Source organism: Penicillium expansum (genome assembly GCF_000769745.1).
Source record: "Penicillium expansum strain MD-8 chromosome Unknown contig102, whole genome shotgun sequence".
Classification (NCBI taxonomy): domain Eukaryota; kingdom Fungi; phylum Ascomycota; class Eurotiomycetes; order Eurotiales; family Aspergillaceae; genus Penicillium; species Penicillium expansum.
In genome coordinates this window covers 1-134,167 of record NW_015971234.1, presented here as the reverse complement: position 1 = coordinate 134,167, position 134,167 = coordinate 1, and the positions used below count along the sequence as shown (strand labels likewise).

Here is a 134,167-nt window from a genome sequence, read left to right as displayed (position 1 = left end):
TAAACAGCCATCACAATGCGACAACTTGAAAGAGAAAATTGCGATTGCACCTAGGCTTGATCACCCTTTGTTCTTGTTTCATTCATTTGTCTTGTATGTCGTAGCTCATGAAGCTGGTCCCGTACCTGTACTTGAGCAGGATGTCTGACGAGACCGAAGAAGACCTGTGGATAAATATTGCTTTCAATGCTTATGTACATGGACAACGTAAAGGATACTTCTAGGCTGGCCTGTTCTAGCACAGCCCGCTGAGCTAGGAGCAGGCCGAGGATTTGGTAGAGCTAGGAAGAGAGGGGCTGCAACGCTAATTGCACTTTTATCAATCCGTTTCTCATCCTCGTCATCATCGGGTCCCGAGCCCGATTAGGTCGAATAATAGAGGTGCGACTTCAATGACCACCCATGGAATACCTGAAGGAGACTGATATCAGCAAATGTTGTGTCAAAATCCAGGGGTTTCACATACCCGCATATACAACTAGTTTTGTCACTACCTCCACGTCATACCGCACGCGGGGCTTCTTGATCTGGGAGAACACCTCTTTTTCCTCCCGCTCGCCAGCCTCGAAATCTAGCGAAGGGAAAGGTGTTGTCGGTATGTCAAAATTCACATCCACTGCGGATGAACCAGGGCTGCCTCTGCCCATCATGCCTTCATAATCGTCTAGCGATGCCGTCTTTCTGGACCGCACGGGCGTTCCATTAGGCTTGAGTTGATCCTCTGCGACTGGAGAAGGACGGTTGCTCCCAGATTGACTCTCGCGACGGCGCTTTTCCCGGTACGCCAGGGTCTCATACGCATCAGCTTCGGACTGAGGGCCAATCGAGATGGCTCGGCGGCGAGGATGGCGCATTGTGGTAATGATGTCTGGGATGTCAGAAAAGTTTGGAAGAACGTCGTGATCCTTTAGGTTATAGGGAATGGTGGTGTATTCACTAAGAACAGGTCAGCGTATCGTCCACAGGCAGGAAGCACATTCAGGCTCACGATGCGGTGGTGAAGAAACGTCGAGGGAGCAAAAGACCAAGCTTCTCCAGAGTCCGGAAGATAGGTGGCAGAATGCGCAGCAAAGCAGGCTTTGTTACAGTTCTCCAAGCAAACACGCACAAAACGCCCACGACCAGACGAACGACAGTCTTAATCCAGCCCACGGTCTCGAGGTCGTAGGGAATTGATCCAGAAGGATAACCGATCCAGATATCGGCGAAGTGCCATGAAGACACATCCACGCCTAGCATAACTCCTGCGAATGCAACACTATCATCGAAGCATGGGCAATCATCCGCCGGCTCCGGATGAACACGGACGAGGAATATGATAACAAGTCCCAGCAGGGAAATTTCCATCAGCGAAGCGGATAAAATGAATTCCTCAAAGGCAGGTCCATAATGAAATTGTACGAGGCCGATGGCCGCACCCATAGCACACCCAACAGTACAGTCCAGCATCCCATGCATTCCGCAATACAGTCGACCCAATACAATGGACACGACGTAGATATAGGTGATAGCTTGGAGTAAGAGGGTGACCTGCGCGCTAAGAGTGGAGTCGGGTGAACCAAGCAGGGCCAAAGCATAGACCGCAACCGAGACAGCGTTGGTGGAGTGTGTCGAAGGGAAGCCATATTCTAGTGCTGCAGAACCGGACATGGTAATCCGCTGGAGTGGGGGAGACAGAGGGCGAGGAAGACATAGTAGGTCCTTGAGGAAGCCGCTCCAAAAGACGCCCGACGCTAAGATGTGTACCAATCTATGGACAATCCTTGTCAGCCACATACCTCCACCTGCAATTTCAATTTCAATTCCAAAAAGAAAACGTACCCACGGCCCATACTGGGGGAACCACACCAGAAGAGGAAGGGCAAGAAGACCATGAAGAAGGTATGAGTGCCGAGGTTGGCTGTGAACGCGAAATACGAGTCAAGGGTTGGCGTGCGCACTTTCTCTTGCACCCAAGCCAAGTATGGCGTCTCATATCGGATCAATGGGATGAGCTTTTGTCGCGGCCAGTACCGCCAGAGGGGCAATCGATTCGAATCTATGTCGCAAACGCGCGACGGTTAGCGGACATCCCGATAAGCCACGAGCGTGGAAAAAAAGAAGCCAGTCGCATACAGTGATTCAGGCTCTTCAGTCCAGCATCGGGCTGGTCCTTTTTGTTGCCCATGATGCAGTGTTATCGGTCTAGACAGTGTCGCAATCGGATGGATTCCATAGATGGACAGGCCGCTGCCTGCCGGTCCGTTTGAGGGGTTTAGGGATGTAGGGGTTCAGACCATAAAGAGCGAATTGAAGTTAGATTGAGGCAAATGATATAATGGAGAAACTCGAGGTTGAATGGGAATATCCTCTAAAGTTGACGGGAAGATCATCCGCGGCTCAAACCCCTAATGGCCCCGGAGCTGCCATGTGTGTGCTTAGTCACTTTGCATTGGGGCCATCCATGGATCTATGGATGCCCACGGGCAGGTGTACATCGTGGGTACTTGATTTTACTAAGATAAAATCTCTCGTTTATATAAATCTATATTCAAGTACGGATTAAAATATGTTGGATCTATAATTTTATTTACAACGTATGTACGGAGTATCGTCAACCAGATAATATAGTCCTCAAGGTCGCTAAATACATGTGAAATCAATGTTGATCCACTATCTCTAATAGATTTTCATTGACTACTTTAATGTCTTTAAGTAGCTTTGAACTCTTCAGCTCATTTTTCCGGGTGATACTATATGTACTATGCGGCCCTTACCTAGCTTCGGTTGAGACGATCCTGTCTCATTCTAAGATTGATATAAGATTGCAATTGATATCTCCTAGGAGATCAAAAGGGCAAGAAAACTACAATTTTATAAAAAAAAATATTAAAAAAGGAAGGATTATTGTCAACTCGTATCTAAGGCTATTCAACACGGGATGTCGGTCTTCTCCGTTGAATAAAGTCGAAAGATGACCTGCAGAGTTAGCGTGGTCAAAGCCCATTTGATTTTATATTTTATATTATCTTGGCTACTCGATTTTCAATTAGATACTTGGATTTAAAATCCTTCTTTAGATGTAAGCCTTATACAAGATACACAGATAGGTTATATGATAGCTTATATTAGAAAAGAAAGACAGTGAAGCCTCATATCTAAGGAAAGATCTACAAATCACCTGACATCATCGGGTAAACTGCATACAACAAAAGCTGCGCCATAGTGAGCTGAACGGTGGAGAACAAGAATATATTAGTGGAGTCAAAAGCAAAACAGGATCGAGATAAAACCAGTCAATGTCAGGATACAGGATATCGAGGCCTTTAATCGTGGGAAGCGGAGCCCTGGCGTCATAGAGGCACGGCCGTTGCTATGGTAGCCCCGGTGTAAACACGGGTTTCACAGGTCTCACGGGTCTCGCCAGACCCTCTTGCTCTATCGATCCTCTAGATCTTTTTTAGATCTATCTTCTCCTCTGTTTCTTCACTCTTACCTCTCATTCCATATCAACAATCTCATCCTATCAGCAGACTGATAATCCCCATTTTCCCCTGTATCACATTACAAACGAGGGACATTCCAACCCCCTACCCCTACTCACCATGAGTGCTACGTACGAAGATCAATACCATGCAGCATCGCGCCGCCGCTCTCTCGCCACCCCTCCTCCATCTTTGACACCGCGTCACAGTCGTGCGCGCAGCGACAGCATCCGAGTCAGCCACGGCACAGCCAGCACCAATACCAGTGTCTCCAGTGGACGGATGTCCGAGGCAACAAATATTACTCAGCCGCCCTCATTCTCAAAAAAGTTTGTAGTGGTGGGCGATGGTGGATGTGGCAAGACTTGTCTGTTGATCAGTTATTCTCAAGGTTACTTCCCAGAGGTACGTTCAACCTGCGAGGAAAGATATGATCCCGGGTGCTGATTCTCATCTAGAAATATGTCCCCACGGTGTTTGAGAATTATATCACCCAAACGACGCATCGGGCTTCTGGTAAGACCGTTGAATTAGCCCTCTGGGATACTGCTGGACAGGAGGAATATGACCGTTTGCGTCCACTGTCCTATCCCGAGACTGATCTTCTGTTTGTCTGCTTTGCTATCGATTGCCCCGCATCATTGGAGAATGTTGTTGACAAGGTGAGTCCTAAATTTGGAATATCTTTGCTTTTGCTGGATTTGTCTAACATCTCTCCTTTTTTTTAGTGGTATCCCGAGGTTCTACACTTCTGTCCCACCACACCCATTATTCTCGTTGGCTTGAAGTCCGACCTGCGCAATAAGCGAACCTGCATTGAACTCCTCAAAACACAAGGCCTGACACCCATCACACCAGAGCAAGGCGAAAATGTCGCCCAACGGATGGGAGCAACATATGCCGAATGCAGTAGTAAGGAGATGCGCGGTGTGGATGAAGTCTTCGCCAAGGCCGTTGACTCGGCCATCTCAATCGAAGAACAAGGCTGGACAGCTCAGCAACCGGCTGGTCGTAACAGCCGCAACAATCGCGCCAGCGCTATCCCTTCAGGGGGTGGAGGCCCCCGCCCCGGCAAGAAGATTAAGAAGCGCACTTGCAAGATTCTGTAGATTGATTCTACTCGATCTATATCTTCTTCCATTCTCGACACCCTTTGCTTCCTTTCTCTCCTGGCCGGACCACAAGCCTGGTTGCTTCGTCGGCTTGCTTGCCCGCTCGCCTATGTATGTGACATGTCGCCGCAAGCTGGACAAAGCTAGACATGACTTTCTAAATCCTTCTCTGTTGTATGGATACGCTGTGCGGCCCTTACAATGATCTCGATTCTTTTTTATTTTTGCTGGAGGCTGTTTCTTTTATTCCACGTTTTTTCCCCCTTGTGTTCTTTTTGGCCCTTTTCACGACCCTTGTTCCCCTTGTTCCATTTGATGTCTCTCACGAATCGGGTCTCTGCCGTTTTCCATTGGCATGCATGGGATTGGTGTTCTCGATTATGTTATCTGATATGTTCTGTTGGCGAAAGCGATGTCCTATGTGTTACTGAATACATTTGACCTTTTGTGTTTATCAATGTCTTCCCCGTAGGATTCGTATATCTTTATTTCCAGGTAAATGTAACCCGAATTTTGAATGGTATCTAAGAAAAGAGAGAAGAAAAAAAGTAAAACAGCCCGACGCCGAGACCCATCATGCAGACCAAAATGTAAACCATCACTGCATGACTGTCGAGTCACCCTCGTCGTTTTCACGCTTTACTCCCGACTTACTCGCATCACTCTCTCCACTAACCTTCCGCTTCCCATTGCCATTACCAGCCTCCTCGCCTTGTTCTTCAGGTCGGCCCATGAAGTTCTCAAACTGGGACCAGAGCGCTTCCACTGATCCAAATTCATTCCCAACCTAATAATACCATTAGCAGCTGCGCTTTCCCTGTCCGGGTGCTGAAGCTTACCGCAATCACGCTCTCCAAATTCCGATTCAAACGGTTCATGTTTTGAAGTACTTGCTCCATTCCCTGCTCGAATAAATTAACATCGGTTGTTGTGGCTGATAAGAACTCCCGATGGGGGAGTTCGTGGACATGGTACATACCACTGCGATCTCCCGGACGAGTTCCTCGCGCTGCTGCTCAAAGACTGTTGGGGAGGCGGTACGACCGCCAGAGCCTGGTGTTTGCTGCAGCCAGGCCATCTTTTTTTGACTTCTGGTATTCTGGTAGGGCTAGATGAGGTGACAAGTGTGGAATGACACGACTTGGCACGTTCGGGCACACGCTCAACGACGCGACGGTCTGGGTTTCGGGGAGCGTCGCGGAAGCTTGTTGCTTGGCGTTGAATCTTGGACTAAACACGGGCTTTTGCAGGGAAATCTCCAATCACAGTCACAGCTACAGGGTTGCTGCAGTTGTGATTTGGATAATTTGAGGTGATGGGGGAGGTTGATGTGGGGCAGATTTGATAAGAGATCGATCAGCTTTGAAAAGCTTCAATTTAACAACTTCTCCTCTTACATGCAATTACTTTTGAGAATTGTTTAGGAATTATTACATATTCTACTTTCTGTTTTATCAATGTATGGAAATAGCAGTCTATTTCTTCTACTGACACTGGCAAAAATATTCCCGGTCTCGTCCCTGAATCCTACGTGGTTTGAACTGAACCCCGAGTCCGTAATTTTTTCCCTGAACATATCCTGGTGTCCTGACACCTAAAGAGGTGGAAATTATTCTTAGTTTGACTCTCAAAGGTAAAGTTTCTATCAAAGAAGGAAGCCTTAAGGCTGGCTTTCGAACAAGATATGAGATTCATCCAGCATGCCTTGATTCTCGATTACTGGGTTTGCGACCCGGATATAGCCATTTATCTAACCTCAATTCCTCTTTTAGATTTGAAAGCTGCTTAGGAAGAAACAGGAATCCTCTCAAGAGGGTGCCCATCTCTATGGTGCCTAGTATCGCTGGGCGACACAGAGCGAGAATTCACATTGATATGTCCTTGTAATGCAGAAGAAGACTTCGGAGCTAAAGGAAGCCCCATGCACACACGGAGTAGTTATATCCGAGTTTGCGCCTTATGCGTACAACATAAACCGCACAGAGGCCGGTGTACATCGCACTGCCACCACTTAGTGTCAGTATATGTGAGCATAAGACTAGTATGGAGTACCTAAGCGATATATATGGTCGAGGCTAGTCCTAACATGCCTGTGCTTTCGCAAGTTGCATGCCTTCTCAGGCTTAGCGTCGTGGAGTTGGAAAGGGGTGAGATCGAGGTATCCACCAGTGTATAGAGGCGCAGGCCGATTGTGGAGACTCGGATACGGGGTGTTCCGTCAGATTGTCAGATTATAAATCCCCAAAATTGAAATTTGAGAAGAAAGGCATATGGGAATTCCATCACATTCGTACTGTGAGAGTTGTTTCGGATGTAGGGGAAAGTTGAGCCGAGTGTACGGTAAACGAGCACTTCGGAGACAAAGAAACGACAAGTCCAGCCGGGAATGTTGTACGAACTCTATCATACTTGTCAGATTTCTTGAGCTTATATCCAAAAATATAATAGGCTTCAACGTTTAGAATTGGCTCCGGAAATCCCCTGAACCTTGGAGATATATAACTGTTCAGTCGTGTGCAAGCCCAGCTCAATTCGATCGTTGGTTGATTTTTTGATCTAGACAACACGCTCAAAGACACAATGGTTGAAGTCAAGTATATGGGAGAGTATGACTACATACCTTCAATACCAGTTGCAGTGACATTCATTGTCTTATTCGGAATCTTAACCCTCCTGCATTGTTGGCAAATGTTCCGTGGTCGGACTTGGTTCTTCACTGCTTTTATATTCGGAGGAATATGTGAGTATCAGCTCAGTGTACCCACTTGCTGTCGAGCCTCTCTTCGGGCTATTTTCCGGGTCTTTTTAACACAAGTTTTCTTTAGTTGAGATTATTGGATATATAGGCGTAAGCCAATCTCGATGCTCGATCAAGTCAGATAGGGAATATGCTCACAGCTTTAGCGTGTCGTTTCTTCCAACGAATACCCGAATTACACAACTCCTCCTCTTGCTATTCAAGCCATATTTGTCCTCGTCGCGCCGTCGCTGCTCGCTGCAAGTATTTATATGGAACTTGGCCGCATCATGATTATCACTGGTGGAGAACACTTGTCACCGATCCGACGCTCGTGGTTGACGAAGATCTTTGTGGTTGGGGATGTGGTATCATTCTTAGTTCAGGCAGGAGGTAAGATACCTTACACATATAGAGTCCCTCAATGAGTCCACAATATCTTGCATCTTCCGATTGACTAACGCTATATTGCATCAATGCAGGAGCCGGAATGCTCGTCAAAGCCAGTACAGCAGCAAAGGGCGGAAATGTGATCAAAGTCGGCTTGATCATTCAAATTATCTTTTTCGGAATCTTCATAATCACGAGCATCATTTTCCACGTCAAGCTTGAGAAAAACGGGTCAAGGGTGCTACAACAGCAGGTAGTCCCCTGGAAGAAACACCAGACCGTGTTATACATCGGTAGTCTGTTAATTTTCGTCCGGTCCATCTTCCGATACATCGAGTACAACCAGGGAAGCAGCGGGGCATTGCTCCAGCATGAATTCTGGAGTTACGTTTTCGATGCCGCTCTTATGCTGCTGGTAATGGCTGCGTTTAACGTGGTGCATCCGGCCGAGATTAGCAGGTTGATGGAAGAGAGGAAAGGTGGACATGGGATGGAGCTGATTGGATGATTGAGAAGACTGGATTTAGTATGCCGGGAAATCTCCGGGCATATTCAACCAGACTGACTCAACATGTATCAAATTAATATACATTATAATAATTATAGATTAAGCCAGAGTCCATACAAATTAAATGGACGAGCTCTCAGTCTCGAAATTTGTCCGACATTCTATGTCGCTTTGCTACAGTTCTCTTTTCATTTTGAGATTATTTAAATTTCAATCTGCATCCGCAGGTCTCTCGTATAGCTCTATATGCGCACTATTTAGTCTAGGCTTGAAGGTCCGAATAGTCCGGCGCAGGGACAGAGTCCGATACAGCGCCGAGTCGCGAGTCGTATGCCCTGACACTGAGAGCTGCTGTGCTAGGCAATAGAAAAAGTGAAAGAACTATCCTAGCTTGACTGACATATGTTCCTGACTCTCTGAAACATTTCCAACAAAGCCCTTTTTATTGGATCAGTCTGAGAGGGACTGGATTTGTAGCATGAATGATCCACTCCGAGGGTTCAGAGTCCACTGGTACCTATTATGTACATGCTACAAGCCTGATAGGTAGTGAGTATCTTCATTCCAGGGCCAAAGCTAAGACCCCGCCGGATTTAATATTTGCCAGGTACAAAGTTCAAGAACAAACAACGGGGTCAAATAGAATTTCGGTTACTGTCGCTTCATGGACGAGATTCGGACTAAATGTATGGTTCAATTTAGGGCTACAACGGGTATCAAAGGTACTATGGCTACAAGCGGCAGGGACAAGCAGTAGAGAAGCAATAAGAAGTTATATTGACAAGAATCGAATAATAGATAGACGCAGGTCTCAGACCGTTCGCGTTCTTCATTTCCTGAAGAATTTGGTTTCTATACATGTGCCAAAGGACAAATCTAGAACCAAATATAGATCTAAATCCAAATACCCACCTAGACAAGGTACACACTCATCAAATCATCAAAGCGGGGTCAAAATCCTGCCCTTGTCAACCGGGCCAGTGCTAGAGCAGACTAAAAAGCAGTCCGGGGCTAAACACTCGATAACACCCGAATAGCAACCAGGCTAGTATCGTAGCTCACATAACTTTGTATCATTTCAATTCGTAATCTCGTTTGCAATCCACAGTTCTCAGTCCATGTCACCGTGCCCCGGGCACGAAACACAGACCCAAAATTGCTAGTCAAGTCGTAAATGTAGCCATAAAAAATCATTTGCATTTGCATTTGCATTTTCGTTTTTTCATTTCGTTTTCACATCGCAAGAAATGTGTTCGGCATTGTCCACAAAACTCCGAACAGGTGCCTGAGACATATAGTAGAGTGGAGTATAGGAAAACCGAGGCACGTCACTGTAGAGTGGGGGTGTAGTATGTTAGGAGTTCCGGCGGGGTTGCGCGAGAATATTACTCAGACGTTTCCAGCGCGGCGTCGGGGATGTTGAGTTCCTACGAGCCAAGGATTTGTCTGGTTTTGTAGAGGACTGTGTGGAGGAACGGGCCCGGTTGTTGATGGTTGCTTCGTGGTCGGCAAGGACATCCTCAAGACGGACGTCGGAGTCGGACATGCGTAGGGATGAGTCCTTGGGATCGAGCATCTCGATGAACTTGGAGGGTGTGTCACGCATTGTGTAAGCGAACGTTCGTGTGGTTTGTAGTTTGTGGTTTAGTAGGAAATGGAGAGTATATTTTGAATTGCAAAGTAGAAGGAAATTGTATAGTTTTGTGTAGGTTCCAGCGCGAGATGAGACAAAGAGTGTTCCAGGTTTGAGCTGACTGCAGACTTGTGGAGATTTAAGTGTTTCAAGTTTTGGAGAGAATAGAGAATGGGGAATCGGAGAATAGAAAAATAAAGAAGAATGAAGGAGATGGGAGGTTTTATAAAAAAAACAAAAGGATGGAAATGGCTTCCGACAACAAAAAAGGAAATGTGAATGTCTGCAGTACCGAAGATCAGTGGAGTAGGCAAGTTAGTGATTCGCTGGTCCAACTATAAGATTTGTCTGTAGACTATGATCAGCGTTGTGTTTGGCTCCTTTTCAGATTTTATTTCTATATTTTATATATTTCTATACTACTTATACAAGAAGTACACGTTCGAGTCAATGTGTACTATCCAAGTAGGCAACCTTTTTCCCTCAAGGCATCTCGAAACCCCACAAGTTGAGTGCATACTCTGTACTCCGTACATCAATGCACAAGCCCGTTTTGGCAATTAGTTTTTAGCTGCGGGGGCAATGATCGGCAATTACTTTGGTGGCGTCCGAGTGACCATCATTATGAAGGACCGTGATGGTTCGTTTAGATGTATGGAGAAAGCACCTGACACGAATGGGTCCAAGTCGAATTTGGTCTATGATCTAGGAAGATCATATGCTCCTTGGTTTTTTTCTCTTCTGTAGACAAGGCCCCCCATAGACTCTGAAACTGACTACAATAACCCTGCAGTGCGCTATTCGTCTTAGCTTACTATTGTGGATGCCATCCTTCGAGCGCCATGACGTTGATAGCATGAAAATCTCTATCATAGGTGTGGGTGGTCAGGGACTGCAGAGGGGGTAAACAAGTCGACGGGTCCATGGATGATCGGCTCTTGGTATGTACATTGGTCGATACATATGGTACATTGTGCGCCATGTGGTACGTCGTCTTCTATAAAAAGAACCGCCACAGCAATTAGCCACCTCAACCCGCCACACATCCGAGTCTCTTTCAACAAATGTCATATAACATGGAAAATGTGTGATCATAAACCGCGTCAAGAGGAACAGGGGTGTTAGTATACGTAAGTGGATTCGCCCCATTCGAGATTCAGGGCTGCGCCGCCCGAGCTGATGTCAACCGGACCATCGTGCGGACTGTGCGATACAGTTATCTCCAGGAATGGGAAGCCCGTCGGGGCCGTCGGGGGTGGAGACTATACTCCGGCCCCGAAATACGAATCATAACAGCACTTGGGAGCTACTACAACATATTTTCTGTTGAGAAACTGATTGCCCTGGGTCATAGTGTCTTGTCACTGCTTCAGTGCACCGGAGTACACGTACATTCAAAATATGTCGATCCCTATTGAATTTCGGCTGTGGTCCCCTTTTTCTCACCGATGCCCTCCGACTGAACAAAGGGGGGGAGTAACCGGCCGGAGACGTTCTCGTGCTCGTCACTGCGGCGCACCTGAGTCATAATACAATGCACCATCGCACTCGACACTTGATGGCGCAGCAGACTCGAGCGCAGCCCTGATTAACCAAGAAAGAACCCAACTACGTATGCCTCTCAGAGTCGTGCAGAAAGTAATTGATTCGATTTTGGTTAGAGGCCATGCACAAACCCCTCTTTGAAAAGCCATAAACAAACAAACGCCTCGTGATAAATTGAAATTGTGCGTAATACACACCTGAGTGCCAACAAGCCTGGTACACTCGATCCTCCGTGTCTATCTGTGCAGATGCTAGCTCGTCAGAGGTCGTGTCTCCGGGTGCCTGGCGGGCGCAGCAGGCATCTGAGGGTACGTACCCCAAACCAAGCAACTCATCCATTCAATGGAACAAGAATCCCACTGTGCTAGGTACGCTGCTCCAAAACCACAGCATCGAAGCACACACTTCCAGACACATAAAAACAGCCGTCATCTCCCATCACTCCCCCTCATGTACCGCACTGCATCGCATCTCCATTCCGGGGTATGCGACATATTATTTAAATTCCATGTCCGTCATCTCAATAGCATCGGCAGAGCCCATGTAGAGGATGTTATTGCATCTATGCAGGGGAAATAAAGAGGGTTAGCCAAACTAGAATCACAAGTATCCAGCTTGGCGTCGAGCCAGCTGAAGCGCGCATCACATACCTGATCAGAACAAGACCCAATGCACCAGTGGGCTTTCCGTCGATAAACTCTTGCGTGTCGCGCAGCAGGACGTTCATGTATGAATCGATGCTCTCGAGAGTACCCTTGTATTCGGTCTGGCCCCACTTCAGACGGATGAGGACTTCGGTGCCCACGCTGTAGAGATATATAGGTTAGCAAGCTATGTCAACAGCAACGGCGCATGTGTGTGAATGTCTCGAGAGATAGATATGCTGCTTGGGCTTGCTTAATGGGGTCCGGGGTGGGTTGGGGGCGGGTCGCATACCGAGCCTGGAGAAAGGGACGGGGGTTAAGTGGTTGGAACTGTAAAAGTGCGAGTTAGCAATTGGTCTTCTGGAGAGCCCATACAGGTCCAGGTGCTAATGAGTGGGATCTCAAGCTTGATAGCGGGCAGAGCTTGAGGGGAAAGACATACACTCATTGTGGCTCGAGTATGGGTTTTTGGTTCGTTGAGGTGGAGGAGGATTTGAGGATATGATGACAGTAGAATCTTGAGCAAAGTCTTTCACTCTGCTGGTTGATCGTGTTGGTCGTGTTTAGCTAAGTTGACATCGGAGACGGCGAGATCGCGAAAATGTGAGGTGAATAAGGCGGTGGTAGATGGCCAATCAGCGCCCGTATTTCTTTACCGCCCTCAAGTTCCTGTATAGTGGGCAAAGTGGTTGGATTGAGATGAGAGTTTTTGCTGTAGGTAAATGCCCTACGTTAACTCATTACAGCGAAGACAAAGGAGATTTTCTTTTTATCGCTCATTTTCTCATCATTGATATATCCCCGTTTTCAGCATGCTCCGTGCCCCCATTCCCATCACAGCTTCCAAGGTTAAGCTCATCAACAGACACCAGTAATAATACAATGGAAAATATAATCAGAGTTCATCAGAGCTTCATAGATTCAGACGTCTGAAAATCATCATCGTCAAGTAGATCTTCGCTTAACGGCCAACAGTCCAGGTGATTTCCTTGATACTGACCTCCTCACCCTTCTTCTCATCGTAGTCATACCACTCACCCTCTGAAAGGTCAATTCCAGAGAAGGTGGTGGTGGACTCAATAGCCTTGGCTTCCCATTCACCCTGGATTATCTTCGTCAGCACATAAAATTACCAGAAGTTGGGATTTACTCACATCAGGCTTGAACTCGATGAACTCAAGGCCACGGCAGTCCATTTCGATGATCTTCTGGGAGTTCTGCTTTTCCTGGGCCTCATAGGCCTTAGGTCCGCTAGTGATGGAGGCAGTGTGGGTTTTCTATGCGGTTATTAGCCGTGTAATCATGCAAAGGTCGCAGAGGCCCAAATGATTGATGCCAACAAAGCGGAGTGCAACCGAAATGGAAACAACTCGCAAATTCAATCTGTCAGATTGGGGGGGAAAGCTAGCTTACCGTGCATAGTCGACACTTCCACACGAAATTAGCCTCGCCTCGGCTACCGGGGATTTCGTGCACCTCCTATACATCAATCCAGTCAATAAACCACTCAATCATAATGTAACGGAGAGCAGTATGTAAGTATTCCACGTACAAAACGGTTGAAGCTGACCCAGTTGGGGTGCGTCTCGTGGCAGGAGGTGCATTGCACTCGGAAAGTGTAGAAGTAGGGATTTTCCTCAGTGTCTGTGGGTAGGAGGGCAGTAACGCTATATCATTATATCAGCTGGTTGACTCTTTGATAATGGTGGCCGAAAGGATCTGCCCGCGCGGCGTTCCTGGAATTGGAGTGCAGTGCGGGGAGATCCAAGCACCTGCAAAGGCTCAATAATCAGACAGCCAAGGTAGGACCACTTACCCCTCCAGCTGAGCTTCGACCGAAAGAGTGAGCATTTTTTTCGCTTTTGAAGTCAAGTGAGTGACCTTGATCTTAAGTTGTGATGGCTGAAGTCAAGATCCTTTCTGCAGGTGATGCGGGGTGGAGATGGGAAAATACTTCAACGTAGATCGAGGCTTGGCATGTGACCACTCTATAAACATTGAGCTTATCAAGACTCTGAAATACAAAAGATAGAAGTGTAAAGAGGAGTGTTGGTATTTGAATCAGAAATTTTATTCATATATAAATTGAAAATAAACGCCGGTCATGCTCAAGCTATCGCTCGCAACGAACGAATAAAACAAGCTATATACATCTCAAAGGTAAAATACAGACTCATAAACACGTCAACATTCTCACAGGCGGCTCTGTTGAGACTCCTGGCCCAGCGGCTTCGTCGAGAACGCGTTGAAGAACTCGTTGAGAGCGTCAACAGTGCCACTTCCCTCAACCAGCTGCACAGTGCAAGCAACGTGGCTGTCGGGGCGGGTGACTACAACACCACCCTTCTCGGCATCGAAGCCCAGCTTCTCGTGGGCCGCAAATTGAGCCTGGGGAACACGCACATCGGGGATATCATCGGCATAGAGGTGGTGGTGGTAGTCGCGCAGGACTTGGGGGATGGAGTCCACATCAATGGTGTTCTTGGAGCCTGCGTAGATTACAGACAGGGTGAAGAGCTTAGAGTGAGGGTTGTGGCGCTCGAAAAACGACACATCGGTAATGTCAGACCGGCGGTACACAGAAAGGAAGGAGCGCTCCTTCTCTAGGTTGGCAGCAAGGTCGGCAATGGCCTTCTTGGTCTTGGACTGGTTGCCAGCGAAGATAAAGATGCGGAATGCACCGTTAGCGGGCACTTCCTGCTCAAGCTCGACAAAGTTGGAATCTGCAAGACGGGTGACGGTGGTCGGGGTGAAAGCGCGACCCGCAGTCAGATGAACGCCGGGAATCTTAAACAGAGCGGACTTGGCAGGGTGGCTTGCGTCCCAGGTGAAGATGTTGGGCTGATAGGCCACTCCGTATCCACTGGTGAACTCGCAAGATGACTTAAAGGTTTTGACGAATTCGTCCTCCTCCCCACCAGCACCCACAGTAGTGTGGCTGGCAGAACCAACCTCACCAGCAGAAGGACGGCGCTTGGAGAATAGGGCTGCGTACTTGGAATCGAAGTTCAGCAAAGTCTCAGCGATATCCTTGCGCTCGCTCTCGTAGGTGCTAAGAATAGAACGGTTGGCAAAGCCACTCTCCACAGCGTGGATCTTCCAGGCCATGTTGAGTGCGTCATGGAAAGCAGTGTTCATTCCCTGGCCAGCCTTGGGCTTTAGAGGCGTTAGCGATATTTTCAGAACAACAAAAACTTCAAAGGGTAATACTGACGCTGTGAGTGTGGCAAGCATCACCACCCATGAAGACTCGCTCGTCAAGGGTGTACTTTTCAGCGATACCCTGTCCAATGGGGTAGACAGAGTACCACTCAACTCGGTCCCACTCGATCCAGTATGGCTTCAGAATGTTCTTCGCGGTCTGCTGGACCTCTTCGGCAGTCGCGGTCTTTCGAGGGTTCCAATCGGCGTCGGTGGAGGAGGCGATCTGGACGTAGAGGCGGACCATGTTGTCCTCGCGGGGAATGACCATGATTGAGCCAGCGTCGGAGTGGATGGTGCATTTTGTCTATATATTAATGCATTAGAGAAATGCGTGAGATTGGGTATTTTCGGGTATGCTTACCTCGATATCGGGGAAGTTGGTGCGTACGACACCGTCCATAACGCCCCAAACATAGGCAATAGGATCCTTATGGTGGATCTTGATGTCAAGCCGATCACGGACGAAGCTGCGGGCACCCTCGCCACTGAACAAGTACCTGGCGCGCACATTCTCGATGACATTGGTATCCAGGCACTTCAGGTTGACCTCAACAGGGTAATCAGCGTCCACACCGTCGTTCTTGAAGCCAACGATGGTCCATGGCCGCTCGACGGTTGTGCCGGCCTTCTTGATTTCATCCAAGAAGACACGCTCGATCTTGCCCTGGTGGACTAGGGTGGTGAAAGGGTAGCGGGTATCAATAAAACGAGGACAACTAGGCCAGCTGCCAGTACGGCCGATGCCAGAACCATCACTCTTGGGATCCCAGAAGGCAACGTCGTACACCTTGGCAGGCTCATAAGCCATGATAGAGCGCTTCAAGCCAAGGTTGCGCAGGATCTCGGTAGATCGCGGCTGAATACCGTCGGCGCGACCAGTTGCGGTCGGCACTGGGCGGTTGTCGATGTGCTTGACCTTGTAACCCCATCGTGACATACACAGGGATAAGAGCAGACCGACGGGGCCAGCGCCCACAATGACAATGTCATAATTCTCTTGTTGGACCATGTTGGCGGCCAAAAGCGAACACAGGGATCAAAGTGGGGGGTAGTTATGAATTGTAGGCGGATGGAGATATGATCAGCGTGAATAAATGTACGTATGAGTTGAAAGAAAAGCAGAATAAATTAGAGTGTCACCCTGCACGATGAGCGGAAGAAAATGAATGAGGGCCATGGCTGTCTCTATATACTGTCGGGTAACTGGGGTAATCGGACGGATTGGGTGTTCAACTGAAGCAACGGAGAACATCCACGGCATTCAGAGTCGGCGGAATCGTGGGGAGCAGCGGTGCGAGGGTTGGAGCGGCCAATCAGGTTCACCAGAAACTGAGTTATGGACGATTTGTAATCGAAGAAGCAAGCGCCCTGTGGGGGCACTGGCTTTACACAATTAAATGTTCATAAGACTACCGTCGTTGATCCCGAGCTAGTAGCCGCATAGCTCGAGTGTGACTGGATTGCTCCTCTTTCCCTCTGCTCCACCCGGAAACGATCTCGGTAAGCGGACGGATAGTCACGTGACTTCGCCTCGGCACCCCTGCCCGGGATCTATCTCTGGAAAGTACATGTTGTTACTATGTATAACATAGAGCTTGCTATGTACCTCCAACATCCACACTCCGTACTTCATCATTAGGGGGGAATTGCCCAATCCATCTAGACATAGACATAGAAATGGCTAGTGGACTACCATCTCCAATCTTATTGGCTACATGCCTTTTTTCCCCTTCCGTTCTGCCGAGAATATTGACCTCCTGCCGCCTTATCCACCCGACTAGGTCTTGTACCGTCATGGTAGTTTAACCTGGTACTTACACCGCAGATAACCCGAAATTCCGTGCCATTCTCTAGATGAAATACCCACGAAGTCTGCGACCTATTGCCTATTCTATTTTTGTTTCCTCGGTCCGATCCATGGCAAATGAATCGGTTCCATCTCTCTTTTGGATTAAAAAAACATTTGGAAACATTGCTACATTTTCATTACAATAGCACTCAGATTGTTTAACTCCAGTTCTACGGTCATGTAGCCACAGTGGCTTCAATAGAGCATTCAATCGTCTATTTGCGGCGTAGCATAAAAATGTTGACACCTGAGGCAGCGATGACGAAAGAGGTTTGGTCGGGTACAAGTTGTACCGCTCCGAACTATAGGAATCACATGCTTAAAATGGAGACAGCATATCAGGACCAAACACGGAATAAATGGCATTGGAAAATTAAAGGCATACTAGTATTTGTGTGGTGGGTGCCAGTAAATGTGCTGTCATAGCACGTCGTCTTTTTAGAGTTGACTCATACAACTAGGAACATATGATAGATGGGCGTTTGATTGGTAGGTCTATCAACAACCTCCCTGATAAGGAATATTGAATTATATTTTTCTGCGTTTGTCCGTTCATTGTTTGTTCCTATATATTTTCTTTGTTCCAATATTATTGTTTGTATTCTCTTTGTTTCCACCTTGCTTGTTCCGATTGTTTTGAGACATTGCCAGCCACATTATTGGACTAATCCTATTGTTGCAGACCATGTGGTCCCAATATACTCTTTTTAGTCTCAACAATGGCCTCGACTTTTCTACTATGCTTGATTCGGTAGTCATGAATAACAATTCAATGGCTATTGTAAAGACGCACATTGTATCCCTCAATTCAGACGACAGCGATGCATAACTATCCCCTTCTTCCAATCCTTTTTCTTCTTTCTTCCCATACTTCTTGAAATTCTTTACGCTTCTCTTTCTCATACTTCAACATTTATTTTCCTGTACTTGCAATTTGCCTTTGAACCGTATCTTGAATTGAAACTGTAAACGCAACAATGTCTCCATATCCCCAAGTCAGTCCCTGGGCAATTCTCAGCACCATTGACCGGGATGACGAGTCGGGGATCCTCTATGAAGATGAACGCCAGCAATGGCTTCGACAGCATCCACATGCTGTTCCTCGTACTGCAAAGAGGAGTGGCAACAAAAGTCAACGTGCCTTCGCAGACAGAGGCTCCAGCATGGCTGAAGGCCTTCGTGGTATTGCGGAACGCGGTGCAGCCCGTCGGAAGGGAATTGCTGTGAACAAGAATGATGTGTAAGAACCATCCTTACCCAAATTTGCTGAACATGAAATCTAATATGATGAACAGATTTACCAAACCATTGCCACCCATTCCTCAACAGGAGAGTCCTCAGCCGGCCACCACAGTTGCTCAGGATGGTGTTTTGCAAGGTTCTGGTCGCGAGATCAACAAGATGAGCATTTATTACGTACTTGACAGATCCAACATGGAAGGCCACCACGACAAAAGCCCATTTCCTCAACCTGAAAATTCTCAGCCTTCTACCGAAGTTGGCCAGAAGGCAGTTGTTGATGGCCCTGTGCACTCGAGTGAAAAGATGAAACCGAATATGCTTCTCAGGGAATGCAAGCTGCAAGGATACGATGATGAGACTCCTTCCATTCAACCCAGAGCATTTGAGCCGGCCATGCCATCCTTTTCGCATCACTACTACAATGCGCAAGCCTCCTACACCAATGACTCCTCTGGTTCCCATCGCTTGGATCATGCTGCTCCTGCGTTTGAGGCCCCCTATGCTCAAGTCAATCCCAGTTTTCATCGCAACGGCCACGGTCCAACTTCTTGGTACGAAGCTGCACCCATTGGCCACGAATATTCTCCGGATATTCAGGCTGCAGTAGCTCCCAACGCTACCCCAGACCCCGAAATCAAGCAAGAATATCAATTCACCGAAGTGGGGGTAAACATTGATGAAATGCTTGCCTTGATGAACCAGGAAAAGGAAAACGAGCACCTTGCGAATGAGAATCACAACCCAGCAAGTTCATATTCTGCTTACCATTTCGTTCCCCCAAATCCGGCATCTGTGGATATCTACCATGCGGACCAGCGCTCTGGTCCTGGTACCCAGGCCCCTGATTCCCTCATTATTAATGCTGAAAGTTCTTTACTTGTGGGCTCTAGAACCATTCGTCAAGTTACACCTGCAACGCCTGTGTGGTCCCCAACTCCTGTTCCACTTTCTGCTTACCGTTTCACTCCCGACCAACGCTCTGCTCCTGATGCTGAGAGTTCGTTATTTGTGAGCCCTGGCCCCATTCACGAAGATACAGCATCTCCTATCTCATCCCCTTATCCTAACGGATATTGCTATTGGTCTTCAGACGAATCTGAACCTGAAACTACTCCACCACCTGAGCCCCGATTTGAACGGGGACGGTCTGGTTCTGATGTACCTATGCAAGAATCACCTGTGTTGCCTTCGTCTCCTCCTCAGGTCATTTCTCTCCAAAGAGTTTTCACCTGGCGTTCGGACAACCCCAACGGGATGGACACTGACTTTGTTGTACCCCTTGAACATATGTTTGCTCGGGACTACACTACCCCTGATTCGCCTCTACTGGATTCACCTCTATCTCCTGCTCCAGCTCCTCCTTCTCCTGAGCGTCGCCCTGCTCCTCGTGAGTTCTCCTATGCTGATGCGCCTCGAGTTGGAATTTATCCATCTTATATCCCCCACGATCCCCGGCTTACGCAAATTACTTTCCGCCCTGATTACGTTTCATCTCCTACTAGCTACTCAAGCCCGTTGAGAGAGGAGAGAGCCAACATGGAAAATGTCGAGCAGGCTCTTGTTCCACAAAAATTGAACGTGACTAAGAACAAAACCGCCTTCACCATGGATGTCCCCATCCACGACGTTTCCCAGCATCAGACAGCCATTCACGTGTCCGAGTCTTCCAATGGTGGACATAGCCGCGCAGCTTCCTTCGTCGGCAATGAGCCCAACGTCAACAACAACACTCCCATCAACGCAACGCCGAGTCGTATCAGCAAAAGTCCTGATGTCTGCAGCTCTGAGGGCTCCGAGGACTCTCGTGGAATCAAGCGCAAGCGATTTACCAAGAACCTCTTTGGTAAGAAAGGATACCTTGAAGACAATGAAGAGCCACGCGACAAGAGATTCCGCTTCCTGAAGGAAGCCATCGAAAAGGGACATTCAACCATTGGCAGTATCAAGGGAATAGTAAGTGCTTCTTGACTTAGCTTTTGAGAAATTTTACAGTGACTAACAATTATTTTGGCAGTTTTGGGATGAGAATCGAGCTTTGATCGGCTCATCCAAGCCCAGCATCGTCACTGAGAACACTGCCCCTATTACTCTGAACACCGATGTGCAGTCAATTCTGTACGCCGAGATTGAGAACATGATTACCCACGCGGCCAACGAATTCCTGATGAAGGAGTATTACGAAGGCCACCTCAGCACTAGTTCTCTCCACAAGGTGAAAAGAAGATGGGAGAAGAAGCACATGCCTGGTGTCCCTCAATTCCGTTTCGACCAGAAAACCCAGTATCGGATTATCAGTTCAAACCGCAATCATGTCAGATTCGGCAAAACCAGCAATGGCCTTGGCCCACACACCATTCTGAGCAACTGGAAGAAGATCTACAAGAACATGAACATCCGCACCTTTGTGACCCCCGACTCGGTTATCAAGAAGCACATCCACGATATCCTGGATCTCTTGGAGCTTTTGAATGCCGATGAATGCCACATTGAGCTGATTATGGCCCTCAATGCGCACGTTCGTGGAGAGTTGAAGAAGCATGAAGTGATGCAGCACTACCGAGACACTCAGAACTCTGGAAACTCTCGCTCTTAATTTCTACTTTGCTCATTTGAAGCTGACCTGTGTTTGATTCTTCTTTTTAACAATTCCTGTTTCACTTTCGTTTTCGCTTTTTGCCATTCTGTCTCGGCTGTTCTGTTCTAGGACATCGCCGTTATTAGTTTCGCATCTTGCCAGTTTCGTTTTCTGCTATTTTCGTTTTCTGCTATTTTCGTTTTCTGCTATTTTTCGTTTTCGTTTTCGCTTTTGCTATTCTGTTTCTCTCTTTTTATGCGCGCTTTACTAGTGATGAGTGGATTAACTAGTTTAGTCTGGCGTAATCCAAAAACAACCCATCCCAAATGAATCCTTTACATTCCTTAGTAGATCAACTGAAAGTAAGCATCAATTTACATTTCTATGTACTTCTCTACGCAAAATTGCATGAGTCATGTAATGTCATCTTGCGGTAATTTATCAACCTCATGTGTAAATAGAACATGCATATTCAACACAGCTTATCATATATGCAAGATCTAGTAGTGGAGAGGGTCAGGAGTATTAATGTTGGGTCCTATTATTACCGTAGGTTACAAAGGTCCAAAGAGAATTCAAACATCCTTACTTTTGTAAGAGAGAAAACTGTCCTTCCCGAAAGAGAACCATACTATAACCTGACCAGTCCTGGGCTAGTGTTGAGTCAATTTGAAACCAAAACCACAATATCCTTTATTTTATATCGTGTTATGTACATACCCAGGGATACACTATGTTACTCTACACACTATATTTCCTCTGCCGGTTAAGTCTGGACTTTTTTTAGCTACCGCCGCTTTTTATGGTTGCGCTCACTGATTGCGTACTCGGATTGATCAGGCATCCACGATCTATAGCCTCAGTCCATATGTAGATATCCAAAACAAACAGACAGCTAGCGGGTAACACGGCCTCCAAATAGAACTGATTCCTTGAAGATTGTTATACGGTTCTATAGATGGCTAGGTGATGGTAACGTGCCGAATCAATCGCATCAGACCACTCTTTGAAGCTGCCACACAATAAGATAAAGGGGGCTATGTTTATTTCTATGTCTAGAAACCTGTAACACACTATGTTATAGACTCTGAAATTGGTTAGGTACAAGTGTATGTAGATGGCAACCTTGGAAGGTAATCGAGCACGTAGTCACATTTACATAAGCAGGCGTCCACTTGTGGACGCCACCCGTGGACCCGTATTAAGGTTGGTGGGACGGAGATGGGCCCGGAGCCGTACCGTACTTCGTACTGGGCATTAAGGAATTTGAAAACATTGTTATTTCTGGAATGGCAGTGCAGTATGCATATTGCCTGTGCGTTGCCCACAAGAGAATTCAAACCCAATAATAATGCACATCTCGATCATGTTCCCACCCTCCTAATCTCCACTTCAAATGACCAATCGTGTATATTGTAGTGGTTAGCTCGCTCTGTTCCGTTTTGAATTTACTGCTAGCTGCTAGACTGTTTACTAGTTCCATGTATTATCATTACACAAATTACGGGGTCCTAGTTGAATTAAAAATGATTTCCACTCAAGCATTTGGTACCTGAATCCCTTTTTTCTGCCTATCTCTCAATTCCGTACATTCACGCGCATGAAGTTTCCCAGACTGTCTTTGCTTTGGGTGTGTTTTATTTTCTAGAAAAGGAATCTCTGATCGGACTCGCATGTGAAAGATGGCTAGCAGCCAGATAAATCTTAGTGATTCCAAGGCAACGACAGCTACACAAAATCCAGAATTCCAAGGATGGTACCCAGTCGGGAATGGAAAAGGTTCGCTAACCTCCTGCTAGTTTGGACGACCGTATTAACTTCAAGTTCAAGCATCGCCAATTAATTGCTCGCCCAGTCAAACATTTTCCATCTCTGGCACATTTGCCGACTGTTTGCCTGCATCTTCCACTGCTCTTGCTACAGCCTGTGAAAGCAATGTTCTCCAATACGACAATGGTGGAGATAATACATGGTATGTGCCTTAGATCGTTTTGTCAAACAATTTCTAACCTCAAACTAGCATCTCTACTGCCTCTTGTATCACTATGACTATTGCCGAGACATCACCACTTGGAACACCTATAGCCTCAAGATACATGTGCGGCGAATACTGGTTCTATGACACCATATATCGAGTACTTCCTACATCAACCACTGGTGAGTCCTGAATAGCTCATTGGTATATCGAATACATTCTAATATTTTCAGCTACTGTCACTTCATCGGGTAGGTTTCTCACAATGATTGTCTAAACCAAGACGATTCGTCTTAAGATTTGTCTAACCTCCATATAGAGGCTACTACTACTTCTATCAGCAAGAGTACACCATCAATTGACCCACCAGCGAGAGCACCAAGCACTGCCTCTGGCAGTTCTTCGCTTTCTGGTGGTGCGATCGCGGGTATTGTGATCGGAGGCATTGCAGCGGTCGCTCTGCTCGCAGCTTTCTTCCTGCGCAAGAAAATCGCAGCGTACTTCGGGGACAGAAAGGAGGAAATTTATGAAGCCCCATACGCTCCAGCACCGACGAAGCCCGGTGGGCTGTATGAAATTGGATCATCGGGCAGACAAACTGTACCCCCAAATAACGAGGTGTATGAGATTGGATCTTCTGGTCCCAAAGAGCACGACGGCTTGAATGAGGCGGACTCGGCTAAATGAAGTCTCATCAACCTCGGGGTATATGTGGAATACGTACATCTGATCAATATTAAATATATGTTCGCGGGGGAGACATCTGCAAGGCTATACCTGATGAATACCCTGTCAATCGACATGGATCTGGTACCTGGCGACAGCAAATCTCTTTGAATTCACAGATGGGGCTCGATAGGAAGCATACTTGACTTAGTGCATTTAGTAACATGAACCCCGATCACCAAAATGCACATAATTCGCATTCTCGCTCTCTTTTACAAAACCATTTTAATTAATCTCAGAGTAAAGGGCTTTCAATGCATTTGTAGCCTTAAAAATAACCAAAGGAGAAGAAATAATCACTAGCCATTGTGCTCTGGTCAAAGACTATGGGATGGTAAGATACCACGTGAGAATCTGCCGTATAGTGGCAGGTTGAATTGCCTCCTCCAATGAACACCAAATTTTCTTTTAGCTAACATCATAAAAACTCAATAAATCGACGTGGCAACTTTTGAGATGGCTCCACATAGCGCCGGCTGAATCAAAGCAATACCAGATATGTCCATGACTATCTGAACATCCTACGCGTCCAGGTCGCTTGATAAATGTAACATGACGACTACGTATGTGCTCAATCGCACCTTCCATACTCCCAAAGTCTTCATCGTGGACACTGCACGTATATGTAGACATTCTGAAAGGGCTTCAAGATTTAATGATCCCCCCCCAAAGGCGTTAGCTGTATCCCTCAAGACATGGGTATGACTGACAATTTCCTCCGTTGGCAAAGTAGAGCAGTTTGACTAAATCGGCAACTTGGTGATATTTGAAGGAAAAGGAGCTTTTCGATGGGAATCTACGGAGTACATGATCTCCACTTATGTAGTTCTTTGTTCCCCTTCCCTCAAGGCAAAAGTCATGATCATAAGTCGATCACTTTTCATCATCATAATGATCAATGGACATGGTAAATTTGAGACTTACCTAGGTATTTTAAGAGTCATCTAACACGAGTCAATACATCCATGGATGTATTAGACTGAATGCAACCATCAAATTACCAAGTAGTATTCCGATATTCCAGGCCACATAACTTGGCGTTTATCAATCATCGGTGATTGAACTAATTGACGATCTTAATTTAACATGCATGGACATGTTACGTATGGAGTACTGAGTACTGAGTACAAGATAAGTATGTCAAAAGGGAAAAAGCCGAAAAGTGAAGTTGTACACGAAACACGTGGGGCGACGTCATCGGCTTTTAGGATCACGGGTGCCAGGCAGTCACCGCTCTGCCTTTCACGAAGTTCTTGAACCACCTCTTGTAAATTATCATAACCTGTGTGCGGGTGTTTCCGACAGAAATTGCTGTGGACTGTAACAGTTCGGCCCCCAATGACCGTCGATACATCCCGCTTTTAGCCTCCATATTAGGGAGTGGAGATCAATACCAGCTCAAACACAGGGGGCCGACTCCGTACTCCGTACAAATATCCGAATGGCGGGCCCGATCCACACCTACGGTCCGAGTTGCCTTCTTGTGGATGAAGAGCAGGACCTCACTAGATTTCAATTGCTTCCATCACCACCAGAGATCCGGTCACAGTTCTTCTATATCTCATCATTGCCGATCGATGATCCACTGGCTCCTCTGCCTCCACCTGCAAGCCAGGGTACCGGCAATGAGAGACTTCCTCCCACGCCATTCTCGGCCAGGGATAACATCGCCTTAGAGGAAGCTTGGCATGATCTACGGGAAGCGAGAAAGGCCAAATTCGCTGGGAACCACAAATCCAGGCCAAATACATCGACAGGGCCCCCTGGGATAGCTGTGCCTGGTCATGAATCGGTTTCAAATGTCGAAAGCCCCAAGGCAGCCAACCAAGAGGATCCCTCATTAGTTGGCAGTAGAGGAAGCACTCTGAGCAACCCTCCATTGTTCCCGGATGACCTACCCTCTCGCAGTCACAAGAGTCACCTCACTTTTGCTACCGGCAGTGTTGGAATACGAACCCGAGAACTCGGGAAGGAAAATCGCTTGGACTCTCCAGTGGGTGATAGGTTCAAAAACGACACTCCGAGAGAAATTGCCATCGATCGGAAAAGAGCGCGCTCGTCTTCGATCAATGAGTCCAGTGCAACTAAAAGGAGAAGCAATTCTCCGCTGGAGGCCGGGAATGTGGAAGAAGGCGACGAAGATAGTGGAAGTTTACGAGCCGATCGTTCTCACGATGCAAGCATGAGTGGCTCTCCTTTTATACGGGCGCCGATATCTCAGCCCCAAACGCCACTTGGTCGCTCACTTGAGTCGTCTTCGTCGAGAGAAGGAGGCGAATGGCAGGCGGAACTCCGAACCAGTACTACTTCTCGAAGTGCCCCGAAACCTTCGGGCCTCAGAACGACTGTGAGCCTAGATCAATTGACCCAGGACTCTCAGAGGGAGAGGACAGAGGAGCCAAACACACAGTCAAAGATTCCAGTCGGTGTCTCACGACTTCATCTGGTCGAGTTACCAAATCTCAAGGTGAGTACACTTTCTATGCTCGGCTCTGAATTGTAATAACACCTTTTTATAGATGAAACCTATCTACTGGAGCCCCCTCCAGGACATATCAAGTGTGGTCCGGGCTACTTGGTTCTACAAGAATACCATGTTGCCTGTTGAGACTGAACTTGCGAACAAATTGGAGGAAGGCTACGTTTACTTGAAGCCATGGAGTGACACTTGGCAAGATGAACTGAATAGTTGCGTGGAAAACGGGGCCGATGCCGAGTTGAAAGTTGTTCATCCTCTGTGGACCAAACAATACAGTCGGCCTACAACTGCACAAGCGCCACATGGTAGTGATTTGCCTGTGGATGAGGCAGAGGATCCCTTAACATTTGACGAAAATCGAGCTGCAGGCGGCACCTCTGTTCAATCTGAGAGTATCAAGGCGTACCTCACATCTAGTGCCATCTATGTCGATGCAACAAATGCCCAAGTCCTTCGCCCCAGCTTACTTCCCTCGGTGTCGAGAGGACGACGTCCCCTTGGTGCAATAAGGAAAGGCCGTCAGATAGGCATACCAGTGATTCGCGGCTTTAGTCGAAAATTATGGGAACAACTGCACCCATCAAAGCCCAATCCCATCGATGTGCGCCATTATATCCGCAAGACTCAGTTGAAAAGTCCTTCTGCGCGGGGTGAACAAATCTGCTATGCATGCAAGATGGAAGAGTCGCGACCACCTCCAACCGACTTGGTTCTTGTTATCCACGGCATCGGGCAAAAGTTATCGGAGAGGATGGAAAGCTTCCACTTCACTCATGCCATCAATGCGTTTCGGCGAGAGGTGAACATGGAGCTCAATAACGAACCTGTCTGGCCGCATGTGCGCCAGGATCATGGGGGAATCATGGTTCTTCCTGTGAATTGGCGCACTAACTTGTCATTGGATGACCCCGATGTTGAGTCTGGCATCGAAGACCCAGCTAGCAACAACTTTTCTCTTGCAGATATCACGCCCCAGACTCTTCCCGCTATCCGATCCCTGATTAGTGATGTGATGCTTGACATCCCTTACTATCTGTCCCACCACAAACCGAAGATGGTCAAGGCGGTCATTAGAGAAGCGAACCGTGTATATCGCCTCTGGTGCAAAAACAACCCAGGGTTCCAAGACCACGGCCGTGTACATCTCATCGCTCATTCACTCGGAAGCGTGATGGCTGTGGATATTCTCAGCAATCAACCAACACATGTTCCTCGGTTTGACTTTTCCAATACGGCTTTACACAGCGACATTTTCGAGTTTGATACTAGACATCTCTTCCTCTGCGGAAGTCCAGTTGGCTTCTTCCTACTTCTCAACAAGGGTATGTTTGACTGTTACATTATTCTATCTTGTATCTAACATCCTCCCAGCTAGTCTTCTTCCTCGAAAAGGCAGAGAAAAGCCAGGCAGCGAAGGCGACGATTTACTTCGTGGCGTTGCCGGTGAAGCGGGTCAATATGGCTGCCTCGCCGTAGACAATCTCTACAATATCATGCACACAACTGACCGTAAGTGAATTGCCTAAGCTTCCCAACCGATCTTCCGCATCCTCTTTGTCTTTTATATTAACAACCGATTCCAGCGATTGCGTACCGAGTAAATGCAACAGTAGACTCAGACCTCTCTAATTCTCTCAAAATGGGCTCTATCCCCAGCTCCACCTCCACTTTCTGGCAATCCTTCGGAAGCGTCTTCCGCTGGAGCTCAACCCCGTCAACATTATTGTCCTCCACAGCCCCTACCCGCCCCGCAGCAGTCTCCAAGCTCCCATCCAATGTCGAGCTCGAGACTCACGACTTCACCCGCGAAGAGATCGCTGAAAAGCGCATGCTTCTACTCAATGACAACGGTCAAATTGATTATTATCTTTCTGGTGGTGGCGGCCCGTTGAATATCCAGTACCTCAACATGCTGAGCGCGCATAGCAGTTACTGGACACTGGGTGATTTTGTGCGGTTCTTGGTTGTGGAGATTGCGAGAAAGCAGGGGAGAGAAGGAACGCTGCTTGCTTTCCGGTCTGAGAAGAAGAAGGGATGGAAGTATTCGAAAGGGTGATTCTATTGTCGGGCTATCTATTACTTCACCATAGCTTTGATGTTGATTTTGTGCTCTAGAGATAGAATAGGTACCTTGCGTAGTTGTAATATTTGCATACAAACATACAACTTGGCTCGTTACATATAAAACTACAATGTGTTTTTATTCTCTTCGAAGAGAGAAACTTACAGCTGTTGGCCGTATATCGTCTGTTCAAAAAGGGGATTGAGAAAATGTGAAGACAAGACAAGAAGGGCAGGAAATGCACAAATCTCAGAGACAGACAGATAAGGTACCAAATTACAGGCAGTTTGCAGGGGACTCAGTCTCCGTCTGGGCATAAATCATATATCGTGTCACGTCTCTAGCAAATGACCCGGGTGTCCGAGCCATGAACATCCCCCATCAACAAAGCCTCCACAATCTCACCCTTGATACCAACGCCCCGTCCTACCCGTAGAACGACCAAGGCATTTGCTTTAGCCAAACTGCCAACCTTCGAAGACCGCTGTCCGGCACCTTCCACCCCGGTGCTCGTCGCATACAGTCGACCATCTGAGCGCGATGCTGTAACCACAGCACGGTGGTACTCCGTGCGCTTGGGATCAAGCGGGAAGTGATGTGTCAGGACGACGGCAACGCGCGGGAGACCAAGCTGTGGCGCGAGCCAAGGCTTAGAGCTAAGTGCCTGGGAGCTGTGACCAAGGCCAGTGAGCTTATGCAGCGAGGGGAGAACAAACAGGTTGAGAGTGACGAGGGCGGAGGCCGGGTTTCCGGGGAGCGAGAATATGAGTTTTGATTGACGCTCCTGCTGAGAGGATGTGGCGTCGCCGGTTGGTTTGAAAGGGACGGTTGCGAAGGTGGTTGGTTTGCCGGGTTTCATGGCAACGCGGCCGAAGTGGATGGTGCCGCCGAGGGAGCGCTCAATTGTCGGCTTGAGGAGGTCGAGCTCGCCCATTGAAACGCCGCCGGTTGTGATTATCACGTCGACGCTGGCAGAAGCTCGACCTACACCGCGGAGAGAGTCGCGGAGGGCATGCTCAAGCTCGCTGGCAGGTGTGTCGCGAGCGATGCCGAGGTCGACGGTTTCAAACCCCCATGAGTTCAAGCATGAGAGAAGAGATGGGCGGTTGGAGTCGCGGATTTGGCCGCCTGTGAGAGCTCGCGGGTCATTATGTTCCACGAGCTCGTCGCCGGTGCTCAAAACGCCCACGCGTGGTTTCCGGAAGACTTTGACAGTCTTGGTGCCCGTTGATGCCAGTAAGCCAATCTCTCCGCCGACGGGAGATATGAGGTCCCCGCGGGCGACGATTTTGGAGCCTAATGCAACATCGCTGCCAGGCTCGCGCACATTCTCGCCGGGCTCAATATCATCGGTGAGGATTTCGACTGTCGCTTCTTCCTTGCCGTCAGGTGTGCACGAGTCTAAGATCGTATCCTCGACCATGACTACGGCATTCGCGTTTGGGGGGAGAGGAGCGCCAGTGGTAATTCTAGCGATAGTCCCCGGTTGCAATGGCTCTAGATTCCCGCCGACATTGGCATGGGTAATTGATGCTACGGGGAATATCCCCTTCGTGGACTGGCCAGTGGCGCTAGAATCTGGTGCAATGACAGCATAGCCATCGACGACACTAGCTCGATATGCTGGCACGGCCTCTCCGGCGTAGACGTCTTCGGCTATCACCGAGCCAATCAAGGATGTGGTAACTGGGACCTCGACGACTTCTGGCTCGGGAGTTTGCTCATTGATTCGCTGAAGAGCTTCATCTACAGACAGCATCGGGTAGGGCGAGGAGCGATAGCGCCGGTTAGGGCCTGCGCTAGGGTCGTTGGACTGTGGTCTCTCTGACGGCGACGTATGCGCTTTTGGGGCCTTATGCCCATGTCCATGGTTGTGACAATGATGGTGGTGATTATGGTGGTGGTGTTGTTGATCAGCAACACCAGCCTCTGACTCCAGCTTCTTCACGCCGCCAGCATGGAGGTCGCGCGAATTGGCCCCAGCAGACTGTAGACAGGCATGTGGAAGAAGCTTAACAACAGCATCGAGGTTCTCCATTGCTCCTTTGGGTGAACCGGGTAATGTAATAATCAAAGTCTTATTACGAACACCAGCAACTGGTCTGGCCATCATAGCAACTGTGCGGGGGGTTAGCTGAAGTAAATATAGTCAAAGAGAGGCGCCATGGCAGCGCCCCTGATGTCATGCTCACAGGGGGTTACTTTCAAAGAGGCAGCAATCATGCCGTGTCTTGAAGTCTTGGTTAGTTTACTAGCGTCAATGTGGCAGCCAGGGTATCCAACTCACACTAGTCCCGGCGCATGGCGTTGGATTAGGGGAGACACGGCCTAGTGATGTCATGAGCATAAGGCAACGGTCAAGCATATCAGAATCACAAACTTCGGGGGTGTTGTCCTTGATGGCAAATCCAGTTCCCCCACTAAGTAGGATGAGATTGTACCAATTAGGGCCGTCGGCCCAGTCGTATATCGACTGCTGGATCTCCGTCACACTGTCCGGGACGATCCTGAATGCGGGGGTTTCCCATTTCCCCTCTGCGGCCAAGATAGGCGTAAGTACATCGACAACCTTGTCAGAAGCGGGGTCTTTCGAGGCAGTGTCTGAGACAATCAGGATTGCGGCTTTAAGTTTGGTCTCCATGATGTGCGTTGTGCATAGAAGTCTGGGGAAGTGGATGTTCGGTGGGGGAAGTTCTGTTTAAGGGAAAAACATCGGACTATCGCCAAACCCCGACTTAAATTAGTGGAATTACAATGGAATTACAGTGGGAATTAGTGCAATTAGTGAAACCAGTGCCAATGCTGCTTTTCTTATGCGCCGATCGTAGTCATTTTCGAAAGGCTAGTCTTTTGCCCAGATGTTCATATTCATTTGATACGAATTATCCCGAGGTCCTTGTACGCCCAGCCTTGAAAACCAGGCTTGAGTGCAACCTCAATCAATTTAACCCAATTACATTGGGGAACTAAAGAGTATATCTAATTACATGTAGATTGGCTTTTAATCGAGTTTAAATAACAAGTTGCCATGTAAACTCCAGTAAGGTTGTCAAAAGCTAGGCTTAGTTAATATACACTACTACATGTAGTAGATAGTGAAAGTGATTTCATCTGATAGCGATTTCTACAAATATTTGTTCATATCCCTAGTGTAACAAGCTATAACTAGCTCACGCGGCCTCAAATCTGATACATATGATCTCCGGATCATTGATGCAATTCAGCAAAACCAAAATGGCTCTACGTGGTCGACCCCAGACGCCCCAATGCGGTGTATATCGAAACATGAACATGAACTATGAAATCGAGAATAAATAGACGAATCGGATCGCCTGGGGCATATGTTTCCAGTTGCCGATATCTGTTTGCCGCCCAAAGTTGAAGCTCTTCTCTCTAAAAGGCTCAATTTCAGGCCGCCTCCAACACCGACGCCTTTTGGGCCACAAGAAGGCCGACAATCAAACCGAAAAGACCCAGGACTGAGCTGAAAATCTCGACGACAAGAATCTTGACGAATCTGAAAATGAAAATAATGTCAGTGACAGCCCTAAATATCATATCAACAATACTGCGAGGATCACCTACAGGCTGGGGTCGGCTGCATCGGCTAGGGCAGCACCACTTCCATTGATACCAACGGAGATACCGCAAATAAGATTGCAGATACCGACTGTGATTCCTCCCCAGAAGACCGCATATCCAGTGTAGTAGTTGCTAGAGGTGTGAATTCCGCCTTCCGGTACCTGGCTGAGCTTTGAGGAGAAGACAATGGCCATGATAACACCATAGATAGCGACAACTTCACAGAAAATGATAGAGATCAAGTTCTTGGTGCGAATACGGGGTGCTCGGACACCGCCGCCAACAATCGATGAGCCGGTAAGGAAGATACCCCTAAGTAACCATGCTGTCAATATCGCGGTGTCGGGTTAAGTTAACAGGAGTTTTCTTACCATCCTGCGCCAACAACTGAGAAGCCGATACACGAAGCGATTCCGAAATTTGCCCAAGCATAAGGAGAAACTTCCTCAAGGAAACGGCCGACCTAATACGTGTCAGGTTAGTAAACGTCTGGGCAAATCGTTTTATTTAGCGTGAGCTCCATACATTGAACGCTTCTCCCTCTCCGTGGAAAAGCAGATCTAGAATCCAGACACTCTCATTAGCTGACAGATCGCACCTCGGATTCATTGAAACGTACACAATCCCACCACGATGAGAGCGATGGTGGAGACACCGGCCGGGTAGAGGTAAGCCATGGCGACCTCTATAAGCCTGATGACGAATGAATTAAAAGGTCAAGATGATCGCAGACGTAAAACGCAGCCGATAAGGTAGCTGAAGCTCTGGGATGGAAGCGGGTGATGGGGGACTCGGTGGTCGGAGCGGATTAACTGCTCCGTTTGGGCGGTGACCTTGCGCTGTGCTTCCCCGGACGTGTTGGACCACCTGTTTCCAACTGCCTTTACTGTGCTTTCAAGGGGAGACACTTGTTTTAACCTTCTATATTCTCATCTGCCTTATTCTTGTGTCTTTTCCACAGTCGCAAATTCTTGACCTCATTCCGCGCCGCTTTACTACCCCTGAATTTCAACCGCATCAACATCTCCGTGACAATGGCGTCTACCTCCGGGGTTGGGTCGTATTCGAACCCCTTGAAGAAGTTCAAGTAAGAATTGGGACGGCGCAGTGTGGAATTAGGCATGAATGCGGTTGCTAATGGTGATATGTAGGCTGGTCTTCCTAGGCGAACAGAGTGGTATGTGTCTCATCACTCCATACCTCTTACCACATGCGCTCTAGTCAACGAGAGTCTAGCATAACATTTCTAACATCACTACAGTCGGCAAGACATCATTGATCACTCGGTTCATGTATGACTCGTTCGACAACACATACCAAGCAACTATTGGCATCGACTTTTTGTCCAAGGTACGCCACATTATACCCCGCACAAGGGTTCCAATTCATTGGGCATTGCCCCGAGAAGCTATCTATTCGCAAACATCAGGGCTTACCATCGTATCTAGACTATGTACCTTGAGGATCGGACTGTCCGTCTTCAGCTTTGGGATACCGCCGGCCAGGAGCGATTCCGTTCCCTGATTCCTTCCTACATCCGAGACTCGAGCGTTGCCGTGGTGGTCTATGATATTTCGAATGCTAAATCTTTCCAAAACACGCGAAAATGGATTGATGATGTGCGCGGAGAGCGTGGGAATGATGTGATTATTGTGCTCGTGGGCAACAAGACCGATTTGAACGATAAGCGGGAAGTCACCACTGCACAGGGCGAGGAAGAGGCAAAGAAAAACGGATTGATGTTCATCGAGACCAGTGCGAAGGTCGGGCATAATGTAAAGCAGCTTTTCCGGAGAATCGCTCAGGCTCTTCCTGGAATGGAAGGCGAAGCCAAACAAGGCGAGAGCACAAGTATGTTAATTCTCGTGTTTTATCCACCGACTCCTCATACTGACGATAAACTCTCTCTTAGTGATTGATGTCAACATTAATCCCAAGGAGACCACCAGCAACGACGGCTGTGCCTGTTAAGATTCGTTCCCCTGCATACATTACCCCGTCCCTAAGTGCCCTGCCTCGATGAAGTCGAGGCTGTCCATGATATCCTACAATTTTCGAAGATGTACATGTTTCTTCTTTCCTTTGCTCGCTCCTTGAGTCGATAGCGCGTGTCTAGATCTTTCAGTGCCGAATGCGGTTGTATCCAGTTTATTTTCCGAGCTCGTGGGAGGAGACAAGGTGTTTTGATTTCCGTTTAACCAGCATCATACGTTTTTTTTGTGGCAGTTGAAGTTGCTTCGCTTGACTTCCTTGGGGTCTTCTGATTACCGCTCTGGCAGCATTGGCTAACGTGTCTGATATGCCTGATATACTCTAATTCATGAAACTGTATAATATGGCATTTCCCTTCTAGGTAACGCACCGCATAGCCGGCGCCAATGAAACATGAACTCGACACTATCATATCCATTAGCTTAACTATTTAAAACACAGACAAACTGGTATTCTTACCAAAAGTAGGCATACTTCGCTTCGTCCGTCACAAGTATACTACATCTTGATGGAATTCCAATGTGTCCATGGCACTTTTTATATCTATCCGATGACTTTAAAGGCAAGTTTTAGAAGACAAACCCCTTGACATCCGTCTCGCGCTCCAGATTCCACGCTCTCTTGATTAAGGAGTCGACCTTGCTCGTGTCGGTGATTCCACCATATTTGGCAAGCGCGTGAGTTTTTGCCTCAATTTCAGACCTAGGGGTTTCATTTCAGCACTTAATTGTATCGTCTATTTGGAATATGAAAAGCGTACCTTGTCAAGGGAAGCTCCGGGTCTCCCTTTGCAAATGTGACTGATTCCGTGAAAGTTTTCCCGGACTTGCATGTAACAATGACAGTTCCTTGCCACCTCTCTGGGAACTGAGAATCAATTTCCGCATTGTATTCCATCTTTACTCGATTCTGGAATCCACGCAGAGAGGCATCTGTCAGATCAGCTTCAGTAAAGTCGGTTATCATAGCTTGGCCTTTCTTCGCCGCAATGGCGAGTACAAAGCCCATTGAGAACTTGCTCTGGTGAACTGTGTCGCCATTCCCACTTAGGCCAAGTACATTAATAGCAGCTTGGTATGTGGGAACAAGGACAGAGTCGATATCGTCAAAAGAAACCTTCTTCTTGGCCATCAGGTTCAGCAGTGCGTCAACGCTAGGATGTGTGTGTCGACAAGATGCGTGCCATTTGAAGCTCGAACGAACAACGGCAAAATCCTTACCCAGATTCTCGTCAATTGCTTCTGGGTTTGTTTTGCCGGGAACTAAAGCAGCTCCCATTGCACGCGGTCCTTCCAAGATATCCCCTGGGCCTAGAAGTCTATCACGAGCAGAATAGGCAGCGAATATACCGTCGAAGCAGGCCTTTGCTGTGTGCACTTGTTTTGAGTGCGTTGCATCCATCAAGAATTGCCATAATCCTGCGGCTTGAGTTCCAGCTGTACCGACAGCTGATAATGTCTCGTTTGCATCAAGCTTTAGAAGGTGGGCTACAGCTGCTGCAACTCCAATGACTCCCCCTGTCGCGGTGGTATGAAATTTCTATAATACAAGTTAATAGTTGAACACTAGCCGGCTATACCTATGGTTGCTGGTATGAAGATACTCAAATAGACCTAATGAAGCTTACCTCGTAATGGCTCTTCCCCAGATACTCTCCAACGCGACAACCGACCTCGTAGCCAACCACGCAAGCAGTGATGAAATCTTCTCCACTTGCCCCAATATCTTGGGATACTGCAAGCGCAGCTGGGAAAATCACAGTTGCCTATAGTCAAATAAGCATTGTGTCGGTCAACATATGCTGCATGCGTTGATAGCGGGCCTTGAGGCGCAACGAGCACAATAAGAACAGAGGCAAGACTCACTGGATGCATGATACTTCGATTGTGCAGATCATCCTGCTCGACCACATGGGATGCAGCAGCATTGATCAGACTAGCAAATGCTGGACTAGTAGTGAGAGTTTGGGAGCCATCAATTAGTTCGCTCTTCCCACTAGGGGGACCCATTTGAGCTGCAAAGCGCACCATTGCAGAAACAGCGGGGTGGCTACGACCGGCTATGGCACAGCCCAGTGTATCTAGGAAGAAATCCTTGGTGCGTTGGACCACATCGTCAGGAATGTCGTTGTACTTGAGGTCGGCAGCCCATTTGACCAGTCGATGAGTTCTTGTTTCTTGGCTCGATGAGGTAGTCATTGCGCAGATTCTCTAGAGAGGTTATATGACAGAATAATTGAAATGACTTAATACTAACTCCACGTTCTACCTCCAAATATATGCGGGGCAAATACGGGTAAGGCACATTGGTCATTTATATACTTCCCCTCTTCCAAGATTGAGCTAGATATTTCCCGAGGTATACAAATGGCCCATGAAGCCGATTTGAGAGTATAGAACAAAAGGGTTTTAGTATATTGCGTAAAATATCAATCAGACTATAGCCTTTCAATCAAAAAGTATTTATTCTATATTTCTATAAACAGACTAGATCACAGGGCTGACAGAGTAGACGGCATATAGCCGACTTATACCTGATTAGGAATATTGATACCTAGGGGCTCAGGCAGCAATATGTGCATAAATAACTATGCATAAAGTACACAAAATGATTAGTCAAGTAAGGGGGCAAGCCACCTGGATTTCTGTTATGCATTACCTTCAAGGCCACATGGAGATTTTTTTTGACTAGACCAGATACAATCTATACATATATTCAAAAAGAATGAATTATTAGACTGTGATCTAAGATGAACTCATTAAATAAGTGAATAACCTATGTTAAATGGAAATGATGCATCCTATCCGAAACGGAATTGGGAAATTGATCTACGGGCGGATCGCCCGGGAAATGGCGCCCCTGGGCCATCTGCGGTGCCATACACCCAGCCTTTTTCCTCTTCCCTTGCTTTGCCCGTATATATAGCCAACCACATCTCCATCGCTATTTTCATCTCGATAACGCACATTCTTGGCCAGAGGCTCTAACACACACTCATGGGGTTCGCTTCCCGATTTCTCCGCATTCCGCGGCCAGAGGTGAGTCGAGATCGAATCTTATCCATTGCCCCCGGAGCTAACTCATTTTGTCAAAGTCCTTTCTCTATGTGATGAGCTTAGAGACTGGTGCTTCATTAATCACACTGTCACTGCTTTTGAATAAAATCAGTGGCCTTTATGGCCTGCTAGCCCTTTTGACCGGCTACCATCTGTCCCCTGTACAACTCTCAATGTACATTTGGTCCCTCGTCGCTCTCGGACTCGCCGCACTCCTGTTCCCACACATTCGCAAACAGTCGCCTTTACAATGTCTCGCCCTGACCTACCTCTATGTATTCGACAGTCTTATTAACGCCGCATACACCGCCGCTTTCGGTGTGACTTGGTTCTTGGTGGTATCGCAACATTACGACAGTGGCAAAGCCGCGGGGCCAGGGGGCGACACGATCGCCCAGACTGCTGGCTTCACCAGCCCCAAGTACGATGCGGCCTACGTGGAAATTCAGAACACAAAAGACGGAAATAACTTTGTCGCTCATCCCCCGCGTGCCACCGAAGATCTCAGCAATGTCGTCCTTCAGCCCGAGAGTCTCCCGAGCATCATCTTCATCTGCCTTCTGTGGGTGATCCGCATCTACTTTGTTCTAGTAATGCTCGCTTTCGCACGCCAGGCTCTCCGTCTCTGGGTTGCGATTCCCCGGCACACCCAACTTCCGACCCACAGCCGCAACGTTTCAGTCGCCAGCGTTGCCGATATTGATCGGGAGCCTTTCTCGCCATATAGCCCCGAGGGCCAGGGATGGCAAGGCAAGTTGGGTCGCGTGATGATCAGCATCGGCCACAGCTATTGGTTGGGTGAAGAGGAGGACGGTAACTGGCTCAGCGGCATCAACCACAAGTTCCGCAACCGTTCGAACAATACCGAGCTGCCCGGTGCGCTGGAAAGAGAGAGGAGACGACGTTCTGGAACGGGTCCCCCAGCACCGTCGCCATCTATCGTGCGATCTAATGTCCTTCAGCAGCCAATTCCTGAGCATGCACCTGGTGGCATGAATGTGAAGATGCAAGATTGGAACGCACCTCGATAATCATTACACTTGTCTTAGCGGCTATTGAACAATATTAGTCGCACTAATGTACAGCCCTCGCTTGAACTCGGCTCAATCTCTTCAACCCTCTTATCTTCCTCCTAGCTGTGTGCATCAAATGCACCGGATTCGACTGCGCTCAGCCAGGGGACACAATCCATCCTGGCTCTTGTGTCTGTTCTATCGTTCTATGAGGTCATTGAATCGGAACACCGATCCTTTTGACTTCACTCGATACTCCACCTTCACGAAGCCCGAGCCCCTTTTGCTCGATACTTACGATAAACTGCATATATGAATTTGGAACGGTTCTCGGTATATTGGCGATGATCAAATCTCTGTGTGCCATTGATCGATATCTGGGTCCTTCCCGTCTGGGTCTGGAAGGCGTTTTAAATCCCTTTGTGGGAATTGGGGCGCTTTAACTCAAAATGAGTCTTGGTACATGGTCACGCTCATGGTCATCCATTTGACATCCACGATTTTGGCGTCGGGGCATGGATATGTATATTGCTTATCTGAAATGGGGGTTCTGCATATTTCCCCGCGAGGGTTTCATGTCTTGTTTTGTACACAATTGCTTTTGGACACACCTCACATATAATATCAGTATAATTTCTTCTTGGTGATGATTGAACAGAGCGTGGTCAGTAATACTGAGATATTGGAGTCTATTAATCCTTCTAGTACTCCGTATGTTGTACTGCTGTACTCCGGTACAGGATTTGTAGATTAAGTTTTTCTTTACCTTATCTTTTTTTTCTTCCTTTTTTTTTTTGATAAGACTAAAGATGCACTCGGCCGAATTATTAGAATAACGCTAATTGGCTGGAGTCATGATATACTCGAGCGAGATCGGTGAAGACCTTTAACCTTCGGCATTTGACCGGTAATCTTGTTCTAGCAGGGATTTCCTTAATGGCAGAATAGGTTGGAAGATCCCGAATAAAAATGCATTTATTGGGCATGGGTAATTGCCGTGGCGCTATTGGTACGCTAAAAGCATGAAGAAAAATACCTAATCGATGCTCTGTGGGCTGATCACAGGATAAATCGGGATTATTGGACTTCACATAATCCCGTGGATCAAGCAGATCCCTTGAAAATCCCGAGATTTAACTGCATTTCATAGATTATTGATGTAGTTCTCTTAAATGCCAGGTACCTCATGAGCATCTGCGGGCAAACCCCGACGCTGACGTGCTCGACGGCATCACGGGATCCCCCGCACTGGGCCAAAAACGGAAAGTTTGCATTTCCGCCGCTGGGTGTTTGCACTGATGTCGTGATCGAAGACCAATCAGCAGGTTGCTGATCTAACCCCCCCGACGACGGAGAATTGAGCGAGCGAGGGAAAGAAAAACCACTGGCTCTTTTTTTTTCTTGTTTAGAAAGAGAATTCTAAGAGAGCTGAGAGACATCATATTTAATTGTCTCCTCTCAGTTGTTACTATTTCTCTTCGGATCTGTGCTGCGAGTGGGAGATCGCTGCATACATACTGATAAGATATATCGCGATTTTATCATCCCACTTGTGCTGTGATTTTAACAGCCAATAATCACAAAAAATATGGCATCTATTTCAAGCGCTGCTGAAGCAGGTAAGTTGTTCGTTTTATTGTTGTTTCTCATCCTTGGAAAGGGAGGGCAATGGCTGATCACCATGCGATTGTATAGTGGCGAGAATCGCATACCTCACCAGTGATACCGTTCTATCCGTGCAGCCCGCGCTGCAGAATGACTCATTGTTCTCCGAGTCACTCAAGGCCCTGAAGGCTAACAAGACGAGCAACCTCTCATCAAAAGTCACGGAGGTGAGTCGGAATCGTTGGGATTGCGAGACCGGAGCAAAACTAATACTATGTCTAGGTCCAAGCTGTGCGCTATAATGAAGATCCCCTCCTATCCACCTTCACTCCCCTTCAGAACGGCGAGAATACCTCCGTCGTCACCAGCTCCTCCGTCCTGATTACCGCCGTCCCTCACCTTTACCGTCTCGCCAACAGCCCTGTGGTCATCCACGTTGCTCTGGAGCCCTCTCCGTTCCCCGATTATTCTGTGATCAGCTCCATTCGCCAGTCCGGTTTCACATTCCTCCACTCAGAGACCGTGCAAGAGGCCCAGGACATTGCTATCACAGCTCACGCGCTTGCTCGCAAGTCTGGAAAGGGTGTCATCCACTTCTTCGACCCCTCCAACTCGGCCAAGGACCCCTCTATTCGTGAGGAGGACGTCGAGGTCGTGAAGAAGGTTCTCAGCGCTGGTGGAAATACCGCCACCTCTGCTGGAACCCAGACTCTTTACGCTGACTCCGGTCGTGTGGCCACTGTTACTGAAGAGACCGTGGGTACTTCACCCACGGGCCAACCCGAGGCAACAAACTTGACTGTGCCCTCTCAACCTCAAACTCCTTTCAACGCTAGCGTTGACAACTCTTCAGTTGGCTCCTCGCGTAGAGACAGCAGTGCTGGTAGTGAAGCCGCGAGCTCGACCGCGACGACTGTGGACAGCGCCACCGCCCGGCCTGTTAACGCGGGCGACATCTTCGAATGGACAGCTCAGATTTGGAACACTCTGTTCGAAGAAGTGGGCCGCAGATACAATGCCATTGAGTACACTGGTGTTTCTGATGCTAAGTCTGCTATCTTCGTCTTTGGCTCTACCGGAGTCTTCGTGGATGCTCTCGCCAACGCCGGTGCTAACCCGGAGTTGGAGAACATTGGCCTGATCACTGCTCGCCTCTACCGCCCCTGGGTTGGTGGTCAAATTTCCAACTCTATCCCTAGTTCTGTTGAGAAGATCGCTGTTCTCGAGCAGGTTCGCAAGACTACCCGATGGGGTCCTTCGTTCATGGACTTGCTGTCCAGCCTCACGCCCTCTGGCACTCGCGCTCAGGCTCCTCAAATTGTCGGGTACCGTCTCGGATATATTGAGCCCTCTACCGCTGTCCAGGCCCTTCGCGGTGTCTTGCAGAACCTAAACTCCGCTTCTCCCATCCAGAACCTTGACATCGGAAGCTCTCAGGTTCCTACTGTTCAACACGCTCTTGAGCAGCCTCACATTGAGAACGCTTACTTGAAGATCTTGAATCAGCTCTTTGGTGAGCGCCTTCACATTGCCAATCAGCTTGGATCCAATAACGCTGGTGTCTCAAGCACCATTGCTGCAAGCCCCGAGTTTGGATTTGGTTCGCTGCTAGCTCGCCAGGAGCACCGCCAGCGCTTCATCCGGGAGGTTGAGGAAGCCACCAAGTCCAACGCCTTTGCTACTGACGCTCCCAAGACTTGGTTGTCTCGCTGGGCTCTGAATGTGAAGGAAGCCGCCAAGGCTAACAAACTGGCTCCTGATGTGATTAGTCGTCTCTCCAACGATGGCTCGGCGCTTTCCCGCGAACTCCTCCAGTCCAAGAATTTCTTCTACGAGGAGTCTGACTGGCTGATCGGCTCTGACGCCTGGGCTTACGATTTCGGCAACTCTGGTGTTCACCACGTTCTCGCTTCTGGTGCGAACGTGAACATGCTCATCATCGACTCCCAACCCTTCTCTGAGCGCGCTGCATCTGACGCCACCCGCCGTAAGAAGGATATTGGTCTCTATGCCATGAACAGAGGTAACGCATATGTTGCCTCGGTCGCTGTTTACAGCTCGTACACTCAGGTTCTTCAGGCCATGTCTGAGGCCCAGCAGTTCAAGGGTCCCTCGGTTGTTGTCGCCTACCTGCCATACAACAAGGAGAATGACTCGGCACTCACAGTGCTGCAGGAGACCAAGAAAGCCATCGATCTCGGCTACTGGCCCCTATACCGCTGGAACCCCGACAACGAAGAGAAGGGCGAGCCAAAGTTCTCTCTTGACTCCGAGCGCATCAAGCGTGATCTTGAAGAGTTCCTCCGCCGGGACAACCAGCTTACCCAGCTCATGAACCGCAGCCCCAAGTACGCTCCTGTCCTCTCTGAGTCCTACGGCACTGAGGTTCGTGCTTTGCAGAAGAGAAACGCCAAGGACTCCTACGAGAAGCTCTTGGATGGTCTGTTCGGAGCTCCTCTCACCATTCTCTTTGCTTCCGACGGTGGTAATGCCCAGAACATTGCTAAGCGTCTTGGCAACCGTGGTCGCGCCAGAGGCCTGAAGACCATGGTCATTGCTATGGATGAATTCCCTCTCGAGGACTTGCCCACTGAGGAGAATGTGGTGTTCATCACTAGTACTGCAGGCCAGGGTGAATTCCCTGTGAACGGTCGTGCTCTCTGGGAGCATGTCAAGAACACCGGTGATCTCGACCTGTCCACCATCAACTATTCCGTGTTTGGTCTTGGTGACAGCCACTACTGGCCCCGCAAGGAGGACAAGATCTACTACAACAAGCCTGGCAAGGAGCTTGATGATCGTGTCGCCTTCCTGGGTGGTCGCAAGCTGACTGACATTGGCCTCGGTGATGACCAGGACCCGGATGCCTACCAGACCGGGTACTCCGAATGGGAGCCTCGTCTGTGGAAGTCTCTGGGTGTCGATAAGGTGGAGGGTCTTCCCGAGGAGCCTGCCCCGATCACCAACGAGGATATCAAGGTCGGCTCTAACTTCCTTCGCGGCACCATCGCGGAAGCTCTTCTTGATGAGAGCACTGGCTCCATCCCAGCTAGTGACCAGCAGCTGACCAAGTTCCACGGTACATACATGCAAGATGACCGTGATCTCCGTGATGAGCGCAAGGCCCAAGGTCTTGAGCCTGCCTACAGCTTCATGATTCGCTGCCGTCTTGCTGGTGGTGTTGCCACCCCCAAGCAGTGGCTGCAGATGGATGCCATCAGTAGCTCACACGGTAACGAGACCATGAAGCTCACTACCAGACAGACCTTCCAGTTCCACGGTGTGATCAAGCGCAACCTTCGTGGTGCCATGCGTGCCATCAACAACTCCATGATGGACACACTCGCTGCTTGCGGTGATGTGAACCGTAACGTTATGTGCAGTTCTCTCCCCGAGCTGTCCTCCTTCCACCGTGAGACCTGGGCCATCTCTGCCAAGATCAGTCAACACCTGCTGCCCTCAACCTCTGCCTACCACGAGATTTGGCTGAAGGATGACAACGACAAGAAGGTCCAGGTTGCTGGAGATGCTATCGTTGACCATGAACCCCTCTACGGTCCCACCTACCTCCCCCGCAAGTTCAAGATCACCATTGCCATTCCTCCTCACAACGACACTGATGTCTATGCTCACGACATTGGTTTGATTGCCATCAAGGGCGCCGATGGCCACCTCGAAGGCTTCAACGTTCTGGCTGGTGGTGGTATGGGTACTACTCACAACAACACCAAGACCTACCCCCAGACTGGTCGTATGTTCGGATACATCCCTGCCGACAAGGTCCACCTCGCATGTGAGAAGATCATGCTCGTGCAGCGCGACAATGGTGACCGCAAGAACCGCAAGCACGCCCGTATGAAGTACACCATCGACGACATGGGTGTTGAGACTTTCCGAGGCGAGGTCGAGAAGCTTCTTCCCGACGGCCTCAAGTTTGGCGAACCCCGTCCCTTCGAGTTCAAGTCCAACGTCGACACCTTCGGCTGGATTAAGGATGATACTGGTCTCAACCACTTCACCTTCTTCATTGAGAACGGTCGTATTGAGGATTCTGCTGATTTCAAGATGCGCACTGGTCTTCGCGAGCTTGCTGAGATGGGCAAGGGCGAGTTCCGTCTCACCGGTAACCAACACCTCATGATCTCTCGCATCGCCGACGAAGACCTCCCTGCTATTAAGGAGCACATGGCCAAGTACAAGCTTGACAACACTGCTTTCTCTGGCTTGCGTCTGTCTTCCTCTGCCTGTGTTGCCTTCCCTACCTGCGGTCTGGCTATGGCAGAGTCTGAGCGTTACCTCCCCGTTCTGATCTCTAAGCTCGAGTCCACCCTTGAGGAGTGCGGTCTTGCTCGTGACAGCATTGTCATGCGCATGACTGGTTGCCCCAACGGTTGTGCTCGTCCCTGGCTCGCCGAGGTTGCCTTTGTCGGAAAGGCCTTCGGCGCATACAACATGTACCTGGGCGGTGGCTACCACGGCCAGCGCCTCAACAAGCGCTACCGCTCCTCCATCAAGGAGGATGAGATCCTTGACATTATGAAGGGCCTGCTCAAGCGCTACTCTCTCGAGCGTGATACCGACGGCGAGACCCCCGAGCGTTTCGGTGATTGGTGTATCCGCGCTGGTGTCATCAAGGCCACCACTGATGGACAGAACTTCCACGATGGCGTAAGTGATTCCTTCTATGATATCCATACTATTGATTCTAATAAATTTCTACAGGTTGCCGAAGACGAGGAAGAAGAAGAGTAAATGCTGAACACAGCAGTTACACATATTTCGGATTTTTTATGACTCTCATGGGATCTAAAATTTGCTTTCTCACCCTTCTAATTGTTGGATATTCTCACGTCTGTATCTCACGTCGCAATGCATTGATGCCTTGGCGATTGTATGATTCCATGCAAAAATGTTAGATCTCGTTTTGTTTTTCTCGTTTATTCCCTTTCTTCATGTGAATTTCAATGACAGCTGAAGTCTGCTCGTACATATATACTCGAATGATATCATTTTCCAATCTCTTGAAGATCACCGTAAATTTACCTAAACATTCCTCTTAACCCTCTGGACATCAAAAAGGTGGCATAACCCCAACCGTGGAATTAAGTCAGGGGGGGCGTTGGTGACCTTGGGCAGCCTCCAGGGCTGATGCAGGGTTGACATCACCGGTGCCTCTTTGGTCTCAACCTTCAAAGCTTCAATGTTGACTTGACTTTGTCACTTCTTCCAACACTTTCGTTAACGTCTATTTCAACTTAAATCGTTGTCAATGATGAATGTGAATTCGATTCTATCAGCGCCTTTTGCGCCACTGCTCTATCTACGCCCTCGGTTTCGTCAAGACCAGGACTGGTCATATCGACAAGCACTGGCAAACACTTTCATGAAAGTTTTTCTACGCATTTTCGTGGCATTTCGGACAAAACCACCACTTTCTCTCAAGCCAGGTCTAGATGGAGACCGCTTCGTTGTAATCGAGCCTGGAGCACCAGAGTTCTACACCAGCATCACAGTAGACGACGAGATCCAGCCAGTCGCTGTAGGAGGCACCTGGTTCCCATCACTCTACCAATACAACACAACAACCACCCAAGACAAGCACGTCGTGCTCCACTTCCACGGCGGCTCTTACATCCTTGGCGACGGCCGCACATCGTCTTGCAAGTTCCTAGCCAACAGTCTGCTACAGCACACACCAATAAGCCATGTCTTCAGCCTACAGTACCGTCTAGCCTGCAACCCCAACGGTCGTTTCCCCGCCCAACTCCAAGACGCCATCTCCGCCTACTCATATCTACTCCACACGCTACACATCCCGGCATCTCGCATCGTTTTCAGTGGAGACAGCGCAGGTGGCCACCTCTCCCTCGCACTCCTGCGTTACATCACCGACTATGATGACGAGACCCTCCTCCCCCCGCCCACATGCTCGTGGCTTTTCTCGCCCTGGTGCGATATCCCCGGTTCTCGCAACAAGCATCTCTGGGATAATATTCCCAATGTACGGACAGACTATATCCCACCCTCATTCCCCGCGTGGGGCGCGAAGCATTTGATCGGTAAACTACAGATCACTAGCGAGTTCGAGCCGTATCTTGCGCCGATTTGGCATCCCTTTGTTCTGCCTTCGCCTGTTTTGATTGTTTCCGGGGGCAGAGAGGTTATGTGTCAGGAACATGATCGGTTGTCGAGGCACTTAAGTAAAATGCAGCAGAATGAAGGCCGAGTGGAGTATTTTGTGCAGGATCACTTGCCGCATGATATACTCATGGTTGCTTGGATTCTGAACTTTCGAAAAGAGGCTGATCAGTGCGCTGTTAAAGCTGGGGTGTTCTTGACGAGGATGCAGGCTCAGTCGGAGGAGGATGGTACTGATGTCCCTTCTGTGGCATTTGAGTCACGATGATGTTTCCATGTATGCCCTTTGGGTGTACCATATTGCTACTTATGTATTGCTATTTGAGCTGAACTTTTGAAATCTCTTGACTCTCCTGACTGAACGACTGCTGTTTAGAATCTCTATGGATTCTCCTGGGTTTATTAGAAATGCCCCTTAGTAGACATTTCCATCATCTTATCTCTACTTTTTTTTTCATCTCGACATTTGTTTGGTCAAAATAACCAGAAAATACCGCCTTCCCTAAAGCCCTTTTCAAATGGCAGTGGTTTGTTTGTCAGTGACCAGGCAGTCTCCAACTTCTTCAGACATGAACCCCCCTCAATTTTCCTTTTCTCTTTCAATCTCTTCTCTCTCCTCAAAGCAAAATCCTGTACCCATCGCAACCTACGACCTCCACCGAGGCTCCTATTCTCGATACTATGATATTTAACTCAACGTGATCTCCTATAAAATCGTTGACACTATCGACTATTGACCTTCATCGCCTCCGAACCTCAGTACTTCAGAGCGCTGACAGTACTAGTAAAGACCCAGAGAGTCCGAAGATACTCACAGCTATATCACCACCAGGCAGTCGTCTACACACCGTCGAGGTCGAAAATGGCACCCATACCAGTAATGATTCGCGAAGCAGCTTGCTTTGAGCACCAGTACGGCGTATACTGGACATACTACGGCGCGTACACGAAGATAGCGACAACTGACACGCACACTAGCTACAGCAAGCTGGCAAACATCACTCACGAGCTCCAAGAGCGGCCCTTTTTACCCGTGGTCATGGCCAGCGTTCTTTTTGCGATCATCGTGGTGGGCATCGTCGCCCTCTTTTGCTTCTGGGAAAGACACAGGTATGTGATGAATGCCCTATTTGTGATTGCGCGGGGTCACTAATTTGAGTTGGTCATGCAGGTATCCGCGGCAAACTGCATCTCCCGAGGATAAGATGAAGACGGAGGACGCTGAGTATTTGGATACGGTTGAGGAACCCCGCTCAGGTATGTTGAGACACACATACGTCTTGCTTTCCGCCCAGCTCATGATATATATATAGATGGGTGGATGTGTTTCATTCTGGCCTGCCATGCTGCCATTACCCTCGGTGGTGTCTGATGCGGAGGAACATATACAGCTGTTGGAGAACAAGGCAGTCAGGCCAATACCCCCTGTTCTCTGGTTAGCTAAAAATTCTCCGTGGGACTGCAGTTGTCTTGTGGAACTTGAAGGTAAGACTGCAAGTCTGAAGCTTGTGGTCTGAGCCTGATGTGACGATTGATTTATGAGACTGGATCGAATATGGGTTCAGGCGTTTAGGAATTGGTTTTTTTTTGTGTTTGGGAAAAATAGCCCACTCTGCACTAACCAAGTGGAGGAAGGGGTGTTCAGTCCAGGTCATTATCAACAGCAGAACATGTTAGCTCTATAACATATTTAATGTCAATGAACATCGTTCATATCGTTCAAGTAGGCGTAGGGACTATTTAGTTATAGCGTTCATATGTATTTAATGTGCCAGAACAAATAGAAAGAAAGATATTTTTCAGCAAGAGCCATGACAGACGAATGGGAAGATCAATAGATCGTATGGGAATTGAAACATTTAAGTATAAGGTGCAAGCCCTAGACGAGCGTCACACTCGCCGGTAACAGAATTCGAGACTGGGAGAAGATAGATGCAATGAGAATAGGAACTTCATCACGGGGCATGAAGATCATAGTTTGGTCGAGAACATGCTGTTCAGAGCCATGATTCTCACTGCCGAAATACGAGTCGAAGGTCAAGGTCGGACCATAGTATGCCTCATTAGATCCATCGACCGGACCCAGCTTCAACAATCTACCCTGAGAACTACCAGCATCCATGCATAGACACTTGGTATCGCAGTGTTGGCAGTGCTCCTCGTTGTCTTCGCTGGCCATGTAGTGCTCGACGGCGCGGGAAATCGCGTCGCGCTGTGCTTCAATATCGCATTCTGGGTCGGCAGACCGCTAGGACCATTCCATGCCCCCGTAGGTCCCGCTCCTCAGATTGCAGGTTTCTGGGCTGTGAAGCGTTTTAATGGTGCTTGTCGGCGATTTTGTCCATTAGACTACATAGTCTGTGACTGCAGTTGGGATTTCGGCGAGATTGTCTGGCAGCGAGTACCTCGCGATAGATGATGGCAATATGAAGGCCAGCTTGAGGTTGGCAGGCAATACGCTGCGATCATAATGCTCTTCGGCAATAACATACGGAGGCTGTTGCAAATCAATTGAGCGATAGTGAGGAAACTTGGAGATCTACCTATATCGTGAGGGTATTTATGAATCAAGTTTGGCCCCCTACGGTTGCAGGAATTTGGGATCATCATTGGACGACATTTCTTAGACTTGTACCTCTTCGTATTAAGGTGGATCCTGATCCTCCCCGATGAAATCAGGCTGAATACTCTTTATTGTAGGTGGTGTTACGAATATCCCAAACATACAGTATCACCATGTGAAATCTACTAGATCTGACTCTGGGCGATGGATCTGTTTCTTAACCCAGATACAACCCTACAAGCATACGGAGACAGAATATTTAGCCAAACAACTCTACATTGACGTGCAAATCCCAAAGAGATCTGAGAGTAGCCTAGCTGATTGTATATAAATCTTGCTCAAACCCAAATCATCTCCATCAATCGATATCGCACCAATCATCCAACCCCAAGCACCCTGACCCGCACCATGAGATCCTCCTTTTGAGGATTCGTCGTGAGGCGCATTGGATCACGTTGGCCTCTTGGTGTATCATTTCTCACATGATTGCAACCGACATTATGCAAATTCATAGATCCCGGTTGCACTTATAAGGTAAGGTTGAGAAGTCCCTCCCTGGTTGGTTGGTCATTGCGACCGCTTCAATGGTGACCGATAAGGTCCCGATGGGACGAATCCGCTGCCCGCTCCGGGCGGCCCTGACGTCCCTGGTTCGTTGCGACTACCCCATTCGGGGGCATTTCTTCGTCGACTGGTGTATCGTTGGTTGCCCTAATCTAAGGGAACCGTGTAATGGTGACCGATAAGGTCCCTGGTTCGTTGCGACTACCCCATTCGGGGGCATTTCTTCGTCGACTGGTGTATTGCTGGTTGCCTTAACAAAAAGGAACCGCGAGTGTCTGGACTTAAACTGTTACAGACGTCTTGTTGGCACGAGCGATTCAGATGCACTCAAGTCATGGAAGCGGGTTGGTGTGAGGATGAACGAATGGGTTGACGACAATCGATGGAAAACAGTGAGGTTTGAGCAAGGGGTGCGTCTCTCACGCTAGGAAGGCATCGAGGTGGAATTGGCGTGCTCGATGATAGCGGAGGCTAGAAGAGCCTCGACGCCAGGGGAGAGTGCTTGGTTATGAGAGGGAAGATAGCATGGTAGCTCTCTCAGCACAACTCGATGATCCTCAAGAAGAAAAAAAAAAAGAAAAAAGGGGGAACCGGCGCGATGGAAATTTAAACCAGCTCGGAACCGGTGAGTACGTAATGGCGGTGAAGCGATAGCAGTGTTTCTGCCACATCCCCGCCGATGAATTTCGATAAAAAAAAAGTTATCAGTCCGAGTGGTTCATCTTGCGGCAATTATTGCTACTTACCTCTTTTTCTATCGCTCATTGCTCATATAAGATACTTCTTCACCTTATCGCAATGACCTTTTCCGACGACGATCCTGTCGTCGCCTCTTACGACGTCCTCCTCACTGATTCGGATGTTTCTCGCTATGTCTTCCAATACGTTGATCGAGAGCACGACCGTCCCTACAATGACCAAGAAAATCAACGACCGATTCAACTTCGACTTAAACCGCGCACTGGCCTTATTGAAGTTGAAGTCCCCATCAGCACCCGAGAAAACTACGACGTTAACAAGGGAATGCGCTACGGTGATGCGGTGAAGAAGAGTCGTTCCGCGCGCGACGGAGGTGCTTATGGTATGGCAGGCGGATTCACTGCTGGTAGCGGAACTGCAGCTGCAGGGGGAAGAGTCAAGATGGAAGCGAATGGGGATGTGGAGATATTGGATAATAAGAGGGCCGTGGATTCTGCATCATTGATGCGAGTGCAGTCACTCGGAGGTCGGATAAAGCCTTCTGAAGAAGGCGATCCAGTTTACATGCTGGCTACCTTCACAGATAGTACGTTGATTCTACTTGATCGCTTTCTTTTCTGGTGGCAACGTCCAATCCTAACACCTGTTCTTAGAAAACTTGCATCTCTCACCTGTCACATCGGTTGTCCAATTCCACCCTCAACTTCACCACCTCGATGCTTTAGATGAGATGCCAAAAGGGAAAGGCTCACGTGCTAAAAAGGATGACGATGACCGTCCTACCGAGAGTGAAGCACGTGCGATTGATATTAAAGTCAAGGCCGCTGAAGATGGCGAAGCGGCTGCAAACGCTGGCAATCTAGACCTTCTTAAGCAAATGCAAGATGAGAAATGGAAAACATTCGGCTGGGTTGATGCCGAGGTATGTTCTCTCTTTGGACCTTCTTGATTCGTGTTTCCCACTAACCCTTACCGATTCCAGGCCGAGGATTCTTGGTACACATATGAGAGCTATATGATTCACAAGGATACCGAAAATCTCCCGTCTCTAGAATCAAACATCGAATCGGAAGACTACCTCGATAAAATGAGCGCCCCTAGGATCGACCCTGCCCGCCCCGACATGACTGGTTGGGCTATGAAGGAAAATCGCCGGAGGCAAAGAGACGCTCAAGCAGGGAACGAGGCTCAATAGCGAGGGGTTATATTGTACAATAATCCAAACGGTCAATTTCTAGCAGACGCTTATCATAATGTTTAGAAGTCTTCAAACCCATTAAGGACAAAATCACATCTACTTCAGTTTAGTTTAACAAGGAACATGCAAAAGGTCTACAACTATACTGAAGCCTCGCCACTCATACTTGTCCGCCAATCACGATAAGAGAACGGATATGATCACGTGACTATTCGGTTTTTCTGCCATCTCCGTTTCATCGCGACAGGTCCGATAAATCTCCCTTTTTCTCTCGTTGCCTTCGTGTTTTTTTTTTTCCGTTTCCCTCTTTTTTTCAGTTCGGTTGACGGTTGCAGCACAGCTGTCAACGCGACTATTATCCCTCTTCTATAGCGGAACAATTGCATTGGTCGAACTAAACATCCATCATCACGGTGTTCTGTTTTTCTGATCATCATCGTTGAAAGTCTGCATCTATCTTATAATTTACCCTTAATATCTTTTACTTTTGGAGTCATTTTTTCTTATCCGCGTTAAACCTTCAACCTGCGATTCCCAACCCCCAAAAACGCCGATTTCATGCACCATGTTATCACGCGTGGCTTGTCAAAAAAATGCTTTCCTTCACTTGCGGAGGACGCCGGCCTTCCGAGCATCGTTCCATTTGCCGACAACACGTTTTTATTCAAGTAATCGAAACCCACTCTTGAATCTGTCGGGCAATTCGATTCACGATCGCCCGCGCAATCCGTCTCCACAATCAGAACGCCATCTTGCTACAGCCGCCGACCACTCCAGCATCGATGGGCATTCGCCCGAGACTTACGATCACTTTATGAGCATGCCCTTTGACAGCTTTGATACATCATCCCTGATCATCCTCGACTCAACGCCACAATCGCAATCAAAAATTTTCCGCAGGAGGCATGGCGTCGGCGGTGATGAAACGGAGATGAAGGCGAATCTAGAGCTCTCATTGAAAATTGGAGAGTTTGAGCGAGCCTCTGCGTTGATTAATCGCCTGGGCCATTATCATCCGCCTGGCTCGGATGAGTATCTCGTTATTCATAACCGTTTCATGAGAGATATGGTGGCGTATATGATCCTCCACCGAGAGCAAGACATGGTTCTGCCGTTGCAGAAATGGTTCGAAGTTGATATGCCTTCCGGTGGCGTGACGCCGGATGCAATCAGTTTCGCGATTATGATTCGAATGGCGCTGCGTATGCTCCATGGGTCGAAGCGTGACAGAACTGTTCGTCGATACTGGGAACTTGCCCAAAACGCAGGCTTGGAGGAAGAGCTTGTCGGCATTGAGGTTCTTGAGGACTCTGATGTTGGTGAGCTGTCTAAGGTGAGCTTACACTTCCAGCCTGTAATTTGAAATCATGCTTATGTTCCCAATCTAGATTTGCTCCTCTGACATGCTGGACCTGGTCTCGAAATATATGGAATTCCCCGAAACTACTGAAGTGCCTTCCGCCGCCGTCGATAATACACCCCAAGTGCAAGCTGCCGACCAAAAGGGATTGGGACTGGCATCCCTGAAACAGTCCCTCTCTCTCTTCTCTGGCAATATCGATGTACGTTTGCCCGAAAATTTCACAGGCACCGAGGAGGAAGGAAAGCAACTGCTTTCAGATTTGAGACAAAAACGACTTGAAATGGACAGTCTCGATTCGGCGCTCTGGCGTTGGCGAGAAGATAATGCTGAGAGACAAAAATCTGGGCTAAATGTCGCTTCGGATGAGAAAAGGCTGAACGGAATCATGAGCCAATGGCACACAGACCTTGTGGCAAGAATCAAGAAGGAGTTGGTGCTCGTTAAAGAGGCACTTGGAGCCCGTATCGTAAATATTGAGCAAAAAGAGCGCTGTGAATATGGTGTGTTTTTGCAGGCCCTCGATCCCGACCGGTTAGCTGCACTCACTCTTTTGTCTGTGATGTCTACTTTCAGTCGCCAGGGGATGGACAAGGGACTCAAACTTTCCATCCTCGCTTCAGTAGTTGGGAAAGAGTTGCAGGATGAACTCATTGCCGACACCTACCTGAAAAGGAACAAGTCTATGGATCCGAGTCGTCTCAAGGCACTGAAGCAGACTCTCGCAAACCGCAAAGACAAACAAGGCCGACTTCGATGGCGCTCACTCGTTGAAAAGATCAATGCAGAACATGAATCAGTCGTCTGGGGTTCTCGCTCACAGGTCAAAATCGGTGCTGTCTTGATGAGCATGTTAGTCGAAGTTTCGAAAGCCCCTGTTTGGACCGAGGATCCCGCCACCAAGAAAAGGATTCTCACTATGCAACCAGCCTTCGACCATTCTTATCAGATCAACTTCGGGAAACGATCTGGTCATATCCACATGAATACTAAACTTGTGGAGATTGTTGCCAGAGAGCCACCCGCTGAGCTGTTGGCCCGCCACCTCCCCATGGTTTGCAAGCCTAGACCATGGACAGGCGCAAGATCTGGCGGGTATAAGATTTACGAGTCCGCCCTAGTGCGCACTACTCCCGGTGAACTACTACAACCAGCCTACCTCAAAGCTGTCTTGAAAGATGATGGATTGAAAGAGATCCGAGCAGGCCTTGATGTTCTCGGTGCCACTGGGTGGAAGATCAATGAACAAGTTTTTAACGTGATGCTCGAGGCTTGGAATGGCGGGAAAGCTGTGGGAAAGCTCGCCCCCTTGAATCCAGACCTGCAGATGCCAAAACAACCAAACCCAGAGGCCGACTACGCAACCCAAAAGGAGTGGCACAGCAAGGTTCGTGAAATCGAAAATCTTCGCTCTGGATTTCATTCTGTTCGATGCTTCCAGAACTTTCAGCTCGAGGTAGCGCGAGCCTTCCGGAAGGAGGTCTTTTATCTGCCCCATAATATGGATTTCCGCGGGAGAGCTTATCCACTCCCTCCTTACATGAACCAGATGGGGGCTGATAATTCAAGAGGGTTGCTTCTTTTCGATAAGGGCAAGGCACTTGGGGTATCTGGCATGCGCTGGTTGAAAATTCAGATTGCAAACTTGTTTGGATTTGATAAAGCGAGCATGTCTGAACGGGAGCAATTCACAATGGACAATTTGGATGATGTTCTCGACTCTGCCAACGCAGGACTCCATGGACGACGGTGGTGGCTCCAGGCTGAGGATCCATGGCAGCTTTTGGCAGCGTGTTGCGAACTCCGCAACGCCTTGCAGCTCTCCGAGCCCACGGAATATATCTCCCACCTCCCGATTCACCAAGATGGCTCTTGCAATGGACTTCAACATTATGCCGCTCTGGGTGGTGACCGTGTCGGCGCCCAGCAAGTTAATCTTGAACCATCTGATCGCCCTTCAGACGTATATACCGGTGTGTGCGAATTTGTTAAGGAGGCCATTGCGCAGGAAGCAGCCGATGGCAATGAATTGGCTCAGCGTCTCGACGGCAGAGTCACCAGAAAGATTGTAAAGCAGACAGTCATGACTAATGTCTACGGCGTGACCTTTTTGGGGGCGACGAGACAGGTCAAAAGGCAGCTTATCGACTATCTCCCTGATCTTAGCAACACAGAAAGGAACAGCGCGGCCTTCTACATTGCAACAAAGATCTTTGGCGCTCTCGGATCCATGTTTAACGGAGCCCATGAGATCCAGTACTGGCTTGGCGATTGTGCCCAACGCATTACACAGTCTGTGACACCGGAGCAAATTGAGGAGCTCACGCAAGCAGCACTAGTACCCAAGGATGAACGCGACAATGATTTTGCGACATCCACTGACCCAGAGAAATCCTTCACATCGACTGTGATTTGGACGACCCCACTGGGTCTCCCAGTGGTCCAGCCATATCGCACTCGCAAGACGCGGCGTGTTCAGACTAGTCTACAAGACATCAGTCTCGTTGACCCTGGCTCTGATGATGTTGTTTCAAAGCGCAAGCAGCTTCAGGCCTTCCCACCGAACTTCATCCACTCTCTTGATGCCACACACATGATCATGTCCGCCAATGCATGCCATGAAGCGGGCTTGGCCTTTTCCGCTGTCCATGATTCATTCTGGACTCATGCTGCCGATATCGATCAGATGAACCTCATCCTTCGAGATGCCTTCGTTCGCATGCATTCGGATGATGTTGTCGGGCGCCTCGGCGCTGAATTCAAAGTGCGATATGGCAAGAATATATTCCTAGCTAGAATTTCCCGCCTCAGCCCCTTGGGTCGGGAGATCTCCAATTACCGCCTCCGCACTAGGGTTAGCAAACTCCAAGAGTTGATCAACGAACATCGACGGCAGACTCTACTCAACTCGGATGATCCGGAAGATCAGGCCGAGGGTCGTGCTATGGTGACACCTTGCAGTCTCTTTGAATCATTGGGGGGTACAGACTCTGACCTAACTACCTATAAAACGATGGGTACGCACGCGATCGGGCACATTCCAGAAGCTATTCCAGATCAGGAACGGATGCCGATAGGATGTTCAATCGACACCAACGATCCGGCTATTGAGAGCCTGATCGGCGACCTCGAGATGTTTGAGTCGAAGCAGGTATCCCGTGGTGAGACGTCCAAGGTAGAGGATGATATCCATGGTGAACCTTCTGATCAGACCGAACAACCCCAAAGCTCTGCGCGGCCAGATAAGAGCAAGCCGCGCAACTTGACCACGTGGTTATGGATGCCTCTAAACTTCCGCCCCGTGCCCAAAAAGGGCGACTGGGATCTGACCCGAATTCGTGAGAGTGAATACTTCTTCTCATGATGCTCTCATCTGGGAATTACTGCATTTAGCTGGCGTTTATGCATACTTTCACATCTTTCTTTAGCCATGTCCGAAGTGCTGTGGAAGAGTAACTTCTGACTTCTTAATTTCCTGTATATTTTCTGCCCGATTTATTTTCCGGGCTTCATTGGTTGCATCTGTACATTACACATGGGAGAGAAAACAGTATATACTACCTGTATGAATATGATATCAAACTTCTAGAATTACCCACCTACCCTCTCTGCCTTTGACTCATCCCAACTCTATATATGGAAGTAAATACCCGGAGAACTCCCCAAGTACATTTAGGCAAAATTCAAAAGCTAAAAGCACGGATCTAGCCGACTTACTAATGCCTAAATCTCCCTATGAATAAGTGTATAATGCGCAATACCTGGGCTTCCAAAGCCGGAGGAATATCAGAATAGTCGGGCCACATATAATTTAGATTGTACCCTGCACCCCATAAGCCCGGTCTGCATAAGGAGTATATCCGGAGCCCCTGTACGGAGTATGGAGTACCTTAATATGCTTTGTCCTCTCAATCCCCCAGTGCCAAGACCGGGGTATGTGACCATGGTCAGATGAGGGGTTCAGGTCCAAAATCACATTTATGTTGTAGTCTCGTAACATGTTTACGTATGCTCATTCTAATTTTTCTAAGGCTGGAATACAGAGACAGCAGTGTTTGTTGTAGTTGTGTATGACTAGGAAGTTGTTCAGGATGAAATGTGGGGAATACGGATATAAGCGAAGGACGAAAAGGGACTCTACAGTTTTATTGAAATAAACGCGGTCTAAGGAGGTAGAAACATGTTGTATCAATTGTTTAATTGATTTAGATAGAAGAGAAAGAAAGAGAGAGAGAGAGAGAGAGAGAGAGAGAGAGAGAGAGCTACATCCTATACAACATATACCACACACCGTGACATATCATCGCACCACGTGCCGTTCCCCCGCCTTTACATGACAACTTCCCCAGATCTTCTATTCTGATCTCCTGATCTTCATATTTCTGATCTTCCCGTTTTTTTGTTGATTGTTTGTGGATTGTCTAATATCTCTGATATCTCTGATCCCTTACCTTTAACCTTTCGATCTGTGCGAAAACCAAGCTTTGGGCTGCGCCGAGGGGAGAAAAGAAAGTCCCGAGGTCGCCTCTCCGTTCTTTCTGCATCTTTCTGCAATGCCGTTGTGACTTTTTGGTCACTCTAGATACTATTTTTGACTCAATCTTTTTGTATCTGATAGACTAGAGAATCTAGATCCCATTGATCTATCCCTCTATGTCGCCATAGCCCTGTTTCCGCCTCCTCGGAGAAGCATGTCGATGACCTCCCTCTCCTCTGCCAATTCTTACTCTCCATTTTCGTCTCAAGCCGAACGGATGACACAATCTCAAACCCCCGGGCTGGACACGCTTGCGGAAGGGTCGCAGTATGCGCTGGAACAGCTCCAGTTAGCACGTGAAGCTAATGCTGCCGACATCCCGACCGATCCTAGTAACACGAAGACGTCGCAACATTCCCACCATATCCTCTATGGCGAACAAAACAGTTCTAATTCAGGTCTGAAGGATCCTGAATTGCGCGATTCCCTTGCTGAGGCGCGCTCCGCTATTCGCAAAAACTCATCCGCCACTCCAGCCCGTCGGAGAATTAGCCGAGCCTGCGACCAGTGCAACCAATTACGAACCAAATGTGATGGACATAACCCTTGTGCGCATTGTGTCGGTACGGTTTTTCTTCCAGCGGACCCTCTCCATTTGCGCATTGGTTGAACTAACAGTCCCTAGAGTTTGGACTCAGCTGCGAGTACGCCCGCGAGCGCAAGAAGCGTGGGAAAGCGTCGAAAAAGGATATAGCCGCGACTGGAATTGCCGATAGTGACATGGGTGGCAACGAAAACATAACGCATGTCAAAGGGCAGCCCTCAAACGGACAGTCTTTACACGAATCCAACGAACATTACGATCGCGCCTTTGACGCCGCGCGGACTCTAACTGAAGGTGCACAATCTCGGTCGCATAACGCGGATGTGGCTAGCTTATCTGCCATGCGCCAAAACCAAGCGCCTGTTCAAGCACCTTCTCAGCAGCAGATGAATTCCAATATGGCGGGCATGCCATTCAATAATTACGCAGCACTCCAAGAATCCCACCGACCCTCGATGTCCGTGTCAGATATGCGCTCTATACAGATGATGCAAAACTCAAATGGAAACCCTCGGTCGCCGGGTTCAATGCTTCAACATCAAGCGTTTGCGGGGTATAATGATGGCGCATATCCTTTGATGAATGCGCAAGACGCAAATACGAGCTCTATGAACCACTTCCGCATTGGAAACTCGACGGAGAACCCATCGGCTTCTTTTATGGGCTTCTCTCCTCCAGCGCAGTCACCTAGCTGGTTGCCACTTCCTTCCCCATCACCCGCAAACTTCCCTTCCTTCAGCATGCCCCCTTTCTCCAGCTCATTGAGATACCCGGTCTTGCAACCAGTTCTTCCGCACATTATGTCTATAATCCCTCAATCTCTCGCCTGCGATCTCCTCGACGTCTATTTCACTAGCTCATCATCCTCACATCTTTCTCCGTCATCGCCTTATGTGGTTGGCTATGTCTTCCGCAAACAATCGTTCCTACATCCTACAAAGCCGCGATCGTGCACCCCTGGACTTCTCGCCAGTATGCTGTGGGTCGCAGCTCAAACAAGTGAAGCTGCATTTTTGACATCACCCCCTTCAGCTCGAGGCCGAGTCTGCCAAAAGCTTTTGGAGTTGACTATTGGCCTACTCCGGCCACTTATACATGGTCCTGCCACTGGAGAAGCGTCTCCTAATTATCCAGCTAATATGGTAATCAATGGGGTGGCTCTCGGTGGCTTTGGGGTCTCCATGGATCAATTGGGTGCTCAAAGTAGTGCCACTGGCGCAGTGGATGACGTCGCTACGTATGTTCACCTGGCGACCGTCGTCTCTGCTAGCGAATATAAGGCTGCGAGTATGCGATGGTGGACAGCTGCCTGGTCTCTCGCGCGAGAGCTGAAACTTGGCCGCGAATTACCGCCTAATGCGACCACCCGTCAAGACGGCGAAATGGATGGTGAGGGGGATATTGATGTGAATGGCAACAAGAGGCAACCGTCCTCTTTACTAGGCCACGGTCCAGGCAACTCTGTGATTAATCTCACAGAGGAAGAACGCGAGGAGCGCCGGCGGATCTGGTGGCTATTATATGCGACAGATCGCCATCTGGCGCTTTGTTACAACCGACCGTTGACATTGCTGGATAAAGAGTGCGAAGGGCTGTTGCAGCCGATGAATGATGATATCTGGCAGGCGGGCGACTTTTCATCTATCAACTACCGCCGTGCTGGCCCAGCATCTGAATGCACTGGCCATAGCATGTTCGGATATTTCTTACCCCTGATGTCTATCCTGGGTGAAATTGTAGATCTGCAACATGCTCGCAATCACCCGCGATTCGGTCTTCATTTCCGTAACAGCGGTGAGTGGGAAAGTCAGGCCATGGAAATCAGCCGGCAGCTCGATGTCTACGCCCAGAGCCTGAAAGAATTTGAGGCTCGATATACCAGCTCTATCGCCCTCGGGACCGGTGAGCCTGACACAGCCATGGAAGGTTCCAATATCAACCACGTCAGTCCGTCTGGTCGGTCAAGTAGCACAGTAGGATCGCATGTGAGCGAGTCCATTGTTCATACAAGGATGGTGGTTGCCTATGGCACTCACATTATGCATGTGCTCCACATTCTGCTGGCTGGAAAGTGGGACCCTATAAACCTGCTCGACGATAACGATCTCTGGATCTCTTCCGAGTCATTTATCACTGCAATGGGCCATGCAGTCAGCTCTGCTGAGGCGGCCTCGGACATTTTGGAATACGACCCCGATTTAAGCTTCATGCCCTTCTTTTTTGGCATATATCTTTTGCAAGGTAGTTTCTTGCTACTCTTGACTGCGGATAAGCTGCAAGGAGATGCCAGTCCCAGTGTTGTTCGGGCCTGTGAAACAATCGTACGAGCGCATGAGGCCTGCGTGGTGACTTTGAACACTGAATATCAGGTAAGATTTACTCGTGACCAAGGCTTATATTTGCAGAAGCTAATATCCCGCAGAGAACGTTCCGAAAAGTGATGCGCTCGGCGCTAGCTCAAGTCCGCGGCCGTGTCCCAGAGGATTACGGTGAGCAGCAGTCACGCAGGCGTGAGGTGCTAGCCCTTTACCGCTGGAGCGGCGATGGCAGCGGCCTCGCTCTTTAGCAGGACTACCGAGTATATGCTGAGGTTCTTCCCGCTGCCACTTGCTTTGGATTGATTACCATTCTCCTTGTCATTGATTTTGATTCGATCTGCGTCCTGTATACTATTTTTCCCGGATTTTGGACATACCCCGAGGAGCGAAAAGGCGCACAATTTCTTGGTATACATTGACTCGCTACATACCATACCTACTTAAATATTGATTTTGGAAATATCCTTCAGGTCGAACGTATTTCTTTTCTTTTCTATATTCCCTACAAGGGCTCCGAGCTCTTTGCTGAATGGTTCATCCAATTTCACCAGATCAATGCCCATAGTATTGAGCCATACGAGCTTCTTAATTTCTATCTTATATACATGTAGTATTTTCTATTTTTTTTTTGTACTATTCTTTAGTTCTTCAGTTCTTCGATGCTTCAGTATAAAAGTGGAATTTGCATCATGTGATGATGCTTATTTCGGACTCCACCCAAGCTCCGATCCCCTTCAGCTACACCTCTTCAACCTCAACCACCATCTATCCCAATAAATGACGGCACTCGAGATTACAAGACCAACAAAATGAAACCTTATATAGGCATCCCTCTTGTGGTTGGACTCGTCTATCGAGCTTGGTCGCGCAAATCCCTTACCCCGCTCGGGTTGGTAGTTGCGGGATGTTCAGCCTCCGCACACGCTCTCCATCCATGGTCGGCACCAGTCGCGCTCCTTGCAGTATTCTATTTTGGCGGCACTAAGGTCACAAAGGTATGGAGCTACTCATATCTCGAGCGAAGCTGCATGTTGTTCATTTTTCAACCTACAACTATCTTATGGGCGCAGCTTACAAGACCGCGATGATAGGTAAAACATGAGGTCAAGTCGCGTTTGACACTCTCCGCAACCGGTGCGGAAGGTGGGGAAGGCCCCCGGAACCATATTCAAGTCCTGGCGAACTCTGTTGTCGCTACCATATTGTCGATCGCTCATGCGATTATCCTGGCCAAAACAGCAGGCCCTGAATCGTGTTTCTCACTCGGTCAGAATGCGGCTGATATCTTAATTGTTGGGATTGTAGCGTATGTCACTCAATCTCAGATTCTATGTCTGCAATCTCTGTTCTAGAGCATATAACTAATATGTTCCTCTTCGCAGAAACTACGCCGCTGTCGCTGCAGACACCTTTTCCTCCGAGCTCGGCATTCTCTCGAAATCCAAACCCCGCCTGATCACCTCCTTGAATCTCCGTCACGTCCCTCCCGGTACAAATGGTGGTGTTACTGCGACTGGTCTTGGCGCTGGTCTTCTGGGATCGTTCATTGTCGCCGCGACATCTACTGCGGTTCTTCCGTTCTGCGCTAATGCCGGGTTGAAGGATCGAGCTCTGTGGACCATAGCTATGACTCTTTGGGGTGCATTAGGCAGTGTCCTTGACAGCGTTCTTGGTGGACTTTTGCAGGCCAGTGTTGTCGATAAGAGGAGCGGGAAGGTTGTAGAGGGGAGTGGTGGCAGGAAGGTGAGTTCACGATTATGTGTCCTTGGCCACTGCGTACAAAGCTCTAATCCAGTTCTATAGGTTCTCATTCACCCTTCCACGGGTAAGCCGGTTCTCCCTGCTGGTAGCACTGCCAAAACCACCGGTAGCATACATAACGCTGCATTGCGTGGCATCCAGGTGGCACACATACCCGAGGAAAGTCAGGAAAGTCGTCGTCTTGAAACTGGCCATGACTGGCTAGACAACAATGGCGTCAATCTCCTCATGGCTGCGACTATGAGTGTCGGGGCAATGGGTATTGCACAGTGGTTCTGGGGGTTGGATGTGTTCGAGTTGCTGGTATAAATTTTGCAGGTATTCTTCAGTCTGGTAGAATATCGAACTAATCCAGGTCTCGAACATGCTTTATCTGGCTGTTTATTTTTCGAACTGGTTTAGATGAAAATGATGACGAATATATGTCTTTTATCTCTCTTGGTCTTTTGAATTTCTTTGCTTTGAGAAGGCGTGGTCTAGCTTTTTGTTTGTCTCAGGTCCCAACTCATCAGCTTCCCACTTTTCCTCTTCGACTAAATCAGTATTTGTCCTTGTTTTTTTTTCTCTCTCTTCCACTTCTCTCTTTTTCCAGTGTTCCCTTCGCATCTCAACAACAGCACCGGTTTAATCAGGCACAGCCAACGCGACCTTGGCCCAACCGACACGATTCATCACGTGTCACCGTTGGCCCTAGTCCGTGAGTCCTTCTACGTATCACACGTGCCGAATGTCCCTGAGCTCCATCTCGGAGTCAGAGAACTGACAAACACCAGCCTTGGCATAATTTGGACCAACAGAGCACGCCGGACAAGATGGCAACTGAAGAAGAACGCGGAATGCACGTGCGAGTCACAAAGCCAAGCGTCTCTTTCCTACCCGAGACCGAAACATCGAAGACCATAACATACGACCTCCATCACAGTGACTTGCTTCCTGTGTATGACTACATCTCCCAGGAATATCTGATGACTGGCATCGCCGTTGCCAACTCGTACTGCACACGCCTTCTTCTTCGTCGCCCTGCGGATCCTAGCAGATTTTCCGGTCTTGTTATCGCGGAACCGTCTCACCTATGGGGTGGAACAACCATCTGGCGTCTCATTAATCGGTGGGTGATGCGTAATGGTGAGTTGTCATGCATTCTAGTGTGAGGCATTGTCTGAGCTAATAGTCAAAGGCCATGCCTGGCTGGAAGTTGATTCGCAGGCTCCCGCGGCAATTGACCAGATCAAAAACGTTGATCCCGAACGCTACAAAGACATGCACTTTATCCCCTGTCGGACCCTGGAGGAGTTTTCTAGCAACATCCCCGGCTTCGCTAACACAGAAGAGTTGTGGGATAACTACAGGATCTTCAAGGAAAGATGGTGGGCCGCAACTCTACAGTCTCCGGAGATTCTTGTTGCTGCATCACATGCCTTGAGATTGGGAGAGCTGAATATCAAGGCCGAACGTGTTATACTTACTGGTCTTTCCCAGACTGCAGACTTGATAAGAAAGTTCATCGTCGAGTCTACTCATCTCCGACTTCCCGATGGAGGCGCCCCATTTGAGGGATTCATGCCATGCCAATGTGATGGCGGCAACCCACTTCCAGACTTGCGCGATGCAAAGATCATTGAGATTCTAGGTGAATTCGAACTCATTTATATCAAGGCACTCTATGGCGGAAGTGAGATGCCTCCCCATCGTCGTGCTGATAGCAGGTCATTTCGGCTCTACGAAGTTGCCGGTATGTCTCATCGTGAGACTCGATACCTCTCCATGGCTGATAAGAAGCGTTTGTCGTTCGTTGATCTGGAAGGTGCTCAATGGAGCACTTTTGCCAATTCCTTCGTTTACCATGCTCTCTTCGATACTATGAACAAATGGATTACGACCGGTGTTGCTCCCCCGCGTGGTACCACAATTGATATCGACGCATTCGGGGATATCGAGCGAGATGAGTATGGAAATGCACTTGCTGGGGTCAGAACTGTTCACACAGACGTGCCTACTGCCAAAATCATCGATGTTACTCCTCAGCCACGTCCGCATTGGCATACTGGTAAGTTGCTCATGACGGCGATAAAAAGAAAATTTCGATTGTTCTAACCTAGTTGTTATTGAAAGGCACCGAGGTCCCTTTCAAAGATGTCAAACTGTGGGCTATCTACAAAACGGTAGCCAACTATCGACGTCAGGCGGGAGAAGCTATCCAGCGACAGATTGAAGTCGGTTTTTTGTTGCCAGAAGACGCTGAGGTCCTGCGTCGCGACACCATTGAGCAAGTCTCTTTTTAAATTGACATACTACGATGTTGCTTGTTTCTCGCTATGGATTTGTGGGTTTTGCCTAGACCTTGGGGGCCTGAGGTCTCTTAGGGACAGACAGGCAAGCTTTGTGTACCTCGGGATGCCCTTGGTTATGTTAGATTAGATCTGAGACCAACTCTTCTCTCTAGGAGTTCAATATCTTTAGTTAAGATCGGTTGAATATCTACTTTCATGCCAATGTAGTTCAGTTCTGCGATTTGCCAATAATGACCAATATTAAATCATTCTTCGCCCATGTATCATGTGTAAGGGCGTAGTCTATACCTTGAGACATTTTGTTAATTCGTATCTCCCTAAATATATTGTGCTAGCCCACATGCAAATCCCACTAAATGCAAAGCCTTAAGTCATTTACTTTACAGCTAGTTATATACAACTATATAGACATCCGAGCTACCGCCACTTTTATGAGGGCGCTCAGATCACAAAGTAGATGCCACAGCAAAGTATCAAAATTGACATGAGAGTTATCTACTTCGCCGCTACCACCAGCTTCTTTGCCGAAACGCCCTTCTTCAACAGATCCAGTGCCTCCTGGATTCCCTCAAGTCCAATAGTTGACACAATCTCCGGGGAAGGAGCCACCTGGTAAGTCCCCTGGGCCAGCGCTTCGGGCAAATAGCCAGTAAAAGTAGCCAGGCTAGTCTCGTGGTAGATGACAACACCCTCAGAGGCAAATATCATCTTTGCCTCAACACCCTCTGGAACCGCATCCTCAGGTACAGGGTTTGAGGCAGCCACGCGCAGAATTTGCTTAGACTTGTGTGCAACCTGACAGGACGGGCCAGGCTCACCCGCCGCTTGGAAAATACCAACGCATTTACCCTTGTCTAGCTCTGTGACGATCTGGTCAATTACATCCGCATCGGTGTAGTGAAAGACCTTGTCCGCACCGAGATCCTTGACGTACTCGGAGTTGTGGGCGGAGCATGTGGTGAGGACCTCGAAGCCGGCCGCTTTGCACAGCTGAATTGCATTACTTCCGACGCCCGAGCTGCCGCCCCAGATGAGGATGGACTTTCCTGTGCTGTTGGGGGTGGTGCTGGTCGTCGGGAACGGCAGGCCGAGATGGTTTTTGGAGAACAAGCCGTATGCGGCCGTCGCAATGCAGAGCGGGAACACGGATGCATTAGTGAAGGACATGCTCTCCGGGATCTTACATGCCATGCTGTAGTCGAGAATCACGTAGTCCTGGAAGGCGCCTAGCTCGGGTTTGGCCACGCCTGCGCCGAGAGCAAGGCCCAGAATGCGATCGCCGGGTTGGAATTTGGTGGCGACTACTGATCCCACGCTCTCCACGATGCCGGCGATATCCTCTCCGAGGATCAGGGGGTATTTGATGAATGGCAGGGCAGTGTCCTGGACTATGGCGTCGGCCGGGTTCATCGCCCAGGCATGCACCTGGACCACGATCTGTTCATCGGCAATTTGAGAGGGAATCGGACTCTCTCGGATGACACCTGGCACGCCTGCCTCGTCTTGCCATAGGGAGTGGTTCATCTTTGTCATGGTGATTGTGATTTTGATGTGGTGATTGGGTTGATCTTTTTATAAGGTATCGGTTGGATAAATTGGAGCGGACATTTTATATATGAAGGAGGAAGAATGGGCAGATATGAACTGGTGCGCCATTTCACCTAGGGTTCTCATGCGGTAACTCCGTGGCATGGTCGATATCTTTGAGGTTAGCACTAAAGAAGGACCTTTTTATGGGTAAGTACAATCAGAAACAAGCATTTTCACAAGGTTAGCTTGAATTATCCCTGTCGTGTTAGTGAGGGATTCAGTATTACAAAGACTGTATATCTAGAGATATACCCGGGCTTAGGACTTAGCGGAGCTAACCGGACCTAACGGTGTTATATTCCTCACCTTATACTTCATTTATGCTACATTTCGGATGATGAGAAGCCCGGGCATAGCATTATCGGCTTACATTTGGCTCTGGTACAATAAGATAGTAATGACCTTTGGACTTGCCGACCCGTGGCGTTGTGTATAGCGTATACCCCATGTTCCTCAATCCAGCAGATGGTGCACAATCACCCAGAACATAGTCTTTCTGTACAGGCTAAAATGTTCCAACAGGTAAGATTTCATGGATTGAAATTGGTGATGCCTCAGAGTGGTACAAGTTTCAGCAATATGAAACAGAGCTACTAATACATATTCAATTAATGCCAAGGAATGAATTGTACCTGCCCTTGGTTTGCCTTAACAGAAAACCCTTCAATTGAGATAATTCACACAAGACCTGCAAAGTTTTAGACATAGACCTTCCGTCCATAGTGTAAATGTTACCCGAAAGCGGGCAAGTCTGCAGCACCCAGTTAGCAAAGATAATCGCCGAGTTTCTCACTGCAAGACATAATTACCTAATATAAAATGACCACTAAGCTTGTCTATGTTCAATCCCTTGCTCCATCACCCCTGGTGTTTTGACATATGCCGGGGCTGGTTGCTGGACCGGGGTGTACGGCACCCATTGCTGTATAGGGGGTGGTTGGAAAGAGTTATCCAAGTCCGCTTCTTTCTTTTTGCGATCACGACGCATTTTGATGAGAAGGATAATAACCACAGCAATAACAACGAGGATCACAATTGGGATGATGATCACTTTGAGCAAGAGCTTTATAAGACCCATGGTGAGGAAGACTGAAGTAGAGGAACAGGAATAGGTAGCAGAGACCAGTATCACACAAAAAGGTGAGTCCAATGAAGATATAATGTAGAGGGGTGCCTGGGGAAAAAGGAATACACCTCGGATGGGTGAATTGAGGGACTTTTATACCCCGATCTGCTCAACGCCCTGGCTCTGTGTGACTCGGCCATGTCGTATCAACAGGTTATGGATGCATTCTACATGAGCATAGGGCATGGCGCAGCGCTAAATAGTGATATCTGGTTGGCGACCAGCCTGTGGGCGTACTAAATTTAACATGGAAACACAAGGCCGTTGACTACTTTTCCTAATAAAAGAAAACAGACTTTATTAGCCTATGCTAGGCGCTGCAACTGTGATTGATCGTACATGACAGAAGTTTCAGCATTTCTTCGTAAGGCCTCCCTTGTTATGTGCCTCTACAAATGGATCTTTTTGAGCTGAGAATCGTGTGTGACTTTGAACAGCCACACTGCGTAAGCAATGAAGATTCGACTCTAGATACTACACCGAAAACAAATCAATAATCCGCTGCAAACAAGAGAAATGATTCTGTGAAAGAGAAATGGAAATTCAGCGGAATTCTGCTGCCTGATCACGCCCACTTACCTGGTTAGCCTGTAATAAACTATCCATGCAGGTTTGAATGGTGATGGTAATGCTCAAATCAGGGGTGTCTATTGTCGATAGTCTAAAGATAGAATCTTTAGAATCTTTAGACTAAGATTGAAGGAGTTTGAGGCAGTAGACATTGAAAATCCCCTTCAGTCCCCATGAGAACATTCGGATAAAAGCCGAGCTAATAGGAGTGATCTACGTGATTGGTTAAATTCGAAGGTGGTGCATCTGGTCACAGCGCCAAGGTTCAGCCCTACGAGGGGACTCCACTTTTGATGACGATTCCCTGCCTTTGGCTTAAGATATTTTGCTTCTATGAAATATGTTTTGGGCGCTCAAATACGTAGATTTCATATATTTTGTCCGCATGTAATTTATCTAACAGGAAACAATTAATCGTGGCCACCATCCTAAACAAAGGGTGCATCGACTGCGTCTGGGTGCACGTAGAATGCAATTGCGATTATCAGATACCTAGGAGACATAATTAGTACCGAGGTAAACCATAACAACCATGCGGTCACTCACGTTCCAACCAATAAAGATCCTTCGTAGTAATTGGATCGACCTCCACGGATCAAGCAGTCCATGACTATTACCGATATGAAGAATACCACCGTTTCAAAGGGACTGTAGCGCAAGGACATAGGCTGCCCAATAACCAAGCCACACATAACCAGGAACGGACTCACGAACAATGCGATTTGCAACGTGCTTCCCACGACCACACCAATGGCGAGGTCCATATTCCCTTTGATCGAAGAATTCACAACAGTATTGAACTCCCCCGCGTTACCGACAATGGGAACCACAATCAAGCCAATAAAAGCCCGGCTCACATGCCACTTATCTACAAATCCATCGACACTGTCCACCAGACGATCGGAGCAGACTGTGACCCCGAGGGTTGCAAGGATCAAAATGATGCTTGCCGGCCAGGGACCCAGAACTTGCTCTTCTTCCTCTTCTTGTTGATCGTCAACGAATAGCTCGGAATGACTCTTCAGTTGGAAGTAGAGGTAGACCAGGTAGAATGTGAGTAGGACCACAGATGCAGCACGGGAGAGACTCAGGACGCTGGTTTCCACATCGTGGGACTTGGACGGTATGGTCGAATAGAGCACGGATGGAATGATCAATGTTGCAGAGGAAACCACCATCAAGGATGATAGTATCCCACTGACATCGACGTTGAATTTCACCACATCCTTTCCATAACCGCCGCAGAACAGTGAAACACCGAGGATCTACATTTCGTGTAAGTAGAGAAGACCATCCGGGTAGAGAATATGCACCAAAAATCAAACCTACCAGAAGATTCCCCGACAGGATGCTGCCCACCATACTTGACTGCACAATGCTAATCTCTCCCTGTCGGACCGCAGTGATCCCCACCTACGCAATGACCAACGTCAGTTTCCCGCCTCAACAGAGGGTCAAACAGCCACTTACAATCATTTCAACCGCATTTCCAAAGGTCGCATTAATCAGCCCTCCGACGGTTTGTCCGACACTTTTTGCCAATTCCTCTGTGGCGAACGACAGCAATGCAGCGAGCGGAAGAATCGCCAGGAAATTGAACACGAAGGAAATCGAGTCACCCCATCCTTGACCCCCCGCAATTATACCCAGAAACACAAACGGCAGTAACAAATTGGAGTAGCTGCATCCCAGGGTAGTCTTAATCACATGTAAAACAGAGTTACCTAGGAACAGAGCGCGTTTTGAGTCGGGGTAGTTTGTGTCACGAAGCTCCTCTCCATTAATTTCGCGTTCAGTCTCGTCTCTTAGTAATGCGTCTTGCTCATAGGCTGTCGTATTTGATTCTAGGGAGCTAGCCATGATTTCAGGGTCAATCCTGGTTGACTTTCGCAGCCGGGGGTGAGCTGTGTCATTCATGTTGTTGAGAGTGAGGAAACCAAGAAACATCTCGACCTCGGGAGGGTCAAGGGGATGATGTATTACTCGGCCTTTCAGGCCTAGGCATCTGTGTATGCACTAGTGTAACTGGTCCAAGGGTGAATTACATAGGATTATTCTACTTGAAGAGCTGTGCAGATAAAATACATGTATGCTTTGGTTAAATTACGATTAATTACAGTTTATTACATATGTGACAGTATCGGGATGGAAATCTTACTGTGATACACCGAGCCTCATTTATTGACCTGTGTGGACTTTCTCAAGACGAGTGGATTCTTTCAGCTTCACCTTTTCCCTCGATAAATCATGTCTCTCAATCGAGGTTTACCTATGCTAGATTGCAATTCAGTCATTTCACAGGTTCAGCACCACCTGGGCCTCTTGTCACTTTTGATACCTCTCATCGGTATAATAGGAGGAGCTCTGAAGTGGAACAGTGCTGCCATCTTCGCTCTCAACATTGTCGCTCTGATTCCACTTGTATCATGGATTAACCGATCAGTCGATGTGCTAGCTGTAGGTGGCAGTCGAGCTGTCATTGAAGTGCTGAAATCAACTCTAGGAAACTCGGTGGAATTAATGGTGATATTCAGGGACTCGATCTTCAATTCAAATACAAGCTGATGATGATTTATCCAGATCGGAATCAATGCGATCGCACAAAAGCGACCAAACATCTCCCAGTCTGTGATACTTGGAAGTGTTTTAAGCAATTTATTACTGGTAAATCCCAGTATCAAATCCCACTACTCGTGCTATGAACCTCCTCCTGATACAAACTTTACATCCAGGTCCTCGGCAGCGCCATCTTTTTCTCAGGCTATGACCGAAAGCGACTCCGGTTTGATCGCACCCTCACAACAGTCCTATCATCCCTCATGATGGTTGTCTTCATTCTCCTCGCCCTCCCAACTATAATGGACGTCTTTCCATCTGCCAAGGCCACCCCAGAAGACCAAATCCTCTTGACACAACGCGTAACAGCCATTATCCTCGTCATTCTTCTCCTCACGTTCCTCGTTTTCCGCCTCGGAACCCATGCAGCCATGTTCGCCAGCACCCCATTCAGCCAGCGAGACCACACCCATAGAGGCCATCAGTCTCGCCAAAGCCAGATCATCGAGGGCCGGATCCCGCAACCGTATATCGGCAAGGATGCAGCTGCTATAATCCTAGCAGCTGCATCCGGCTCTGCGCTTGCGTGTGCTTATTACATAGTCAGCAGTTTGAGTGGCGTTGCTACCATAACGGGCATGAACCAGTCTTTCCTTGCCGTGACACTCGTTCCTCTACTCGGGAACTCGGTTAAGTACCGCTCCATTGTGGTGGGGTCCCGGTCTTACAATCAGATCGAGCTTGGGATCAGGGCGGTTATCAACAATGTGTTGCGGGTTACAATGCTTATTGCCCCACTGCTGGTTCTTGTTGGTTGGGCTTTTGATCAGCCGCGTATTCTTAGGTTTGATGGTTTTGAGGCTACAACGCTTTTGCTTAGTGTTGTGGTAATAACTTATCTAATCTCTGATGGGCGGAGTAATTACTTCGAGGGGTTGATGTTGATTGGAACGTGAGTCGCTCGCACTGCTTTGTTGAGCTTATTGTTCGTCGGTATTAACTTTGCTTTCTCTTATCAGATACATGATCATTACTTTCTCGTTCTTTGTTAGGCCTGAGGTGCCAGTGAATGTGATTTTCCTAGGTGCTTAGATTTACCCAGTCCTAATATATTACATTATTGGTCACTTGAAGTATCTCCTGAAGATTTAATTAAAGATGTATTAAGGCGGCACAACCCTCTTGCTATCTAGCGCGCATAGAACGCCACAACTAGACTAGAGTACCTATAATCATGCGTCAGTAAAAATATCAACGGAATCTAGTAAGGGATTCAGAGAACTTACAGAGCAAGGAGCATCACACCATGGATGTAAGCATACTGTCCATCACGAAGTAGATGATTAACCACTAGAATGGCCAAGAACATGGCAACAGTCTGGAACGAGTCAAAGAAAAGCGTCATCGGTTCAGCAATACACCAGCCGATAATCACCAATAATGGTATGACAAACAGACCAATCTGCAAAAGACTGTCGATGATAACTCGGATTGCAGAGTCTGTGTCTCCTGTGCGTGATGCCGTAACGACAGTAACTCCCTCGGTGCTATTGCTGGCGATTGGAATAAAAGCGATCGCGATAAATACTTCAGAGACTCCAAACGTTTTTGTCATGTCGCCCACACTTTCAAGCAAGAGTTCTGTGCAAAAAACTGTTGCGGCCACTGCAGTTGTCAATCGGATAATTGATGAAGCCAAGCTGGCTTGGTTGGCTGCAGATGATGAATCTCCGTAATTTTCTTCGTCACTAGTTTCACTCTCATTTGAAAGAAAGAGGTGTTTGTGAGTTCTGAGGTAGAAATAGAGGTAACCCCCGTAGAGGGCGAGCATCACCAATGACGTTCCTCGTGAGAAAGATAGCACTCTGTCATCGATCTCGGATACTGGGAAAGTTGAGTAGAGAGCCGTTGGGAGAAGCATCGTCACGGCTGTGATCATCATCAAAGAAGACAAGGTCTTTGCAAGAGCGCTGTTGAACTCTAAAACTTCCTTGTTGTACGAAGCTGTGACGAGACAACAGCCGAAGACCTAGATTTGGCTGTTAGTCGGATGTTATAGCCACCAGTGGTATCTTCAAAATTTGAGATCTTACGAGCAGAATATCCGAGAGAATACTGCCAACCATGACAGACTGCGCAAATAGGATCTCGCCATGAACCAGAGCCAGAATTCCTGCCTAGGCTGAGTGAGCAATGTGTCATTTCGATACCCGGTGCAAGAATTGTGACTCACCGTGAGCTCTACGGTATTTCCGAAGGTGGCACTGAGTAGTGCACCTTGCAACTCTCCGAGATGCGCAGCGAGCTCATCGGATGAGATAGATATCGCCTCAGACAAAAATATAATGGCGACGATATTCACCACGAGAACTATGGTCGGGTTCCAATGAAATATCTTTGCAAGCCCGGCCAGGGGTAATAGCACCATCATTGGCCATCCATGATTGACATTCAATTCCTTCAGTCCTGTTTGTGATGGCATCTTGAAAAACCTCTGGATACGAGTCCAAGGGTCTAAATCTGCATCTTGTATTTGCTGACGCTGATGGCGACTGGGCTCCGGTCCACAGTATTCTGGCTGCGTGCCTCGACGAGACATGGTAATTCCGGGGAAGTCTGGGCAGTCCCTGAGTGTTGAAGCTTAAGTGAGATGCTACCCAAGGACTAGGGAAACCACATGAGTTCAATGTTCGGGACAACTCTGTTTCCAACGTTACCATGGTACGAATACGGGTACTAGTAACTTTCAGCCTTAATTAAAAGTTACAGCCCTATTACTAGCGCCAAACAGAACTGCCTCATCTCCACATGTGGACTGGAGAATGGGGGTTGACCTGATAGGGCTGAGCCGGCATTTACCCGTTTGGTACTTGCAATGTTGTGTATACATACGGTATGCAGGTTTCAGGCAACAGCATTTCTTATGGTCTCAGCCTTATGGGATACTTTGATGCAGGGTTGAGCTATAAATATTTTACTATGGAATGACGATCGTCCTATTACTTTACAATTATTACTCGGGAAACACCGTCAACCCCTCTCTGCTCTGTATTGTCATTAACCGGAGCATTCGTGTCCCCCCCACATCCACCTTGGCAATGCGTTCACGGCTCACAATTATTATTCCCTTCTGAAAGAGTTACATACCGGTCGCGCAGTCCTTTCTTCATCACAACCCCATCTTTTGACAACTCCAACCCTCCGAGACGGGTAAGAGATCAAAACCCCGCCTATCAAATCACCCACACAAACAACTTATCAACCTGTCCCAGAGTTGAACGATCCCTGCTGCCCTGCCTGTGATCTATGGACAAACACCCTCCCTCCCTCGAGTCGCTCCAGAGGGAGGTAAGTGATCTCACAGCCAGTTATCATGGCCGAGGCTGGACAACCAAGGCCACAGACCTGGAGTTTGCAATGACGACAGCGGGGAATCGGATACTCGCGGCAGACACGAATTCTGACGCAACGACAATAACGCTCGAAGAGCTAGCGGCATGTGTGAAGGCATGGATGCAGGCCAAATCATGGATTGTTGCCGAAGATCTAGCCATTCGGGTGCTGGACGCCTGCAAAAACTTGAAGGGAGAACAAGACTTCATGACTATGGCAGCGATGCATAATCTCGCTTCGGCGTATTTGTGCCGAGGGCAGCTGGATCAGGCTGCTGATCTCTCTGCCCGAGTGACAAAGTTGAGACAAGAGATTCTCGGCGAGACGCACCCCCAGACATTGGCTTCGATGACGAATCTAGCTTCCACATATCGAGCTCAAGGGCTTTGGGTTGATGCTCAGAAACTTGATGCGAGGATTGTCGAGTTGAAGAAGAATACTATTGGTCCCAGGGATCCATCCACCTTGGTGTCCATGTCTAACTTGGCTATATCGTATGCCCATCTGGGTCGGTATGAAGAGGGCGAGTCAATTTCGCGCAAATTGGTCGACATCGGAGAAAGGGAATTACTTCCAACCAACGCCTCGCTGTTAAACTGGAAACTTACTCTGGCATCGACCTACCGAGACCAGGGGAGGCTAGACTCTGCTGAAAAGCTAGAACGAGAGGTTGTCGCTGTTAGTCGGGACATATTTGGAACAAATCATCCCTTTACTTTGACCTCTATGTCCAATCTTGCATCCACATACCGCGAACAAGCCCGATGGTCGGATGCTGAGCGCCTTGAAAAAGAAGTCGTGGCTAGCAGCGAGGCCGTGCTCGGCGAAACGCACCCCCAAACACTAATTTCCATCAGCAACCTTGCCTCAACATATCGCAATCAGGGTCGGCTCGAAGAGGCCAAAGATCTCGGAGGAAAAGCAACAGCTGTGCTGAAAGAGGTCCTTGGGGAACGTCATCCAAACACACTGATTGCTATGGTGGATCTTGCAGTGACATATCAAATGATGAGTCAATCACCAGATGCCGAGATCTTGGCCGCCCAGTCTCTGCATTTGATGGAAGAGACGATAGGCAAAGACCATCCATATACACTCCGCGCGATGGCAAATCTGGGCTTAATATACCAGTCGCAAAGCAAGTGGGAGGTCGCCGGAGGAATAGCCGAAAAGGTACATTCTCGCAGGGAAACAGCATTCGGAACGGACCACCCAGATACCGTGGCGGCACTGGAGGATTTAAGGAGAGTGGCGTGGGTAGAGGCGGCGGATCAGAATGCACAGCGTACGTTGAATTAGACTCTGTTTTGGGCTTGGGATGTGGAGAGGCCTTGCCGAATGTCCTAGTCTATATCTAGCCAGTATTGGCCAGTTTTAACAATTTTTAATCTTTTTTTTCTGGGTTTAATGACTATTTGTTAAGTTTTGTGGGTGATGCATCACTTGGGTCGAGAGGGTCAGTCTCGGGCATTAACATGGTCTTTTGCCCTGCACAGCCTCCTTGCCAAGACTCAATCTTTCTGTGTAATCTCTGGGACATACGACAGTATGCTTTAGGGAAGTACAATAGACAGCATAGCCCCGTGAGAAACTTAGTTGTCTGCTCTGAAGTGAGCTTTGGTTTTTAGTTAAGCTGCATATCTCGTCTTATGGCCAATGCAGACACATGCAGGCACTTGTCGGACGTCAGCATGGCTAGTCAGAGGAACTAAAAGGAAGGCCCTATATTTATGATCGAGTGAATGATCTCCGATTGATATATCCCCTATAGTATACAGACTAGCGTCAAAACAATATAGGTAGCGCGTCTCCTAGATGTCGCTATATGAGCCCAAATAGGTATCTCTTGCCAAAAAGAAATACTGTAGATATCGGGTCACATATTATGTCTCATGTTCTTGTAAATATTAATATATAATAGATTCGATGTCTAACTACGTATGTATTTCGCATCCAAGTTGAAATCTCCTAAGATACGCCAAGCTGTATTTTACAATTCCTTCCCCTTTACGCGTATTTGTATTTCGCCATAACACATGTGCACTTGCAGATGTCCTTTCTGATTTTATCCATCCAATTCCCCCCCCGACGACATTCTCAATGAAATGACACCAACTTCAGGGACCAATGGGTCTCCTATGTTTTTTTGGTCGCGAATAGTAAGTTCAACAATGATGAGGCCTGAAAATTTGTCTCACTGACAATACACAGAAGAACCCGCGATCAAACCGTGCCACGGAACAATCCACCCAGTCGACTTGTTCGGCTTTTTCCATTGATCCTGAGACATTAAGCGACCTTGTACAATCCAAAGATGTCCAGGAGTTTTATGCCCTTGGTGGAATAATAGGTTTGGAGGAAGGACTGCGAACCGACGTCCACTCCGGTCTGAGCCTGGACGAGACCTATCTAAGTGTTCCTGCGAATGTCACTGGCACTACCACAAGCACTACGCCGACAGAAAAGAACGCTATCGCTGGGCTCCCTATCCCGACGGGGATTAGTTATGATGCCTTCGTCGATAGAAAGAAATTCTTCGGGGACAATCGCCTTCCCATAAAACCATCTCCGAGCTTCCTGTCATTGATGTGGGCAGCCTACAACGACCACGTGTTATTCCTCCTAACTGGGGCTGCTATTATCTCGCTTGCTTTGGGGCTGTATCAGACCTTCGGAACCAAGCATACTGCTAATAACCCACCCGTTGAATGGGTGGAGGGCGTTGCCATCCTCGTCGCTATCGTCGTCATTACTCTCGCCGGTGCCGCGAATGACTATCAAAGGGAGTACAAGTTCCGGAAACTCAACAAGAAGCAGCAAGATCGCAATGTTTGGGTCCTTCGATCTGCGAGGGTTTATGACATTCCCATCTCCGAGGTTGTTGTTGGTGATATTGTCCACATCAGTCCGGGGGATATCGTGCCTGCTGATGGGGTATTGATAAGGGGTCATCAGATCAAATGCGACGAGTCCTCGGCAACTGGCGAGTCCGATCCGGTTGATAAGAGCGCCATAGATACAACTCTTCCTGATGGCTCTCATGATATCGATCCATTCATCCTATCCCATACCAAGATCGTGGAAGGCGTCGGTGCGTACCTCGTCTTGGCTACAGGCACAAAATCAAGCTACGGAAGAATTCTCTTGTCTCTCGACACCGATCCAGGGTTTACCCCGCTTCAAGTACGGCTCAGCAATCTTGCAAAGAATATCGCCCGTTTTGGTGCACTTGCGGCCCTTGTGCTATTCGTAATCTTGTTCATCAAATTCTGTGTCAGCCTCCGGAATAGTACCAAATCCGCGTCGGAAAAGGGACAATCGTTTTTGAATGTCTTCATTCTGGCCTTGACTGTCGTTGTGATCGCAGTCCCCGAAGGACTTCCCTTGGCAGTTACACTTGCGTTGTCATTTGCCACTACTCGAATGATGAGAGATAACAACTTGGTTCGACAGCTCCGAGCGTGCGAAACGATGGGACAGGCCACGGATATCTGTTCAGACAAGACGGGAACGTTGACACAGAATGAGATGACTGTTGTCTCGGGTTTCTTCGGGGCTACCTCGCAATTTACCGATCGAGCTAGCAGTCCAGATATCTTGGATGAAGAAAAATACTCGTCTGTGGCAAAGTGCATGAGTCGTCTTTCCGGTCAATCAAGGTCGCTTTTGAGGCAATCTATCGCGATCAACTCAACTGCAATTGAAAGCCAATATGATGGAGGTCGGCAGTTTCTCGGGTCCCAAACAGAGGCCGCTTTACTAAGATTTTCCCAGGACTATCTCGAGCTAGGTCAGCTTGACTTTGATCGTGCTAGTGTGGAAGTTGTGGATCTTTTGCCTTTTGATGCTTCTCGCAAATACATGATCACAGTTGTCAAACTGGCCAGCGGGTTATATCGATCATACGTGAAGGGTGCTCCTGAAATTCTCCTTAAGAAATGTGTGGCCACAATTGCACAACCAATGCAAGGGCTTAGTACCGCTCCAATCAGGGATGATGGTATTGAGCAAATACGTCAGACGATCTCTCAATATGCCTCACGATCCTTGCGCACAATTGCGATTTGCTTCCGGGATGTGGAATTTTTACCCTTCAGGGGGGAGGAAGAGACCATTGACTTCGAGGAGCTGGTGAAAGAGCTTACATTTCAAGGAATTCTGGGTCTGCGAGATCCTCTCCGGGCTGATGCTTGGGGTGCTGTTGAGACTAGTCATAAAGCAGGTCTCACTGTGCGCATGGTTACCGGTGACAACCTTCTAACAGCAAGAGCCATTGCAGAAGAATGTGGAATAATCAGCAGTCCAGATGATCTTGTGATGGAAGGCGATAAGTTCCGTGCGCTCGATGAATCACAGCAGAAGGAGCTAGTCCCACGCCTCAAGGTCCTTGCTCGATCTCGCCCAGATGATAAGCGGGTTCTGGTCCAGCGTCTGAAAGATCTCGGAAGAGTCGTTGCTGTCACTGGAGACGGCACCAATGATGCCCCTGCCCTTGCGGCTGCTGATATCGGATTCTCGATGGGAATATCTGGCACTGAAATTGCTCGTGAGGCTTCCTCAATTGTCCTGATGGATGATACATTTTCTTCGATTGTCAAGGCTATAATGTGGGGAAGGGCAGTCGGCGATGCTGTCAAGAAATTTTTGCAGGTAGGCTAAAGGCTCTATTAACAAGGAGTATAAATGGGCGGTCGATCTAATATACCTTTTCCAGTTCCAAATTACCATCACCTTCACCTCTGTGGGCCTAGCATTTGTCTCGGCGGTCGCCAACTCGTCGCAGGAGTCGGTTCTGACACCAGTGCAGCTCATGTGGGTAAACCTATTTCAAGACACTCTAGCCGCTCTAGCGCTAGCAACGGACCCTCCTCCTCGCCGTATCCTTGACCGCAAACCCGAACCAATATCTACACCTTTAATTACTCCTACCATGTGGAAGATGATCATCGGCCAATCTGTGTATCAGATGGTAGTGACACTCGTTCTGTACTTCGCGGGCTCTTCTATCTTCTCCTATCACAGCGCTCTTCAAACATCACAGTTACAGACGGCCGTTTTCAATACCTATGTCTGGATGCAGATATTCAACATGTACAAGTATGTTGAGGCTACCTTAACCTTGTTTGGTCTTACTAACCCCAAAACAGCAATCGACAAATTGAGCAATCATTCAATCTCATCGAAGGGATCCACCATAACTGGCTCTTCATAGCAATCACCTGTGTCATGATGGGCGCTCAAATCCTGATTATGTTCGTCGGCGGGCGGGCATTTTCAATTACGAAGTTGACTGGCTATCAATGGGCATATTCCATCGTTCTCGGTGCGATATCTATTCCCATAGGGTTCTCTCTGCAAGCTATCCCCACTGTCGTTGTTGAGAAACCAATGGCAGGCATGGGGAGGCTATGGGATCGCTTGCGCGGTCGGTGATTTCCCTTCATTTCCTTTTTTTTTTTTTTTTCTCGATCAATCGCGCGAGCGTTTTTGAATCTTGCATGGTCATTTGGACGGAATATATGTAAACTGGCTTTTTAATACCCACTCCTTTCTAGCATTCACTTACTCAATATTGTGGTCCCCTATTAGGGTTTCCATTGGTTGAAGTAGCTCAAAATGAGTCAAGGTTGCGGCCGGGGCATTGGTTGTACCCAGCTCCCCAATATAATAGGTCTGTTGGTGCATATTGGAAAGGGGTCTAGACATTATCAACTGCGTAAGTGGATCAGAAATTAGCCTGTACAACTCGTCTCTGTTGAAGCTGTTGCGATCCTCGCCGAAGATCTGTAAATTGCGATGAAAGGGCTCATATGTTGATACTGAGAATCACCTAGAGATAGAGACAGTATTAAATCAAATATCAATCGATATAGAGCCCTTGCAGTTATTCTTATTCCTTCGGCTCTGGTCAGCATTCTGTAGTATTGAAGAACAACCCGAAAACCGTGGTGCACATTTGTAAGTGGCTTGTTGGAGCTCAACTTATGTGTATGTTTAGAACATGACCGTGTCGTATCACTGATATCGCCTATTATGCTCGTCTCAACCAAATGTCGCGATTCACCCTCTATCTCCATATTTGTTTCGCTTTTGTGATGGTTATGTCGGTATTGCAGACAACGATTTTCGCTCTGTGGGGCGTCGCAGGGGGTAAATACACGAGCTCGGGGATTGTATTCATTTCGACTTCTTTGCTCACTATCGTCCGTGACTCGCTTGTACTCCTGTTGCCAATGAAGATTTTCGTCTCGCTGCAGGTAAATCAAGGAAGAAATCTAACTCTGATATGGGCATGACTCTTGCTCTTCGTAGCCTGTGCTGACTCGACGCCATAAATACCAGCAACCCTGGCAGCGAAGACGAACTGGAGGGTGCGAAGGGTAGCACGGCTGGTAATCCCACAAGTTCCGCTCTTGTGTCAGTACTGATCAATCGTTCGAGGTTTGTACTTTGTGGGAGTTCTGTGGGTTCTTGTCCTTTTCTTCATCAGCAGGGAACGAAATGGCCGCGCGAAGTAGCTAGCATCTATCTATTTAGCCCAGTTTTGTAAGCATTTGCTACTTTTCCATCGACTGCCTGCTGACTCACAGAATATAGAACCTCCATCCTCCGAATGGTGTCCATGATGGTCACCCTCCAACACCCGGATGGCGCAACTTAATATTTCTCTATTGTGGTGGTCAGACATTGGCACCGCTGTTGCTCTTTCACTCCCAGCGTTGCGAGCTTCGTTGGTAGTCTGCAACAATTATCGATAGACCTAGGTCACACCCAAACGATACCTAGACGATTAGCCTTCGATCGATTCCTCGGTCGGTAAAGCAGACTGTATTTGACGGAGGTGGTGTTTATGAGACGACATTTGATGTGAACTGGGGGAAAAACCCAAGCCAGGAGACGCTTCGGGATGTCAACGATGGGGAGGTTCGAGTAGAGGATGCGGTTCGCGTGGGTGCCTCATCCCGGTAGGCGAGAGTGGTTATAGAGCTGATGAGGTATATTTGCTCCGTGTCTACTAAGTTAATTCCAAAATGAAATGGCTTGATGTGCTGTAATTTATAAGAAGCGATATCTCGACATGCTTTGGGTCGTTCTATGATGATCTCATCAGTGAGTGACTGTTCAGTTTACCCGTTTCTTCTGTTGAGGATGGCCAAAATGTTTTGTTTGGATCACTTGGGAATGTGACCTGAATACCCTTCTCTATTGCTCTCGGTGAGCTTTCCAGAATCCAGCGTGGCGAAAGGTATTGCTGAGGTCAGTTAGCTGTCTGATGGGTCCATTTGGAGAACCAGGTTGATGCACGCTACCACATCATACGTGGTTCGGAGAGCAACTTCCAAAAGAGAAGTTTTGACTAAACAGAAATGAGGTAACTTGCACCTGACAGGCCTCCTCGGGGATAGATCAATGCAACTGATTCGTTCTTTTGGCGAAGTTGGTGGTCATGCGAGCTAGTAGCTAAATTGGCCAGATCGGAGAATTGAACAGGTGCAAACGCCTATATTGAGTGGGGCTAAACCATGCGAGAAATTGCCGGGATTATTTTATATTATTAATATCATTCAGCTTTCGGTTGTAATTCGTGATATGTACTCCGTAGTCATGTACATTGCACGTGGGCAAATGGTTCTGTTGTAGACGAGTTTAGCTTGGGCTGGCAATTACCTTGGAACCAGGGTTCTGAACTGAAACTCAGGTACTTCAACTAATCTTTCTTTTCATCGCCACCAATTGCTTATGGCTGTCAACCTTGGAAAACAACTGCCTACAACGTAAAAGGGCACGTGCGCTCGCCTCGGAGCGCCCGATCCACTGGCTTGGCAAGAGTGAGACTTGTAAAGGTTAGAGATGGTTTCTAGAATGTTAGCGAGCCATGCGAGAGACAGGCCTATCCCCGGAATGTCTTTGGACGTTATACACCCACGTGTGGACTTACTGTGCTCTCATAGGTAGAAGTGGGCCGTATGTCCCCACCCCCGCCAAGAGCCGCAACCGTCCAATGGCCGTGTCACAGTAGCCAATCAGATGTCATTCCCATTGAATCACACTGGATCTATACCTAATCTGGATCTATCCCATAGTATATATCAATGTACAAAGTTCCGCCCAGCTTGCTGCCAAGACCTTATCCAATTTGCTTGAGACCACAAGCTTGCGGAAACATGCTATTTTCTCTCTTAGCCAGGTCTTGTTACATTTACTTTTTGCCAAGCCCACGAACGGTGATTCATGGGCTCCCATTGCGAGTAGGACCAGCACGTGTGGTCGGAATGTCCCAAACGGGAAGTTCTCATAGGCGTAGAACACTTGCCACAGGACTTGTCGTGCATAGAGAGCAGACGGCCCCGTATCAATCTTTAGAATCTTCCATGCATACATAAAAGGCAGTCTTCTCACCTCACCCCTTATTTCTCTTCTTCATCAGAGCAACCGAAAGTCCAGTACTAAGCTTTCACTTGACTTGGTATCACTTTATTTGATACAACTCATCAAGATGTATCTCCACCAATATGATTACATCTTTGCCATCGGCACGTTGTTCGCTATGCTTGATGCATTCAACAACGGTGCAAGTGAGTAGCACAGAGCTTATCTTCTCCTTTTTCGACCTCGACTAACCTTTGGATCCCTCATAGACGATGTCGCCAATTCCTGGGCTACCAGTGTCTCCTCCCGGTCCATCTCTTACCGCCAGGCCATGATCCTCGGTACCATTTTCGAGTTCGTCGGAGCTGTCGCTGTCGGTGCTCGCACCGCTGATACTATCAAGAACGGCATCATTCCCAACTCAGCCTTCAAAGGCAATGCCGGCGTTCAAATGCTTGCCTTCACATGTGCCCTTGCCGCTGCATCCTCATGGGTGATGTGGTGTACCAAAAACTCCGCCCACGTCTCCTCCACCTACTCTCTCATCTCTGCTGTCGCAGGTGTTGGTGTTGCAACTGTTGGCGCTTCCCAGGTTCAGTGGGGCTGGAACAATGGTAAGGGTCTCGGTGCCATTTTCGCTGGTCTTGGCATGGCCCCTGTCATTTCCGGTTGCTTTGCCGCCATCATCTTCCTGTTGATCAAGTACGTCGTGCATGTGCGGAGAAACCCTATCGCCTGGGCCGTCTGGAGTGCTCCTTTCTTCTTCCTGGTTGCCGCCACCATTTGCACACTCTCCATTGTCTACAAGGGCTCTCCCAGCCTGAATCTGAACAAGAAGCCTGGCTGGTACGTTGCTGCCGTCACTATGGGCACTGGTGGTGGTGTCTGTCTTTTGTCTGCTATCTTCTTTGTTCCTTTCCTCCACGCCCGTGTCATCAAGAAGGACTCCAGTGTGAAATGGTGGATGGTCATTCAGGGCCCTCTGCTCTTCAACCGTCCCGTTCCTACCGATTCTGAGGTCGCCCAGGTCCCCAACTACGCTGTGGTGCAAGATGAATCCGAGTATCACGAGTCTCACCTGCCTATCGATGAGAAGGAGGCCAAGACCGGTGTTGCCTCCATCCCAGGCTCTACAGAGGAGCAATCTGTTGATAGGCTCGAGGCCAATCAACTCACCTACCGCGAACTCATGATCCAGTCCGAGGAACGTCACAACGCCAAGCTCCTTCAAAGCCGTGGTCCCATTGGCTGGGCTATGCGCCTTCTCCGTGACAACCCCATGGGCCCCGGTGAGATCTACGAGTTCCGCAACATGCGGCGCATGGCCAAGCGCCTGCCCGCTATCATCACTGTCGGTGTTCTCTACGGTTTCCACTACGACATCCACACTGCCCAGAGTGGTAACGAGGGTACTCCAGAGGGTGAGCGCATGAAGCGTGTGTATGCCAACGCCGAGAAATACCCCAACGAGGTCGAGCACACCTACTCCTTCATCCAGGTCATCACTGCCTGCACTGCTTCCTTCGCTCACGGTGCCAACGATATTGGTAACTCTGTCGGCCCCTGGGCTGCCATTTACTCTGCCTGGTCCACTGGCACCCCCGCTGCATCCAAGTCCCCCGTGCCTATCTGGCAGCTCGCTGTTCTGGCCATTTGCATTTCCATCGGTCTGTGCACTTACGGATACAACATCATGAAAGGTGAGCACTTCCTTCTTTCCTTTTACCAAATCTTCATTCTTACTAACTGTATAATTAGTCATGGGTAACAAGATCACCTACCACTCCCCGTCCCGTGGCTCCTCCATGGAGATGGGCGCTGCTCTTACCGTTCTAGTCTTCTCGCAGTTCTCACTGCCCGTTTCCACCTCCATGTGCATCACTGGCGCTACCGTCGGTGTTGGACTGTGCAACGGAACTTACAAGGCCGTCAACTTCCAGCGTGTCGGTCTTTTGTTGTTTGCTTGGATCATGACCATTCCCATTGCTGGTACCCTTGGTGGATGCCTCATGGGATTGGTCCTTAACGCTCCCCATTTCCTCACGGTTTAGACGTTTGGCATTTTTGGTTCAATCGTGAACATTTTTGAAAGCGCGCATATTTTACTTAATTCTTCTTTTGAAATACCAATTTTAGATCTTGGACAGTCAATCAAATCATTCAAACAAAAGTTTTAGAAAAGTCAGTGATCATACTATTTTGGAAATAAAGATATTCAATCGAAACCAATGTTTATTAACCTCCAATTTTACTACTTAAATAAAACAAAAAGTAAGAATTAAAGAGTGCCTCTAATTAAGAGGGCGTCGCTGGGTTTTAATTCGAAGCAAAAAGGACAAAAAATTAGTTTCCCTGGGAATCGAACCCAGAACCTTTCCGGAACATATGCTAATCGCATTTGTTAACGGAAAATCATAACCGCTAGACCAGGAAACTGCTCGGCCACTTGGGCCAATTGATGGAAGGAACAGCCATAATTGACATTATGAGTCAATCCATCAAACGACAAAATCTCCACGCAGTATATGTGCTAGATTCATCTCATCTCTGGGGGGTTAGAACAACAGCACTCTCTATAGATAAATTTAATTGCAGAGATTCATCGTTACTTTATTAGTCTCAACTTTTTTACTCAATGACATATCCTCTGAAGTAGGGTTGAAAAAAATTGAAAATATTTGGACAAAACAATTCATACATATATTCCCACAAGTAGTTACATATTTTGGTCTGTGGTGTTTCCATTCTCAATCAATCCCCAACCTACATCTCCTCGGCAACCTTGATCAATTCCTCTCTCTCTCTTCGCAAGTAATCATAAGTGACAATCCTCTGACGAGCATCCTGTTCGATAGATTTCCATTCCTCAGGAGAAATAGTGATTTCGCCATCCTGTTTCGGAAAAATGGTCATTGGGCGGCAGCGTTTTGCGAGGCCAATCTTGAAATAACCTAGCCGGAACTGGGTCTGCTTTGTCGGTTCATGGGGGACACCAAACACAAATGCTTCTTTCGGACGCTTGTAGGGTTCTGCGTTGAGTGCTGATGTGAGGCCCATTTGGAAACATTCTTGTCTGTACCGAGCCCGGGCCGATCTGTAAATGGCTTGATCAGTCGGAACCTTGGCTGGAGCTGTAGTCGCGTCACCGGAGGGCTCTGATTGCTGGGGTTTATCAGGAGCGCCTGGAGACTTTTGTGCGTTCTCATCTGTGTTGCCAACTGTACCATCTGCAGGGTCTGCGCTGTCGTCATCATCAGATTCATCATCAGATTCATCCTCGGTGTCGGTATTGGTGTCATCTCCAGAACCGCTCCAAGACCCGTACCCAAGCTCTTCTGCAAGGACCTTCCCAAGAACCTCATTCTTCGAGCTTGTCTCATTATCTATCCCCTGCTGCAGATGCTTCTCGTCCACTTTTCGTCGAATCGGCACCTTATACCGGGGCTTTCCGATTTTAGTAAGTGGACGCTGCTTGACTAATGGTAGTTGTAGTTTGACGAGAGCCCCTTTCCATGTCCTCAATGGTCGCTTGCGTTTGCCTTCGGTGGAGACTGAGTTGTTCGCAGTCTTGTCGAATTCCACGTGCGCCGCGATAGCCTCCTCATGAGCACGTAGCCTTACAGCCCGAGTATGGTCACTGATACCATGTCTGGTGACATCCAGAAAAAAGTTCAGGTCCTGGCATTCGACGCCCTCCTTCGGATCCATGGCGCAAAGGTTCGCTTTCACGAAGTGCTCGTGGGCTTTGCGCATGTTTCCGCGCAGAAACTCAACTCGACCCATCCAGAACTCACACTTGGCAACGAGGAGCAGATTTTTCGATTTTTCTGCAGATTCCCTGGCGAGGTTGACCATAACCTCGGCTTCGGAGGGATTTTCGTTGGCGATGAAGTTAAAAGCTGGTAAGAGATAAGAGCCAACCTCGACTCGATAGTACATATGGACGATCTCTCTGTCAGTCAGTTCGGAAGCCATGTTGGTGACGATACTTGAAAGAGCCCTGAGCTTTTCTTCTCGTAAAGTGCGGGCTTCCAGTATGAGCGCTTGCTCTTCTTGAGAAGAGAGAGAAGGCGTGGTCTGCCAGGAGCTCGCATGATTGCTCGCAAGATTGCTCGCGTGGGGAATGTTGTCAGGCATGACCGAAACTCCGGTCCTGGGGGGTTGATCTCAATAAGCTTGTGAAATAGATAGGATGGTAGACTTGTAGTAAACCAAAGATTTCTGTCAGATAAAAGAGATGGAAGATAATATTGGTATTTGGGGCGTTGTTAAAGGAAGATAGTGACCGAGCGAGAAACAGTGGCCTTTATGTACCCAAGAGACGCGACAAGAAAGATAACAAACGCGTTGAAAAGAGCTTGAGAGTTGTTTGAGAGTTTGAGAGGGCTTGAAAAGGTCTGTCTGACCAAGACAATTCAAAACAAAGATATTTGTCTGAAAAGGGAAACTAAGACTTGGGTCATTCTTTCCTTTGTCTCAATCCTCCATTGTTTTAACCTCGTTGAAACTGAAACAGCCCTTCCATCATCCTATTCGCTATCTTTCACTTGACCCTAGAGGTGTTTTGGCTCGGTCGAAAATATACATACACACGCTGTGCTTCAGGTAGATACAACCGTGGCAGGTGTGCCAATAATATTGGAAAATAATCCAAACAAAAAGCCATGGACTTCTGTTACACTTTACTTGAAACTGAAATCAGACTTGTGGAAATTTATTTTATTAGATTGTTTTTGCCTAAGCACTATTCACTAGCCTGAGTCCGAGAACACCACAACAAGATATTGTAAGAACAAATTTCCTTAGCTCGAAGGACCGATCTACCAAAGTTAACGAGTGACAGTGCAGAGCACCCGAGCACACTCTCACACCCCTCAAATAACCCAGCTCCCGCTATTACTCCTTTTCAGACTGATTCCTATAGGAAATACCGACGTAACAAAATCAAAGCAATGAATGGTCTCTCAGAAACTAGCTGTATTTTCAAGATGAGTCACCACCTTCCCAGCCTAATAATGCGTGGGTAGACGCTGCCGGCGAGTGATCAAACTCAGCAGCCTCTATGCGAGTAAATCCAACGACAGCCTCCCTTTGAACCTCACGGGCCTTTTCATTGTAACCCGGTATGTCCAGTGCTTGCGAAAAAGATAAGTAAGCCTCGGGGGACATTTCAAATTTCATGAGGTTCATTCCTTTAATAAAATGAGTAATGCCGGCGATAATGCTAGATTCTGGGTTGTTCAAGACGGCATAGCAGTTGTTAATTTGCAAAACCGTCTCTAGGCTCATCATGGACTCTTCATATTGGCAAAGATAGTGTTGAACGGCGGCGATAAATAGTCGGCATCGCATCTCATCAAGTTCGCACAGAAAAGGGTTTTAGCTAATGACTCGCGAGGCAAGCTCAATTGCAAGCTCCGGGTCATCATGTCGCCACCGCTCTTCTGCGTCTACCAGTAATGAGCTACTGTGTGAACAGAGCCAGATGTCATCGATAGACGTTGGCCTTATTGCTGTTGGTGCAAATGTTCTAGGAATGTCAGATATGGATTGGGAATCAGATTTAAAAGGGGGAATACCGAGAGTAGGGTTACTTGAGGTGGGGCGTTCGAGCATTAGAATGTACACTGTGAGCTGTATCCGAAAGTCGTATAGTTCATTCATGGCTCGAGTCAATTCTTGATCTAGCTTGGTAAGCCTGGCGGACCGGCTAGACTTGATGCCTTGGCGCGGACGTCGAAAAATGTTGGCCATTTTGGAAAGGGAATATCTTGTTGTAATTTTCACAAGTAAATGAATATTTCAATCGAAATGAATTCCTCTGGGGGTTATATACTCGTCCGTCGACTAGTTGCAGTGGCTTCAAAGGACAACTGTCCCCCTCCCTGCGTGTTGATGAAATAGATCATTGTTTCTTTGAGACCAATCTTATTGTAATACTTAAGACAAATAAAGTAACATTGTTTGAAACATGTTTTGATATCAACCTTTGTACGGAGTACTGAACATAGACTTGCAACATCTCCATTCCGAGACAACATTCGGTGTGTGATTTACATACTACCTAGGTAAAGTTATCGCCTGATTTGTAATACTATGCAAACTTGGCAAAGCTTGCAAACAGACAAACCCAGCAAACACAAACAGAGTAAACTTTACAAATGCGACAAACATATGACTATGACATCACCAGCTCCTGTAGCCCCACATCTTACTCGTACCTACTGGATCTCGACTGGCAAGATGCAAACATAAAGTGGAACAGTAAGACTAAGGGTAAGCCGATAAGTTAATTTAGGTATATCCAACACTGGCTGCAGTCCTCAAGCAGCGGTGGAAATACCCAAAGTCGTTTAGCGGCCGAGTGTGCCGCGAGTAAATCAGTAGTCTTACTCCGGCTCCGATGTAAGATGGCATAGACAAGGTGAGTCAAGTGTTTGCCTGATCCGGGCTTGTCCAATCCAATACTACAGATCTTTCCGCAATCATCCACTTAGGGGATCAGACCATGAATCTAGACTTGTGGGGGGGGGGTGTTGTTGCAAACACGTTCACCAAGACAAAACCGGGTTGGAGGCCAATCTGCTGGTAGCCCAATTTATAAAGTCTGCATAGCGTCTCTATGTACATCTAGCTGTTTCCTTTATTTCCCTACTGTCTTGTAGATCAAGTCGTCATATAACCTACAACCACTGGACCCGCTCTTTCCGTTCTCTAATAATTTGTCATAGAGATTTAGTTTGCCAGGTACGCCGACTTGATATCTTCCACTTTGTTATACCTGATATCCAGTCCTGCCTCCTTTTTCTTTCAATTTCTTTAAACTGCTTTCACTTTTGAACTGACATTGATGCACTCGCAGTTATGTCTCCTACCTTGATCAGGAACGTTGACACGGTTGAAATTGTGAATATCCACCAAAATGATATGGAATTCTCCCTGGTGGATGATATCTACAAAAATCTGGACCCACCAACAGGCGGACAGCGTGCATTTCCTACCCTCCTACTCTACGATGCCAAGGGATTGAAGCTCTTCGAGGAGATCACTTACTTAGATGAATACTATCTTACCAACACGGAGATCGAGATTTTGACAAAACATGCGAAGAGGATAGTCGCACGCATTCCAGAAAATGCACAGTTGGTGGAGCTTGGCAGTGGGTCTGTGACCCTTACACCCTGCATCTGTCGCCTCGCGCGCCTGGATAATTTTGGTCAAAGTTCTGACAATTTTTCTTTTTTAGAAACTTGCGAAAGATCGAGATTCTACTTCGAGAATGTGAAAGGATTGAAAAGAAAGTAGATTATTATGCTTTGGACCTTTCATTGGGGGAATTACAGCGAACATTTTCTGAAATCTCGCCCGAAAGCTTCATACATGTGGGATTCCATGGTCTTCATGGAACGTACGATGATGCTGTCGGCTGGCTGAAAAGCCCAGAAAATCGGAAGCGACCGACCGTGGTCTTGTCGATGGGATCATCTATGGGCAATTTTAGTCCTCCGGGTGCCGCGGAATTTCTTGGTGGTTTTTCCAAGCTATTGAGCCCGTCCGATTTTCTACTCATCGGATTGGATGCCTGCAAGAACCCAGAGAAGGTGTTTAGGGCCTATAACGATACCAAAGGCATTACTCGCAAATTCTATGAGAATGGCCTCCTCCATGCTAATAGGGTTCTTGGCTTCGAGGCCTTCAAGGCTGATGAATGGGATATCTTGACCGAGTATGATCCCCGTGAGGGACGGCATCAAGCCTTTTATGTTCCAAAAGTTGATGTGATCATCAATGGGATCAACATTCCCAAAGGAGAGAAGCTTATTTTTGAAGAGGCATGGAAGTACGGTCGCAACGAACGGGATCATCTGTGGCGCCATGCAAACCTCATTTCCCAGGTCGAATTTGGAAATTTGACAGATGATTATCGTAAGCCTTGATCTCTTAATGATACATCGTCACTGCGGACTCGCTGACTTATGTTTGAACAGACCTTCATCTGCTATCACCCGCTGCGCTTGATGTGTCTATGAACCCTTCGAAGTATGCGGCCCAACCGATCCCGAGTATCGGAAACTTCCAGTCTCTGTGGACTGCGTGGGATCTCGCGACTAGAACCATGGTCTCTCATGAGGAGCTTTTGTCTAAACCGATTAAACTCAGAAATGCGCTGATCTTTTATTTTGGTCACATTCCGACATTTTTCGGTGTGTCTTCAATCTTCAATGTTGCTTATCATGCTCACTGCTAATCATGCTGGAACACAGATATTCATCTGACGCGGGCTTTGCAGGAGGAACCCACTGAGCCTAGTCATTATAAACTAATTTTTGAGCGTGGCATTGATCCGGATGTCGAAGATCCACGGCAATGCCACAGCCACAGCGAGATACCTGATGAGTGGCCGCCACTGGATGAAATTCTGGACTACCAAGATAGAGTGCGAAATCGTGCGCTGTCAATCCTACAAGAGGGATACGCATCACAGGACCGTACTCTTGGAGAGGCTCTTTGGATTGGCTATGAACACGAAGCAATGCACCTTGAGACTTTCCTCTACATGCTGATCCAAAGTGATAAGACTCTTCCCCCCACAGGTGTTGATCGCCCGAATTTCCAGCAAATCAGTCACCAAGCGAAGAGAAATGAAAAGCCAAACAAGTGGTTCAGAATTCCACAGCAGACTATCGAAATTGGATTGAACGATTCCAATGAAGAAGTTATGCCAAATAAATCCTTTGGCTGGGACAACGAAAAGCCCCAAAGAAATGTCACTGTGCATGCCTTCGAAGCTCAAGCTCGAGCCATTACCAATGGTGAATATGCCAAATACATACGGGAGAAGGGTATTAAGACATATCCCGCTTCCTGGGTGCTAAAACCAGGCCAAGAAAATCCTGTTTCCAAGGGCACCAGTTCCTCGGGCGCCCAGGCCGGTTCGAGCTCCAGTCCTGCAGGGTTTTCTCTGGAGAATGTTACAGTTCGAACTGTGTTCGGACCTGTGGCTCTGGAACTTGCACAAGACTGGCCATTGGTTGCTTCCTATGATGAAGTGGCGAGCTATGCAAAGTGCATGCAATGCAGGATCCCCACATTTGAAGAGACCAGGAGCATATATCACTACTCGGACCAACTCAAAGGTGATCGGGGCATAAATGGTCACAGGTATGGGAAGAAGCTGAATTATAATATAGCCGAAACTAATCTATAAAATAGAAATGGGGTCAATGGGATTGCAAATGGTAGCAAGTCCAATTCTACTGATCAGACTGTTTTCCGTGATCTCACTGGCTGCAATGTTGGCTTTAATAACTGGCACCCTGTTCCTGTCACACCCAATGGGGATCAGTTAGCTGGTCAGAGTGAAATGGGGGGTGTTTGGGAATGGACTAGCACACCATTGATGCCGCACGACGGTTTCAAACCTATGGACATTTACCCTGGATACACATGTAAGTGATACCTTGAGCATCAAAGCTGAACCTAAACTCATTGACCTTGACAGCGGACTTCTTTGATGGAAAACACAATATTGTTCTTGGGGGCTCCTGGGCTACTCTGCCTCGCATTGCTGGCCGGACTACTTTGTGAGTATAAGCTCTAAGGTATTCAGCAAACTGGATCAACTAACGCATTCTAGTGTCAATTGGTATCAGCATAACTACCGCTATACATGGGCGGGTGCACGTCTAGTTAGAGATATATAGACAGAGTTTGAGCAATGCTAATGAGCCTTTGAAATATTCCCCCGGAGTTCTCAATGACGATGACCTCATTCTTGCGATAAGAGATAAACCGCGGAGAGCGTAACGTGACTGCCCCTCATCTCTTCCCCAACATCTTCTCCAATTCCTTGTCTTGTTTTCATATTAGTTGAATCCTAAATATCTTGCATGATGTCGCTGGAAAACATTACGACTATCTCCCCCGCCACCAATGAGCCTGTTGTCGCCCGCACCGGTGTCTCATCGGAAGACTTGAAACAGCTCCCCGTGGCTGCCCAAGCAGCTTTCCGGTCATTCTCACAGTCCACAACTCTGGAACAGAGGCAGAAAATCGTGGAACGTGCTCTTGATATCTTGGAGAAAAAGCAGGATGAATTGGCACGGGAAGTTACTGAGCAGATGGGCCGGCCTATCGCCTATACAGGTGTCGAAGTTGCGACCGCCATCAAGCGTAGTCGTTACTTGATCCGCATTAGCAACTCCGTGCTAGGCGAGCAAGGAATTGAGCCTGGAGAAGAGGAGAAGGGATTTAGACGGTATATCAAGCGTTCGCCTGTCGGTGTCGCGCTGATTATCTTCCCATGGAACGTGAGTCCGTCAAGATATTGGCATATCTGCAGACGCTAATGTGTCAATACATAGTACCCCTACCTTACCCTCGTCAACAGCTTGATTCCCGCTATCCTCGCTGGAAACGCTGTAATTCTTAAGCCCTCCCCTCAAACCCCAACAATCGTTGAGCAATTTGCCTCTGCTTTTGCCGCGGCCGGTCTTCCCGAAAATGTGCTTCAATTCTTCCACTGCGGATCTTTCACATTCATTGAGACCTTGGTACGATCACCACTGGTGAACCATATCTGTTTTACGGGCTCTGAAGCTGGTGGCTTGGCAGTGCAAAAGGCAGCCTCCGATCGGATTGTGAATGTTGGTCTAGAACTTGGTGGTAAGGACCCAGCCTACGTGCGAGATGATGTAGATCTCGCCTGGGCCGCTGAAGAGATCGTGGATGGTGCTATCTTCAACAGTGGACAGAGCTGCTGCGCGATCGAGCGTGTCTATGTCCACGAGAAGGTTTATGATGGTTTTATTGCTGAGGTTAAGAAGGTCTTGAGTAACTACCGTGTTGGCAAGCCTTCCGATCCCAAGACCCAAATTGGACCTATCGTATCTAAGCGTGCAAAGGAGGCTATTATCGTGCACATCGAGGACGCCGTGCAGAAGGGTGCGAAGAACGAGACCCCTGCCAATGAGACCTTTGAGAACTTCCCTCCGAATGGAAATTATGTCAAGCCTACACTGCTGACCGGCGTTAATCATGATATGGCCGTTATGAAGGAAGAAACCTTTGGGCCTGTGATTCCCGTAATGAAAGTCTCCGGTGACGACGAGGCCGTTCGTCTGATGAACGATAGTGACTTCGGTCTTACCGCCAGTGTTTGGAGCAAGGACGTTGCGGCGGCTGAGAAGCTGGTCGAGCGTGTTGAGGCTGGCACTGTCTTCGTCAACAGATCTGACTACCCTAGCCCTGTAAGTCCGGTTCTTTCAATCTACTATTGTCACACTTGGCTAACCGAAGTACCCTATAGGACCTCGCCTGGACAGGCTGGAAGAACTCTGGCCGCGGTGTTACCCTAAGTCGATTCGGGTTCGAGCAGTTTGTCAAACTGAAGAGCCACCACATCAAGGACTACCCTAAATGAACATTCGCATGTGACATAAGTTACATCTTGTCAGCTAGGGGAATGCATTTTGTTACATAAATTATACTCTAAAATGGTGAATACTACTTACCTTCTTGACAAATGGCATAAGCTTAGATGACCGGATGTCACCATATGCCAGGTGGCGTTCTAATGCATAAATGTAGCCACTCAGTGGTCTTACTCCGCTCACTAAATCTGCAGATAGCTCGGTAGGCTGTGCAACCCTCCTAGAGCTTAATCTATGGAGTAGTTCAGGGGACTCGAGATTCTATCGGCCTGAAGCATAAGCCTCAACAGTCTCACTATCTACATAGTTGCACCCCAAAGATGCTATTCAATGCTAGTATACCCCATCATCTTGAGCTCGATGTTCTCCATTTTGTAACAAACCGGCAGTTTTTGCCTTTTGCCGGCTATTTTAGCCTGTTTCAGCTTTGATCCTAAAATGACATGTGTATTTTTAGCCTGCCGACTGCCAAGGTTGTAGTTGACTCACTTCCCACCCCTGTTATTAATCTTTGAACAAAAATCAATCATCTCTCAGGTCCTCGTCATGATGTCAATCCCATTGTCAGATGACAACCCCTTCCAATCCTTAATTGCGGAGGCAAACAACGATTCAGTGAGTGGATGTGAGAATTATGAGATAATATCACATGCTTAACCCTTTTTTTGCTCTAATGATAGGCAACACTACAATCTCGATACGAGAACCACCGAGTGGCTCGCAATAGCCAGCAAAGCGCAAAGATCCTAGCCGAGAGCTTTCCTGGCTGGTCCCTTGACGAGATTTTGAAGCGACTTGATGGTCCTGGAAAGGAAGATGGGTTTGTAGATCCTCGGAACTGTCTTGTCATTTGGGCTAGACCCTCACCTCAAGTTCGCGACCTGATATGCTTCATTCAAAATGAGTTGAAGAGCATTTCTCCTTGTAAGTTGTTCAATATACAATTATCTCTCGCGGAATTCCGCTTTTGGCTATTTGCTTCGTTAACGAGTGGCCATAGCGCTCTGGCTCATGCCACCTGAAAACCTTCACACCACTGTCTTGGAAGCTGCTCATTCCCTGACGGAAGATCAAATTGAAGAACTTGTCCAGACTCTCCTGTCATGCAAGGATGTCACATCTGCAGATATTGCAGCATACCCACGCAGCCGCCCTACACGTCTTATCAAGCCTATGGTAAGCTTTGATTCCGCCGCACTGGCGCTCAGCTTTGTTCCAGCTGCTGGTGAGTGCCTAGAGGCGGAATCCAGTGGCGATACTGAGCCCTACACATATCACCATCTCCGCCGAGATGTCTTTGACATGGTGCGACAAACTAAGGTCCCTGTTGCTTCGCGTTATATTGTTCCCTCGGCACATCTCACTATCGCAAGGTTCATCTCCCAGGACGGGTTTCTGGTTAAGGGATCAGATGGCGCAGAGACGGTCGATCATTCGCGCGTCAAGCTGTTGATTGATAAAATTGAAGAAATCAACCAAAAGTTGGAAAATGAGTATTGGCCAAAAGAGGGTGCGATCAGGGAGGGGGGTGAATGGATTGTTGGGCAAGAGGGCCTGGTCATTCGGAGAGGCCGTCTCTGGTATGGAGGCGGCGAGTATGTACCACTCGACTATTTACTTGGTTGAGCCAATCAATGTCTATTCTCCTAGTTCTAGAAGGGGTTTGCATGACTCTGGGTACACCTATGTTCTTGTTCTTGTTCTTAACCAGACCTTCCCCTCGGCGAGTCGTTCTAACGCCTGCCAGGTTATGGATGCGTCAAATGTAGGCATTATCACCTGGTGCATGGGTGATAAATATATTGACGTGAAATATGTTTAGGTGACAGATGGATGCAGTCGTATAGTCGTATGCTTCCTCAAAGCTATCACTTTCAAGTTCCAACAAATTCATCCCTCAGAGCCTGAGGCACTAATAACACCAGACTACGCAAAATCACGTGATACAGCTTATTGACCCAATTCCTCAAAATTGAAGCAAAAAACCAACTGTTATTTGGATTAACCTGCTATATAATACGGGATATTGATAGAGAAATACCAGTAAAACCAACTAAACTCACATCAACCAACCCTGGTGGGTGTGGACCGCATTCAGGCTTGGTCCCACTTTGTTCTCGCTTATAGTGCACATTTGGGCCAAAACTTACAACAAGCATGGCCGGCTGGCCCAATGGCAAGGCGCTTGACTACGAATCAAGAGATTGCAGGTTCGATCCCTGCGTCGGTCATCTCATCTTTTGCTCTTCCGATGTTGTAAACATTGGATATCTTTTTGCTGTTGTTATTTGTTGTTGGTAAACGCTATTTATTGGCACGGTCAAAATCACTGGGAAGGCGGGGGGAGGGGGAGGGGCAGGGGTTAGAAAATTGAGGTACCATTATAGTATGTACTGTAGCTCAGTCCCCGCCAAAGAGGCTGGAAGCAAGCGATTGGCCAGGGGAGAGAACAGCCTACTACCTAGGTACTCTTGGCTTTCGCACGTGCGCCTCTCCTCTAGTTGAAGAATCACAGAAAAAGAGACCTATATTGTATGGGGACTAAGTTATATCTGACACCTATAATTCTGGAATTGACAATTTTTTAGATTATAAGGACAAAGACCAAAACTTATCTACATCTTCATGATCCGATGTCGCAGAAGTCTTTTGGTTGGAGTAATACCAAGAAATCCCAATGCTGTACGGAGTAGCTCCGCCAAGCCTGAGATAATTTCTAATTACGCTCTGTAATGCATTTACCACGAAATACTTGATACTCTCTAAACCTACATATTTCCTAAATTTGAATGAGTAGGGCCTCTTGTATAATAGTAACTGTTCATTTACAAAAGAATACTAGAGCTGATATGGCAAACATCATCAATCCTAGGCTTTCCTAACTAAGCAGTATATTGTACTCGGTTGTTTTAAAAGACATTTTGTTACTAGCGCAAACTGATCGGCGGGATTTACATGGACAGAATTGTTGCCAGGGGGAGTACGGGGTAGAGAGGGTAGTAAGACAATTTCTAGGGTGCCCGACGCACTTACCAGCCCTGGGACTTAGCCAGAACAGAGAGAAGTTACTCGACTTGCCTTCATGAAGAATTCATGCTTTTCTCTTTCACTCAGTACTCACTCTTTCCTTTCTTATCTTCCCCAAATTCTTCGATTTTAGTATACACACCGAGCCCTCCCTTCTAGAGTTCCGTCAAATATGGCGGTGTTTCCATTCAACCTGAAATGTTCCGCTGTCATTCTCATGGTGGTAGCGCTTCTGGCCGGTGTTGCCTTTGCTCTTGGCCATGACGCCTTTTATCAAAGCTTGAATGGAAAACCTGTGGTGAATGGTCAACCACTCGGCGTTTTAAATTCCTCGTTGAATTTATCTGACCAGCAAGTTTATGTTTCTCTGGGCACTTTCTTTGCCTTCCTAGTGAAGAGCTCTCTAGGATTGTCAGTCTCAACGGTCTTTGACCAATCTGCTTGGAAGTCGATTCAAGGCCACAGAACTGGAATCGGTACCATCGACGATCTTCTCTCCGTTCTCAAGAATGGCTTCACAATCCTCAATCTGCAGTTGTGGAAGCGTTTTCCGATCAGCATGACTCTTGCTGTTATAGTTTGGCTACTACCTGTGGCGTCGATGATATCGCCGGCTACATTAAGTGTTCACTTAGCCTCAATTGACCAGCATTCGTTAAGACGAATCCCTCGTGTCGATTTTACAAGCGCGAATTTTGCCGATCTCAATTCTGCCCTCTTCACAAATTCGACTGGCCAGAATGGATGGCTTAGCGGATACAGTGGTCCCACGCCAGAAACCCAGAGGGTTGTCAACAGTGTCGCGACACAAGGAACAATTCTGCCAATAGAGCCTCCAGCTGTCAACTCTTCGTGGTCAGTGGAATTTCATGGTCCTAGTATTGTCTGTGACAACGTGAACTCAACCCTTGGTGCTTATATCACTCAAAATGTTGCTCAAGCGATGAAGGTATCTGAGCTATATGGACCGGAAGTTTCTAGCTTGACTAGATACGGGTATCTTTCTTGGGCACCAGAGTCAGATGATCCGAAAGGTTCCACTCCCTTTTATCAAGTAAATGGGAATGATACGTACATACAACGCTCTATTCAGCTTGGTCCCGAACTCAGAGATCCGGAGGGTGTCAACGTGGGAATTTCGACTCCAACAAACCCTTTCGTTCACGGAGCACCTCTATCTTTATTTGTTGCTATCTTCCCTCGCGCTATGGAATATGCCGAATATGACAGTGCTGTGGAGAACGTGGACAAAGCCGTACAAAATTCAACGATTCTACGTTGTTTGCTCCACAATGCATCATACCAGGCTGATCTCACCTACATCAATAGAGAACAGACGATTCATGTGATAAATAAGACGATTCTTAATGGTGTTGGCCTCGTTGACGCTATTGCCAACTACGACAACGGTTCCCTGGTGTCTTCGAATCTTTCATTCATACATAACCCTCAACTGATGGAGTGTCTGTCTTACCAGTCTTTGATGGAGGCCTTCGGCAGTCTCTTATTTGGATCGATCAAAAACTTTATTGCCATCGTCGCGAACCCGAAAAGCGGCACTGACCGGAGTTTTTCATACTCAGAGAATCCGAACACCAGTATCATATCAACAAGATTGATGGAAACAGAAGAGATGCGTTCCATTCAATTTATTACGAGCTCCAATATCAGCAGTCCATTTACGGATTACTGGAAATCGAGATCTGTCAGCTCGTTGAATATTTCGTCCACTCCATTATCAAAAGCCCTTGAGGAACTCTTTCAGGACGTCACATTTTCCCTTATGAGCTCCAGAATGTTCCAGTATGTAGTAATGGTCCAAATGTTAAGCCCCACAGCAAACTAATAACGCACGATAGGCCCAATTACACAATGAATGACATGCCAGAAACGAATGTGACTATCACCTCTTACCGCAATATCTACGTCTACACCCGATCGATTCTGTGGGCCGCTTATGGCACTGCACTTGGTGCCACTGCATTAAGTATCGCCGCAGGAATCTTGCTATACTTCACAAACGATGGCTCTTATAGTAGTAAATTTTCAACAATTTTCAGGATCACCCAGGGTGCCGTAGTATCTACGGACCTTAGCATGAAAGACTACAGTGGCCTTGACCCTCTCCCCGACCATATTGCGAATGCGAAGATGACAACCGGATATCACTCAGACTATGACCAAGGTAATCCTGTTACGGGTTCACCTACAGCCCATTTTCGTCATCCTCGTCGAGAATCAGAGGTTTCTAGCTAACTGGCCGAGACCACTATGTATTTACAACTAAAGTATTCATAGAAGCTTAATCGAATCGTTGTTTCTCTGTGATGTGCACTTTGACTCTATTTGTTACAAACTTAATCTCCCGGGCCTCATGCAAGAGAGGCCCCAAACACTAGCCAAAGCCAGACCGACAATGATCCAACCGCATTGTTCTGTCTGGTCATGGATTATCGGCAAAGCTTTTGGTAACTAACAAAGGGGCCAGCGGCTTCTACTTAAACCAATCGCTCCAGCCTCAGTTATTTATTCTTTTCCCCCCCTACTTCTCGTTGTTCAACCCACCCATTACTCTCTTCCTTACACCAGGATGCGTCTGGTTCTTGGTCTCTTCGTGATTGCAGCGGCCGCCACTGCAGCATCTGCTAGCACTGTTCCCCCTGAGCCATCAACTATTTTGAATGTGACATATTCTGTGGGATCATCTGAAGTCAGCCTCAAGCCTGGTGATTTCCTCAACGCAACCGGCATGCAAGAAAGCCCACGAGCTCCGCTGCTATTAGGACACGGCCTTGAAGAGCCTTCTTTCGCTGCTGACTGCCCAATCTCGATGGTCCTACCGCCGGGGCGGTGGATAAAGCACGAAATGATCTCCTGCATATATTATGCGCGATCCAGGATCTTCTCCTCGACCCGGCGGATCTCCTTCGAACATATGCTGCGGTAGGTGTAGCCAACTTCGCCCTTTTCCCTCTCTGAGTTAGGGCGCGCGAAATATACCCTAGCCGCCAGCCATCTACCGATCATAATAAATACTCCCTAAGCCTAGCCAGATTTAACGCAGGTGATAGTGGCAGGGATGTAACAGTTTTGACAGGGGTAGAAGAAGAAGAAGAAGAAGAAGAAGAAGAAGGGAACTCTTCCTTAAGCTGGCTATTTTCGGCGATATCAGCATTTCTTTGGGCCTGGTCTAAGGCATCTTACAGGCAGTGTCAATGACATAGGCTTTATATTGCTGATATCTCTAGGGGTTTTATAAACAATGAATTCATAGTTCACAAGTTGTTACACAGCAGTTAAGAAGTCCGTGCTAGTGCCTTGGGCATTACATCGATCAACACTTGTGCTGTTTTCGAGGAGTCTCTCTACCCTCCATCCAATCGTTCATTTCATTTCGCATCTTCAAGAGAATGAGAGACCCTCTGCCAACTAAAAGTACTCGATCATGTGATCCAAATTGTGATCCTACCCCGCTCCTAACAAAGTCTTTGTTTTGACCTTCTTCCAAGATTATATTATACAGAAGAAATATTCAGCATGTCCATTACCCATATCGTTCTTTTCCAGTTCAAGCCAGAAGTGGCTACTGAGGTCGTTCATGATGTAAGTTTTACCAAAAGATTACAACGAAGATGAACTTGACTGTGAACAATAAACACTTCATAATGGATATTAACGATTACCCCAAAAGGCCTGCGAGCGTATGCTTGCTCTCAAGGATAATTGCGTTCACCCCACCTCACAACAGCCCTATATCAAATCGGCATCTGGTGGGAAGGATAACTCCCCCGAGGGCATCCAGGTAAGTTTCCCTGAGAGTCTGGAGGACGGAGTACTTTGAGGAAACTTTACTAATGTGTGATAGAATGGAATTACACATGCCTTTGTCGTAGAGTTTACAAGCGCCGCAGATCGAGACTATTATGTACAAAGCGATCCGTCTCATCTGGCCTTCGTCAAAACTCTTGACGGGCTCATTGAGAAAGCACAAGTCATCGACTTCACTGATAGAGTTCTCTGAAGTTCTCAAAGACAGCTTCGACTCTTTTTTTGGCAATGAACCCATTTTTTTTAGACCCTGATTAGATGCTGGCTAGCTCCGAGACATGCTTATCCTAAGTGGTCTATTTTTTAAAAAAAAAAGACTTACTATTATGTATGGTGAATACTAAATAGGTCGCCCCGCTCAATTGAACTAGTGCGACGAGGAAAAGGCTGTCATTTTGACTGAGGTACCCTACGCCAAGAAGTTTGACGCAAATGATCCGGACATGGTTGAAGATGTTCACGATCTGTTGGCTGCCTCGGGAGGCACCTCAACGGTCATTGAGAAAAGAGCTGGCTCCAGATATATAGTCTGAGTTCGCGACACGTCGCCCATTATAAATCCGGGGCATACGTCGCACATCTTCGTAGATTGTTTCAAATTAGAGCCAAAAAGAAGCAAACAAAGAACTGAAATTAGTTGATTAGGGATGATTTAGGCAGAAGCGTACTAATCGCGAGTCTATAATCCCGTCGCCTTCCGAGCGTCCTAGTCGAGTTCGTTTTCTCTGAATCACACGTTATTCTCTACCCCGGACCATCCGACCAGAATGATGGCAGTGACATCCCTGGAAACACTTGTGCGTTCGTTCGCCACTTTTATCATCGACTCACTGGAGGCTGCGCCTTTCCAAACTTTCGCCATTTTTGTTCTCCTTCATATCCTTTTGGTCCCGACCATCATAACCTTGGTGTTCAGATTGTGTGGCCTAGCACCTGCCACAGACAAGTCGCAAAGGACTTGCCCAACATGCGACGGAAGCGGGGTTGTTGATACGACAAAAGATGAATCATCACCGAAGTCTACTTGAATTTTTGAGATGCGAATTATCTTTGGGTCATTTCAACTCAAACGAAATGCCAGTTTGAACGATTCATCAACAAGAACAAGACTGATATATTTGATGAATTCATTTGCCCGATGTAGCATGCTCTAAATATATGCCCGGCTCAGGGGCTTGTGCGATGTATATATACCATTATTTGAGGCAGCCCACGGACTTTTTCCAGTGCAGAGTATTGAGTACATATTCAGTTATTGAAGCTTTCCGTAGTGGGACAGTGGGCGCGCTGTTTTTTTTTTCCACCAATCCAAGCTTGGTGTTTGTGTTGACCTAAACTTTTTAAGATCATGAACTTGAAGGGTTTGTGGGTTGGCCCGCAAAGGTCACGCCCTTTGTGTACAAAGGTCCCGCAAGAATGGATCCTCAACGCACGGAAATACATTCCCGGGCAAAGTAGCAATGCTCCAATTTGCTAGTGAGTTTAATAAATTTCATAGCCAGGAATGTTAGCCAAGCTTTAGCTTCGGGGAGTGCCGATGGGCTAACAGTACTCCGTATACTCCGTACTAGTAGCACTCTTTGGACCCCAGATCTAGAAGAACCTTGCATTGAGAGGACGGCAATACATACCACTGCCGAGCTTGGCACTCTTTCATGTTTTTGACCTTTGCTGGAATAGTATATATTGGATTCAATACATGATTAAATTGAGTTCTCGTAAATATATCAATGACCGTATCTTTAAGCTATTCATACTTTCAGTCAGACTTAGCTCAAAGTCTGGGGATTCCCCATCCCTACGGTTCCATTTAAGTTAGGGCTCGACTCTGTTTGCCCAGATGAAACAACCAACAATTATCCAACATAGCGAGATTATAGTGACTAAAAAAATATAAAAAGTTGAATTGGTTCTTATGTCTTTCATATTGAAATTAATAATATGAGAATAGGTACGAAGTACTATCTAAGACTTGTGCTGAGCTACACTGACCTTTGTGAGCTGTTCTTTGACTTGCCATTGCTCCGACGCAAGGGAGACGCGAAATAATAAAAACACGCCAACCATTCCCGAGCCTCGCAGCCACCCGCAAGGTCTTTTGTTTCGATTGAATTGATGGTATTTCTGGAACCTTTTACGCGCGGGGTTACTATTATAGCGAAACAAAGGAAACTGAGTCGAGAAACATGCCTTGTTTCGGAATTGCCAAGATGGTTGAAATTTGTGCATGTAGCGATATCTCACTAATGCTAATACGGGAAAGGACTTACGATTGTCTTAATCAGTCTCTGAAATTGTGTATACACTTGACCTGCATGATCAGGTCTACCAAATATACCGGGGTCGCAGTCAATACTCCGGATATGGGCACATATCTAACCCTGATTAATGAGGTAACCCGTAAGATCATCCCTGTCAGTTCCAAGTTTATGATCGATCGACACGGCTACAGAATTAGTGATCGACGATGCATCCTTGGAAGAAATGACTAAAACTGATTGCCGAGAACCGGGTCTCAAGAACGCTTGGTTTCCGAGACAAAGACATAGGAAACGAGGCAAAAAGACATTCCAATTGAGCTAATGAGCTTGCATGAGAAAAATCGATTTTCCCCAGAGCTAGGGACAAGGAATCCCGTTTCCCGCGAGCTTCCAAGACCCTCACAGGGTTCATTCATGCACATATCCGACCCGGTAAATGGGGACTTAAGGGATCGGCGGCTGGCTATTATTGAAATATCCTGTACTCGGGGAAACGGGCTGTACAAAACTTTAGAGATGAGTCTCTAATCCCAGAATGGAAAACGGAACACGAAGAATGAGAGGGATATGTTTCGCCAGAACACGAGGGACCTCTTTGCTTCTTCTCCCTTTTACCCCTTTGGTCTGGGCCGCTTTCCACTCGATCCACTGAGGGTCGAATACCGAATCTGCATGGGTCTCTAATGCCAGCATATCTTCCCTGCAGCCTGCAGGTCATGATTGCCGCCTGTAATACCCATCTGCTGTATTACATCCGATGAGTTGCAGCAGATCGTGGGTATATTGTCCGCATATAGAGAGATAGAGATCTGTAGAAACGATCGGCTCGGGTGATAAACATTTGAATTCCTAGCAAGAGCCGGAATAGGTCAAAGGGACTCCAAGCATTCGGAACTCTTTGCCCAAAGCCAATCCCAAGCAATCCAGGCCCCAGGGAGGACCCACTGCTGCCGCCAGGGGAGCGAACTGCCAGACTGGAGTCCTGCCGAGCCTGTCATCCTGTCCATGCCAAAGGTACGGCTGTCGCCTAGTTCAACCGGAGCGAGACTGTGGATCGGTTTGTCCCTGACACGCCGGGAATAGCATAGATGTGCATAACTCCGTACGTACTATATATGTACTCTCGCCCGGCCTTTCTTTGACTCTCATTCTCTAAGCACACCTCAATGGTGTAGAGCAGTTGTGACCTTTTTCTTTTTTTGTTCCTTTTCCTTTTTTTTGGGTGCTGTCATCCCCATCCTCTCGTTTCGCCTTGTCATTCGTTTTATAGCATTTGTTTCACGTCCAATCGTTGCCTTTATTCCTTTCATTTCCTTGTTCGCATTCAAGGACATACTAGCCGGAATCGCCATTGTTCCAAACTCCTACGAACTGTCTAGCTCTTCATAAAAGCTCCTTTTCCTCCGACTGGATCAATCGAAACACCATCGATCCAATATGGAATGCTTTCGGCAAATTTTCCGGTGCCTAAAGGCACCTCTCAGACGCGACAAGGGAAGGATTATTGAAATTGTAAGTCGAGTAGAAATCAGGGAAATGGGCTGTCGTTGCAAAAGAAGTCGCTGACAAATTTATCAAACAGGGTCCTCCCACTGACTTCCGAAAAGAAGAATTGCCTGCTTATTTTTCCGATGCCGAGTCAGTTCTCTCGCCCAGCCAAAATCCGACAGAACGCTCACATCTGACCAATCAATCACAGGACGCTCACGTCCCAGGACAGCCGCACAGCGACCGTGGAGAAAGACGGCACGATGATCGAAATGGTAGCTCTACCATCGTCGACGAAGAGCAAGGTGCGGGCCCATGTCCGAAGGATGAGCGTGAAATTGTCATCCGCCTCCGAGAGCGCGTGAAGTTACCCCGATGGTGGAAGTCGAGCCCAGCTGCAGGTCACGAAACTGAGGCCTTGGCCGAATCGATCAAGATGAAGGAAATGCGAAGTACCGAACTGGAGGGTTGATAGGGAAATTGTGGATTGGTCCGTGGATGGTCACATCAAGAAAGTTGGCACTTCATTGTGCCGGGATTTTTTTGCATCTGAAATTTTTTTTCCGCCTGCCACAGGTGAATGTCTTGAAGGAGGTTCCTTGGACTTGTTAGAGATAGTACTATTTATCCTAGATGACTCTGGTAGTTCATCAAGGTCATCAAAAAGCGATTGAACTCGTGATTTGTACGCGTTCGCTGGACTGGGCCGCCCATGTGCTGGTTTCACGTTTGGTTTTGACGTAGACATGATTTGTATTTTAGATTGCCGCTGGGCTCGTGGTGTTGTCTCATCGTGTGTCTGACTTTTTCGTGGAGTGTCATTTGTTCTTCTCGGTGGTGGGAGCACGACTGGATTGGTTTCTAGGTCGAGATCATCATCGTCCGAGCCCGAGGCCGTCTCTTCATCTAGTTCAATGCATGAAACTTCTGGTGCTCTTGATGTTGCAGTCACACTCCCTATACTGCTCACCCGGGCTCGTCCAGTACGTAAAGTAGGCGCCTGTCCAAAGCCCGCCGCAGCTCTAGTAGAGGACTTGGGCGCGTGAACTCCAGCTAAGGATCGAGTTTTTCGTGGGCTCGTCATCAGATCATGGAGATGTGTTCCAGCCCATCTCTCATCATCTTCAGCTTCATCTTTCTCGTCGACTCCTCCGTGTCCGATCTGCGCAAGTCCGGCTTTTTGTCGCCCCCTCAGCGCTTCGGTTTCCCTTTTCCGTTCAACTTCGTTTGGAAGTGGGGTACGGCCGTCTGTAGGCCTCTCAATTTCTCCGATCCCGGCTGCATTATCGGCTTTCACTTGCTTTCTCCGTCGCAGGTACTCCGCATGGTGTAGATGTTGAGTAAATGCTTGTGCGACGGCGTAGAACTCGTCTTCTACCATGACCCAGCCATCATCGTGTTGAATTCCTTCGATCAGGAATCTATAACGTGCATATTAGCGAATTTCTCTAGTTGCGCGGGGCCTGTTTGCGATCGTACTCTTCGGAGGGACAGCGTCTGATTGGAGAGGTCGGCGGGCTTTGGGCTATATAAAGCAATCAGACTTGGTATTTGGCTACAGATATTCCAAATAAAGAACCTACAGGACCTGAAGAAATCGCGCCTTGGGGGAGAAACTCGAGGGTTTTTGGGAGTGAGGTTGTGATCAGGACTGGGTTCCGTTTTCACGCGCTTCCGCGGTGTTGACTCCTTTTTCACAGGAGTTCTATTCTCAGCGCGAAGCCAGGGCAATGTCCTGGGCATAATTCAAGATAATATAAGGGAAATCAAGACGTCGCTTGGTGTCGCGATCTTAGCAAAAGATTACAATGAGGGAAAGAGAGCTACTGATAGGCATCCACGGGCGATAAGGTGAGGTCACCCGCATTCCGCGCAACGCAAACCTTTAATTTGGGGCTTCCCTACGAAATGGAAAAATTTGCAAGTATGCAACTCATTCTTTTGGGTATCTAATGCCATTTTGGGCATTGGTAATGCAAGATGAAAAGAACTGGGACCGCCTCAAACGCCTCGTGCAGGATATATCATCGAAATCAAGAACGGACTGCCGGTAGAACGCCCATTCAACCATTTGAGGGAAACAAAATAAAACGCCAGTATCTCTGTCCATGCAAGGCTCCGCTTACACCTCGCCAGGCCGCTTGCTGTTGCAGCTCACGATCTTGACCTTGTCCGCGGACACAGTTGTCTGGTTGTCCAGCTTGAACGAGACATCCTTAATCAGGAAGGTCCAGACTTCGTCGCAGAATCGGTAGGTGTCCAGGTGACCCTAAAATTGGTGGAAATGTATATGTTAGCCTCATCGAACTATGATCAAACCATGGCCCATTGGGCAAGTGCTTTGAACGTGAAATGAGTTACCTTGAAGGTGAGTCTGGCCCGAACTTTGTCCGCCAAGACTTCGGTGACAATCTTGTCAAAGGTCCCGAGGATTTTCATCGCTAGCTGGGGCTCGATGCGGCCTTCATTGATCAGATCGTCGAGGGTGTCGGTGAGGGATAACCCGAGGCTGGATGTTCCTTCAGTCAGCTTTGGGGCATTCGATTCGTTTCGTCGGGTATATTACCTGCTGCCACGGTAAAGCTCATAGTAAGCTACAGATGCCATCCTGAGATGAATTAGTGGCAGACTCGTCAAAATGGTATCGGAGGAGTGAGTGACAAGAGCAAGTTCATGATCGCCTGCCGAATCGCGGAGGCGGTCATCAACACGTGACCTTCTTATAGTCACGTGTAAATCTTTATCTTGAATTGCGTCAGTGTTTCGACATGTGTTTCGACCTCACAGATTTATCAGTAAACATACAAATTTGGAACAAGCTCGAGGATTAATACAGCATGACTGTGAAAGGATTGGGGCCTCTATCCTTTCGAAATAAAACATTATCCAGTCGATTGCATGTTACTGGTATACGATCCTTATCAACAACCTTGTTCAGAGCATCGGAAGCTCAAGGTCGGTCAGTTCAGTTCAAAAGCCCATCTCAAGCTAACACGCATTGTTTTGGAACTATAGACTCCCAAAGTCACCAAAATACAGAGTCGAAGCAAGGAGAAAGCAATCAGACATCAGAGAAATCCTCGAACCAAGATAATAATCGCCGCACGCTCCCACCCACAGTCAAAACCGTCTCCCAAGCTGATGCTGAGCTTCGCGAGCGGCTCGAACAAATGTCTGGAGCAGGAGGGGCCTGTGGAATTGAATATGAAGACGGCAAACCGAATGCAATGAAGCGCGGCGTGCGAAACAACATGTTCCGATTAATTTGAAACAATCTTCGACATCAACATATCATAAGAACAAATCTTGATCATCTCTCAAATTTCACGGATATAAATACCAGCGAGGTATTACGTCCTGTAATGCAAGCTTGGCTTCATATGCTTTGGCAATATACGCGGGGGAAGAATGTTCTCAGCTCATCGTTCTCTTCCGTGCCCGAGAGTTACATATATCCATCAGGACCAGACTTCTTAAACTTTGTTTCCGACAACATAGATTAGGATGCTCAGGCCTGCCTTAGGTTGATTTTGCCTAATTAGTATTCCGAATATGTGCATGTGAGGTTCTTTGATAAGGATAAACGGTCATGCATAATCAAATGCATTCCGCTCCTCGGATGTGCCTGCATTCTCTGATTATGCTTCCTTGGGTGGAGCCGCGCAATCAGTCACGATGCCCTCGCTGTGAAGTTCTTGACTCTCAATAGTTGGAACATTCCTAGCCATGTGCCATCGGAACGCTTTCATTTCCTGGTTGGGGTGGACTTCATTGCAATGCGCAGGCTTCTTGGTGAGAACGAGAGCGAGAGAGTTGCATGCATGTCATATTAATGCTCGGTGCAGTGCCTCATAGGCTGGGCTTCAATGCCATGCTTTGATCGGCGGTGAAATATCGCTCCGGGGGTTGGACTTCGACAGAAAAGTTGAGAGACCATAAATATAGCAAACCATATCATGGGGACGAGGAATGGACTGGTCCAAATCCAATGAAAGCGTAAATCAACGAAATTACCACTGTCCAAAATAGGATCCCAGTGGCAGAAACCAAATCTCATTTCTATGCCGTGAGCCCCAACTCGAATTTAAAAAGAAACAGATATTGTCCCATTACCACCTATTTTCGGCCATTTTCGCATTGCTGAACTCCACCCAAAGAAGGAAAAAGAAAGAAGAAAAAAGAAAACAAATGCTTGCTAGCGTTTCATAGAAATCTCATTTCCGCACAACCATGCCAGCCAAAACACCAGCGCCAATGACACCACCGTCGGATGCTTCCCGTAAGAAAACTGACTTCCCACCTCGCTGTGGACCAGTCCGCATGATAAGACGGTCAATATATTGTTGGCACATCTCCTTGAATTGCGGGTAGTGTTGGATAATGCCACCGGTGTAAGCCACGACGAGTTCTTCAGGACCGGACTGCCAATCTATTGGCGTAGGGTCGAGGACAGGGACGACATGTTCCTGGGCTGCATGGTTGGCAGCGACAGCGGCAGAGTTGAGACTTGCAGCCGCAGCGTCCGGTGCACCAACGAACTCAGTGATGGCGTCGCCGTTGCTCTGAGGTGAAGCAGGATTCTCAGGTGAGCTGCTGTTGCTGTCTTCCTTCAGCTCGATCTCACGAGCACAGGCTAGGAGTCCAACCACCGCAGCGGCAATCAGCCCAGCTGACCGTCTCTGTACTGCACGAGCGATCTTTCGGAATGCTCCCGCGGCTCGGGCATCCCAGCGCCAGTCACTGCTCTCTGGTGGAGGGAGGGATTTGTTCAAGGCTTTAGCGAGGTCGCTGTCAGATCGGGATTTGGCGACAAGGTCGGAGATAAATGTTGTTGTCAGGGCGTATTCTTGGATGAGATTTGCAGGTAGGGAGCGTTTTGATAATTCAGCGACCGTTGTGAGATAATCGAATAGGATCAAGCGAATCAGTTCACCAATGTAGCGGCCTCCGGTCATGTATTCGAATGGCTGGAAGCCTGGACGTGCACAGGCCTGGTCCAGCTCAATGTCCCATTTTGTGGTCACATTCAGCTCCTTGAGTGGTGGCGCAGCACCAGAAATAGTCCACTCGGTGTTAACGATAGTCTCCACAGCGCTGGGTTCCATTGCGTTCACACTCTTGGCTTTAGATTCGTGCAATGCACTGAGCTTCATTGGGATGGTTGCGTTACAGCCAGTGCCCACAATGATACCCATGGCGACTCTGCTGTTTGGTAGAGATTTGACCTTGTACGCAAGGGAAGCTAGCGTAGCTACTGTGTCATTGGTGATGGCTTGGATTTTCAATTTTGGTAATGCGAAGAGCTTTCGACGTTTGGTTGAAGGTTCGTCTTCATCATCGGGTCGCCTTGTGTGTTTTTCATACCCATTCAGAAGGATATTTCCAAGATTAAGATTTGATGAGATAGCGAAGCCTTTTCCCATGGGCATTAATGTGGCCTCTGCCAATGATTCTTGCCTGGGCTTGGTTAGCACACAACAACTGACCTTGGTAGCAGGAGCCCCAAAATCCGGGAAGACGAGCAACACAAGCACATTAGGAAAAGAACTCACATGATGGGGAAACTGAATGTGATTCCCATATCTAATTCGGCGGGGATATCCTTCTTAGTAGCATCCGATGATAGACTCTCCGCTACCACCTCCGCAATGCAATCACCGATCCAAGAAAAGAGATCTTCAGCCTTGTCCATCTTCAAATGCTCTTGAATAGGCCAAGCTCGTTCCAGCGTTCGCTTTACTCGTTGGCGCTGGGCTTTCCGGATGGTGTCCCGTGATCTCTCCGTGGCGTCTATAGGTCGAACATCGGAATCCACGGCTTCTCCAAGCAATTCGATAAAAGCAACTCGAAGGTTGCTCCCTCCTACATCAATCGCTAGATAGCGCCCGGTTTCCCGACCAGTAGGAAGTTGAGTGACGGGTGTTGGCAAAAATTGCTGGTCCGATGTCAGGGCCAGATTGCGGTATGTGGTGGAAAAGCGCCGGGCGAGTTTATACAGCACAGCCTCATCCAGGGACATTGGTGACAAGAAATCTTCCAATTGTTGATTGTGCGCCAGACATTCTTGTTGAATGGCGTTTAGTTCCGAACTGTCATCCTCATGTTCTTCATCGTCAATCAAATCGTCGTGCATGATTTCGCGCTCCTCGTCCTCATCCTTCTTGGACGATTTTGAATTGACCGAGGCCATGATGGAAAATGGAAGATATATCCGAAATTTTTTTGAAAAAAAAAAGAAAAGAAAAGAAAAGAAATCGCTATTCCAAATGGTTGAATACCAGACAAAATGAGCTGACACAGCTATGTCAATAGTGACGTGTAGGGGTCTGGAATGTTTAGGAATAGAGACAGGGCACCCTATCCTTAAAATCCTTGAATTGTGGAGACAAAGCTAGCGAGGGAGCTAATCCAATGCCTCAAGAGCTAAACTTGTTGTGTTAGCGAGGTTGCGAAGGAAATATTTCGGTGACGCGGTCTGCAGGTCGTTTGGGCTGCGGGGAAAAAAAAAAGGGAAAACACGACGATCATGCCAGAAGGGGCAATCTCCATCTATGTTTTATTCCGTACATACCCTGGAATTTTCGGTATGTACTAATTGCGCTGATCACGCAAATAATATTTCTCAGGGATAAGGGTGGGAGATGATAGACTATATACGGGGGATCGGGGGATCTTTGGGCTATGTTGTAGGGAAATATCCCTAGATGGCCCTGAGGGAGTTGTTGAAGAATGGAGTTATAAAGCTCCCTGCTTTGAGACAGGAGGAAAAGCAAAAGAGAAAACAGAAAGAAATAAAAGAATATAGGAAATTTGTTAGGTACCTTTTCTGTTTTGGCTGAAGTAAGTACTGCAGTGATTGGAAGGACAGTGTCGGGGAACAGTCGGAGGTCAGAAGTGGGGGGATGAAATGATTCGTATCAGATGTGATATGTTGATCAGATAGAAAGGTCCAGAAACTCAAAAATTAGACAGATTATAAGCTTGAAAAGTCATAAGAAAGAAAGAAAAACAGTAAATATATAAGAGATGAGATGCGACCATCGGAAGGCACGAGGCGATGCGACGTTGTTCGGGGGCAAGCTAAGTATCCCCTTGACTTTCTATTGGATTAAGAAAACTCTACTTTTAATCTCCCCTCTTTGGCATCTTTCTAAAATCAACTCTCGGTGTCTATGTAACCCTACTTTAAATATATCCGGCTAAACCCTGCTCTACTTTCAAGAGCAGAAGATTATCCCAGAGAGCCAAGCCGATTTCCCCATTCTTGGCAGTCTCGGGATTAGACAAAGCCCAAGCCTATGCGGCGTTTGGAGGCGAGTTCCAATCGGTTGAAAAGTAATACACCTCTTTAAGAGGAACATTGGTGGGGTCAAAGGATTCTGGCCTGGAAAAAAACGCACCAAAGTATGGTGTTCCAATGTTGCTATTCGTTCGATACGAGACTCGCCTAAGTTCGATTCATGTATACACTACTCGTGGCACTCGCGTGGTGATCGGGCCGGACATACCCGTATTCAGACGAATGCGCATCTACATTTTGACCCAACAGGAACGAACCCATTTGCATGGTCTCGGTCTCGATCATTCGCTGGCACCCGCCACATCAGGCTGTCAGATCTGACTGGGGTCGGTTCAAACTGCCTTACCTTGGTGTTGCCCATAGTTGGTCATAGTTGATCATCTGCCCATCGGCAAATAGTCCGATGCTTCTCGTGTTTGGTACAATTCTATCATAGAATTGATTAATCAAGGTTTCATGTACGAGCCTCAAAAGCACGCGATCCCAAGCCATTATGCACGGTCTGTCCAGAGACCATACCCGACCAAGCCCAGTGATTCTAGACATGGGGCTATTTGAAACTTTAAGCTACGGAGTAGTCGATGCCCCATCTAAATCGCCTCCGAAGTCGGAGCCCAGCCTGATCGGATGAAGGTGTGCACGGATACAATGGATCGAATGGCCTTGGTGATTGTTTAAGCGTTTAGGAGGGGAAAATGTCTTACCGGCCTTTCAGCCAAAACAATAGTAACAATTGTAGGGCTGTATCCTTATGATTAATTAACAATAATGGCTGGGGCTCACCTAGCCATATGTATCCATCTACATACTTTGTCCATAAAAGGCTTAGGGAATATCTTACGTAATGACCTTGGCACCCCTCCAGAGCTCCGCCCGACCTCTCCACATGATCTTATCAAAACAACGTCACTTCTGATTTTATCTCAGCATGGAGAAACTACCGATCCACTCTAAGGAGGGATATGGGGACACTCTTGAACCGAACAACCCTAATCGTCGTGCGCGTCCTAGCACAACCACCTATTTGTGTCGGATCGGTGTCATCGCGTTGTTCTTTATAGGCTACATTTTGCTTCTAAGGCCATCTTCCCCACGATGTACCGGCATAGCTCCAAAAACGGAGAGCTATAGAGCTCAGGCTCAAGAAGAGTATAACAACTACTTACAGCTGGGACGCTTTGATTCTGATACACATCAGACACTGGAGCAAACTAAGATACCGCTGGAGGCTCACATCATGAGCAAATGCCCAGATGCCCAGGACTGCTTGCAAAAACTGGTTCTACCAGCCATGGAAAGAATCAGCGACAAGGTGGACTTCAAACTATCATTTATTGCTAGGTGAGCATCAAATCACATGTGGAGAAGAACTGATGTTATTCTGTACCAGATTCTATCTTACACATTTGACTAATATTATAATGATAGCGTGTCTAAAGATTCCGAAGAGATAGAATGCAAGCATGGCCCAGGTGAATGCATCGGTGACATGCTCATGCTCTGTGCGGCCAACCTTCCTTTCCCTCCCACTGCGGACGAAGCGTCTCTCCCATCTCAGTACCCCCGGACCCCTATTATCCGGTCGCTAGGATTCGCAAACTGTCTGATCAATGACTTTGCCCGGATCCCGGACCGCGAATTTGTTCACCACTGTGCAATGGAGCATGGAATTGACTTTGACGCCTTAAACAAATGTGCAAGCCAGCAGAATGATGACCCGAACGATGGCAATGACGGCGGACCACCACTCAGTGGCATTGCGCTACTACGCGAAAGTGCTATGCATGGCGAACAACTTGGTGTCAAGATTAGTTGCACAGTGCGTCTTGATGATGTTGTCTGGTGCATCCGCGATAGCGACGAATGGAAAAACTGTGCCCAGAATGGAGAAGGCAGCCAACCCTCGGCCCTGGTTGACCAAGTCGAAAAACTCTGGAAGGAGAGAAACTGAGTCCTAGCTGGATACTTCATCGTTTGTACTCTGGATTCATTCTCATACAATAGGACATATGCCCATACGATAGGACATGATATTCGATAAATGCAACTAATAGTCCCCTACACGTCATCATATTACACCCGCACTGTAGGAATCCCGACATTCAAATTCGGTGCTTAAGCTATGCATTTCCCAGATGAACTCCTATGTTTGGTAAACCTGACTCCACGTCATGTATTGAAGACGATGTTCCCCTCTCACGTAGTTGACAAACGATCCCTATTAGCCGAGTTACCCACAGTCTAGCCATCTACCTTTTCCCTTGCCATTGTTGTATTTGATCAGATCTGAGAACTTCTTTCTTCTCTTTCCTCTCTCTCCCCTCCAGCCATCTTTATCAACACCGCGCGGAGCTTCGCAATGCCGCCATTTTCTCATCCCAAACACCGCGGTATGTTGCTTCTAGCCTTGAGCCCACCCAAATTCGACTTCAATGTTATCACCTTATCATGCTAACGAAATGGCTGTCATAGAGACCAAGCGTGTCGTGTCGCGTGGGGTGCGTGCTAAAGAGGACAGCTTGTACCTAAAGTGGAGTGTGGTGATGAATCCAAGCGAGCTCCTAAAAGAGCTTGTGGGCAACCGTGAGCATGCTCGAGCCCTCTTCCATGGACTGAGGCGCCAAGTCAAGTCCATCCGCCACCGCTCGCAGTCCTACGATGATGGCCAGGTCACGATCTACGACCGTGTTCTCCTTCGTCTCTATGACGAGGGACACACAATGCAACACTACGGTCTGCTTGAATTCTATCTGGCCGAGTATCTGGGAACTAAGAACTCCCACTCGGAGGGGGAGAACAACTCTGTCATTGCTGCCCACTTTGCCGCCCAGCACATCCTGGACAATGGTCTGTCGCTGCGCCCTGATGAAATTTACTTTCATGTATTCTAACATAGCCTTCCAGGACCTATTTCCGAAATCCCTATCATTACAGCCGATAGTGTGGAAGGCACCACCGAAGATGTCCAGACCAGCAAGTCGTCAGAGATCTCTGGCGCATCCAAGTCACAACATGTCGACAAGCTTATTCAGGTATACCAAAAGGCCAAGGCCGACTACTACATCCTTGAGGTCACCGAGAGCCACCGCGAGCGAACCAACAGTGTCCGATTTCTCCGTGACACGGCCGAGAATCTCCTGCGATACCTGATGTCAGCCGACAAAGACCACGATCTGATTCCCGAGATCGAGGACATCATTCAGGTCAGCCAGACACATGCAAACCAGCTAGCCGGTGGCCGCAAGCGCAAGTTTGAGCACATGGACAACGACTCGAGGGGCAGCCTCAGCCCCAACCCCTACAAACCCTACGGAGACCAGCGCGGAAGACGCAATCGTCGGGATCGATATGTCCCTGACAGTGTCACATGGGACCATAGCCACAAGGGTGGATGGGACCATAGCCATGTCAAGAGAAGGATTGGATGGGACAGTCGTGCCTTAGACTCCTACCGTCCTTAAGCTCACTGCGGGTCCTGAGGTCCTGGTCGAAGGATACGTTCTTGATTATGAGGGCAGCCTTTTCTTCACTACTGCTTCTGAAAAGTACAAACCTGCATGTACCAGAACAATCAACCTCAGACTAAAAAATCAACTCAATTACACAAGCAATATCCTCCTACTTGTAGATCAGTTGACAGTTGAAGTATGAAATCCCAACCCAGGATCGCCAATAGAACTAAGATTCGCGCTAAGCCTTTCTCATATTAGCGCAAATTACAAACCCACGTGTGAATATGACATAATCCGTCCCAGAAGGGGCCCGCGGGCCTAGAGATCCATGCCCAGGTGATCAACATCGGTCACCCGGTCTCGCGAATCGAGGGGGGTTATTTTCTTTCATTTCGATCTCAGAGAAGAGGTTATCTCTGCCCTAATGGATAGACTACCTCACCGATCAGGCTCCTGAAACAACTCCAAAACGTGTTTCCCCTGAGAAATGGCAGACCTTCGTCCCTCCGCCGCGGCGAATAATGCATCTTCCACTAGCTCCAGCACGTCCTCAAACCCACAATTTACTCCAGTCTCTTATGCCTCGGACGAAGATAATCCAGTGCCAGGGCCCGCGAAACCAACCACAGGCCCATTGCGACTGCAGACGAACTTTGATGACCATCAAGACGTCAGCGACCCTCTATCCGATTTCGAAGGTGATGGCAACTATAATACCAGTGGGGAGCTTGAGGGGAAGCTGCCGCGCGGCGGTTTAGGCCCGAAATATACACCGGAGGAGGAGAACGAGGTAGTGAGGAGATTTGATCGAAGGCTGGTCCCGTTTCTGGCCCTGCTCTACTTACTCTCCTTCTTGGACCGCTCGAGTATGTTTGGTTATTTCGCATAGCGGACTGCTTCCCCTGTGATTGCAGGCATGTACTGATCGTTTGCCCAGATATCGGAAATGCAAAGATAGCAGGACTCAAAGACGATCTACAACTTTCATCTTCGCAATATGAATGGCTACTTACTGCTTTTTATATTACTTACATTCTCTTCGAATGGATGACGCTGATGTACCGTGTTGTTCCCCCGCATATTTATATTTCTCTTTGTGTATGTGGATGGGGCCTCGTCGCATCATTCCAGTGTCTAGCTACTTCTTTTGGGGGCCTGGTCGTTCTCCGGGCGTTGCTCGGAATCACCGAGGCAGCCTTTGGCCCGGGTGTCCCATTCTACCTGTCTTTATTCTATCGCAGACATGAGTTGGCTTTCCGTAATGGATTGTTTATCTCAGCGGCACCGCTCGCGACATCTTTTGCTAGCAGTCTGGCCTACTTGATTGTAAGGTTCAGCAGCGACGGCCCGATCTCGCCATGGCGAACTCTGTTCCTTGTGGAGGGGTTCCCAAGTGTAATTGTTGCGGTATTTGCTTGGTTCCTCATTCCGGACTCCCCTGGTCGAGCTCGATTCCTGAGTCGCCGGCAAAGGGTGGTAGCTCAGCAGCGCCTTGAAGAGAGCACAGCCGACTATCAGCCATCGCATGGAAGTCGATTTAACTGGCGAGAAATTTGGAAGACTGCATCGGACCCTAAGGCTTATATGGCTGCCGTGAGTGTTATCTCTATCCGAAATTGCGCAAAGGTTCTAACGCATCTACTACAGTTTATGTTCTTCAGTTGTAACGTTGCTTTCAGCTCAATGCCTGTCTTTTTGCCCACTATTATTAAAGAGTATGTCCTATATCAGAATCCATTCATAATTTCATAGCCAACTGATACCCCTCACAGCATGGGATATTCCTCCTTACAAGCCCAAGCCCTCTCAGCACCTCCCTATCTCGTCGCATTTGTCGTAGTCCTCCTTACCGCATACGCGTCAGACCGCAGCCGCTCTAGAAGCCCATATTTGATAGCCCATGCCCTCATATCATCACTTGCTTACTTAGCGATCGCGGCAACAGGTTATTTCCACTCACACCTGTCACCATGGCTTCACACATTCATTCGCTACATCTGCGTCTACCCTGCCACTGCCGGGTTCTTCTCCGCAATCACCCTCATCATCACATGGTCAATGGATAACCGCGTCGAAAAGGAAGGCAAGGGTGCGAGCATTGCCATTCTCAATATCATCGGACAGTGTGGGCCCTTGCTCGGGACAAGATTGTATCCCGAAACTGACGGGCCGTGGTATATTCGGGGCATGGCTACTTGCTCGTTTTTCATGGTTGTTGTTGCAGTTTTAGCTGTGGGACTGCGTATTCTTTTACAGAGGATGAATCGGGCGGCCGCGAAAACAACCTATACCATTGAACAGGCTGGTCCTGTGGATCAGGGCGAAGAGCGGGATGTTCTTATGGGTGGTGGGAGGAGGGATGATTTAGAGCATTCCACTGGGGATAGAAGGCTTGTGTATATCATATAGTTGATACAGTAGTCACCGCTTGAGGTGTTCATTGAATATTGTTAGCCATATAATACCCTCCGCCCTAAATGACACGCATTTCCTAATACCTAGGCACCGCCCCGAAACATTTGCGTCGATTGATTGATTGATAATTTCATTTTCCCAGCGGGTTGAGATCATGAAGTGTTTGCTAGTGCCAAAATTATGCTATAGTGACGTTGCAGACACGTAAAAGGTATGGCGGGTAATATGTTAATAACGCTGTGCCATGGTTGACACTAGCGCTCCGCAAAGCCCATGAAAGGTCCCGAACCCCGGGCCCAAAGCTCAACTAGCAGTGGGCTGTGGGCCTAACATTCGAAGCACCAAACCAACCCGCAGCCCATTCGTGAGGGCCTATAAGGCCCCCATTAAAGCCCATTAAGGGAGTTTAAGCGGCATCTTATAATCACTATACAATATTATATTTTAACCCCTTTAATAGTCATATAAATTATAAATCCAGAGTTAATAATAATAGTAGCTATATAAGTATATTTTAAAGAAAATCCGATGGGTAGAGGTCGAGGAAATGGCTAGCTAATATTAATATTTTGATAAGATATGTATTTGGGGTTAGTATAGGAGTACTACTACTTTTTAAATGAACTTCCGTAATTTATAAAATTATCTTAATGACGCGTTTTCTCGCATTTTTAAACGTGATATATATATAAAACTAATAAGGAGCTCTAAGTTGATTAAAATGCTACGTTCTTTGCGTATGCTTGTAACACCAAGCAGGATGCGCCATGTCCGCCTGGACGCGGTAGTTTTCCTCCGCATCCTCCAACAGTGCCATATCTAGGGTGGCCACCCCCATTCCTTCGATGGAAGTACCCAAACGGACCAGCGGGCCGGCATATGGCATGGTGATTTGGGAAAGACCGCAGTAGTTCTTTCCAGGTGGTCCACCCGCGTTGGCAAATACCACGACACAGGTATTCCTGATATCGTTGCAGATAGACCTCCTAATTCTCACATACAGAGGCAAAGCGGGGGTCCATCGGGATCCAGTTCGTCAAGTGAAATTCAGGCAAAACAGCCAGTTGACAGACATCCCTGCGCTGCAGCCTGGCGAACGAAGTTCACGGCGCGGGCAAAGTTGTCCTCAAGGGGCTAGAAGAGCACCGCATCAGACACTGAAATGATGACGGGGCCTGTTTCTGAAGGATTGAGGATGTACTATAGCGACCTGTGAATTACTATATCTGGTTAGTTTTGCCGTTACCAGGTTAGCGCCCCAATGCGCTGTCAAGTTGGTTTAAAAATAGCACCTCCTCCACCTAGATCATAGGTCCATGCGCTTCCTGATACCCCCCCCAGCTTTCAAATGCTATCTTTTCTTGTGATCTTTGCTTAGTACCGGGCGGTTTACAGTACACAGCATTATTGCAGAGTAAGAAAACGAGATTCCATTCTACCTTATCGTCATGTCTGCAGACTGGGCTCTTGGTAGCCTATTGGTGGCGATTATTATTTTCCTCATAGATCAGAGACTGGCCTTGCTCATGAGAAGAGTCATCGCAACTTGCCTACAGTGGTTTCACTTTAAACCAGCCTATTGTGCCTCTGCTGTCTGGAACGATCTTCCAGATAACTTATGCTTTCATTTCCATCGCAATTGTTTGCACAATCCACCCGGGTATGAGTCTTTCAACAAGCTCCCAGATGCCCATAGCTTCGAAGACTTTTTGCAGTATTTCTCGGCTCTTCGTGCTCATCAAAAGGTGAGGGTCGTCAAAAAGCCAGTGGCCTTAGATCTCATGCGAACATACTTCAATACGGATTTTAAAACTATATTGATGTGTTTCATATCTACCATTCACATGAAGGGGTCGCAAAATGGCTACTGGGAATACCGTTACGATAAATTCTCGAAGTCTTATATATTCAAGTTTGGAAAGTCTTTTTTGAAGCGCGAATCAATGCACCATCTGAAAATTGCAAAACTGTGACTCAACGCACGAAGATGGAATTCGATCTTATCATCGCATCGGGGTACCCGCCATGGTATCAAGAGAATTTGGAAAATAAACATGGTGTGACTTTCACTTTTCCACAGCTGAGTAACAGGAGCATTGCTCGTGCTGGCTGGATTGTTGCCATTGGTCTAGGCGATGCTGGAGCGTTACCATATTTTGCAACTTCCTTCGGTGACTTTAAACCTTTATTTCCAGGGTCTCACCACAGAGGGCCTGGACAAGGTTCTTATTGGCAGGGATGTCAGCACCTCCGAAAGTTCATCAGCGGCCAGATTGGGAAGGCATTTCCTGATAACGAGCTTATTCAAGTCACAAACCGATCGATTAAAGGAATGTTGAAGGATCACACAGGTTGAGTGATTTTTAAAAAATACTCCGCTTAAGGATGCAATGTGCCGGGGCAAGTATACAGATGATCTTGATGCATCAGATATTGATTTTGCGATCTCTATATTTAACACCCTGAAACTAGAAGAAGGGCCAGACATCGCACGTCTGCAAGTCATTCTTTTACCTGTACTTGCAGGAGCAATTAGGGGGCTTCATAAGGTTCTACAGCACCTGAACAGCGGCAGCTCTCAGTTAAGAGGGGACTTCAATGACCTGATAGCCCAGAATCTTCCTGTATTCCTCCGCGAGTGATTTATAAATAAATTCAGATGCTTGAGGCTCTAGATCACTTGTCATATCTTGATCTAGTCTCCCATACAGTACATCTCGAGCTCAATGTTATCACCTACAGTATATGATTTATGTAGAAAGACAACGAGGTGCCCAGGATCGGCAACAGGCATGGCTGGTTCGGAAATAGCTATCTATTATCCGCATTGCATAACTATGGTGATCTGTTTTCGGAATCCTCCGTACTGTACAGGATCATTTCGAAGTATCTGGCTACTCTTTTCCCATTTGGTCCCTTGTAGGCTGCTGTTCTGAGCACTGTGTTTTCTGGATAAGGGTAGTACAATACAGCGGGGGGTCAAGCGGTGTCTGGCCCTCCAAAGCTGCAGGTGAAAAGGAGGCCATTTATGGCGCCAAAGGCTGTCATTTCCGGCATCGTTTTCACAGGTCCCTATATTCTATATGTGATCTTACCTTAACATAGAGCTGTATTACAGCAATATTGCAAAATGGCGACATGATGTTTGAGTGGCAATAGAGGTGACAAGAATTAAAAAAATGCAGAAAATTAAAAGCAATAGGAAAACTGAGGGGCAAGATAGGTTACAAAAGAAACTTGCAAAGGTACTCTCTCTGCCTGTAAGGCCATTGGGTACCTCGGGAGGCCCCGTTTATTTCCAGATCTGCTTGGCGATCCCCACTCCCCGGACATGAGCGGGTAGGGCCGCGTGCCCATCGGTAGGTTGCATTAGTTAGTGCTTGTGTACTCCGTACTCCGTAAGCTATAACACCTACAGTTGGAAATAATATTTTACTTTCGATACCTGAGAATACACATCTAGATCTACCTACTACAGTGACGCAGTAAAAGTGTTGACACCCCTTAATTATTCAAATTCTGCGGGTCAAAAATTAGATTTTTCAACTCACGTATACCCGGGTCTTCGGACTTGGCTCGCCGCCCTGTAGGGGTTCGGGTCCCCATGCAAATCCGACAGAGGTCACCAAGCCCCAATGGAATAAACAGATGAAATCGCTGGTTTTCAATAGATCCAGGTTTATGTACAAAATATCGCTCAAAGGCCACTTCCGACTCCTTATGGATAATCCATCGCACCTAATGTACGACTTTATCGAATTATGTTGAAGCATATGATTACTTCCGGTTTTATACTACATACGCTACATCTCTATCAACCGCTTAAAGATGTGCCTTTTCAGTTACTAAAACATGATTATAAATCTCATAATAATGATGTGGTATTCTGGGGTGGTGGTGTAAAGCAGAAGACCGGTTTCCTTGCCGGGATCCACGAGTACGCACGAAGGCCCTTACAACGCGCACTATATGGCATGGATTTCGAGAATAAGGTATCTGGCCCATTAATGCCGAGAAATGTCATAGAAGGAGCGTATTTACCGATGATGACCTTTATAAAATGCCAGAATCTATAATTCATGATATCACTACCCGAACTACACCACCACCATCGAGTTCTTTACCAAATCCACTACCAGGAGCCGTACAAACACTACGAGAAGCAAGCAAAAAGGTCACAAAGGATATGCGAAACGATGTTTCGATTGCATTCAAAATCTAGAAAGCCCTATGTCAAATTTTGACTGGCGGTCTTAAGATATTTTGTGCAGCCTTATACTCTATTGCGGTTTCTATATGAATACTACCTAGGTAAAAGCTAGTATATATACTCTAAAGTAGCTTGAACCTAAGGAGTACCTCATAATATACCTAACTACCATCAATAAAATAGCTAGTAATAGCTATAAATACCTATAAGAGTAGAGAGATTGTGAGATAGTGGATTTTTGCGATCTATTTAGTTTTAGGTAGAGTCCTACATATCTGTCATCCATACTATACATTGCTATACACATTGATTTTTAAGTCTATATGGTATATACTATATGTACGCCCAAGGGTATAGACTTCGCATTTCTTTGAATCAAAGAAGCGCAGCGAAGGACGAATCGGCAACCTGCGATTCCTTCCAGCCAACACACTTCCAGCAACTCAACAAACCTTTGGGATCATATTTGTGCTTAACACTCAATAATTTCTCATAGTTATCACCCCACCACGCCTCGATCCAATCAATCGTGAACGGGTTGGCCTCGTTGCTGTACGCACCACCGCCAGGGGTAATGCCCTCAATGATGGCCGTCATACTCTGGATGGACTGGATCTTCTGTATCCGGGTGGAAATGGTAGCGTTCCACTCCCAGGAGGCACCGGATCCCAACTCCCAGATAGCCTCACGCCAGGCGGGAGAAGCACTGGTTGATCCTTCAGTGTAGTTGTACAACACTGGTCCGACGACGGGGATGTAAGGCGTCTGGCCCATTGATTGGATGGTCGCGAAGAATGTCATGAGGTTCGTGCGGCCCTCGACGGTCTCGAAGGTGGAGCGGGGGATCAGTCGGCTTCCGGGGAAGCGAGTGACGCCGACAGCGACGGAGCTGGTCTTGACGTATTTCTCGTAAAAGGGGTACCAAGAAGTGAACTCTTCGATCGTGGCGGAGCCGCCGTTTGCTTTGGCGTAGGTGATGACACTTGCCAGAGAGACCTCGGCTTCCTTGACGGAGAGGAAAGGAGAGACGTTGACGAGGGTGTTACCAGTGATGTGGCCACCCCATCCTTCCTCTCCCCATTTAAGAGTGTTGTTGACGACAATCTCCATGAATGGAAGCATGTTAGTGGAGTTGGTGGGAAACTTGATGTTGGCAGCGACAAAGCGGATAGCAGGCTCGACACGGTGAGTGCTTTCGAGAACCACGCCAAAGGTTCCACCGCCACCACCACGGAGGGCCCAGAAGAGGTCGTGGTTCTGGAACTCGTTGGCGGTGCGGTAGACACCGTCTGGAGTAACGATTTTAAACTCGAGGACGCGGTCAACGCCGAGACCGTACACCGGGCTCAAGATGGAATGGCCGCCATTTTGTATCCAGCCGCCTGAGACACCGACGGTGGGTGAGTAGCCACCAAGTATGGTTACGTTGTTTTGCTGTGCAAATTCGTAGGCCTCATCGAAGTTGACTCCGGCACCGACGGTGATAGCTTGATATCTGCGGGCGGTTTTTTTGGAACCGTGGGGGGCAAAGTCCGCACTGTAGTGCATAGATCGCAGGTTTCGCGTCCAAAGGGACAGCGTGTCACGGCCACTGCTGCGGGTAAGGTAATCATGGCCACTATTTTTGATGACGACCTTCTTGCCGGAGCACTTGGAGAACCTGAAAGCTTCAATCACGTCCTTTTTGTTCTTCACTTCAAGATAGTGAGAGGGTAGATTGCCCTGACGACAGGTGGCATTGACGAACGCCAGGGAATCCATGGGATTGCTGCTGTCGAGGAGACACTGATCGCTAGGATCGGATGCCCACATCTCATCCTGGTTGTTCATGTAGCCATTAGGAGAATTTGTTCGCAGCCATGGATCCGAGTAGTTCGCCTGGATAGCAGCGCAGGCAGCATTGTCGCGAGCTACCGGGTTCCCATTGTAGTTGGAGAAACAGGGCAAGGAGAAAGGGGTTAAAATCTGGACGCGCCCTCCAACTGTTGCATTGAGGGCATCCAAAGTGCAGTGCTTTGCAACAGTAGAGCTTATTAAGGCCAATAGGACCAGGCCGGATAATTTGGACATTCTTGGCGATTGCAGAATGAGGGATGAAAATCACGACAAAAAGTATAACGAAGGCAGAAAGATGAACCAAAAGAAGTGAGACACACTAAGATTGATTGAGAAGCACTAGAAAAGGTACAATATACGAGGTACAACTAAGAATAGGCCAATTTAGGTGAAGGATCACCTTTACGAGCCAATGATCTATATCATTGGTTAATAATTATATTACTGGCCGCATCCTACAAACTTTGAATCTCGATGATCGAGAAGAAATTAGTAATTTCACTAATTCCACTCATTAAGTTTGCATAAGTCCACTTAAAATTTCCTGGATAGTCCAATGAGTAAAGACAGAGTTTGAGTGGTGACCTCAACCTAATTTCCCCTGTTTAGCCTCTTTCAATACAACCCAGGGTCTTGAAGAATATGTTTTCCATTTTTCCATTTTTCCATCCCCCCCCAATATGGCTAACATGGAACACAAAGTGAATACATATTGGAAAAATGTCCTCACTATTGTGCCGATTGTAGGGGCTGGGGTGGCTACTATGATCTACCTGTTACGTCTCTACTGCAGGCGGATGAAAGCGGTGGGGCTTCAGCTGGAAGATTACCTAATGGGAGTCGGTCTGATCATCTCCTTCGCTGTGACGGCTTTTGTAGTAGATAGTGAGTATTCCTTTGTTTTTATACTAACAATGCTAACAACGCTCACTATCAAAAGCCGCCTTCAATGGTGTCGGTCTCCCCATCGCATCGCTCCCCAAACATGAACGGCAGCGTGTTCAATTCGTATGTTATAGATGCATAACTTTGATAGCATGGGAGCATCTAACAGTATCTCGCAGGGATCATGGATGATACAAAAATTCTGGGCCCCGTCAATGGCATTTGTCAAGATCTCGATTGTCATCTTTATCAAACGACTGTTCGGCTCGATCCGGGCATACGTCGTTATTTCCTACTGTCTGGTCGGATTTATCGCCACATGGGCTCTCGCTGCCCTGTTGACCAATATCTTCCAATGCACACCGGTGCAATACTACTACAACAAAAATTTGAAAGGACACTGCATGTCGGGACAGGTTCAATTCTTCCAGACTATGGGCTCGATCGCATTGATTGAAGATATTATCATCCTCTGTCTGCCAATTCCTGTATTTTGGAAGTTACAGATCAACACTCGGCAGAAAATAGCGTTAATCCTGGTGTTTTCTCTGGGTGGACTGTACGTGACCCCTCCATAACATGATATATCGCTTCCTTCTAACGACAACTCGTAGTGTCTGCATCTTCAGCCTGATGCGCCTGATTGAATTCCGCGAATTTCAACTCACCGACCTTGCGGGTTCGTGCCTATCCCTAACTCATACAATGACTCCCAACTAACACCATCTAGCCTCAAGTGCTAAAGAGTCCATCTGGACTTGCCTCGAACTCGACGTGGCCATCATTTGTGGCTGTCTGCCGTTCCTTAACCCACTCGTGCAAGGTGTCCGCAGCAAAGTCAGAAGTGAAGCCTCAAAGTATCATTCTCAACCTTCTACCGGATCCAACTTGCATTTACGCACGTTGCGGGGAAACAAAGGCGAGTTTCGAACGCTCAATAGTGATTGTGGAGCGTCAACGCACTCAGATAGCCACAATGCCATGACTACGGCAAGCCAAAAGAGCTCCGATATGGAGAATAATACCCAAGTTGTGGACGGGCGGTCCAACAATATCATGGCTTCATAATTGTTAAATACACAATCAATTTCATTAATACTTATTCCAACTCCCCCAATATATTGATTCCTAGATTGATAATCTAGCAACGAAGCTCGCTGTGGTCGTTGCTGATGCATTTGTCTTCAACCCCAACGTGTTAGTCTTTTCCGGAGAGTAGCTTAGCCATTCCCAAGAATTGATTTACTCAGGCCAAGAGTAGTAGCAACATATTTGTGATCATCCTCGGAGTTACGGCACTGACAGGACAACCCCGCGATTCCTTGAAGGGTGCAGTTGATGCAAGAGTCGGAATAACTCCCACTGCTTTTGTTACTCTTTGTTCTTCGACCCCAATAATATCCTTTATTAGAGGTCCGACTTCCCTTTTTCCACACTATAGGTATGTTAGCATGGTTTAAGTCCGAGTGTTTAAGATGGAAGTTAAATTCAGAGGAGTTCCAATGCTTTGATACAAGTTGATATAGCCAACACTGGATTAGTCTACTAGAAGTGAATCCTTCCTATTTAATCTTCACACCCCACACTAGGTCCACACGCTTGCTTGCATATTCTACTCCTTGTCCACGATGTAAAACAACCTGTCTCCCCTCGGAAATTGATGCTCCTGGCTAGGAAGTTTAAGGGCCTTGATATACGATTGATCAGTGATGCGAGCACATCACGAGCGGGTTACCACACTATCTCATTCGAGTACTTTGAGATGTCTCTTACTTCAGGGATCTCTTACTTCAGATATTTTTCAATTTAGTATCTTGTTCTAGTATTTTATCCTTCACAACCCACTCTTAAGCCCACATAGCCTTGAACTTGGTATCAAACTCGTTGTGCAGTTCTTTGAAGGCCTTGGCAACCAAGAACATAGATCTGTGAGAGTTGTCCACTGGCTTCTCTTGTGTAGTTTTAGAGGTGACGGCCGTATCTTTGGCAGCACTGATGGCTTCATCCTCGCTCTCATCATCCTCGTCATCCATCTCATCCTCCCAGCTATCCATCACAACCTTCTTCACTCGGGGGCGAGAAGTGGGGAGAGAAGCAGCAGGAATTGGCTGCTTGTTGTCTAGCTTCACATCCAACTTTCCAGCATTTTCAGCCTCAATCTGATCAACGGCCTTATCGTCCACGAGATTCTCATAATCGTCACCTCCGCCAGTAACATCAAGCATGTCCGCACCGATATTGCCTCCAGGCTTGAGGAAGCCCTCAATACTGGTCTTGATGGTGGCCAAAGTCATTGAGAAGTCGTTCAGCACAAACCAGATGTCTCCGCGGCGGATGCGGTTGGCAGTCTCCAACTGAGAAACATTTCCGTGCTTGAAGAAGTCATACAGGTAAGCATTGAGAGGGACCGCGTTCTCGTTGGGGTCAGCAGCCACATATGGAATGACGGAATCCTCGATCCAAACACCACTGCGAACCATCTGACTAAGTTCAAAGATGGTATTGCATTGGTCTCCGTTTCCTGAAAGGGCGAAGAATGGGGACACGATCGATGGGGAGATGTGGTCGAATTGTGAGAAACCGAGCTTCTCCGACGTACTTTCTCCGCCGCACTTGATCCCACTGAATGGTAGCAAACAGTCTGGTTCCTTGATATGCTGCTTGGCAAAAGTGGAGACGTAGCCAGTGTAGATGTCAAGGACCTGCTTATTTTGAGCACGTAGGGCTGAGGCTGCCCTTCTCGGTAAAGGTGGAAGAGCCACGATCGAGGAAGGCTTCCTTTCTGCGTTTTGGAACCATTCCAAAGTGGACGCTCGCAGGGGAATACGCCCGAAAAGGTGGGCCATGACCAGCATCAGAGTATGAACAGTCCTTTTAGGCTTCGTCTCGATGTCCTGACAGAGATCTTGGAGGTATCCCGAATTCAGTAGGGCATGGAAAGCAAAACTGGAATTCTCTGTATAGTACAGATGAGAGATACAGCCCGCAAAATTCAAAGCCATACCTGTGCCGCTGAGAAGATTGTTTCGTCGGAGGTATTCGATAGAGAATCGGAGGTGGTGGAGCACGGTTTGCTTCATCTCAGGGCCACCGAGGTGCATGCGAGAACTTGAGAGTATCGAGTTGATTGATTTCACGGCAGATGGAGCTTGCTTTGAGCCATGTAGCAAGATGAACAGCCGTAGAACCAAACTGGTTGTTATGGGGAAATGTCCACTGAGACTTGGGAGTCTCGAGCTCATCAGGCGTTGCACCTTGGATGGTGGAACCTGCTGGAAAACAACATTTCCCAGGACGTCAAATCCACGGCGACCTGCTCTTCCGGCGGCTTGTCGGAAGTTCAAGGCTGTCAAGAAAATGGAATCGCCCGAAAAAACGACAGTCTTACAAGGCATGTTGATACCCAAGGCCAAAGTACCAGTTGCAATCACGACACGCAAAAAGCCCTTCCTGAAGAGGATTTCACAAACTTGGCGGTACTTGCGGTTCATACCAGCATGATGGACACCGATTCCTCGCTCTAGGGCATCTATCAACCATTGAGGCACCGAGCGCCACTGCAGCTGCTTGGAATACACAAGGAACTCGGAGGCGGGGACTTTCTTGAAGTCAGCCAAATGGAATCCATCCACAGGCCTCTTCGGGTCAAAGAGATCAAGCCAACCGAAATCAGTGGATGCTGATTCCTTGGCTTGCTCTGCCTTGGAGGTTGGCTCTTCGTCGGCGTTTCCACTTGTTTTCTTCTTGGTAGCCCTTTCAAGCTTCTTCTTTGCTGACAGCTTAGATGTCTTCCATACTTCCCATTTGGCAATCTTGGATTTCCATACCGGACTCTCTTCTTTCCATTTTGTCTCGGCATTTTGTAGTTGTGTCAAGAGCTCTTGGCATATATCTTCACACCTACCGCGGTCGTAATTGAAGAATAGCGCGGGGAGAGCATTCTGAGCGTGTAGCGAGGAGATCAAAGGGAGGGTTGTGTCGACCAGGTTACCGCTTAGGGTGTCAGATAGGCCATTCATCCGAGACACCTGTTTCGACAAGTCCTTTTCTTTTTCGACGACGAACCCTGTTGGGTGGTCAAGATTGCGCAAGAGTTTCTCAAATGGAGATTCTTGGTCTTTCATCCACTGCCCTAACAACATTTTCAGCTGTCTCTGCCATTCTATGACGTGCACTTTTTGAATGACAATATTCGAGAAAAAGACGGTCGGATCCAGAGATGGATCAACAGGGAACTGCTTTGTTTGAAGGTCCTTCATTGCTTTCCACAAAGTGAAACAGTCACGTGGCTCAAAGTCAAGATCATCTGGTATCGATCTGGTGCGGTCCAGCAAGCTGGTGACAGGATGCACGAACGTCATATCATCTGATCCATCGAGGCCCAAACGGGCCAAGCTAGGAGTACTGGCGAACCCTTTGAACGCGAAGTCACCATGAGGCTGGTACACGTACTTTCGCAAATCCGAATAACGGTGCTGATGCTGGATCATCTTAAGCTCGAATCCATTAGTTCTCTGGGCAAAATCTAGCCAGTTGTAGAATTCCTGGGGGTTTCCGACGGTAGCTGAGAGGGCGATGATTGGGCATGGGGACATTAGAAGCAGCTGTTCCCAAACGACACCATCCTCGGCCTGGCCGATACAATGAATCTCATCGAAGATGATACGCCTCAAGCGGGGAGTCCATGCACTAGCGTTCGAGGGGTTAAGCAGCATGATCTGAAGAATCTGGGGAACCGTGATGAGAATTTGGCATCCCTGTGGGTTATTGATGCGGTAGTCTCTTGTGTGAATGGCCCAAACTGATTTTCCACTGGTTTTAGCGGGGAATGATTTGGAAAATCGGGCTTGCACCTCAGCTGCGATCTGATTGACAAGAGCCTTTGTGGGAGCAACATAAACAAGAATTCCATCGTTATCTTCTTTCAAGATCTGTCTCATTGCATAGAAGCTGACGAATGTTAGCATGATCATGATTCTGATTCAGGACATATTGTGACTTACGAGATGAATGTTTTTCCTGCACTCGTCGGGGCCACGATGAATGCGCTCTTCTTTGCATCGATCTGATCCAACACTTCACGCTGCCAGCGATCGGGCGCAAAATCAGGTGTCCGGGAGTCGGGCAATGAGTCTATGCTGCGCTCCATGAAGGGCCCGCCGTGTAGAAGCTGGAATTCAACTGAGCTCATCTCGATACTCATGCTAGGTGCCGCTTTAGGGATCTTGAACGACGGGAAAGATAATTTCTGTTCACTGTCGGCATGAAGCTGAGCAGCCGGCAAACCAAGTATTTGACAGGCAGTCGAAACATATGCAACAATATCGGATGAGATGCCTTGCTTGATTTTCACGAGGCAAGTGACGATTTCCCAAATGCGTGTCACGACCAAAATGTGCTTTTTGCTCTGCACACTTGTGTGTTCAACGAAAAGAAGTCGTAGCAATGTGTCGATCATACAAGTCAGGATTTCAGGTTCCAGAACCTGTCGACTGTCTTTGGGCAGACTAATCAAGTATCCGTTGAGCCTTGTAAAACGAGACACAAGATCACCAATGAGAGCAAATTCGTCATTATACATATTTTTCCACTTCTGTCTCTGTTTTTGAGTGACTTCCATTGCTTTTTGGTGAACGAAAGCTGCGGCCATCTCTTTGGTGGATGGTTTGCCAGATTTGGAATTAGATTTCTTGTCTGATTTCGAGGCTGTCGAGTGGGTTCCAACCTCTCTGTTTGCCGAAGGGTTTTGGTGGGACTTCTGGCGTGAACCGCTGGAAGATTCAACGACAATCGGCTCTGGCTGTGATCCTGAGAGACTTGCAGCATAATCTCTCATCTCGGCCATAAAACGCTGGTTCCGTTTGTGGTTTCGCTCAACCTCTTGGGGCGTTAAGATAACTTTCTTTTGATCAAGGGGCCTAGAGCTATGCCAGTGACTATCTTCTTTGAATTCCTTGAAAACTTGTGAATCATTCTTCGCGTCCGCAGATTCATCAATTGCGAGATGAACAGGCTTCAGAAGCTTATCGAAGACTGCATTGCTGAATGGAAGCACCTTTTCAAAGCCATGAGGCTTGGAGATACTTCTGTGAGTGGTAACCTCAGAAGCAGCTCCCGCTCCCCCAATCGCTTCACATTGCAGCGTTGTGTCGCAAATGCGGTCCACCAGACACGCAAGAGTGTTGAAAGCGGATTGTGTGGTCGATGAGATTACTGTTTGGATGCCTAGGTTCTCGACTATCCGCTGGACTTCGAAAAACAATGTTCCATCCACGACATCAGACAAATCGCAAGGTAGGTTGTGGTCCCTCATTGATTTCTCCCAAATCTTTGAGCTCAGCAAAGCCTGTGCGGTTTTCACGAATTCATTGAAGAATTTGAGGTTTTTGGGTGCAGTTGTTTGGATTGATCGATCCGACAGTTGGGTGTTTTGCAAAAGTACAATGTGCAAAAGCATAGACTGTGCTCCAATCTTGTTTTCGAGGTTGTCCGCCACGCCGCCCAGAAGCATGGAGCTGAGCGTAGCAACCACAAGACATTGGCGTTGCGACAGCTCGGGCTTCTCAAGAAGCACCTGTTCAAGCAACTTATCTGTTTGTGCTTGGTTTGACGATTCGTTGAAGTCGTGTTCCAGTGCATCCTCCGCTTGGTCTTGGCTGTCTTCAATCTCTAATTGGGATAGGGAATTCCACAATTGATTGGGACCGTCTGTTTCGGGGCCAGTCGATAAGGGATTCGTTTTAATGGAGCTTTCAATCACCATTGCCATGACCTGCATATATTGTGAGTACAGAGACTAGTCACCGGCGGTTGAAAAATCCTACCTTTGTGTCACGGAACTCAAGACTGTTCAGGAGTGCAAGGTTGTATCCGTGGACAACAAACCAGTAGATCATTGCGCGGAGCTTGAATCTTGAGATCTCGCCTCGCTTGTCGACAAAAGAACCTTTCTGGTCATCATCTTCGAGGTCGCTGGTGTCAGAATCACTTTCAGAATCGCTGTTGTCTAGATCGCTAGCAGCATCATCATTGTTCTGCTCGGTAAAAGCGCCGTCATGACACATAAACAAATACGCCCCCGAGCTTATCAAATGAGCTTTGAACTCATCGGACTGGAAGCTGTCAAACCTCAGAGCCTGGAAGAATCGCGATGGATGAACGCGAACAGAGATAAGATGCTGTATGATTGCCTCACGGGCAAGAAGATACCTTGCGTGGAGGTCTCTGTGGACTCCTTTCGGAATGCATAATGAGGCATTCTCGTCGAAAAAGACAACCTCGAAGAAACATTTACGCTGTTGAAGCTTTTGCAACAACTTCTCGACAAGGTAAGTGGCATGCAAGACCTGGAAGCCCGGGTTGAAATCAAGTTTCTCGTTGGAAAAGCATTCAAGTAGAAGCGAATCTCCTTCGATTATGAAAAGCTCGTCACCAACAAAGTCACCGACGAGGTCAACGACTCTAGAGTCTAGGTTATTGTACCTTTGTTTAATAATTAGTAAAAATGAGCTGGCTCCAAGAACTGCAAAGCCAGTGCTCACCAATCTAGCACAACATGGCGATCCATTATCTTCTCAATATTTGCGGCAGTTCGTCTAAATAGCTAAATACAGACTGTTAGGATCAAGACTGGAGGATCGACATTTCGAGGCACGAACATGATGAACCAGATAAGCTAAACTAGGAGAGCAAAGAGAAAAATGTGTGGGACAAGGGAGGAGAAGAGGGTAAAATATAAGTTTGGGATGACCTTCAGGGAAAATATGAAAATATGAAATGCAAACCGTCAAAAGGAGGGGCATCAAACAGGATCCATGGGGATTGTACTGGTCATTTCAAGATCCAACAAACAGCTTACCTAGGATGTTATGCAGTGTGACGGAACTTTGACTCATTTCCTACTTCTTTTCGCGGCGTAAAGACAGTATCTAGAATAGTTGGGCTTTTGATATATTTGGGTTTACAATCGTGAAAGGATTTCGGGCAGAAAAGTCAACGACCGCCTTATCCAGTATACGATGTACAGCAGTATACAACATCCATGATAGATCAAATCGGAGCTGACATCCGAGATTGGTGAAATACCTGAAGCATGTGGCAAGTATATGCAAAGTTTATGTATACTCCTGTGGTTTTTTATTTTTATTTTTGTTTTTGTTTTTGTTTTTTTAATTTTTGTTCCATTTTTTTCCCACACTATTTCCGCCTTCAAAATTGTTGCCAACACTACTATGACAGAATTTATACTTCAATTCTATATCGACCTTCCAATGAGAAGTCTATATCTATAGATCTAAAGTAAATCTCTCATTTATTGATTATCCAGAAAGAGTGTGGTCTAGAAAATAAAATGTCTATCTAGGATGGTCGTGGTTTGATGCGGGAAAATCCTGGTTTCTGTTATAGATAGACGATTGTTTTTTGTAAATATTTTTTGAGGCTTGGTGAGCAGGTGGTTAGTTAATTCTCTGCTAGATATAAAAGCCAATAGGAGGAAAGTCCCAAGTGGTTGCTATGCACTTTTGGGAACGACATCTGATTCGAGAGTAAATAAAAGTATGTTGGGAGACGTTTTGGTATCTATGTAGAATGACGATGGTCAAGCCTTGGGTTTTTTATTGGACTCTCGAAGGTATCGAACCACAACCAGATGGATAAAACATCGCTAGCGACCCTAATAGCTTGTTTGCTAGGTCGATAAGACAAATGCCATGTCAATAGTGTTAAAGTCATGCTACTATACTAGAGCTAAAAATATTTCACGGGCTAAGACAAGTTGTTGATGCACAAGGGATACTATCTGATGGTGGATGTACTTATTGTAAAAATAACGCCGGCGATGCCAGTATCATTTGAACGTTTTGGCCAGATATACTCCTATTTTTCACTCAAACTGGACTTTTGTGCAAATGTCTTGCCAGTTGAGAATACCGCCTACCAAGCAGTGTGTCCTCCATCAATGAGCAGAGTGCTTCCCGTCATAAAACTGCTCGCATCAGAAAGGCAAAAAAGCGCCGTACCGCGGAACTCCTCAGGCATTGCCAGGCGACCAAGCATGTTCTCCGCTTCCCAAGTAGCCCTGGCAGCGGGATTTTGCCTGAATACCTCGTCCACCATTGGGGTAATGATGTGGCCGGGGCACAGGCTGTTGACACGAATGCCGTGACGACCCCATTCCATGGCGAGAGAGCGGCCTAGCTGGATAACTGCCGCCTTAGATGAGTTGTACACGGGTGAGGTCATGCCCTTGTTGGCAATAAGGCCGCTCATACTAGCTACTAGTAAGATCGACCCCTTCTGTTGGTATTTGAACATCTGGCGTGCGGCTGCTGTGGCTGAGTTGAACACACCATGATAATTGATCGACATCACATCGTCCAAAGCCTGCTGGGAGTGCTCCAGTGCACTTTGGAGGTGGTTGATTCCGGCTGCGGCGATCATACCGTCCAATCGCTTTCCCTGGGCTGCAATGGCTGCGAACGCGTTGTGAACTTCGGTGTTGTTGCGTACGTCGATACGGATGTACTCCAAGCTGCTACCGTAGTCATCCTCGGCCCTTTTCTTGGCAACGAGGAAGTCTGGGTGTGGGGATTCGAGACGGTCCAGACAGTACACTAGTTATATGATATTGGGTTAGTATTTGTCTTTTTAGGGAATCGGAGGGGAAGTCAGGGTGTGAATACCTTTTGCTCCTGCCTCAATCAATGCTTCGGCCATTGATAGTCCTAGTCCTCGTCCACCGCCGGTAATGGCATATACTCGGCCCTCAAGATCAAACTCGCTGAAACGGTGATTGTTGCGCAAAAGCTCTTTTGCTGGCATCTTTGATTGTATATGGTCCGGGCTGTGAGTTAAACTGTGGATATCTTGAGGGTTGAACGAGCTACTGAAGCTCGAGTATAAGTGGGTTGATGAGGGAAAGAGAGAACGAGGAGTAGTGACGGCAACTCCAGCTAGCCGTGTACGAGCGGGAGCCAGTACTCGGGGAATAAAAGACATAGTGAATAAAGACATTGGGAGTATATAGAGTGGGAAGTATTTGGGAGAAGGAGATAGTATAAATGACGATAGCCGTGAAAGAAAAAAAAACAATAAGTACTGATGAAATCAAAAAAAATCACGATATTCCATCCACGGCATCAGGGTAATAGATTTATATGCCCAGAGAGCTGTGACGGTACTTCCTTGAGGAGCCTACCGAGAATAAGAAGATCCCCGGGGCCTGCATAAATATTGACAGAGAAAAATCACATCCCAGTTACGCGTGACCTGGTGGATAGCTGCTTTCACTATGACTCGAATGGAGCCAACCACCTTGATTGACCGAGAGCATCCTCAGTAAGGCCCAAGCTTGTCACCTAATCTGGAAAGGGGGCTGCACCCACATCTAGTGATATCGTGACCTTTGGGCTGAAGACGGTAAGACTTGGATGGCTTCGATGCAATGGCCCAACCGGCGGAAGTATGCACGATTGTCTGTCATGATTGATTGTCCGTGAGTGTGATTGGCTTAAAATCTAGTTCTTTTTTCCATGTCAATTCCCGATATCGTTCTGGGTCGAGGGTAGCTAGATAATTTAGGGGAATATCAAAAGATCCCGCGAAGCTGAAGCTCCCCGTGCAGTTGCGGAATGCCGGCCTTCCCCCCAATATGACACTCGGCATTAACGGCAAGTTTTCTATTTTCTTGCTTAACATTACTCCATGAAGAGTTTGGGATATTCAGAGGCTCCAAGTTCCACAGAAACTTGGGGGCAGTGACTCGTCTTCTCCTTTCTCGGCGTGCCGGGCCCCTTGGACCCCGAAGGCCCTCCGAGTTCCACCTTAAATCCACCCGAACCCCATGGGCGCGCAGGTTGTCCAGTCCCAAGGTCTAGTTTTTATTTCATTTTATTTTTAGGGTGGGCAGAATGGAACACATAAGCTTAATGAAATCTCATACATTCAAGTCCGGGATTTCCTAATCCGGTAACCCTTTCTCGCATCACACCGACTTCCCCGGGCCCCCAAAGGCTCTATAGAATACTTCACCCTGGATAAAGTTTTTGTCTCTTTATTTTGC

General features: G+C 47.7%; 49 protein-coding genes across 49 annotated transcripts; 29 read left to right on the top strand and 20 right to left on the bottom strand.

Moving 5' to 3' along the window:
• Positions 1–343: 343 nt before the first annotated feature.
• PEX2_033120 (phosphatase PAP2 family protein) lies at positions 344–2,167 on the bottom strand (the record flags this gene model as incomplete). Its single annotated transcript, XM_016740587.1, has 5 exons — positions 344–411; positions 467–936; positions 989–1,750; positions 1,822–2,038; positions 2,116–2,167. The coding sequence occupies 5 exons, from the start codon at positions 2,165–2,167 to the stop codon at positions 344–346; spliced, it is 1,569 nt and encodes a 522-aa protein (XP_016601239.1).
• A 1,417-nt stretch (positions 2,168–3,584) lies between these two features.
• Positions 3,585–4,573, top strand: PEX2_033110 (Rho4-like protein; the record flags this gene model as incomplete). Its single annotated transcript, XM_016740586.1, has 3 exons — positions 3,585–3,869; positions 3,923–4,126; positions 4,193–4,573. 3 exons carry the CDS (start codon positions 3,585–3,587, stop codon positions 4,571–4,573), a joined length of 870 nt encoding a protein of 289 aa, XP_016601238.1.
• Positions 4,574–5,174: 601 nt separating this feature from the next.
• On the bottom strand, positions 5,175–5,654 carry PEX2_033100 (DASH complex subunit DAD1; the record flags this gene model as incomplete). The annotated part of the gene is made up of 3 exons (XM_016740585.1): positions 5,175–5,363; positions 5,416–5,478; positions 5,556–5,654. 3 exons carry the CDS (start codon positions 5,652–5,654, stop codon positions 5,175–5,177), a joined length of 351 nt encoding a protein of 116 aa, XP_016601237.1.
• Positions 5,655–7,264: 1,610 nt separating this feature from the next.
• On the top strand, positions 7,265–8,211 carry PEX2_033090 (RTA1 domain-containing protein; the record flags this gene model as incomplete). The annotated part of the gene is made up of 4 exons (XM_016740584.1): positions 7,265–7,316; positions 7,402–7,424; positions 7,481–7,706; positions 7,796–8,211. The coding sequence occupies 4 exons, from the start codon at positions 7,265–7,267 to the stop codon at positions 8,209–8,211; spliced, it is 717 nt and encodes a 238-aa protein (XP_016601236.1).
• Positions 8,212–9,565: 1,354 nt separating this feature from the next.
• PEX2_033080 (uncharacterized protein) lies at positions 9,566–9,817 on the bottom strand (the record flags this gene model as incomplete). Its single annotated transcript, XM_016740583.1, has 1 exon — positions 9,566–9,817. The coding sequence occupies one exon, from the start codon at positions 9,815–9,817 to the stop codon at positions 9,566–9,568; it is 252 nt and encodes an 83-aa protein (XP_016601235.1).
• Positions 9,818–11,884: 2,067 nt separating this feature from the next.
• Positions 11,885–12,481, bottom strand: PEX2_033070 (small nuclear ribonucleoprotein F; the record flags this gene model as incomplete). The annotated part of the gene is made up of 4 exons (XM_016740582.1): positions 11,885–11,951; positions 12,040–12,195; positions 12,326–12,363; positions 12,476–12,481. The coding sequence occupies 4 exons, from the start codon at positions 12,479–12,481 to the stop codon at positions 11,885–11,887; spliced, it is 267 nt and encodes an 88-aa protein (XP_016601234.1).
• Positions 12,482–12,994: 513 nt separating this feature from the next.
• On the bottom strand, positions 12,995–13,884 carry PEX2_033060 (CXXC motif containing zinc binding protein; the record flags this gene model as incomplete). Its single annotated transcript, XM_016740581.1, has 5 exons — positions 12,995–13,135; positions 13,188–13,310; positions 13,447–13,512; positions 13,586–13,700; positions 13,850–13,884. 5 exons carry the CDS (start codon positions 13,882–13,884, stop codon positions 12,995–12,997), a joined length of 480 nt encoding a protein of 159 aa, XP_016601233.1.
• A 342-nt stretch (positions 13,885–14,226) lies between these two features.
• On the bottom strand, positions 14,227–16,246 carry PEX2_033050 (putative FAD monooxygenase; the record flags this gene model as incomplete). The annotated part of the gene is made up of 3 exons (XM_016740580.1): positions 14,227–15,189; positions 15,248–15,541; positions 15,599–16,246. The coding sequence occupies 3 exons, from the start codon at positions 16,244–16,246 to the stop codon at positions 14,227–14,229; spliced, it is 1,905 nt and encodes a 634-aa protein (XP_016601232.1).
• A 1,817-nt stretch (positions 16,247–18,063) lies between these two features.
• PEX2_033040 (uncharacterized protein) lies at positions 18,064–20,921 on the top strand (the record flags this gene model as incomplete). The annotated part of the gene is made up of 3 exons (XM_016740579.1): positions 18,064–18,326; positions 18,382–20,281; positions 20,343–20,921. 3 exons carry the CDS (start codon positions 18,064–18,066, stop codon positions 20,919–20,921), a joined length of 2,742 nt encoding a protein of 913 aa, XP_016601231.1.
• A 1,735-nt stretch (positions 20,922–22,656) lies between these two features.
• On the top strand, positions 22,657–23,565 carry PEX2_033030 (uncharacterized protein; the record flags this gene model as incomplete). Its single annotated transcript, XM_016740578.1, has 5 exons — positions 22,657–22,682; positions 22,759–22,875; positions 22,924–23,060; positions 23,112–23,129; positions 23,198–23,565. 5 exons carry the CDS (start codon positions 22,657–22,659, stop codon positions 23,563–23,565), a joined length of 666 nt encoding a protein of 221 aa, XP_016601230.1.
• Positions 23,566–25,045: 1,480 nt separating this feature from the next.
• On the top strand, positions 25,046–28,139 carry PEX2_033020 (DDHD family phospholipase; the record flags this gene model as incomplete). Its single annotated transcript, XM_016740577.1, has 4 exons — positions 25,046–26,071; positions 26,124–27,405; positions 27,455–27,592; positions 27,667–28,139. 4 exons carry the CDS (start codon positions 25,046–25,048, stop codon positions 28,137–28,139), a joined length of 2,919 nt encoding a protein of 972 aa, XP_016601229.1.
• A 346-nt stretch (positions 28,140–28,485) lies between these two features.
• Positions 28,486–30,786, bottom strand: PEX2_033010 (bifunctional molybdopterin adenylyltransferase MobB/molybdopterin molybdotransferase MoeA family protein; the record flags this gene model as incomplete). The annotated part of the gene is made up of 4 exons (XM_016740576.1): positions 28,486–30,263; positions 30,338–30,375; positions 30,433–30,473; positions 30,526–30,786. The coding sequence occupies 4 exons, from the start codon at positions 30,784–30,786 to the stop codon at positions 28,486–28,488; spliced, it is 2,118 nt and encodes a 705-aa protein (XP_016601228.1).
• A 767-nt stretch (positions 30,787–31,553) lies between these two features.
• PEX2_033000 (H(+)-transporting V0 sector ATPase subunit c'') lies at positions 31,554–32,404 on the bottom strand (the record flags this gene model as incomplete). The annotated part of the gene is made up of 5 exons (XM_016740575.1): positions 31,554–31,662; positions 31,731–32,039; positions 32,099–32,190; positions 32,253–32,287; positions 32,347–32,404. The coding sequence occupies 5 exons, from the start codon at positions 32,402–32,404 to the stop codon at positions 31,554–31,556; spliced, it is 603 nt and encodes a 200-aa protein (XP_016601227.1).
• A 357-nt stretch (positions 32,405–32,761) lies between these two features.
• Positions 32,762–33,698, top strand: PEX2_032990 (Rab family GTPase YPT6; the record flags this gene model as incomplete). The annotated part of the gene is made up of 5 exons (XM_016740574.1): positions 32,762–32,814; positions 32,879–32,904; positions 32,989–33,077; positions 33,176–33,578; positions 33,640–33,698. The coding sequence occupies 5 exons, from the start codon at positions 32,762–32,764 to the stop codon at positions 33,696–33,698; spliced, it is 630 nt and encodes a 209-aa protein (XP_016601226.1).
• Positions 33,699–34,288: 590 nt separating this feature from the next.
• On the bottom strand, positions 34,289–35,917 carry PEX2_032980 (MmgE/PrpD family protein; the record flags this gene model as incomplete). Its single annotated transcript, XM_016740573.1, has 4 exons — positions 34,289–34,421; positions 34,480–35,258; positions 35,347–35,484; positions 35,585–35,917. The coding sequence occupies 4 exons, from the start codon at positions 35,915–35,917 to the stop codon at positions 34,289–34,291; spliced, it is 1,383 nt and encodes a 460-aa protein (XP_016601225.1).
• A 1,031-nt stretch (positions 35,918–36,948) lies between these two features.
• Positions 36,949–37,806, top strand: PEX2_032970 (inositol phosphorylceramide synthase regulatory subunit KEI1; the record flags this gene model as incomplete). Its single annotated transcript, XM_016740572.1, has 1 exon — positions 36,949–37,806. The coding sequence occupies one exon, from the start codon at positions 36,949–36,951 to the stop codon at positions 37,804–37,806; it is 858 nt and encodes a 285-aa protein (XP_016601224.1).
• A 1,570-nt stretch (positions 37,807–39,376) lies between these two features.
• PEX2_032960 (sulfite reductase (NADPH) subunit beta) lies at positions 39,377–44,145 on the top strand (the record flags this gene model as incomplete). The annotated part of the gene is made up of 4 exons (XM_016740571.1): positions 39,377–39,407; positions 39,484–39,620; positions 39,676–44,061; positions 44,116–44,145. 4 exons carry the CDS (start codon positions 39,377–39,379, stop codon positions 44,143–44,145), a joined length of 4,584 nt encoding a protein of 1,527 aa, XP_016601223.1.
• A 517-nt stretch (positions 44,146–44,662) lies between these two features.
• On the top strand, positions 44,663–45,799 carry PEX2_032950 (alpha/beta hydrolase; the record flags this gene model as incomplete). The annotated part of the gene is made up of 1 exon (XM_016740570.1): positions 44,663–45,799. One exon carries the CDS (start codon positions 44,663–44,665, stop codon positions 45,797–45,799), a length of 1,137 nt encoding a protein of 378 aa, XP_016601222.1.
• Positions 45,800–46,393: 594 nt separating this feature from the next.
• On the top strand, positions 46,394–46,903 carry PEX2_032940 (uncharacterized protein; the record flags this gene model as incomplete). Its single annotated transcript, XM_016740569.1, has 3 exons — positions 46,394–46,641; positions 46,703–46,788; positions 46,845–46,903. 3 exons carry the CDS (start codon positions 46,394–46,396, stop codon positions 46,901–46,903), a joined length of 393 nt encoding a protein of 130 aa, XP_016601221.1.
• A 2,553-nt stretch (positions 46,904–49,456) lies between these two features.
• PEX2_032930 (uncharacterized protein) lies at positions 49,457–50,552 on the top strand (the record flags this gene model as incomplete). Its single annotated transcript, XM_016740568.1, has 3 exons — positions 49,457–49,943; positions 50,011–50,279; positions 50,340–50,552. 3 exons carry the CDS (start codon positions 49,457–49,459, stop codon positions 50,550–50,552), a joined length of 969 nt encoding a protein of 322 aa, XP_016601220.1.
• An 817-nt stretch (positions 50,553–51,369) lies between these two features.
• On the top strand, positions 51,370–55,279 carry PEX2_032920 (DNA-directed RNA polymerase; the record flags this gene model as incomplete). Its single annotated transcript, XM_016740567.1, has 2 exons — positions 51,370–51,888; positions 51,944–55,279. The coding sequence occupies 2 exons, from the start codon at positions 51,370–51,372 to the stop codon at positions 55,277–55,279; spliced, it is 3,855 nt and encodes a 1,284-aa protein (XP_016601219.1).
• Positions 55,280–56,669: 1,390 nt separating this feature from the next.
• On the top strand, positions 56,670–59,562 carry xlnR (putative C6 transcription factor; the record flags this gene model as incomplete). Its single annotated transcript, XM_016740566.1, has 3 exons — positions 56,670–57,015; positions 57,078–59,365; positions 59,419–59,562. The coding sequence occupies 3 exons, from the start codon at positions 56,670–56,672 to the stop codon at positions 59,560–59,562; spliced, it is 2,778 nt and encodes a 925-aa protein (XP_016601218.1).
• Positions 59,563–60,123: 561 nt separating this feature from the next.
• Positions 60,124–63,357, top strand: PEX2_032900 (uncharacterized protein; the record flags this gene model as incomplete). The annotated part of the gene is made up of 7 exons (XM_016740565.1): positions 60,124–60,309; positions 60,406–60,620; positions 60,697–61,057; positions 61,118–61,378; positions 61,849–62,200; positions 62,247–63,122; positions 63,188–63,357. The coding sequence occupies 7 exons, from the start codon at positions 60,124–60,126 to the stop codon at positions 63,355–63,357; spliced, it is 2,421 nt and encodes an 806-aa protein (XP_016601217.1).
• A 504-nt stretch (positions 63,358–63,861) lies between these two features.
• Positions 63,862–64,899, bottom strand: PEX2_032890 (zinc-binding alcohol dehydrogenase family protein; the record flags this gene model as incomplete). The annotated part of the gene is made up of 1 exon (XM_016740564.1): positions 63,862–64,899. One exon carries the CDS (start codon positions 64,897–64,899, stop codon positions 63,862–63,864), a length of 1,038 nt encoding a protein of 345 aa, XP_016601216.1.
• Positions 64,900–67,080: 2,181 nt separating this feature from the next.
• PEX2_032880 (Sodium/calcium exchanger membrane region) lies at positions 67,081–68,569 on the bottom strand (the record flags this gene model as incomplete). The annotated part of the gene is made up of 4 exons (XM_016740563.1): positions 67,081–67,144; positions 67,199–67,917; positions 67,982–68,065; positions 68,123–68,569. The coding sequence occupies 4 exons, from the start codon at positions 68,567–68,569 to the stop codon at positions 67,081–67,083; spliced, it is 1,314 nt and encodes a 437-aa protein (XP_016601215.1).
• Positions 68,570–69,471: 902 nt separating this feature from the next.
• On the top strand, positions 69,472–70,164 carry PEX2_032870 (Sodium/calcium exchanger membrane region; the record flags this gene model as incomplete). Its single annotated transcript, XM_016740562.1, has 1 exon — positions 69,472–70,164. One exon carries the CDS (start codon positions 69,472–69,474, stop codon positions 70,162–70,164), a length of 693 nt encoding a protein of 230 aa, XP_016601214.1.
• A 233-nt stretch (positions 70,165–70,397) lies between these two features.
• Positions 70,398–71,690, bottom strand: PEX2_032860 (Sodium/calcium exchanger membrane region; the record flags this gene model as incomplete). The annotated part of the gene is made up of 4 exons (XM_016740561.1): positions 70,398–70,434; positions 70,495–71,237; positions 71,302–71,385; positions 71,442–71,690. The coding sequence occupies 4 exons, from the start codon at positions 71,688–71,690 to the stop codon at positions 70,398–70,400; spliced, it is 1,113 nt and encodes a 370-aa protein (XP_016601213.1).
• An 824-nt stretch (positions 71,691–72,514) lies between these two features.
• On the top strand, positions 72,515–73,900 carry PEX2_032850 (Tetratricopeptide TPR-4; the record flags this gene model as incomplete). The annotated part of the gene is made up of 1 exon (XM_016740560.1): positions 72,515–73,900. One exon carries the CDS (start codon positions 72,515–72,517, stop codon positions 73,898–73,900), a length of 1,386 nt encoding a protein of 461 aa, XP_016601212.1.
• An 806-nt stretch (positions 73,901–74,706) lies between these two features.
• Positions 74,707–78,034, top strand: PEX2_032840 (ATPase, P-type, K/Mg/Cd/Cu/Zn/Na/Ca/Na/H-transporter; the record flags this gene model as incomplete). The annotated part of the gene is made up of 4 exons (XM_016740559.1): positions 74,707–74,760; positions 74,813–77,251; positions 77,316–77,698; positions 77,749–78,034. 4 exons carry the CDS (start codon positions 74,707–74,709, stop codon positions 78,032–78,034), a joined length of 3,162 nt encoding a protein of 1,053 aa, XP_016601211.1.
• A 3,064-nt stretch (positions 78,035–81,098) lies between these two features.
• Positions 81,099–83,022, top strand: PEX2_032830 (inorganic phosphate transporter; the record flags this gene model as incomplete). Its single annotated transcript, XM_016740558.1, has 3 exons — positions 81,099–81,177; positions 81,241–82,671; positions 82,730–83,022. 3 exons carry the CDS (start codon positions 81,099–81,101, stop codon positions 83,020–83,022), a joined length of 1,803 nt encoding a protein of 600 aa, XP_016601210.1.
• A 712-nt stretch (positions 83,023–83,734) lies between these two features.
• PEX2_032820 (uncharacterized protein) lies at positions 83,735–85,108 on the bottom strand (the record flags this gene model as incomplete). Its single annotated transcript, XM_016740557.1, has 1 exon — positions 83,735–85,108. The coding sequence occupies one exon, from the start codon at positions 85,106–85,108 to the stop codon at positions 83,735–83,737; it is 1,374 nt and encodes a 457-aa protein (XP_016601209.1).
• Positions 85,109–86,350: 1,242 nt separating this feature from the next.
• Positions 86,351–86,725, bottom strand: PEX2_032810 (uncharacterized protein; the record flags this gene model as incomplete). Its single annotated transcript, XM_016740556.1, has 1 exon — positions 86,351–86,725. The coding sequence occupies one exon, from the start codon at positions 86,723–86,725 to the stop codon at positions 86,351–86,353; it is 375 nt and encodes a 124-aa protein (XP_016601208.1).
• A 1,110-nt stretch (positions 86,726–87,835) lies between these two features.
• On the top strand, positions 87,836–90,675 carry PEX2_032800 (DUF323 domain protein; the record flags this gene model as incomplete). The annotated part of the gene is made up of 7 exons (XM_016740555.1): positions 87,836–88,134; positions 88,218–88,897; positions 88,960–89,175; positions 89,236–90,133; positions 90,185–90,420; positions 90,474–90,555; positions 90,609–90,675. The coding sequence occupies 7 exons, from the start codon at positions 87,836–87,838 to the stop codon at positions 90,673–90,675; spliced, it is 2,478 nt and encodes an 825-aa protein (XP_016601207.1).
• Positions 90,676–90,861: 186 nt separating this feature from the next.
• PEX2_032790 (aldehyde dehydrogenase family protein) lies at positions 90,862–92,393 on the top strand (the record flags this gene model as incomplete). The annotated part of the gene is made up of 3 exons (XM_016740554.1): positions 90,862–91,281; positions 91,336–92,220; positions 92,280–92,393. The coding sequence occupies 3 exons, from the start codon at positions 90,862–90,864 to the stop codon at positions 92,391–92,393; spliced, it is 1,419 nt and encodes a 472-aa protein (XP_016601206.1).
• A 556-nt stretch (positions 92,394–92,949) lies between these two features.
• On the top strand, positions 92,950–94,225 carry PEX2_032780 (uncharacterized protein; the record flags this gene model as incomplete). The annotated part of the gene is made up of 4 exons (XM_016740553.1): positions 92,950–93,018; positions 93,084–93,327; positions 93,404–93,998; positions 94,060–94,225. The coding sequence occupies 4 exons, from the start codon at positions 92,950–92,952 to the stop codon at positions 94,223–94,225; spliced, it is 1,074 nt and encodes a 357-aa protein (XP_016601205.1).
• Positions 94,226–95,602: 1,377 nt separating this feature from the next.
• On the top strand, positions 95,603–97,686 carry PEX2_032770 (uncharacterized protein; the record flags this gene model as incomplete). The annotated part of the gene is made up of 2 exons (XM_016740552.1): positions 95,603–97,233; positions 97,290–97,686. 2 exons carry the CDS (start codon positions 95,603–95,605, stop codon positions 97,684–97,686), a joined length of 2,028 nt encoding a protein of 675 aa, XP_016601204.1.
• Positions 97,687–98,967: 1,281 nt separating this feature from the next.
• On the top strand, positions 98,968–99,451 carry PEX2_032760 (Dabb family protein; the record flags this gene model as incomplete). Its single annotated transcript, XM_016740551.1, has 3 exons — positions 98,968–99,033; positions 99,122–99,232; positions 99,296–99,451. 3 exons carry the CDS (start codon positions 98,968–98,970, stop codon positions 99,449–99,451), a joined length of 333 nt encoding a protein of 110 aa, XP_016601203.1.
• Positions 99,452–101,223: 1,772 nt separating this feature from the next.
• PEX2_032750 (uncharacterized protein) lies at positions 101,224–101,487 on the bottom strand (the record flags this gene model as incomplete). Its single annotated transcript, XM_016740550.1, has 1 exon — positions 101,224–101,487. The coding sequence occupies one exon, from the start codon at positions 101,485–101,487 to the stop codon at positions 101,224–101,226; it is 264 nt and encodes an 87-aa protein (XP_016601202.1).
• Positions 101,488–102,956: 1,469 nt separating this feature from the next.
• On the top strand, positions 102,957–103,479 carry PEX2_032740 (uncharacterized protein; the record flags this gene model as incomplete). The annotated part of the gene is made up of 2 exons (XM_016740549.1): positions 102,957–103,031; positions 103,102–103,479. The coding sequence occupies 2 exons, from the start codon at positions 102,957–102,959 to the stop codon at positions 103,477–103,479; spliced, it is 453 nt and encodes a 150-aa protein (XP_016601201.1).
• A 30-nt stretch (positions 103,480–103,509) lies between these two features.
• PEX2_032730 (transcription initiation factor IIA subunit gamma) lies at positions 103,510–105,614 on the bottom strand (the record flags this gene model as incomplete). Its single annotated transcript, XM_016740548.1, has 6 exons — positions 103,510–104,428; positions 104,487–104,532; positions 104,591–104,742; positions 105,134–105,276; positions 105,327–105,516; positions 105,574–105,614. The coding sequence occupies 6 exons, from the start codon at positions 105,612–105,614 to the stop codon at positions 103,510–103,512; spliced, it is 1,491 nt and encodes a 496-aa protein (XP_016601200.1).
• A 230-nt stretch (positions 105,615–105,844) lies between these two features.
• PEX2_032720 (uncharacterized protein) lies at positions 105,845–106,276 on the top strand (the record flags this gene model as incomplete). The annotated part of the gene is made up of 1 exon (XM_016740547.1): positions 105,845–106,276. The coding sequence occupies one exon, from the start codon at positions 105,845–105,847 to the stop codon at positions 106,274–106,276; it is 432 nt and encodes a 143-aa protein (XP_016601199.1).
• A 945-nt stretch (positions 106,277–107,221) lies between these two features.
• Positions 107,222–109,197, bottom strand: PEX2_032710 (hexokinase family protein; the record flags this gene model as incomplete). Its single annotated transcript, XM_016740546.1, has 2 exons — positions 107,222–108,464; positions 108,560–109,197. 2 exons carry the CDS (start codon positions 109,195–109,197, stop codon positions 107,222–107,224), a joined length of 1,881 nt encoding a protein of 626 aa, XP_016601198.1.
• A 2,038-nt stretch (positions 109,198–111,235) lies between these two features.
• On the top strand, positions 111,236–112,258 carry PEX2_032700 (GILT family protein; the record flags this gene model as incomplete). Its single annotated transcript, XM_016740545.1, has 2 exons — positions 111,236–111,648; positions 111,736–112,258. The coding sequence occupies 2 exons, from the start codon at positions 111,236–111,238 to the stop codon at positions 112,256–112,258; spliced, it is 936 nt and encodes a 311-aa protein (XP_016601197.1).
• Positions 112,259–112,666: 408 nt separating this feature from the next.
• PEX2_032690 (uncharacterized protein) lies at positions 112,667–113,768 on the top strand (the record flags this gene model as incomplete). Its single annotated transcript, XM_016740544.1, has 3 exons — positions 112,667–112,697; positions 112,780–113,154; positions 113,212–113,768. 3 exons carry the CDS (start codon positions 112,667–112,669, stop codon positions 113,766–113,768), a joined length of 963 nt encoding a protein of 320 aa, XP_016601196.1.
• Positions 113,769–114,246: 478 nt separating this feature from the next.
• On the top strand, positions 114,247–116,168 carry PEX2_032680 (uncharacterized protein; the record flags this gene model as incomplete). Its single annotated transcript, XM_016740543.1, has 4 exons — positions 114,247–114,625; positions 114,697–115,352; positions 115,407–115,474; positions 115,532–116,168. 4 exons carry the CDS (start codon positions 114,247–114,249, stop codon positions 116,166–116,168), a joined length of 1,740 nt encoding a protein of 579 aa, XP_016601195.1.
• A 4,591-nt stretch (positions 116,169–120,759) lies between these two features.
• PEX2_032670 (putative isoamyl alcohol oxidase) lies at positions 120,760–122,454 on the bottom strand (the record flags this gene model as incomplete). The annotated part of the gene is made up of 1 exon (XM_016740542.1): positions 120,760–122,454. One exon carries the CDS (start codon positions 122,452–122,454, stop codon positions 120,760–120,762), a length of 1,695 nt encoding a protein of 564 aa, XP_016601194.1.
• A 446-nt stretch (positions 122,455–122,900) lies between these two features.
• On the top strand, positions 122,901–124,173 carry PEX2_032660 (uncharacterized protein; the record flags this gene model as incomplete). The annotated part of the gene is made up of 5 exons (XM_016740541.1): positions 122,901–123,105; positions 123,161–123,228; positions 123,285–123,664; positions 123,720–123,784; positions 123,836–124,173. 5 exons carry the CDS (start codon positions 122,901–122,903, stop codon positions 124,171–124,173), a joined length of 1,056 nt encoding a protein of 351 aa, XP_016601193.1.
• A 779-nt stretch (positions 124,174–124,952) lies between these two features.
• PEX2_032650 (putative DEAD/DEAH box helicase) lies at positions 124,953–130,672 on the bottom strand (the record flags this gene model as incomplete). Its single annotated transcript, XM_016740540.1, has 4 exons — positions 124,953–128,055; positions 128,109–129,877; positions 129,930–130,565; positions 130,649–130,672. The coding sequence occupies 4 exons, from the start codon at positions 130,670–130,672 to the stop codon at positions 124,953–124,955; spliced, it is 5,532 nt and encodes a 1,843-aa protein (XP_016601192.1).
• Positions 130,673–132,039: 1,367 nt separating this feature from the next.
• Positions 132,040–132,927, bottom strand: PEX2_032640 (putative short chain dehydrogenase/oxidoreductase; the record flags this gene model as incomplete). Its single annotated transcript, XM_016740539.1, has 2 exons — positions 132,040–132,719; positions 132,789–132,927. 2 exons carry the CDS (start codon positions 132,925–132,927, stop codon positions 132,040–132,042), a joined length of 819 nt encoding a protein of 272 aa, XP_016601191.1.
• Between the last annotated feature and the right edge of the window lie 1,240 nt (positions 132,928–134,167).